Genomic DNA, 140,305 nt, shown 5'->3' on the forward strand with positions numbered 1-140,305 from the left:
ATAACATTACCATGAGAAAGCCAATCCCTCCTTGCAAAAGCTAAGAGCCGATGAACTCAGATACCCTCATCTCCCACAAATGAAGACTTGCATGAGCCACCGCTCTCAGCCCTTCTCTCACCCATCAATGTTTGCCCCCAACCTGTTTGGGGTCTAGGAACTAATATACTGTTGGACTGACTCCACATTATTAAAACTGTTTTTACTCAGATCTCATCTTCAGAGCAACAGAATGTTAGAGCCAGAAAGGACTATAGAAGTTATCAATTATCTTCAATAGATGAAGAAATTTGAGGCCCAAATAAATTAAATGACCTGTCCAAGGTTCAGGTCACAATAGTCAACCAGGTCATCCAAGGAGCCTATGGATGCTGCTCTGGATATTTTCAGCCCTGGTGTTCAGGGTCTTGGCAGTCTCTTCAGAGGGCCAGTTCTCCCCAGTCCATAGACTTAGTGGCACATTGATTCTGCTTGCATTCCTCCACCCACTTCAGGATTTGGATTAGTGTTTCATGTCCACTTTGGACATCCTGTTTATTCCGAGAAGAAATTCCCTGCCTGGTCAGAAGAGACCCCACCTGGAGAACCCCAGATTGATTCTAACCCAAACCCAAGGGTTTCAGTAGAACCAGCACATCCTAGGGAACACTGCTGAGTGGAGTGTCATTTTAGGAACTATTAAGCTGTCTTTCTTTTTGAATGTGCCCTGTCTGTGTATGTCATCCCTAGATACTTCTTAGGTGCTACCTTGTTCTCAGGCTCCCCTAGAGCATTCAAAGGCCCTAGAGAGATGGACCCTAGGAACTCAGGTGGGAAATATCCCTGAGGTCCCCCTTATGAGGCTGACGCAAAACCAAGTCCATTTGAGGAGTTTCTTTCCCCCTGGGAATCTCTTAAAAAGAGGCTGTTTCCTGTACAGACAATAGGAAAGGGTTAACTACTTCTCTTGGGTCCTGAGCCAAGTCTGTCCCCCACCAGTTCCCATAACCGGGTTTCCTGAAATGGAGCAGGTCCCAGGTGCCTCTCCACTAATCACATCCTTGGAAATGGGGCCAGGAAACTCAGATTAGCTCATGCCTTCACCTTCTTGAGGCCTTCTCCACCTGGAGCACAGAATCTGGGGCAGCTTCACTACTCACCTCCCTATGCCTTCCTATCAGAGGTCAGACAGGGATGTTCTTGCAGAGGAATGTCAGGTTGGAGGGGGCACTAAAGGCCATAGCAATGCTGACTTTTGTGCCACTTCTACGAGTACAGCATTTGTTCCTCCTCGTTCTAAGACTTATGGACAAAGGAAAGATTGTCCCCTCAAGACAATATCAACTTTTGTATAACTAGAGTATTTTCTTCTTCAACCCCATTTCCTATATTTTCTTCCTCTCCTTCTTAGAATGACTGACTATGATATTGGGTAGCTTCCTGTTTTTCCTGGCTGACAATCACCCTTTGCACAGTCTCTGATTTCTCATCTAACAGCAGGTTCTGGGGCCAGCACAGGAGGTTTCATTCCTTCTCTGTTGGTGTCCAATTTCTCATCTTCATAGATAACCAATAAAATCTATATCACAAAGTGGTTCTGCTCTCTGTAATTGGCTCTTTACCTCCTCTCTAGGCAGAGTTGCATTTGTCCTGCCAGCTGATGTCCACCAAAAGAGAAGTATTCTCTGTGGCATAGAAGCCTTGGGAATGGAAACAGCAGTGTAATCTGGTCACATATAGCCAAGTAAACCTATTGATCCAAAGGCCAGACGATCAACTCTATTTGAAAGACAAGTAGGCTGAGACAGAAATTCTTCTTCCAGGAAGCCCATTTACAAGGATGCTGGCTCCACGTGTTCAGTCTTGGTTCAGTCTTTGTATGATCACAGTACTCTGAAGTACTTTACCAGGAGTGCTGGTGTACAAAGTCTTTAAAACTAGTAATATGGAACCTTAGTTGAGCTGATTTTTCACTGATCTCTGAAGTTGACTTGATTTTCATCTGTTCTATCTTCTGTTTCCCCGACTTTCATTCTCACCAGTTGAAAAGAGGCTGTGGGATCAAAAGTCTAAAAAGGTCAGGATGTCTGAATTCTTTTCCCATTTTACCACTTACTTTAGGTGTTATGTTCTAGTTTTCCGCAACTAAAATAGGAAAATTCTCCCGGGAATATAGTTAAAATAACATCTGTGAAACAATTTGATAGTTTTATAGTCTCTAAGTTAGAAGAAATCTTTGAAGTCATTTAATCTAGTATTTCCCAATCAGAGAAGCAATATTTTTTCCAATTCATTTCCTTTCTCCCCACCCTCTCCTCCTGAATAGCCTCTCTCTACCTCCTTTCTCAGCCTGTTCCTGGTATACAAGATAGAGAACTGATCTAGTTTGCATAGTGTATTTCACATATTTAGGGTTGGGAAACACTGCCCTAATTTACCTCCCTGTTTCATGCAATAGTCGTTGTAACAGTCCTGACAAGTTGATATCTAGCTTTTACTTGAATATCTCATGTTAGGAAATTTGCCACCTCAGAGGCAACCCATTCCAGTTTTGGACAGCAGTGGTTTGGTGGTTTTTCATTATATTAAACTGAAATCTGCCCCACTGTATCTTCCACCCACTGGTTCCGGCTCTGCCCTTTGAAACCACACAGAATTCATCTAATCCCTTTGTAAAGGGGAGTGGGGAATACCCAGGATTGTTATTGTTCACTTGTCACAGTGGTTCAGACGTGGCCTGAATGACTGTATTACAGATATCTTGTGCTTTGTACACTAGCTATGTTCCTGAAAAATTGTATAAACCCAGTTTTATGTGAATCAAATCATTTTAGACATACTGGGAAGTTGTCTGTCTAAAAGAAATCCTGTTATCAGTTCTTTTATAAACTGAAGAATCCTTTTGTGATGCAAATAGCCTCACCCTCACCCAGTTAGCCTTTTATGCAAATCTAGATTTTCATACATTATATTTTACTTAAGGGAAGATTTGCCAGGGGCTGGCCCCATGGCGTAGTGGTTAGGTTTGGTGCACTCAGTTTCAGGGGCCTGGGTTCGTGGGTTCGGATCCCAGGAACGGACCTACACCACCCATCAGCCATGTTGTGGCAGCAACCCACATACAAAATAGAGGAAGACTGGCACAGATGTTAGCTCAAGGACAATCTTCCTCAAGCAGAAAAAGAGAAAGATTGGCAATAGTTGTTAGCTCAGGGCAAATCTTCCTCACCAAAAAAAAAAAAAAAGATTTGCCTATATACAAAACAAGTAAAATAATAATAATAGCAATACCTAACATTTATTCAGGTGTCATGCACCTGACATGCATTATTTAATTTCTCACCACAACTGCCCTTAAAATTATCCCCTCTTTACAGATGAGGAAACCGAGGCTAAGAGAAGTTAAATAACTTGTCCAAGTTCACACAATTAGAAAGTGTTGGACCAGAATTCCAACAAGGTCACAAGACTCCAGAATCTTGTGTCTTAACTAACAAGAAGCTTCAGATGCCAATAATAGTTGAAATGACTTGCTCCTAGCTGTGTGCCACAGCACAAGTAAATTAGGCTACGATATAGAAAACTGACCTAAGATTTCTACAGCTTCAAAGATGTACACAGAATCCAGTCTTTTTGGGTTCTGGCACTGTAATTGCCCAGCACAACTCACATTTCCCAGTGCAATTTGATCAAGGGACCCCAAAGACTTCCCTTCAGCTATTAGTATCGAGCAGATGCTGCCAAAATTTGTTTCAGGTATATGGGTATGATCAGTCACTTTTTTAAGGGGTCTGTGTGTTCCCCAGGGTTTGTGGCATAAGCTGCTTAGAAGAAAGAAGTAGTTCATTATTGACAGGTAAAATCAAAAGTATTGAGGATCATGATTGATCATAGCCTGCTCCTAGATGGGTTAGAATCATTCAAATGTGTTTTTAGGCCCAGTTTTTAATGATGTTTAAGTTTGCAAGTTAAAAATAGTTTCGGAGATATGGTCCATAAATAAGTGCTGTTTTGAATCCAAACTGGACAAAGATAAATGGATGTAATATTTCTATGTCCTCAAATCAGTTCCAGTTTCTCCAGTTTAGTCAACAACAGCACACACTCACAACATTGCTCAGCTCATCCCTCGAGGCTCCTAGAACTCTAGACTTTTCTACACTGTGTAAGGGAGCTCCAGGTAGGACCCTTCTGTTCTCCAGGCCCCTCCTCCATTCACCCCACCGTCAGAATGCCCCATTTAACTTGAGACTTGATCTTGGTTCATCTACAGACTTTTGCTTTCAAATACATTATCTTTCTTTGCAAATCATGTCCCAAGCTGGTGTGACACTGGCTTCCTGGTCCATACTAGTCTCAGGAAATCAGGTCAGTCCTTGTAAGGCACAGGAGTGCCCCTTGCAAGCCCACCTCTCTGACCTTTACTTGTACAGCAGGCTTGTTTACAATCTCAAGTCATAGACTCAGATGAGGAAATATGTAATTCTCTTTATTTCTCAATGTAGCTCTTCAGCCCGCATTTCTACTAATAGCTGAAAAATAATAAATCTCACCAACTCAAGACAACTCAGTCATTTCAAGTTTTAAACTCAGTCTTTTAGGATTCTCCTCCCAGTCCCCTTCTCCTCACAATGTTCTAGTGTGGGGTTTATGTATCATTCTGACATCAGGGAAGGGGCTTCAAGGCCAAGTGCCATCTTCTGTCTCTCTTGCCTAACTGATCAAGTGTAGCTTCCTTCACTTGGTCTTGGCCATTGGGCTCCACCATCACTGCATCTGCTGCAGCCAGGTTCCCTGGCGGTGGAACCTGTGGTCTTGATATAGACAAAGCCCAGTGATTGCTTCATGGGGAGCTCAGTGGCTCCCACCTCAGCTCTTCCTGGTACTACTATACCTCCTTCTGGTCCGTGGCATGGGTCATGCACCTCTCATCCTCTGCTATGGGGTTCTCGCTCCCCACTTCACAGCAATCCCCACTGGTACCCAGTTCTCAGCTCACCCTCACCCTCTTCTCAGGGGCTGGACACCAAGGAACTTTTCAGATTTCCTCCAAATGTAAAGGAGCCAGAGAGACTTGGGCTTAGGGAGTGAGAAGGCTGGGGGTGATGAGGAGCTGGAATTTATCTCAGACCTGCTTTGCCTACACAGGTGACAATGCCACTTCTGCTTTGTGCACAGGGTACTTTGAAAGGCTGTGTCTTCTCAGAGTTCCAGGAGTGAAACAAAGCATAAGCCCCTTCTGTCTACTATTGTTTGCTGGTGGGGACAGAAAACAGTTGCATCTAACCTCTCTTGTTCTCCTTTTCCAGTCCTTTTCAGTTCTGCTCCAAGCTCAAAAACTATTATATTTTCTGTGTGGAGGGGAAACTCACATGTTCTTCCCAATTCTACAGTTGATGGCATAAACTTTGAGCTTTACGTCTTTCAGGTTCTGTCTCTTGATATTTAAAGGGAAGCTTCTGAAGAAAAAAAATCCCTCTCAAGAACCTGGCTTTAACCATTTAAAAACTGGAACTTTCAAGAACATCTTCTGTGCAATCGATTTTAAAAGGTCTAGTTAAGAGTTCAAAAGCCAAGAATTTGACTGTGATTTTTCTGTATCATCCTTATGCAGAAGGCAGTGCATCTAGAAAGTGCTTGCTGCTGCTTAGTGATGGGGTGTAGATTAGGGGTAAAAGAAATGGAAAATGCAGTCTTTGATATAAAAACATCTAGTTTCATCTATTCACAACAAGGAATCAGCTTCTTCCCCAAGGTCTTTTCTGTCATTCATTAATTTATTGCACAGATATCTATGTGTCTGCTGTGCTGGGGATACAACTGTGAAATGGATGTATTCTCTTCCCTCACGAAGCTCACGCTGTAAGAGGGAACACAACCAATGGCCAGTGATGATCCGGTATGGAGTACGGCTGTCAGAAGGCCCCTGTCCCAGAGTTGGAGCCCAAGGAAGGCTTTCTGGAGGAAGTGACACCTCAATTGAGACCTAGGTGAATGGAAAAGGAAGAGTTTCCAGCCAGAGGGAAAAGCATGTTCAAAATCCCACAAACATTGGAAAAACTCCAACAGGTTCCTTATGTCTAGGACATAGAGTGTCAATGAGGAGTGGTGAGAAATGAGGCTGGTAAGGAGGTAAGCAGGGCGTATAAACTGTTAAGAACTTTGGACTTTATCCCAAAGGCACTGGGGAGCCACTGAAGGGTTTTCAGCAGAGGAGTGATCTGTCAGATTTTTGCATTAAAAAGGCTACTCTAGCTGCAGTGTGATAGATAAGACAGCCCAGGCAGAATGCATAGAATGAGAAAAGGGCCTAGAACAAAACACCACCAACAATAACAGCAACAAAATTAAGTGACAAGCAGAAAACCAACTGACAAAAGACACAAAGGAGGGACCACAAGCGTTGAAAACCAGGAGAGTGTGGCAACCCTAAACCAATGGAAGAAAATTTCAAGAAGATGGGCATAATTAGAGTCAATTGCTGCCAAGAGAAACAGGAAGATAGCAATTGGAAATTGACGCTGTATTTAGCAATAGGATTTTTGACGACCTTGCCGAAAGCTGCTTTAGAGGAGTAGAAGTTGTATTGGATTAAATCAATTGCATCAATGCTCATCTATCCCCTTCACTTACCATCTGTCTCTACACTTTTGTCTTCCAAATGTATATTTTAAGTCCAGACCTCCTCTTTGAGCTCCAAACCCAGACACAATTGACCACTCAATATCTCCACTTGATTGGTTCAAAGGTATCTCAAACCCAGCAGCTTCCAAGACCAACACTCTCCCCACCCAAACCTGGTCTTCCTCCAGTTTGCCTCATCTCAGCAAATGGTAACTCCATTCTTCTAGTTGCCCAGTCCATGACAAACCCTTTTTCCTCACCATCCCCTCTGTATCTAACCCATCACCATCACCACATCTTGTCAATTCTTTCTCCTATATGTTCCTCTGTCTCCACTGTCAACATCCAAGTTCAAGCTACCATCTCCTCTCTCACCTGAACCACAGTAGTAGCCTCTTAACTGGTTTGTTACATCAACTTGCACACTCCTCCAACTTATTCCCCGCACAGCAGCTGGAGTAATCTTTTTAAAAGACAAAGTTGATCACTTCACTTCCTTGCTTTAAATCCTTCAATAGCCTCCCAGGGCTCTAAGGATAAAAACCAAAAAATTTTAAATGACCTAGTAAGCCCTGCATGACCTAGCCCTTGCCTATCTTCCCAGCTAGAATTCACCATACATTCGCTCTTGCCTTCTGTTTTCTCTCCCACTGCCTTTCACCATGCATCCTACAGCATCAGGGCTGGTATCCACATGCTTTGTGTCTCTGTAGCTAAGAACATAGCTCAAATGTCCAACTGTCTTGGTTAAAATCCCAGCTCTACCCCTGCCTGGTTCAATGACCCTGGACAAGGCACTTAATCTCTCAAGGCCTCCATTTCCTCTTCTGTAAAATGGGGCTAATACTTACCTCTTAGAGCTGTTACAGGAATTAAATGAAACAATACGTGTAAAGTGCAAGAAATATAGTCCTCAATTAATGGTAGTAACTGCTGTTGTTATACCCCATTCTCTGCCTGGTTAATGCTTCTCATATCTCTGATCTCAACTCAAATTATCTGAGGGAGGTCTCCCTTGACCCCCCAACTCCCTAACCAGGTTATGACTCTGTTAAACTCTCACATAGTATCCTGAACTTTTCATTCCTTATACTTTCTGATTATCTATCTGAGGGGTTATTTTATTAATGTCTGTCAACCCCACCAGACTGTAAGCTCCAAAGGGATAGAGACAGTGTCCATTTTACTCATCATTAGATCCCCAGGTCCAGCGTGGTGCCTGACACATAAGCCGGATGGTTTTGAATGAATGTTTGATGAATGAGAGGTGAGGAAGTAGAGCCAATGATTTCAAGTGACTCAAGAAGATTGTGATCATAAAGATTATGAGCAAGACATGGAGGAGGATCAGGGTTTCTCACTTATTTTTTAAGCTAGCAGATACTTGAGCATGTTTAAATGCTGATGGGAAGGAGCCAGAAGAGAGGGAGCTCACCAGAAGGAGTGTGAGCCATGAGGCTGCGGGAGGAGATGGCACTTAGGGCAGGAGCCAGAAGAATCAGTCTCAGAAGGAGGGACAGCTCTTCCATGGTATAGGAATGAGAGCTGAGAATTCAGCTACATCTGTAGGTTTGGTGGCTGGAAGTCCTACAAAGACCTTTCTGTGAATCTTGGTAACGTAGGCAGCAAATCTGGATTCTCTGAGAAGCTCAGCATACTTGGGAACATCATTCCATTCACTTTTGTAACTTATGTAAAAAGGAAGCAGACGTTTTCTTCATCATCGACTGTACTGACGCACTACGGAGCAAAATAACAAGTTTCCAAAGCAACTCGGTAACAGAGCTGAGACAAGGGATCTCAGTGTTCTCTTTATTGAGCATGCTTCCTTCCCAAATTGGGAAACAGTACGGTAAAATGATAATATGGTAAAATAATAATGGCTGACACTGGTGGAGTGTTACTATGTGCCAGGCACTGTTCTAGTACTTCACCTGCAATAACTCATTCGGTCCCCACACATTATGATACATTTTAAGATGAGGAAACTGAATTCTTCAGAGGTGAAGGAACTTGCCCAAGGTCAACAGTTAGTAGGTGGCAAAACTAGGTTTTAAACCAAGGAGTCTGACTCCAAAACTGAAGCCTTTATCCACTGGGCTATATTCCCTCTCTAGCAGAGGGGAAAGAACATATTAGGAATCAGAAGTCCTGGTGTCTCTACTATGAACTAACTCTGTGAACTTGGGCATTCACTTAGGTGTCTGAACATCAGTTTGCTCATCGATAAAACGAGAATGATAATGTTTACCTTACGACGATTTTAAAAGGATTATGAAATGTTGAAATGGGAAATCACTATACAAAATATATTATTATTATGCTAATCATAGACTTAATATGCTTGTCTTCTAATTGGATCACAGTCCAATAGGCGGTTGTGGAGACCCTCGGTTCCCATAACCAGTACAGCAGCAGCTAGTTGGCTGTTTCTCATCCTATCAGCTTTAACATCCTTGACCAAGTCTCCTTGGTGTACATACCTTGGTGTCCCCTTTCCCCCTGAACACACTCACTACTACCGCTGGGAACAGTAACAGCTTATGCCCTCACTTTGATTCCGTTGCCTGAAGGAATGACTGTTAAAGAATAAGTAATAAATAGCCTGAATTACAGCTAATGGTGAAGTGTACCCTAGAAGGCCAAGTTCCAGTCTGGTGACAGAATCACTGTTCCAGTTTAGTGATGGAATCAGACTATCAGAGCTAGAAAAGAACTTCTAGGTCATCTTTTAGTGCAACTCCCCACCCCCTCTCCCAACCCATTTCATAGACTAGGAAAACTGAGGCCAGGAAAACTGAGATGACACAACGAGTTAGGAGTGGTAGCAGGACTTTTTTTTTTACCTTGAAAATGTTTTCAAATGGGTTTAACACAAGCGCTTTCACCTTGCCAAAATCATATCTGGAAAGTATTTTCAATTGCTTATATGTTAGTTTCAGTATGCATACCTTTTCAGAAAGGAGCAAAATCCTAAAATTTGATTACCTGTAAATACATAAAACTTTAAGCCCAATAATTCACACAAAGCCCATTCTTCACATTGCCCTTACTTGGCCATTTCAGGCATTTCTCAGGTAAAAAGAGGCCCACATCTTCAAGGGCAGAATAACCTAATGGTTAAATTCAGACTGCTCTGTACAAAGCCCACTCTATTATTACTAGTTCATTTCTGAGCTTAGTTTCCTAGTCTGGAAGAACAGTACCTACCTCTTAGAGCTGGAGTGAGGGGTGCGGGTCATAGGAGATCATGCACTTTTAGCACCCACCTGGCACTCTATAACTTTGTTATTATTTGGGCATAATTCTTTCCTCTCCTAAGCAGATAGCAGTTCACCGTGGTTAATGACCTTAGACCTTAGACCATTCAGACGCTACCAAACCAAGGAGAAACCCAGCTGTGCCAGGCCTAGAAATGTCCACCCCACCCCCACTCCCTCTTAAGGCAGTGAGTAGGCCGGAATTCTCCTGGTTGATAAATGAGAGGAGCTGAGAAGGAGCCGAGAGAGCTGCAGTGATGACTGTTCCGAGAATCTGATCTGCCAGAAGGCGAATCTCCACCACATGTACCATGGAGATGCTCCGGGAAAGAGAGCCGGCCTACCTGCTTGAGGGAGGACGCGAGAGAGAAGGGATGGATGAAAAAAATGATTAAAGGGAGATGGACTGGAGGTGTCCAAAGAGGAAAATTTGAAAAGGAAAACAGAGGCTGGATATTGGGAAACCTTCCGGGCGGTGAGTGCCATTCAAGGAAGGATTTCGCGTCCCGGGGATACAGATTTTGGAGCAAGAGCGGAGTAGGGACAAAGGTGGGGTACGCAAACTGAGAAGACCGAGCCCGGCAAGCTGTGGGGGGTACCCAGATGGCCCGGGGGTGACCCGGGGCCGGCGAGGACCGGAAGGCGGGGTTAGCGGGGGCACCCGCAGGGAAGGTGGGGGGCGGTCGGGAGCCGGTAACGGAGCCACCTCCGCGTTCGCCCCGGGGAAGGTCAGCGACCCCGGGCCGGGGGGCTGTTCGGAGAACCGAGAGGGGCCGCGGTTGCCATGGTGCCGGGCGGGGAGGGGGTGACTCGGGCCCCGCCCCGACCCCCGCGGGGCCGCGGGCTCCAGATGGTCCCGGACCTCCCGCGGGAGCCGGCGGCCTGCGGCAGGGGGAGGCTATTGTCCTCCTTCCGCGGCGCCGCAGTCCCGCCGCTCGCGCCCGCGCGCCGCCACGCGCCCCGCCGCCGCCGGTCCCGCGCGCCCCCCGCGCCGCTCGCGCCCCGTGACAGCGCCCGCCCGCCGCCTGCCGCCCGCCGTGCGCCCGGCCGCCTCCGGGCCACCTGCCGCCGCCCGCAACCGCCCCTCGCGGCGGGGCTGCGGGCGCGGCGACGACCGGTGCGCCCCCGCTCGCCGCGATCCCGCCTGCCGGGCCGGCGCTCCGCACCGAGGTAGGTGCCGGTGCCCGGGCCGCTTTGTCCGGGCCGGCGGGGCGGCGCGCTTTGTGCAGCCGCGTGCGGGCGGCTGGGTCGGGGTCAGGGTCGGGGCCGGGGCCGAGGCCGAACAGTGGAGCCGGGGAGGGAGGATGCGGCGCCTGGCCCTCGCTCCCGCCCGGTCCCGGGGACAGGATGGAGAGAGTCATGTGCCAGCCACCCAGGTACCGGCGTGCCGGCGGTGGGGGGTCGAGGCTTGGGAGACTTGGGCCTTTCCAGAGCTGAGAGAAGAGTCTGGAAGAGTTGGGGCTGACAAACGCGTTAAGGGATCGGGTCGGCTGGGCTCGGAGCGTGTCTGACAGCGCCGGCTGTTCGCGTAGCGGAGGCTCCTCGGCGGACCGACCGGCGCCGGTCCAGGTGCTGAGGACACGCTCGGCGGTCTCTGCCGGGGTCTGCGAGCGCCCGGCTTCCTCTTGGGAGCTTGCTAGGGCTCCCTCTGGAGCCGAGTGGGCTTCTTCTCGCTTCTTTGGTAGCTAGCTCTCCTTTATGCAAATTCACAGTGTGTGTGTGAGGGGCACACGGTTGGCGGTGATGACCAGAACACTGGCAGAGGGAGAACGAAGCCCTTTCGGGTGGTCAGGACCTGGCGGTGTAAGGTGTTTCTGTGGCTGGGATATCCAGAGGGCTTGGAGACCGCCCGGCGCAAGAACTGCCGGCAAGGCCTCCTCCTAGGTTATTCCAACTCCAGCACCTCAGTCGGCATTTACCATCCACTCTGGCTCCGAACGACTTTACTCCATTAGTCCCATGGCATTGCATGCTTGTATGAGATGCACGCTTGCCCCTTTCCTAACCTGCTACATGTTGTCTCCCGTGAGCTGTTTCTCAGCTGCCCTGCTCCCCTCCTGGAGCAGCCACGATTCCAGCGCTGGAAGCTGGTCGGTTCCTGCATGGGCAGGGTATCCACAAACCAGTTTTCCTTGAAGGTGAAGCGGGCAGAGTGAGTTCCAAATACGGGTCTTAGCTTGAGGTGTTGGGCAACCTCTTGACATATTCAGAAGAGCAAAGGATTAGGGAGGAAAAAGCTAATATAGATCTTAGGTTTGTCCCTTAGAGAAACTGATGTAACTCATCAGTTAAACACTTGGGGGAGGGGGTGAGGAAGGGGGTGAAAATTAGTCTGAATAATTCTGCCCTGAGTGGAGGATTCTAAAGGAGAAGATCAAACAAAAATTCAGTCCCACTCTTCAGCCCCGTCCCTAAATTTCTTGGAGGAGAGTTCCTGTGCTTTATCAGGGACACAGCCTTGAGGGAAACGGGTTGGGGTTTTGTTTCTCCTGTGGGTTCTCTGATTGCCCTGAGTGCATCTTTCTTTTTCCTTCCTGGGAGCCCTGAGTTTATTTGTGATTTCTTTTTCCTCTCTCTCTGCCAGTCCACTCATATTTTGAGTCAAATGAGATTTTTACTTTGGCAAAGTCCCCGCTTCTTCTAATCTATTATTCCGCCTGCTGTCATTTGTTCAACTCTGCCTCCCCATAGCGTCTCTAGCCATATCGTCCTCCTTCCACACATCTGTGACTCGCCTGTGCCCGGACATCAGCTCTGTTTATCTCATTAGATCTAGAGCCTGCTCCATCTTCAGTTTCCTCTCTCATCGCCTGAGGCTCTTTGTGGGTCTTGGGGTTTCCGAGGGGAAGTTATATTTGAGTTTAGCCTGGGTTAGAGTCTGAGCAGACCCAGCAGCTAACCTCAGGTCGCTCTCACCCCTGAAACTTTGTGTCTTAGTCCTCATAGCTCCTCTAGCTGATTCTAACTGCTCCTCATCTTTGTGCAATGGTGGCCCTCAAAGTGTGGTCCCCAGACCAGTAGCTTTAGTATCATCTGGGAACAGGTTAGAAATGCAAATTCCCTGGCCCCACCCCAGATCTACTGAATCAGAAACTCTGGGGAGCAGGGCCCAGTGATCTGTGTTTTAATAGCCCTCCAGGTAATTGTGATTCATGCAAATTTGAGAATCACTGATCTTGAACAACACAGCTCAACCCTGAGAGTACTCCAGCTGAGGAGCAGAGGGTCTTCTCTAATCCCATTTTCGTTCTTTCCTTGAGTTTTTCTCTAGCACTAAGAAAGATTAATTTGCTGGCCAAAAAATGAGTTATGGTCTATTTATTCAATATCTCTTTATTGAATACCTATTGTACTGGGCTTGAAAAACCCAAACGGGAGTAAGACACAGCCCTTGTCCTCAACGGGTTAAAAATGGAGCAGGCAGAGAGACACATAAACAACTAACTATAATACGATGTGATAAGTGCATTAATAGCTGCCTGCTGAAGTGCTCTGGGAGCACAGGGGAGGGGATGATCAACTCTCTCCGAGGGAGGTAAAGAATTAATCAGGAACAGGATGTGGCCAGAGGAGGAATTAGGGTACATGACAGGCTCTAGCCCGGGGGATAGTATTTCTAGCTTTACACGCCAGCTAAATCAGAGGAAAAGGGAAGGGGGGCAGACGCCCCTGAGGGTTGGCACGCGGCTGAGCAGAGTCTGCATCCCACAGCGCTTGGGCGTGAAATCTAGCAGGACCCCAAGCTTGCAGCTGGCGGGGGTTGGCCTTATTCTAGCAGGACCAATGTAAGCTCCTTGGGCTTGGCCCCGAGGTCAGTGGCTAAGAATAAGGTGCTGGTGAAACTGTAATCTGGATTAGCTGCTGGCCCGTCCTATTGCCAGAGTTCAGGAATCCACGGAGGAGAGTAAGGTTGATGATTCTCCAGCACAGAGAGAGACAGGGGGTCCTGGGGCTGGGGGGCAGGCTGACTAAGGAAATGTGAGCATGGAGACCCAGATCATAGTGAGGAATGATGTACTGAATGAGAAAAAACTAGAACAGATCTATGTAAAGAAACTCAAATGGGAAACTCCAGGAATCTGGAGATGGCAGCAGGGAACATGGAGAACACAGCATATTGTCCAGAAGGTCAGGAAGCTGCAGAGCCCAAACGCTTGAAAACCAAAACTCAGAGGCCCTGAGAACCACTGCGCTGAATAACACCAGACAGCACTGTTCATGTGCGAGTCTATGGGAATAAACTCCTTGGAGTCCCAACCTGGTGGCCCTGTGGGGCTCTGTGATCTCAAGACACCAGTGCCATTTTGGTTCCTTATCCATGTGATGGCAGGCATCTCTGGAAACTCAGGATGCAAAATATGTATGATTTGGTCAGAGGAGCATTTAAGTGGTTGAATTTTTATTTGGGAGAAGGGGAGGTTCCAGCTCCATACTTTTCTCCCCAAAATTATAGGATCCAAGGAGAGGCTTTAGCAGCCAGACCTCACTGGGATGTCTAGATCCCATGCCTGGGCCCCAGTAGGTCCCTTGGAAGGACCAAGTTTGATCACCAAAAAGAAGGCAAAACAGTACATGTTCAGGTTTTGTGCCGCTTACAGGGGCCCCAGGGACACACAGTAGTTTGGAGACAGGGTCAGACAATCTGTTTCTTTAAGTTTCTGCTCTTTGTGGAGTACAAAGTTAGAAAGCAGGGTTTGAAAACCTCAGAGGCCTTCAGGGGCCAGGCAGGTAACAGAAATATGTGATATGGCTGGGGAGGATACAAAAAGGAATGGTGGGGCTTGCAGAGAAATGGAAAGCATGGGCCCACCTAAGGGAATCCAGAACCAGTTATTTTTAAACAGCGTATCGGCCACACTCCTGGGGGCCAGGTTCAATAGGTTTGTGACTCCTGATAAAAGGAAAATGGTTGTGAAAGCAAAAGGTCAGGGGGCATTGTATCTAGGAGTTCTAGTGGGGAGGTCTATGCAGGGAGAGTATGACTCCATCCCACTGGAAGTGTCCATCCCAGAGCTCAGCGTGAGCATGGCTGCTGGTGAGGAAGCCCTAAGCTGAAGGGTGGAGAGAAAAGGAATTAGAGTTGGTCCTGGGGCTTGAGGTGCTTCCCTGTCCGGTGGCTGAGAGTATTAGGTGACACTAGTTCAGGTCACGCCTCGCCCACAGCGCTCTTTGCTCAGGGTGATTCAACTCTGCCCTAGAATTTATTTTTGTATAAATATTTACAGGGCAAATTCAAAGAATCTGTTGGGGATTAGGGGAAATGATGGATTTCAAATGAGAAAGGAGTCCTGGGCCTAGTGGAATTAAGCTCTCTTTCCTATTATAGGGAATGTAAAGCCCAAATCTGGGAACCTTACACCTTAGCTCCCTCGCATCTCATCAATGCAGAAGAATCCTTGTGCGTGTTTTCTCTCTGGGAGAAAGAGGAGGGGCAGGTGATCCTGACTGTCACAGGGGTCAAGTTCAGCTTCAGGGAACCAGTTAATGACAGAAGCCAAGTTCAGCCTTGGTGTGCCCTCCCTACCCACCCACATCTCACCACCTACCCCTTCTCCCTTCCTCAAAACCACACAGAAGGTTCTCCCTACCCCCTTTCCAGAGCCAGAAACTGCCAAGATCGTAGCACAACCGTAGAAGGTAGTGCTAAGGATTAAAATCTCTTTCATTTGAGGGGTACTAGGAAAATGAGAAATGCAGAATTTGGAGTTCCGATAAAGTTACAGACCCAGCCCCCTCCATTCTCTTGAATGGCTGCTGAATGCTGAATTACATGAGAACTTTGGACAGTAGAGGTGTTTTTTAAAATCCCTAGCAGCTAATCTGAAGCTCATTTGTTAGTTTTGAGAAGGACAGAGTTTGTTTGTGTAACTTAGAGTTGTAACTAGTGTTGGCGAGCCTGCATGGTCCTAACCCCCAGCCTGGGCCCTAGAAGGGGGCAGTGGGTGCTGATCTCTCCCAGGGAGTATGAAGAGCTCCAGGAAGTTTGAGGAACATATAAATGTTCTGGTTAAGAGCTTGTCCCCGAGAATCAGAAAGAACCTCGCTTCAACACCCAGCTTTGCTCCTTCCAGCTGTGTGACCTTGAATGGAGACTTAATTTTGCCAGTGCAGCTTCCTCATCTATGGAATGGGGATGATGATGGACCCTCGCCCCATAGGGGGTTGGGATGAGCTGATGCATGTAAATGGCGAGGACACGTAGCACAGCCGACATTTATCAAGCACCTATTAAGTATTCTCTGTAGCACGGAAAGGAAACCAAGGGGAGAGAACCGATCTGTGTCCTGCTTTGAACTCCAGGCACTTCCCCAACAGCGCATCACAGTCTTCCTGATGTATCGTAGATGCGTCTTTGCTCCAGAGCAGGATTTGAGTCTTTTCATCTCAGATGCCTACAGGGTAAGGGAAGCTGTCTGGTATGGAGGAAGGGCTCAGAACAGTTTGTGGAACCGGGGAATGAACGAACTCCAGTTTATACTCAGTATTGCCCAGGGGGTCCCTGCTTCCTGCACCACTCTGGTTTACCCACTGCTGTCCTGAACCATGCTGATGGCCGTCGCCACTTTCGGCCCCCTACTCTGCCCACTGTCCCTCTCTGGCCTGAGGCTCTGGAGCCCTTCCTGTCTGCTGCATCACTCTGAGACACTGCTGCCTTCCCGCCTCACTCTGTGTGCATCTGTTGTATTTCTGTCCCTCTGCTTCCCCACCATGGCTTTCCCTCTCCCACTAGGGGCTGATTTCCAATGACAAAAAAACCAACCATAACCTTTGGCCATCAGGAGAGCGGAGGAGATCTAGGCAGGAGGATAGAAGGACATGGTGAGTGGTGGGCTCAGTGGCCTTGAGATGCCCCTCACCAGCCACGTTCCCCCTTGCAGGAGCAGGAGGCTACCCACCACCATGAGCAGCACCCTGTCACCCACAGACTTCGACAGCTTGGAGATCCAGGGCCAGTACAGTGACATCAACAACCGCTGGGACCTGCCCGACTCGGACTGGGACAATGACAGCAGCTCGGCCCGCCTCTTCGAGAGGTCTCGCATTAAGGCCTTGGCAGGTGAACTCAGGGGAGGGCCGGGGGGATGCTGAGGAGGCTGGGGGGAGAAGCTTTTCATGAAGAGTCCTTTAACTTCATGGGAAGACTACGTTTCTTTCCAAGCTGCTGCGCTAGTGGGAAATCCAGATCACTCTATCAAGCCCCTGCTCCCCCAACTCCAGCCTCAAGAGCAAACTTTATGGGATCCAGGACATTCCCCAGCTTCCCTTCCCCCGAGCACAGAGAAGCCATGCTGACCCCGACTCAGCTGGCTTCCCTTCTGCACCCGCTGACTTCCAGACCTCTGTTCCTGAGTCACATTCTGTAATTCTTTGGCACTTCCTCTTGCTATTCTGTTTCCACCCACCTGTCCCTAACCTTTCATCCCCTTGCTGTGTCTTCCTTGATTCCCACTGTCATCTCTCACACCTGTTCTCCCTCCCAGGTCATTATCCGCTCCTCTCCCTCCCCACCTGTTCCTTCCACCTGCCGTCTGTTCCATCATTTCGTCTACCTGTTCCCTGAAGCAGGTTCCCTCTGCGTCCGCCCGTTCTCCCGGCTTTGCTCTCTGCTTCGCTCAGCCTCTGCCCTCCCCTACGGCCTGGGCTCTCCCCTTCTGCTCCTCTGAACACAAACAAACCCGTCCGACGGGCCTCCCTGCGTTCCGGGAGGAGTTGTCATGGCAACAAGAGTGCGGCTGCCACCTGACACCACCAGTGGCTGGCGTGGGGCTGAGTCACCCACACACCCCAAGGCCACCCACCCCATCTGGCTTCCTTCCTCCGTCCCACCCTCGTCTTTCTCACTGACCTGCTGGCCTCTCAGACCAGTGCAGTGGGAGAGGTTGCAACTACGTTCTCCCAGCGTGGGTGGGGTGGCCTCCTGGAAGAAGGGAGACACTCAGGAGGGTGGTTCCCCAACCTAGCCGCACGTTTTATAGGATCGCTCAGGGACGTTTTTACAGATACAGGTTCCCAGGCTCCTTCCTGGACACATTGAATTAGAATCTTTGGACATATGGTCCAGAAATCAGGATTTTTAAGCTCTCCAGGTAATTCTTTCCAGCCAGCCTAGCACCAGTCCAAGGAGCCCCCGCATGGCGGCCATAGCTCTGGGGGGTCCCTTATCATTTTCTCCTGGGCCTCTCTGTCCTTCTGGCTGGGTCTTCAGGCTGGCTTGTGAAATACTCATATCAGCGTTTCTATAGATGAGAGAAGAGAAAATGTGGGTTATGGAGAATGCCACCTCTTTGGGGGAAAGTTTCCCTGGTACTCTTGTTTTGGATGCGTGTAGCCTCTAGAACTGTCATGATGTCTGTGTGCACATGACACGTGATACCCAAGACCGTCGTGACGTCTGTGCACACACGACATGTGCCCCCCCCATGCTGCCATTAGGTGTTTATCTCCACCACTACACTGGGCTCTCCTGAAGAGGCATCTCTCTACGGGCTTTGCCTCGCACAGCGCCTCACGTCAGTCGGTGCCAAATAAATACTGAATGAATGAAGATGGGGGAGGGCAAGAGTAGGCTGTAAGTGACAAGAGCTGAAGCGCAGAGAGAGGTAGGAGGGAATCTGGTAGATGTGCCCAGCAGTGGGTGTACTGGGGGCCTGGGACCACCTGGCTGAGGAGGGCCTGGTGGGCCCAGTGGCAGGGAAGGGACGGGAACTGGAGGTGTTGATGAGAAGTGGGGAGGATGACATCTTTTTCACAGATGAGGGAATGTACACAAACATCTAGCATGGTGCCTGGCATGTACTGAGCTGGCTTTGCCTCTTCAAAGATTTCTCTTTCTCTGCTCTCTGAGCTGGAGGTCAAAGCCCATGTCCTGAAGGGAGACCTCCCAGAGTCACCCAGAGAGGGGCCATCCTTGTCACACCTGCAAACCTTCCGGAAGTGGGACTTGCTTTGGGGGCCCCTCTCTCTGGTCTTCTGAACTCTTAGGCAACTTGGGGCCTGATGGGCAGGCCTCTAAGGCGCTTGCAGTTCCCTCCTCCGCCCCGCATGGCCCTGCCCCAGCAGGCCGAGCTCCGCCTCCTACCCTTCCCCCGCCACTGTCCGACCTGTTTGTCTGGAGCTGCCTCTGTCTTCTCTCCCCACAGTCAGGTGTGCCCTGCTGACTTGTCCTGGAGCTCAGGAGCTCAGACATCCTGTAACTCCTTTCTCCCACTCCTCGCAACTTCCACCATCCCTGAACCATCCCCCGATCCGGGACCCCAGCCTCCTGGGATCCCAGGCTCCAGAGAGAGCAGAACCTTGCCGCCCTGCCCCGCGGCGGGCAGAGCATGGACTCTGGGCCCCGGGCCGTGTGAGAGGCAGCAGGCACCATGAATGTGAACGGAGTGAGCAGGGTGCACGGGCACAGCCTGAACGGGGCTGGTGAGTTTTACTATGAGGCTGTGGAAGGGTCTCAGAACCCCGGGGGCCTCCTGCTCTCACCAGCTGCCTTCATCGACCCCGCTCAGTACGCCAGCGTGCTGGAAGGACGCTTCAAACAGCTTCAAGGTGAGCTCGGCAGGCAGAGGGAAGCGCTGTGCCCAGAGAGGGGGGCCTCGGGGCGTGGGACAGGAGCCAGAGCAAAGGACACGGAGTGGAGCATTTTCTGTGACTCAGACGTTTGTGTTGGAAGACAATGTGCCGGGGGAATAATTACAAGGGGCCGGAAAATACATGGATGCTGACGGAATTGGGAAAGGCTTGGACCCAGTGGAAGGGACCGTGAGAGAGCGTGAGTGGGTGTGACCTCGAGGCCCCGCTGGGAGCGGCGGAGCGTGTGTTGCAGCGAAAGCAATGAGCATGGAGGCAGCGGGCGAGGCCGGGAAAAGCAGCGTCTGTGTCAGCAAGTGGGGAGGCCTTTTGCGCAGTCTCACTGAGGCAGTTTACTGTCGGTGGGTTCAGAGATGACGTGCCTGCTCGGATAGTTGGGGCAGGAGAGAGGAGAGCCAGGAGGCTGAGGCACCTAGGGCTTGTTTGTGTTGCCCTGGGTTTCTGAGTGGGTGTCTACCTGTGTATGAGGAGGCTGTGTGGAAACTGAGGAGTTGTCAAAGGGAGTTGGTGCAACAGGCTCGGGTCTATGTCTGAGCAGGCGTGTTCATCTCGGCACCAATATTGCAGTGTATTTCCGAGAGTCACTGTGTTTTGCGGGGTGGGTGTGTGTCTGTGGAGGTTGTGGACGCCGTGTGAAGCACACTGTCTCCGGTGCTTGGCTCTGTGCAATTCTCCCCTAGCTGTCACTATTTCCACCTCTTCGCCTTTTATTCTGCCTGTGTGCCAAAATGGCCTCACCCCAGTGTGCCTGGCATCGGGGCAGGCCCCATGGATCCAGTAATGGCAAGGATTCGGACAATCTCAGCTCGGCCTGTAGACCCTGAGGGGGGGCCCAAAGGCACCCTTGGTTCACAGATGCTACAGAGCATTGGACCATGCTCTGCAGTTGTTGACCCTGAGCTTGGCGCAGGTATAGGGGTTGGAGGTAAGAAAGACAGGAATAGACAGGGTGTGTCGCCATGTTTTATGGGTGAGGTGCGCAGGAATGTGAGATTAAGGGATGAGTCTTTTCGGTTTCTGAGATGCTGGTGCTGAGAAGGAAACAAAAGTGACTCTTCAGGCCCTGGCCACTTGGGTTGGGTCCTTGCACTGGGCTTCTCTCTGGGGAACTGGCAGAAATCCTAGTGACCTGAGCAGCTTCCGACGGCCTGACCTCTTCCCTCACTTTCTCATTTATAACATTTTAATTTTTTTGTGGAACCCAACAGCATCCCCTCAGCGGTAGCTCCCCCTGTGAACCAGGCAGCAGGGCATTTTCTCACTTTTTTTTGATTGGCGCCTAACTCTGCCTGGCCTCCGCCCACTCCCATATTTCTTGGGCTCACTGTTTCCCCTGTTGCCAACTTTCAAGGTCTTGTTTTTCTTCTTAGCATTGGAATGTTGGTGTCCTGGGACTGGATCCCCTTGCCGCCAATTGAGTGAACCCAGCCCACAAGTAGAGGAACCTGTGTTTTCTTTAAATTGCCCCAGCAGAGCAAGCTGACTGAGGAGGCCGGCAGCCTCTAGCACGTCATATCCTCCTAATGACCACGTAGAAGAGCTGCTGCTGTAATTTCCGTCCACACCCTCCCCTTTGTCCACGACCCGAAGAGAACAGCCGTCCCTCCTGCTGGACCTGAGTGCCTCTTGGTCTTTGCTTTGGGTTAGGTCACACCTAGACAGCAGTAACCCATCAAGGAGCCACTTCATGCCAGGCATCTTACACACATCGTCTCGTTTAATCAGCACAGTGACCCGTTGAAGTAGGAAGTAATATGCCCATTTTACAGATGAGGAAATTGAGGCTCTGACAGATGAAGTAACAGCATTTCACCACTGTTATATGACAGGGCCCTGATCCCAGATCCCAGATCCCAGATCCCAGCCCTTCCCTGCATGTCCCATGCTTCTAATTTCTTTCATCATTTCTTCTCAAAGCATATTTTCTGTCTCTCATTTTTGTTCTTTACCTTGCTTACAAGCTCATTCCAGTTTCTTTATTTCCCAGCTTTTTAAGTTATGGATTTTCCTCCCAGCCATCTTTCTTCCCCTCCTCTCCCCCAGACCTCACTTCTGGCCTCTCGGGCTTCCCCTCATTGCCCCAACCCCACCAACTGGTGTTTAGAAGCAGGTGCACTGTACATGAAGGACAGAAATGACCCCATGTTGCTGCCACAGATGAGCGAGAAGCCGTGCAGAAGAAGACTTTCACCAAGTGGGTGAACTCACACCTGGCCCGGGTGACATGCCGGGTGGGAGACCTGTACAGCGACCTCCGGGATGGACGGAACCTCCTGAGGCTCCTCGAGGTGCTCTCGGGAGAGATACTGGTGAGCTGTGGTCATGAGGGAGGAGGGAGCCTGAGAAACAGCGGTCAAAGGGAAAAGCCGTAGGAGTCGCCCTTAGAAAGAAGAGTGACACCACAGAGTGGAAAGCGGTGGCTGCCCTCTGCTCAGAGGATGGTTTCATTTTGAGGGGCTTTGCTGCGTGGATTAAACAGGAACATTGCTTCATGGAGACAGGAACAGTGGTCTCATTGAAAACGTTTCTTTTCCCACCCACTCTGGGTGCAATTAATTCCCTTGGGAATCTTAATCTGCCCCAAGCCTCATCTACAACCTCAGCTTTGGCTCCATGAACTCCAGCCCAGCTCTGGGGCTGTCCCTGTGTTCCTGAGGGAGGAAGGTGTGCGAAGCAAGGCCCCAGGAAGGCTAGGAGGGAAGCAGGAAGCCACGGTCCCATGCCTTTGTGTCCCCTGTCCCTCAACAGCCAAAGCCCACCAAAGGCCGCATGCGGATCCACTGCCTGGAGAATGTGGACAAGGCGCTGCAGTTCCTGAAGGAGCAGAAAGTGCACTTGGAAAACATGGGTTCCCATGACATCGTGGACGGAAACCACCGTCTGACCCTCGGGCTGGTCTGGACCATCATCCTTCGATTCCAGGTACCCCAGCACAGCATTACTCAGAGTGCTCTGCACACCGGTACCGCACCTCCAACAGCCACTGCCGGTCCCTGGCACAATCAGTACAAAAATGGGGACTCTGGGGGCCGGCCAGGTGGGTGGTGGTTAAGCACGCGCGCTCCGCTTCGGCAGCCCGGGGTTTGCAGGTTCGGATCCCGGGCACGCACCGAAGCACCGCTTGTCAAACCATGCTGTAGCAGGCATCCCACATATAAAGTAGAGGAAGATAGGGCCGCCCCAGTGGTGCAGCAGTTAAGCGCACGTGCTCTGCTTCGGCGGCCTGGGGTTTACAGGTTCAGACCCCGGACGCGCACCGACGCACTGCTTGTCAAGCCATGCTGTGGCGGCGTCCCATATAAAGTGGAGGAAGATGGGCACAGATGTTAGCCCAGGGCCAATCTTCCCCAGAAAAAAGAGGAGGATTGGCAAGAGATGTTAGCTCAGGGCTAATCTTCCTCACCAAAAAAAAAAAATGGAGAGTCTAGAACCTTGTCTAGCAATTTGTGGTTGCTGTGGACCAGGGGACTCTCCTCATTAAACAGGGTGGATACCAGTGTAGGTGTTGTCAAACTTCTGTAGCAAATTCCCTGTGACCTGGTCTGTGTACTAGTCATGTGCAGTAGGACCACGTGTTGGTCCACAGGGAATGGAAATTTTACCAACTGGTCCTTCACCGCTGAGAGTTTTAGAACTCCATTCGGGATCGGGTCACCGGCCCACTGCTCTACTTCAAACTCTCCTACCTCCCTCAAAAGAACAGCCACCCTACTTCTTACGCTCTGGCATAGCCAGTCCAGTGTCTTAAAGCCATTACAGCTCTCCTGACTGCCCCGCTTACTCCCCACGTGTAACCTCCTCTGCTCCTTCCAGCCCTGAGCAGAGCTCCATCAACTTCCCCTTTGAAACCTGGCTCTCAGCAAATGTTCACTCATCCACCTTCAGTTCCCCACCTGGAGAAATCAGCATCCTTTGCTTCAAGGCACTTCCACTTTCTGACTTCCTAGCCCATTTTCCTGCCTCAAATCCCTTTGACCTGATGTTTTGTGGTCACTAGCCCTGTAGGAAAGGTCCCCAGGCTCTGTCCCTGCTCCCCTATGACAGGAGTCTGACGAGCAGTTTCCTGCCGTGTATCTCTGATAACTGCAGGAGCCCCTGTTCAGGGAGTGAGGGCCTTCTTTCCTTCCTTCTTAGATCCAAGACATCAGTGTGGAAACTGAAGATAATAAGGAGAAGAAGTCAGCCAAGGATGCCCTGCTGCTGTGGTGCCAGATGAAGACCGCGGGGTGAGGCTGCCTGGGGAGCGTGGCCTTGGAGGGTGGATGTGCCGAGGTGGTGCAGTAAAGGAAGGATGGGCTCCAAGAAACACAAGCTGGGGATCCATCCTTGAGTCGCAGGCCAGGGCTTGGCCCTGCTCACTGTTTTTCCTGGTCCCTGTTTATAGGTATCCCAATGTCAATGTGCATAACTTCACCACCAGCTGGAGAGATGGGCTCGCCTTCAACGCCATTGTGCATAAACACCGGTGAGAAGACGAGAAGATGGGGTTCGCGAGCCTGGCGGAGCTGCTGGAGGGGTTAACAACCCAGGGGCACACACACATGTAGACGAAGCGATGAGATGAGCTACACAGCAGTTATGAGGGATGAATGTTCGGAAAAGAGCCAGGATGTGGGGGCACTGTGCTGCACAGAGGGCGTGCGATGGGAAGCGAGGGGATAGGAGCCGTGGGTGTGGGTTTGAGCAGCCTAGCTCTTGACAAAATGGAGTTGGTGACTTAGGGTGGCTTTACTTTTCTCTTTAGGATCTCACATGCTTTTGATACCTTTGTTTCCTCCGCACCCAGGCCAGACCTGCTGGATTTCGAGTCCCTGAGGAAGTGTAATGCTCACTACAATCTGCAGAACGCTTTCAATCTGGCTGAGAAGGAGCTGGGACTTACGAAGCTGCTGGATCCTGAAGGTGGGGCAGAGCTAAGTGAAAAAGAGGCTGTGGGATAGAGACAGAAGGTAGATGAGTGGATGCCGGGGGCTGAGGGCGGGGAGAACGGGGAGTAACTGCTAATGGCTACAGGTTTCATTTGGGGGTGATGAAAATGTTCTGGAATTAGATAGGAGTGATGGCTGCACAACCTCATGACTATACTAAAAACCACTGAATAGTATACTTCCAAAGGGTGAATTTTATGGTATGAAAATTATATCTCAATTAAATTTAAAAAAAAGCTGTAGGAAGGAAGGCAGCCCTGTGGCAGAAAGAGTCCCAGGATGTGGTTCTATCCCAGCCCCACCATGGAGTAGCTCTGTGACTTACAGCCAGTTGCTTGGCCTCTCTGTAGCTCAGTTTCCTCGTCTCAAAAATGAGAAGATAGGTCTATGTGGTCTCTAAGGGCCGTTCTGATTCTCAGATTCTAGCGTTCTAAATTAAACTTCATGACCTTGTGGTCTCACCAAGCACTGGCCTTGTGGTCAGCTGATCCTGCCCATTGGCTCCTGGGGTTCTGACCTTAATGCCAATGAGACCAGTAATGGCCACTGGGATCGTAATTTTGTACCTGGCACTGCACTTGGCATGCTTTAATTTCTTTAATCCTCACAACACCCCCTTTGCAATCAGTGCCATTATTATCCTCAGGTTGTGGAAGGGAAGACGGGGGGGGGGGGGGGGGTGGGCAATGGAGGAGGGCGGCCATAAAGGTTAAGTGACTTTCCCAAGGTCATACAGCTGATGGGGCTGAGATTCAAACTCAGGCAGCCTGGCTCCAGAGCCTGTTTCCTGAGCCACCTCCCTGGGAGAGCAGCCAGAAAAGGGGAGGAGAGAAGGGCCAAGTGACCTACCTCCTTGCTGGAAATGCTCCTTCCTAAGCTCACTGGGCAGATTTGTGTCTTGGTTATTTTCTCCCTGTTTTCAGTCCTGCCTGTAGCCCCATCTCCTGTGCCCTCTTAGTCCAGAATGACAAACAGCTAACTAGTGATGGAAGTAGGCCAGGTACCAGGTTCTTTGGAGAGCATTTGAGAAGCACAGCTATGATAAAGAACACTCAGGTACAGCTAAGTGTCCTGTAACTTTCTGAGATGATTTTAGTGGATCCTGGCTACCTGTGGGTTTTCAGAGGTCAAGAGGGCTTATAGTCCCACAGTCTTCTCTTTAGGTAGGATACAATTTGGCCTAATTAAGAGAACCTGGGGATTTCAGGTCATAGTCAGAGCCTTGGTCCTTGTGATGGAAGCTGGTTTGCTTGAAGGACGCTCACATCCTCGGGTCCATAGCTGAACTTTGGGACTGAGGTCAGAAATAGCTGTGACCGTGCCCCAAGATGGCCCTGAGAACTGACCTCTGTCCCCGCTGCCAGGGTTCACAGGGTCCCTCACTCTGAACATCCCAGGTTCAGGAAGCTTCATTTGTACCTTCTGTCTTGCTGCCCCTCAGTCGGCTGACTTCTTAGATGTATTTCCAGCCCATAAGTCCATGATCCTTCCCCAACTGGGAATGCAGTTTCTTTTCCTGCCTTTCTTCTCCCAAACAGCTAATTTTGGTCTCCAATGGGGACACTGGGTAAAGCCTCCTTGGGCTTCTGGATTTTGTACTCTGCTTATTTCTAGGAGTTAAAGACAAAAAGGTTAGCTTTCTCATGCCTTTTTAGTCCAAATGGTTTATTTGTCATTTTGCTCTGAAGGGAGCTGCAAAGATGTCAGCCTTGGGGGGCTGGGAGGGCCCTGGGATTGGGGTAAGTGATTCAAAGTGCGGGTACACTTCTGGGAGGCAGGTTTCCACTCTCTGCCTGACCTGAGTGGTCCTTCTTCTCAGATGTGAATGTGGACCAACCAGATGAGAAATCAATCATTACCTATGTGGCTACTTACTACCACTACTTCTCCAAGATGAAGGCCCTGGCCGTGGAAGGCAAAAGAATTGGCAAGGTACTTCCCGCCATGGGCCGGTAGGCGGAAAGGCCTGCGGACGGGTCTTTCTCCCCTAAAGCAGAGGCGGGGTGGAGCTGCCGGACTGCCAGGGACCCCGTGGCCAGGACCCCCGGCTCGCTGTCTGCAGGTGCTGGACCACGCCATGGAGGCAGAGCGCCTAGTGGAGAAATACGAGTCCCTGGCCTCAGAGCTGCTGCAGTGGATCGAGCAAACGATCGTGACCCTCAATGACCGGCAGCTGGCCAACTCCCTGAGCGGGGTCCAGAACCAGCTGCAGTCCTTCAACTCCTACCGCACCGTGGAGAAGCCGCCCAAGTAGGTGCCCCTGGACTAGCCCCTGCCGCAGCATGCATGCTCCGAGCTGTGCCCACACAAGAGGAAGCCTAAATTAGGGCGGACTTGCAGGAGGGAAATTTGGCAGCACGTAAATGCGGTGGAGGCTCATTTCCCCCAGCTCAAAGCGCCAGAAGCAGTTCCAAAATAAATTTTTAAAATGATTATTCATTTTAAAAAAATCATGCTGTGAGAATGATTGCTATGGTATGTGGAGCCAGTGCAGCCCACTCAGATGAGATTACTGGTCGGGGTGTCGCAGCAACCCCATCCCAGCTTAGGGACAGGAGGGATGGGCCTGACAGGCAGGTTGTAGCTGCCCATACAGGAGTGTGGCTGGTGACCTGCACGTTGCAAAGGTTCTTATTGTTTACATATTTCAGCAATTAACTGTTTTCAAGTGTGGAATTGCTGTTAGGCAATTCTATACAGTATAGGCTAAAAATTCTGTTTTTCCGTTATTGAGCTCTTTTGGAGTTAATATGTTTCAGCTCCAAAACTGATATTAATCCAGAAAACATCTGTTCCTATACATTCTAGGGAATCATTTGAGGTTGCCCTTTGACCTGGAAAGTCCTCTTCTGGGCATTGATCAGAGATGTAGCTTCAAAGATGTTCACAAGCATGACCTTTGCAAAAGAAAAATAAGTCATGGGACAGCCACTGAAAATAATGTTGAAGAAATGCGTTTATTGACCTGAAAAGATGTTCATGAAAAATAGGTGAAGAAGCAGTTTACGAAACAGTGATGTGTGGGCAGCAGAGAGCAAAGGGCTAAGCATCCAGGCTCAGAGTGCGAGTTCAAATCCTGGCTCTGCCACCTTGCAGCTGTGAGCCTTGAGCAACTTATTTGGCCTCTCTGTGCCTCAGTGTTCTCCTCTGAAAAATGAGGGTAATAAGAGACTGTAGGTAACAGGGAGAACTAAGCAAGGTAATGCTTGTAACGCCCTGAGGACAGGCCCAGCTCACAGTGAGTGAGTCCTCGACACGTTAGCTGTGGTTATGATGTGATCTCATCTGGGTAAAACGAAAATGAAGTGCGTGTGCACCTGTCAAGGGGTAACAGTGATCGTTTCTGTGTGGTTTTCAGTTGTTTTAAAATTATGTTCTTTTGGTTTGCCCATATTTTCTGGCTTTCACACAAAGAGCCTGTATTGCTTTTATGAGAAGGAAAGCAACACAGGACACTTCATTTTGAAACATAAAGAGTCCCTGCGCCCCTAGTGGCCTTTGACTCTGACCCTGACCTGCCCTCCTGCCTCAGGTTCACCGAGAAAGGGAACTTGGAAGTGCTGCTCTTCACCATCCAGAGCAAGCTGCGGGCCAACAACCAGAAGGTCTACACGCCCCGTGAGGGCCGGCTCATCTCTGACATCAACAAGGTCCATGGCCTCCCTTCCCATCCCACAGACGTTCCACCTTCAGCACCAGCCCCTACTGCCCCAACTTGCACACTCGTGTGGCTCCCTGAACCCCTCCCTGGTGCAGACGTGACTCACACGTCTTCTCGTGCGTCCTGCACATCCCCCTTCCTCCTCCATCTGTCTCTCCATGCGAGTCACATAATAAAATTGTACCCTAAGTCCCATATCTTGTTCACGTCCCCAACTCGCTCTCCCTACTTTTATTGTCTTCACAGACAACATTATAAGATTAACAAAAGTAATGGAGTTCACCCACAGTCCCGCCACCACAGACAAATCCAGTGGTTTCCATTGTTCCCTGTTCCCCTCGGTCCTTGTCCTTAGGCAGGTGTAGTGGTCACATGGCTCCAAAGCCCTCACACCTCCCGTTTCTCATACTTCCACGCAGAGGTGTCTAACTGACCGTGGTCCACAGACCCACTAGACTGAGCTTCCCTGGGACTCGCCATGTGCCCCCAACCCTGATGACCCCTGCTCACCCTCCCTTCCTGAGCCTTGGCCCTTTAGCACCAATTCTGTCCCCACCTCACAGGCCTGGGAGCGGCTTGAGAAGGCCGAGCATGAGCGTGAGCTGGCCCTGCGCACCGAGCTGATCCGCCAGGAGAAGCTGGAGCAGCTGGCCGCCCGCTTCGACCGCAAGGCCGCCATGCGGGAGACCTGGCTTAGCGAGAACCAGCGCCTCGTGTCCCAGGTAGGACATGGGGGGCTCTTGGCCTGTCTGGGCTGGTCGGGAGAAATGGGAGAGAGAGAGTGGTGGATAAGGAACCCTGCGATGTGGGAGCTAATGAAACAAGAAATCTATCACACAGATAGGAAGACCAAGAAACTCAGGAACGAGGGGCCGGAGGCTTGAACAGAAGAAAGGGTTAGTGAGACAGGATGAGATGGCGTAGAGAGGACACTTAGAGCCACCTCGTGGAGTTGGCCCCTTGCAACACAAGTGCCCTGGAGGGCAGAAAGGGCAAGCAGAGATGGTGTCCCTGAGCTCCCAAACCTCCCCTCCCTGCCCCCTGCCCCAGGACAACTTTGGGCTGGAGCTGGCTGCGGTGGAGGCCGCGGTGCGGAAGCACGAAGCCATCGAGACAGACATCGTGGCCTACAGTGGCCGGGTGCAGGCGGTGGACGCCGTGGCCGCGGAGCTGGCCGCCGAGCGCTACCACGACATCAAGCGCATCGCCGCACGGCAGCACAACGTGGCGCGGCTCTGGGACTTCCTGAGGCAGATGGTGGCTGCCCGGCGGGAGCGGCTCCTGCTCAACCTGGAGCTGCAGAAGGTGTTTCAGGACCTGCTCTACCTCATGGACTGGATGGAAGAGATGAAGGTACCAGTGGGACGCGTGTGGCGGGGTTAAGCTGATCAGGACTTGCGGGGGTTTGACGAGGGGTGCTGTCGCTCACTTGCTCAGCTGATCTTTGTGGAGTATGTACGGTGCAGAGCCCTGTCCTCAGATGAACAGAGCACACTGGTCCGTGTCCTCGGGGGGCTCGCATTCTAGCAGGAGGAGACTGATAATAAAACCCATGGACCGATCAATAAGCAAAATAGCAAGTGGGCGTAAAACCTAGGAGAAAGCTGGAGCAGAGCGTGTGATGGAGTGCTCTAGGAAGGCCTCTCTGAGAAGATGCCATTTAAGCTGAAAGCAGAATAACACGAGGAGCCGCCACAGGGAAATCTGAGGAGAGCCGGTTCCAGGCAGAGGGAAGAGCTAGGAAAAGGCCCCAGGCCTGCTGAAGTGTGGCATGTTCAGCACGAGAAGGAAGGCCAGGGGGGCTGTAAGAACAGGATGGGGGCAGTGGAATGAGATGAGGGAGGAGCGGCCAGCTCATGTGGGGCCTTACAGGCCTGGCCAAGGAGTCTGGATTTTATTCCAGGTAACAAAGAGCATTGAAAGTGATAGAAGGTTTTGAAAAGGGGAGAGACATGATTCTGCCTTATGTTTCTAGAAAGATCTCTTTGATACTGTGTGAGGAAGGGCTGTGGGCAGCCGGAGTGGGAGCCGAGAGACCAGCTGGAGGCTGTTGTGGTGATCTGGGCAAGAGGTGGGGATAAGGATAGGTCTGGAGATGCTGAAGATTGCTGGAGTGCTGGGAACCAAGCCATGACGATAGGAGGGTGGAGATAATTCTGGGGCTGAGAAATGAGTCAGAGCGGAGATTCCAGGAGCAAGATTTAGTAAGAAAGTCGTTCCACAGGAGGGGAGTTGAGTACTAAGAGGCCAGGGTGCCAGGACAGAACTGGGGGATCACTGTGTGTGTGAGTGAGGGCTGACAGACAGAAGCAGGTCAGCTCACCTGGGTGTGACACCTGGAGCCGCCCAGAGAGTTTGGGCGGCGCGGTCAATGCAGGAAAATGGAGCCAAGTTAGCACGTGTGTGTGGTGGGGCTGAAAGAGGCACGGCTGAGAGGGGACTGGTGGGTCTCCGATGGGTATCGGCATGCTGCCTGTGCCTGGCAGGGCCGGCTGCAGTCTCAGGACCTGGGCAAGCACCTGGCTGGAGTGGAGGACCTGCTGCAGCTGCACGAGCTGGTGGAAGCAGACATCGCTGTGCAGGCTGAGCGTGTGCGGGCTGTCAGTGCCTCCGCACTGCGCTTCTGCGACCCAGCAAAAGGTGAAAAGTGGGGAAAGGAACTGGAAAAGGAGGGGCTGGGAAGGAGAACGTTAAGAGCTGCAGCAGCAAGACTGGGGGAACCTGGGGACAGGAAGAATGGTGGGTGACAGAGCTAGGAGGGAGGCCTAAGAGAGCGGGTGGGGGGATTCGTGACCAGGAGTGCCTGGGACGCAGCAGGAGGGCTGAGGTAACAGCTCTCACTCTCTGGTGTGACTTTTCAGAGTACAAACCATGCGACCCCCAGCTGGTGTCGGAGCGGGTGGCTGCCCTGGAGCGGAGCTACGAGGCGCTGTGCAAGTTGGCGGCCGCGCGGCGGGCCCGTCTGGAGGAGTCCCGGCGCCTCTGGCGGTTCCTCTGGGAGGTGGGCGAGGCCGAGGCCTGGGTGCGGGAGCAGCAGCACCTGCTGGCCTCGGCCGAAACTGGCCGGGACCTGACAGGCGTCCTCCGCCTGCTCAACAAGCACACGGCCCTGCGAGGCGAGATGAGCGGCCGGCTGGGGCCCTTGAAGCTCACCCTGGAGCAGGGCCAGCAGTTGGTGGCCGAGGGCCACCCTGGGGCAGGCCAGGCCGCCGCCCGCGCAGCCGAGCTCCAAGCCCAGTGGGAGCGGCTGGAGGCCCTGGCGGAGGAGCGCGCCCAGCGGCTAGCCCAGGCCGCCAGCCTCTACCAGTTCCAGGCAGACGCAAACGACATGGAGGCCTGGCTGGTAGACGCGCTGCGCCTGGTGTCCAGCCCCGAGCTGGGGCACGATGAGTTCTCCACGCAGGCCCTGGCCCGGCAGCATCGGGCCCTGGAGGAGGAGATCCGAGGCCACCGGCCAACCCTGGACGCCCTGAGGGAACAGGCCGCGGCCCTGCCTTCCGCACTGAGCCGCACGCCCGAGGTGCAGGGCAGGGTGCCCACCCTGGAGCGGCACTACGAGGAGCTGCAGGCCCGGGCAGGCGAGCGGGCACGGGCCCTGGAGGCGGCCCTGGCGCTCTACACCATGCTCAGTGAGGCTGGGGCCTGCGGGCTGTGGGTGGAGGAGAAGGAGCAGTGGCTTAATGGGCTAGCCCTGCCTGAGCGCCTGGAGGACTTGGAGGTCGTGCAGCAAAGGTAGGCACCCTGCAGGCTCCCTCCTGAGGGGCCCTGTGAGTTGGCTCCAGTGTGTAGGGTGGGGTCCCGCCATAAACTGCCTACTCTTGCTACATCCCTTTGAGTCTTAATAGTTGTCTGTTTTTTGTTTTAATGAAAAATGTTAAACTCAGAAGTAGAAAACGTTATCCAACAAACTCCCATATACCCATCACCCGGATTCAATAATTGTCAAGACCTTGCTCTATTTGATTAATTTTCATTTTTAAAGGCAAATTCCCGGGTGGCACAAGCAGTTAAATGCGCGCGTTCCACTGCGGCGGCCCGGGGTTGGCCGGTTTGGATCCCGGGCGCGCACCGATGCACCACTTGGCAAGCCATGCTGTGGCAGCGTCCCATATAAAGTGGAGGAAGATGGGTAGGATGTTAGCCCAGGGCCAGTCTTCCTCAGCAAAAAGAGGAGGATTGGCATGGATGTTAGCTCAGGGCTGATCTTCCTCACAAAAAATAAATAAATGAATAAGAGCAAATCCCCAATATTATCATTTCACTTGTGCATTCTCCAGGATGCATCCTTTAAGCAATAAGAGGGGGGGCCGGCCAAGTGCCTCAGTGGTTAAGTGTATGCGCTTTGCTTTGGCGGCCCGGGGTTCACAGGTTCGGATCCCGGGCACGCACCGACGCACCGCTTGTCAAGCCATGCTGTGGTGGTGTCCCATATAAAGTAGAGGAAGATGGGTAGGATGTTAGCCCGGGGCCAGTCTTCCTTAGCAAAAAGAGGAGGATTGGCATGGATGTTAGCTCAGGGCTGATCTTCCTCACAAAAAAAAAGAAATATGAGGAAGTATTCTTACATATAGTAAATTATTTTTTAATTGTGTCTGCAGACTTAAAATAGTTAAGGCTTTGAAGTTGTAAACCTTTTAGTCAGAGACACTGATTAACCTCTCACAAAGTGGATTTATTTACAGAATAATAAATCTTAAAATCATTTAGAAAAGATATTTTTCTTATAGAACCACAATACCATTATCACACAAAACAAAATTAGCAATTCCTTGATATCATCTACTACTCACTCTATATTGAAATTTCCTGGTGGTTTTAAAAAATGTAATCAAAGATTTTTTTTAGTTTTCAAGACATCCCATGACAGGGGTCAGCAAACTACAACCTTGGGCCAAATCCAGCCTGTTGCCTGTTTTTGTAAATAAAGCTTGATTGGAACAGAGTCAACGCTTATTCGTTTCCACATTGTCCCCTGCTGCTTTTGTGCTGGGACAGCAGAGCTGAATACTTGAGACAGAGACCGTGTGGCCCACAAAGCCTAAAGTATTTACTAATGGCCCTTTGCAGAAAACATTTGCAGACTCTATGAGAATATAAGTGTCCCTGGGAGAAGTTATGCTTCTCTTCTTTATCACAAATATTTTAGGTTGTTCGTTGGTTTTTAACACGTATTGGTGGATGGGACCCAGGTAGGCGGCTGAGGGGTGAGTCCCAGGAGGCAGAGGGGAGGCTCTGATAAAGGCGGGCCTGCGCCAGGGATGAGTTTGACTTGTGCAGCTGTTCCCACCTTCAACTTCCACCGCCTTTTTGAGCAACTCCGGAGATACTAGTTTTTCTACTTGTTTTGGGGGAATTGGGTGCGCCCTGTGACCCACAGATGCTGTGAACCTTGTGGATGAGAGGTGCAGAGCCTCCTAAAAATAAGCCTCGTGTTGACGGAGAGGAGTTTTGTGGGCATCTAAGGGAGGTGGGCCGAGGCATCACTGCCTCTCGGTGTTCATGCCCAGCTCTTTGCCCCTTCAGGTTCGAGACCCTGGAGCCCGAAATGAACGCCCTTGCGGCGCGAATTACTGCGGTGAACGACATTGCAGAGCAGTTGCTGAAGGCCAACCCCCCGGGCAAGGGCAGCATTGTCAACACCCAGAAGCAGCTCAACCACAGGTGGGGTGGGGGAGGGCAGGACCAGGGACTGAGACAGTAGGCAGCAGGCGGGATGGCAACCGGAAGCGAGCTCTGTAGGGCATGGAATAGAGGCTACAAATGAGGAGGCAAAGCAGTCTGGAATATGTTGGTGGAGGGGATGATGAAAGAAATAGAAGCAGGGTAAAGGCAGTCTGAAGAGGCTGGTGCCTGGACAGGGAGCAATTAAGAAGGAGTCAAGGGAGGATGAGTGGGAGCAGCCTCTTTAAAACAGCAGAAGCAGGTGGGTAGAATATACCAAAGGAGAGAGAAGCAGGGAAGAAGCTTCCAGATACACCTGGACAGGGCGAGGAAGCTGAGCAACTCCGAACACCAGGCCCTCCCTCACTCTCAGGTGGCAGCAGTTTCGGTCTCTGGCAGATGGCAAGAAGGCAGCTCTGACGTCAGCCCTGAGCATCCAGAACTACCACTTGGAGTGCACGGAGACCCAGGCCTGGATGAGAGAAAAGACCAAGGTCATCGAGTCCACCCAAGGCCTGGGCAATGACCTGGCGGGCGTGCTGGCGCTGCAGCGGAAGTTGGCCGGCACCGAGCGGGATCTAGAGGCCATCGCCACCCGGGTGGGTGAACTGACTCGAGAGGCAAATGCCCTGGCTGCTGGCCACCCAGCCCAAGCCCCTGCCATCAATGCCCGGCTTGCAGAGGTGCAAGCTGGCTGGGAGGACCTCAGGGCCACCATGCGGCGTCGAGAGGAGTCGCTGGGTGAGGCGCGGCGGCTGCAGGACTTCCTGCGCAGCTTGGATGACTTCCAGGCTTGGCTAGGTCGCACGCAGACCGCTGTGGCCTCTGAAGAAGGGCCGGCCACCCTGCCTGAGGCAGAGGCCCTCCTGGCCCAACACGCAGCCCTGCGGGGAGAGGTGGAGCGAGCCCAGGGCGAGTACAGCCGGCTGCGGGCCTTGGGTGAGGAGGTGACCCGGGACCAGGCCGATCCCCAGTGCCTCTTCCTACGGCAGCGACTGGAAGCCCTGGGAACCGGCTGGGAGGAGCTGGGCCGCATGTGGGGGAGCCGGCAAGGCCGTCTGGCCCAGGCCCATGGTTTCCAGGGGTTCCTGCGCGATGCTCGCCAGGCCGAGGGCGTGCTCAGCAGCCAGGTGAGAGCCTGGGGTCAGGCCGAACCAGGAAGAGGCGGGAACTAGGGACCGTGAAGGAGAATGGTGGCTGGGTGGGGGGGGGAATGGCAGTGGGTAGACTAGTTGCGGAAACAGGATGGACAGGGAGAAAGTGTTAGAAAAATACGGGAGTGAAAAAAAAGATGTAAATATAACTTACCCAAACTGACTTAAGAAGAAATAGAAAACCTGGCTTGTCATGTAACTATTAAAAAAATCAAATCAGTAGCTAGAAATAAGATTGAACAGGATTTAGACTGTCAAAGGCCCTCCAGCCCAGCTTCCTTCTAGCTTTCTCCCACACTATCAGGCACCATCCCCCTCTGTCTTCAGAGCCACACGGTCTGCCCTACCCTAGCCCCTGCCCCTGTCTGGTTGGCCTCAGTGTCTCAGATGTGCCCTTTCAGTAGGTCCCTTCTGAGAGGTTGAGCAGTGCTTTGAGAAGTGAGCTCCATATCTCCCCTCCCACACAGGAATATGTTTTGTCTCACACGGAGATGCCGGGGACACTGCAGGCTGCTGATGCCGCCATTAAAAAACTGGAGGACTTCATAAGCACCATGGACGCCAACGGGGAACTGATCCGCGGGCTCCTGGAGGCCGGGCGCCAGCTGGTGTCTGAGGGCAACATCCATGCTGAGAAGATCCAAGAGAAGGCAGACTCCGTTGAGAGGAGGTATAATGAGGACAGTGGGCAAGTGAGGGGCCCGAGAGGGAAATAAGTGAACATAGGATGGCCTGTTTCACTGATGAAGAAGTTGGAGAACGTGGCACAGGCAGACTAACAGATGGGGGTGGGGAGCTGACAAACGTAAAGGAGGAAGAACCAAGTGATGGGAGAGGGACTAGGCCATGGGCTGAGAAGTTCTGTCTCCCCCACACTGGGGCGAAATGAAGTCTAGGAGAGCTGGACGCTGACATCAGGATTCCTGGGTTGTGTTGTAGTGCTCCCAGAAGGCACTGTCCCCATAGGAGGAGGACTGAAGTCTTCTAGGTTAGTTAGAGGGTTATAACCCTTTCACAACAAGTTCAAGGGCTTCACAAGGGGTTGTCTTACAGACACAGGAAGAATCAGGAAGCAGTGCAGCAGCTCCTGGGCCGTGTTCGGGACAACCGAGAGCAGCAGCATTTCTTACAAGACTGTCATGAGGTGGGGCTCTCAGTTCCCCTGTGTCACCTCTGACATTCCCTAGCCATCCCTTTCCCACAACGCCCTCGCTCTTTGAGCCTAGACTAAGTCCATTGCAGTGTCACGTGAGCATGTGGGCCCCTTCATGGCTTCTCCCCACATCCACCACTTCTGGCTCACCCTTGCCTCCTCTGTGCTTCACTCTTCCCTCCCTCTGAAATGTACTCTGCCCTCCTCCATCCCTGCTCTGTGCTTGGTCCAGCTGAAACTCTGGATTGACGAGAAGATGCTGACAGCCCAGGACGTGTCCTATGATGAGGCCCGCAACCTGCACACCAAATGGCAGAAGCACCAGGCGTTCATGGCTGAGCTGGCCGCCAACAAGGACTGGTTGGACAAGGTGGACAAGGTGAGTGGTGTGATGGGAGCACGAGAAGAGAGCCTCTGGGGCCTCCTCCAGGCAGGGTCCTGGCCACAGTGCAGGGGAGGGTCCCGGCTTCAGGATATGACTCTTTCAGAGTTAGAGATCAGGGGGCCTCTGGTGCCAAACCCCCAGGGTGGAAAGTTATGGTCTGGGAACAAACGTCTTAGGTCTACGGATGGTGACTCTAGAACTTTGAGAAAGTACAAATTAGTAGAGAACCAAACTGCAGCTTTGGGTCAAGACAATAACTATCCCTGGGTCCAGGGCTGGATGACACTCTTCAAGAGAGATCAGCAAACTTCTGTAAAGGGAGAGATGGTAAATATTTTAGGCTTTGTGGGCCATACAGTTTCTGCTGTGACTGCTCAACTCTGCCACTGTAGTGCAAAAGCAGCCATAGAGAATACATAAACAAATGAGTATAGCTGTGTTCCAATAAAACTTCATTTATAAAAACAGGCAGTGGGCCAGACTGGGCCTGCAGGCCACAGTTTGCCAACCCTTGCTTTTGAGTCTTGCTGTTCTTGGTACTTGGTCTCCCACCCAGTTCTTCCTCAAGAGCTGAGCACCAGTAAAACTTTATTTCAACTCAGCAAGTATTCCTGGACAACAGTGTGTGTGCTCAGCACTCTGCTAGGTGCCACAAGGTATATAAAAAGACACTTTCCTTCCCTCAAGGGCATGATGGTTGGGGAGAGGAGGAGACCAGTGTGTATTCAGTTTTTCCATTTGTTCAGCAAATACTTAGTTGGTGCTATTGTATGCAAAGCATTGTATTAGGCACTGAGCAGGGAATGAAGGTGATTCCATTGCAGGCTCCGCTCTCGAGGAATGACACTGTAGCCAGGGTGAGACATACACAAATAGCTAAATTAAATCCACAGCAGAATATAGCAAGTGCAATAAGAGAGAGCCCGATAAAGCCTGGGCGCTAAGGAGAGAGATGTGAGACTCCTAGAAGCAGGTGCCTCCAGGGCAGTCCACGAAGGACGAGGAGAATTTGGACAAGCAGAGATAATGGGGGAAGGATGTTTCTAGGTGGAGAAGAGAGTGTGAACAGGAAACCAGAGGTGTGGAAGTGGGGTGCCTGTATGGGAGCAAGGGGGTAAGTCAATCTGGGGGCCCCATGGAAGAAAAGATGGGAAGAGCCTGCAGGGCCAGGTCATGTAAGCCCTGATCACTGCATAAGGACTGTGTGTCGAAGTGTGGCTTGTGCTGAAGGTTTGTGCAGTTACCCAAGCAGTGCTAGACTCCGCCGCTCTTCATCTTGGCAGCTATGTATAAAATGGCCTGAAGGCGGTGTCTTGGTTTGTGTTCCCCTAGAAGCAGACCCTGAAACAAGGCTTCCAGTGCAGCCCACTTATATGGGAGGTGATTGCCAGAAACACCAGTAGGAGAGTGGGGAGATGAGACGGAGAAGGGAAGGTAGTCAATAAAGGGCCCATTGCCATGCTAGTCATCCCAGTGGGCAACTGACGCTCAGTCCTGGTGGGGCACCTGGGAGACGGTGTAAAACGTGCATCAGAGTTATCCCAACCAAAGCACAAGGACGCCGAGTGTTTGTCCACTGGCTCCCTGTCTGTTACTAGTTGAGGGCTGCTTCTGGGGGCAATAACTCTCTGGCACTTCCAGCCTGCCTTGCATGCAGGTCAAGAGGCCATGCTCCCCTCACATCCCTGGAAACAAAAGTTCTCAAGCAGAAAGGCTTGGAGTGGGGAGACCAGGTGGGACTCACTTGCGAGAGTTCAGGTGAGGGGTAATGAGCTGAGAAACACGAATGATAGCAAATAATACAAGACCACGTGCAGTATACCACCAGAAACCACAGCACTAGGGACTCAAAATGAGGAAAGAGCACAGTGGTTTCTTAGTTGAAAGGGGGTTGGAGCTGGACCTTGAAGGAGGAGTAGGGCTTAATCAGCAGTGAGGGTAGGGAAGTTTAGAGGGGTTTCAAACCTTTGAGAAGAGCATGGTAAGGAGCACACACAAGAACTTGGAATTATTGCCCACACTTCAGGTCTCCACTGCCCTTTAGGTGCCCGGTCTACTCTCAGCCTGTAGAGTTCAGTGCTGTCTAATTCTGACACTTACACCTTCTTCGCACCCAGGAGGGGCGGGAGCTGACCCTCGAGAAGCCGGAGCTGAAGGCCCTGGTCTCAGAGAAGCTGGAGGACCTGCACAAGCGCTGGGACGAGCTGGAGACCACCACCCAGGCCAAGGCCCGCAGCCTCTTTGATGCCAACCGAGCCGAGCTGTTCGCCCAAAGCTGCTCTGCCCTGGAGAGCTGGCTGGAGAGCCTGCAGGCCCAGCTGCACTCGGACGACTATGGCAAGGACCTCACCAGCGTCAACATTCTGCTCAAGAAGCAGCAGGTGTGTTGCGGGCGTTTGATGGAGCTGGTGAACAGCAGAAGAAAGGAAGAGGGAGTCTATAGCTTTTGGGAGGTCGTTCTCAGGCCTTGCAGACAACATCTTTACTGATATTTCTCCAAGTGATTTCCATGGGCCACCATATCAGAATCTCTAGGAGTGTGTATCGGTCATAGTAGTCAGGAGACAGAACCCACATTCTAACTTGAACAAGGAAACTTTAGTAAAAACAAGCATTAATTAGTAAAACGTAGTTAGCCACCAAAGGGGTAAAGAGAACTCCAAAGCAGGGATCAGAAAACACTTTTCTATAAAGGGCCAGGCAGTAAATATTTTGGGTTCTGTGTGTCATATGGCCTCTGTCACAACTATTCAACTCTGTCCTTGTAGGGTAAAAGCAGCCATAGACAAAACGTGAAAGAATGGGTGTGGCTGTGTGCCAATAAAACTTTATTTACAAAAACAGGCAGGGGCCTGGATTTGCTGATCCCTGCTCTAAAGAATCCAGGAATAGCAAATGCAAGGAGCAACTACTACCTCTAGGGCTGAGGAGGGGTACCCAAGGAAGGAACGAGATACCCTCGCCCAACCCCAAGGCTGGAGTTTCAGACCTCATTGGAAGGGGCAGAGGCCTGCTGGATGGCATAGAATTTTGCTAGGGTATCATGGCCCCAGCAGGTCTGAAGCTGGCAGGCCAAGGCTGGCCAGCAGGAAGTTGCCACTGGGATGCCAGTAAAACTTGCTGGAGGGTGAGAGCCAGGAAAGGCACTCTGGAACCATAAATAGAAGCCCCTTCCTCTCCTGTACGTTGTGGTGTCCCTCCAGCGCCCTCTACTGACAAGGCTTAGCATTGTACCAGCGGGCAAAGGAGAAATGTTACAGGGTCCAGTTTCACCAGCTCAAAACAGGGAAAGATGGATTTGGAACTGAGATGGATTTGGGACTGAGAGGCAATAAATTGATAACCGGCACAGTTAACATGCCCCCCTGGATTCTTATGTATATTAACGTTTGAGATCCACTGATCTAGGTCACGCGGGGATACTCTCCCTGGGGTGAGCCCCTGCGGATGAGAAATCGTGATTGGCTTAATATAGACCAGCGTCTCCTCTGAGTTGGAAAGCAGAAGGTGGCGATAACACCCGCTTCCTCTTCCGGGTTGGCAGATGCTGGAACGGGAGATGGCCGTGCGAGAGAAGGAGGTGGAGGCCATCCAGGCCCAGGCGAGGGCGCTGGCCCAGGAAGACCAGGGCGCGGGGGAGGTGGAGAGGACCTCCAGGGCTGTTGAGGAGAAGTTCAGGGCCCTGTGCCAGCCCATGAAGGAGCGCTGCCAGCGCCTGCAGGCCTCCCGTGAGCAGCACCAGTTCCACCGGGACGTGGAGGATGAGATCGTGAGTCACTAGGATCTGCGATGGGGTGGAGTCATCATCGTGGCAAGTTGTCCCCTGCCTTATGGCTTTCTAGTCTCCTTCCTGGATGCTGGGGAGATGCCAGAAGCGCCCTGTTTTCTCTTCCGTTTGGCATTGAAAATCAACCATCTAAGGACACTTGGGGATGTCCTCTAGGTCCCTTTATCCCAGAACCAGAGATGACCATTCCCAGCATGCACGTGCCAGAAGCCCTAGAAAACCCCTCCCCAGGTATCCTCACTGTCCACCCCCTATCATTCGCTTTGCCCTCTGGACCTCCACTGATCCCTCTTTCTCCTCCAGTTGTGGGTGACGGAGCGGCTACCCATGGCTAGTTCCATGGAACATGGCAAGGACCTGCCCAGTGTCCAGCTCCTCATGAAGAAGAACCAGGTGAGGCAGAGGCTAAAGGAAAGGTTCCAAGAGCCTCCCCATACTTGGAAGTTTGTTCCTTCTTAAGACCTGGGGTTTCTGTGGCTCCCCCTCAATGCTGTGTGTAATCCTAGACTTCAGTGTTTTGCCTTTCTTCACCGCGGAGGGTGGGTTCCCTCTGTAGGAGATCCTGTGTATTGAAGAGGCATCACCATCACATCCTTGGGCCAGAAAAGAGGGGACATAACGAGGACTCTGGAAGGAAGAGAAGCGAGAGCGTGGGGGGCTTGATGTTGAGTAGGTGTAAGGAGGGATGTGGGTGAGGGGTCCCTGAGCCAGCCTTTCAGTGTTTCCTCTTCTGTGCTGTGGACAGACCCTGCAGAAGGAGATCCAGGGCCACGAGCCGCGGATTGCGGACCTGAAGGAGCGGCAGCGTGCTCTGGGGGCAGCGGCGGCAGGCCCGGAGCTGGCCGAGCTACAGGAAATGTGGAAACGCCTGGGCCACGAGCTGGAGCTTCGAGGGAAGCGACTTGAGGAGGCCCTGCGGGCCCAGCAGTTCTACCGTGATGCCGCCGAGGCGGAGGCCTGGATGGGCGAGCAGGAGTTACACATGATGGGCCAGGAGAAAGCCAAGGTGACAGCCAGGGGGGGGGCTCAGGCTGCGTGGCTGCTTCTTTCCTCCCCCTGACCCCTGCTCCCTGATGCCCACTGTCCCTTCCCCCAGGACGAGCTGAGTGCCCAGGCAGAGGTGAAGAAGCATCAGGTATTGGAGCAAGCCCTGGCTGACTACGCCCAGACCATCCACCAGCTGGCAGCCAGCAGCCAGGACATGATTGACCATGACCACCCAGAGAGGTGAGCGCAGCGGGCAGCAAGGGCCCCAGCCCCTGGGGGAGAGCGGATCCTGTTCCAGGAAGGTGCAGGGATTGCAGAGTCTTCTGTAGTACATGTGTACAAAACCATCTAGAAAGCTGAGAAGCAGGGACTTGGCAAGTAGTTGGGGGGCTAAGAGGGACAGGACTCTATGGAATAGGCTAGGGATCAGAACAATGTGTCCTGAGTCCTGCGGTGCCTCCCCACCCCCATAGCACGCGGATATTGATCCGCCAAGCCCAGGTGGACAAGCTGTACGCCAGCCTGAAGGAGCTGGCCGGCGAGCGGAGGGAGCGCCTGCAGGAGCACTTACGGCTGTGCCAGCTCCGCCGCGAGCTGGATGACCTGGAGCAGTGGATCCAGGAGCGCGAGGTGGTGGCAGCCTCCCACGAGCTGGGCCAGGACTACGAGCATGTGACTGTGAGTGCGGGGAGGACACCGGCCTCAGACCAGCTCTGGGAAGAGTAGAGGACCCCTTGGGAGACTGGGGCCTCATCCAGGGCAGAGACAAGGTGGAGGGGGCACAAGATCAGGCTGAGCAGCGCTGTCCTCCGGGGTTTTGAGGTATTTAATTTGAAGACGTGTGCAGACAGGAGGACATGGGGCTGAGCGTAGATGTGGGCAAGAAGGAAATTACCGGTCGCTCTTTTCCAACAGAACTCAACAGTGAGGGGGGCCTTGAGATTCCTCTCCACAGTTTGGACCCACATTGGTGCAGAAATAATGGACCATAGTTAGGGGATCTTTGTGTGAAGGCTAAAGGTTCTGAGTATGCTCAACACCTTTGTTGGGGGCTGGGGGTGCCAGTCCATCAGGGTCAATAGGAAGCCATTCTGTCGGGTTGCTTCTGCTCGTTAACTCAGCCCTGCTGAAGAAGCCTATTTTCCCCAAGTGGCCCAGGGGACAGAAGCGGGTTCCCAGTTTGGGGTGAGAGGACTCGCTCCACCAGTGTCACAGCATTGTCCATGCAACTGCTTCTTCCCCCAGATGCTCCGGGACAAATTCCGAGAGTTCTCCCGGGACACGAGCACCATTGGGCAGGAGCGTGTGGATAGCGCCAACGCACTGGCCAACGGGCTCATCGCCGGGGGCCATGCTGCCCGGGCCACCGTGGCCGAGTGGAAGGACAGTCTCAACGAGGCCTGGGCTGACCTGCTGGAGCTGCTGGACACGCGCGGTCAGGTGCTGGCGGCCGCGCACGAGCTGCAGCGCTTCCTGCACGGGGCCCGCCAGGCCCTGGCGCGGGTGCAGCACAAGCAGCAGCAGCTTCCCGACGGCACCGGCCGGGACCTCAACGCCGCCGAGGCCCTGCAGCGCCGACACTGTGCTTTTGAGCACGACATCCAGGCCCTCAGCGCCCAGGTCTGACCCCAGCCTGAGGAGGTGGGGGGTGGTTTGGAGGATACTTTGTGGGAAACAGGGGAAGGGGTCCCTCAGAAGTGCTGGGTGGAGGGCATCCTCTGGAGGGCCACTTAGGGATGAGGTTAGAATGGTTCCAGGAAGACACCTCTGGCCAGGGGACATCTAGCTACCCCATTCACACCTTTAATGACAAGGCTCCTTTGAGGGCCCATGACATTTTCAGATGGTCCCAATAGCTAGAAGATTCTTCATGTTGTACTAAAATCTACCTGTTGATCCCACTCAGGCTCTAGACCCACACAAAATAAGCATAGATCCTTCCTCCAACAGTTTAAACCCAGTCGGCCCCCATCCAAGTCCCTTCTTCAGGCTGAAAATCTCCTTCTATCCATCTTTGAGGTCCCTCATGTCATGGACAGGCCTCTGAGAGCTCAACTGGCTAGTGGCCCTTTTAAAGGGTTGACCCCTTCCCAGGCTAAGCCTAGGCCCCCAGATGAGACCCAACAGGGCAGAGTGTGACAGGGCTTACTCTGGGCACCAGCCTTCTTCTTCCCCAGCCCCCCACCCTCTGCTTCTCTGGCTGGTAAAATGGGCAGGAGGTGGAGAACGGAGGCCAGGACCAAGGAAGACTGCAGCTCCCCAAGGTGTCTGAGCGCTTCCTGACTCTTAGCTGGGGCCATGCAGGTCCAACAAGTCCAGGACGATGGCCACCGGCTCCAGAAGGCTTACGCCGGAGACAAGGCCGAGGAGATCGGCCGCCACATGCAAGCTGTGGCTGAGGCCTGGGCCCAGCTTCAGGGAAGCTCTGCCGCCCGCCACCAGCTGCTCGTGGACACCACGGACAAGTTCCGCTTCTTCAAGGCTGTCCGCGAGCTGATGCTGTGGATGGACGGGGTTAACCTGCAGATGGATGCCCAGGAGCGGCCCCGGTGAGGCCCGGGGGCCTCCAAGGGTTTTGGGCTGGTGGCTGAGATAGGGTTGTGGGCAGCGGGTGATGTGGTCTCTGTACCCCCAGGGATGTGTCCTCTGCAGACCTGGTCATCAAGAACCACCAGGGCATCAAGGCAGAGATAGAGGCCAGGGCCGACCGCTTCTCCTCCTGCATCGACATGGGGCAGGGGCTGCTTGCCAGGAGCCACTACGCGGCTGAGGAGGTGGGTGAGGCCTGGGCGCAGCTGGGGTGTCGTCACTCGGGAGGCCTTAATGCTGATTTCTCCTCTTTCTGCTTCTTCTCATTCTTTCTTCGCAGAAACCTTTCACTGTCTCTCCCTTCAGCGCTGTTCAGGGATTTCCTACATTTCCTCTTTCCCCCAGAACCGTCTGCCTCTTGAAGTCAGAAGTCACTAGTTCCCCCATGTGTATCCCCCCAGGGACCCTGGAAAAGCCCCACTGGGTACTAACTCACATCTCTGTCCCCTAGATCTCAGAGAAGCTGTCTCAGCTGCAGGCACGGCGCCAGGAGACAGCAGACAAGTGGCAGGAGAAGATGGACTGGCTCCAGCTTGGTGAGCCACTGTGGGGGCCCAGAACCTGGCTGAGGGCACCAGGCCCTGGGAGGAGGGGCTGGGGTCTTATACCCTGTGGTTTCCAGAGTAGGTAAGACCAGGAATCCTGGGCATGGGATTCAAGGCACCCACCCTTGGCACTGCCTGGCTCTGCCCTGTGCTCCAGCTCTGGAGCAGCAGCTTTCTCTGTGTCCCTGTTCTTGAAGTGCCATGGCTACGGTGCCCTGCCAGTGCCCACTCTGACTTGCCATCTCCCTGTGACCCCCAATCCCTGCAGTTTTGGAGGTGCTCGTGTTTGGGAGAGACGCAGGTATGGCGGAGGCCTGGCTGTGCAGCCAGGAGCCGTTGGTGCGAAGTGCTGAGCTGGGTTGCACAGTTGATGAAGTTGAGACCCTCATCAAGCGGCACGAGGCCTTCCAGAAGTCAGCGGTGGCCTGGGAGGAGCGGTTCAGCGCGCTGGAGAAGCTCACTGCGGTGAGGGCTCCAGGACCCCCAGAACGCCCGCCCCATCCCACTGCCCCCAGCCTTGTGCTCTCTCCTGCTTGGAGAAGACATTTCTACTCTGCCCATTGCACCAGCATCTCCCAGGTGGGAGCTGAGAGTGCCATGCTGTCACCACAGCTTTAGGAGTCATCAGTTCCCTTGGGTGATGCTAAGAGACACCATCCTCCCCCGTTGCTTCTAATCCCCACCTTCTTTTGGAATTATATTCTCCATCCTTCCTGTCTCATCAGATTCAAGCTGAGCCATTTCAGCTTTTCCTAACACCCCTTAAATGAGAACTTCTATGCTCTGATCTTTGAATTTTTTGACAGCTGGAGGAGCAGGAGAAGGAACGGAAAAGAAAGAGAGAGGAGGAGGAACGGAGGAAACAGCCCCCCCCTCCAGAGCCCACAGCCAGTCTGCCTGAAGGGGCCCTGGTGGACAGCCAGACAGCTCCTGATGCTCCCTGGGACAGGTGAGAGCTGGGACACTGGGGGGAAGGGGATGACACTGAGCCTGAGCAACCCGAGGACTCACCATTCTGTGTCACCTGCTGCTGTTCCAGAACCCACCCCCGGCTACCAGCATCCACACAGCCAGCCAGCGTTAACGGCGTCTGCACAGATGCAGAGTCCCCACAGGTGACACCCCCGCCTCGTGCGCCCCCTTCAGAATCTTAGCCCCCCCTTGCACACCATCTTACAGCTTCTTGTCATTGTAGCCCCTGTTGGAACAACAAAGGCTTGAGCAGGGCAGCCTCCCAGAAAGGCCTGTGAGTTTCTCCTGGAGGTGTGGGTGTTGATAACTGGGAGATGAAGGGACAAAGAGGGGTGTGAGCTGGGTGGGGGGGATACTGGGGATGGGAGAGAGCAGAGGCTCAAAGGAAACTTGGGGGTGGGGAGACCAGCTCTTGGACTTCAAGCTTCAGGACACCATGTTAGGTATCGTCCATCTCATCCTTTGATACTGACGCTGTTTTCCCAACAGGGGTCTGGCGCAGGGGATGAGGCCAACGGGCCACGGGGAGAGAGGCAGACCCAGACTCGGGGCCCAGCCCCTCCTGTAATGCCCCAGAGCCGGTCATCTGAGTCAGCCCGGGTTGCCACCTTGCCCCCTCGAGGCCCGGAGCTCTCCGCCCAGGAGCAGATGGAGGGGATGCTGTGCCGAAAACACGAAATGGAGGCCTTTGGCAAGAAGGCTGCCAACAGGTGTGGGGTCTGGCCACGCAGCACTGTGGCCTCTTCAGTTCCTGCCTTCTTAAGAAGCTTCCCTGGAACCTCTTCCTAGATAGAGGGGAAGGGTTCCCTGTAGGAGGGGCCTCCTCTGGGAAAGGGGTGGGGCTCAGGGGCAGAGTGGGGCCTCAGTGGGGGCCAGGAGGGTGTAAAGACAATGGGCCTAATGACAGGAGTGGCACCAAAAGTCTTAGGACACCCAAGCTATTCCCAGGGTTACAGACCCCACAAAGGCCGGTCATTCACCCGCCTCGCTTCGTCACCTGCACCATGTCCCTCCCAGGTCATGGCAGAACGTGTACTGCGTCCTGCGGCGTGGGAGCCTCGGCTTTTATAAGGATGCGAAGGCAGCCAGCACGGGTGTGCCATATCATGGAGAAGTGCCTGTCAGCCTGGCCAGGGCCCAGGGCAGCGTCGCCTTTGATTATCGAAAACGCAAACATGTCTTCAAGCTGGGGTAGGAGGGGAACCGGACTCTCAGGATGGGAGGGGAAGTTGAAGTGGTTAAGGTGAAGGGGAGCCATGAGCTAGGTCCGGAGGGAATAGAGTTACAGAGCCAGGCCTCTGGGGACAGAGATGGAGATGAGGGAGAGGTGAGGGATTCTGGTTGCATTCCACACGAAGGGGAGCAGGAGCACGGAGACGCAGGCCTGATGGCTGATGATGTCACACTGAAAGCTTATCTTGGGTAGGAAATCTGAAGGCAGGGTGCTGGCGCTCCCCTGCTTCCAGGCGCCTCCAGGGGCCTGCCCCTGCGTGCCAGCAAGCAGCCAGAGCAGGAGGCACGGCCTGGGATGGAAATGAGCTCACCCTGGTCCTCGGCAGCCAGTCAGGAAGGATTTGCTTTTGCACAGTCCTGGGAATCTGAAGAATGTGCAGAACATGTCTGATCTGGCTCTGAGGGCTGCAGCCAGCACGTTCTCCAGCCTGGTCCCTGGGTGATTACTGAGCTCGCACCAGCACTGATCTGGCCAATCCAGATTCTCAGCTCTGCTCTGAGGTTTCTCTCTCTCTCAACAGCTTGCAGGATGGAAAAGAATACTTATTCCAGGCCAAGGATGAGGTGAGCTGTTCCCTTCTCCTCCCGTGTCCCTGTCTCTCTGTGCGACTCTTAGGACCCTCCGTTTGCAGATACCCCTTTCTTCTCTCTCCTCTCTCCTTTTCCTTGTCAAGTGTCTCATTCTTTGTAATCAGACAACCCACAATGTGCCTACTGGATGTTTGTGAAGGCCCCACAAAAACACGTTCCCTATCTTAAAGGGGTCTTTTTCTCCAGTGAGACGAAACAGTCCAATTGTTTCTCTGCCGCCTCCTCTTCAGCTTCCCTGCTGTCTACAGGCCGGCAGCCTCCTTGCAGCTGCCTTGAAGCTCACCGGTTGTCTCTCCATGCCCCCTGCAGGCAGAGATGAGCTCGTGGCTGCGGGTGGTGAATGCGGCCATTGCCACTGCGTCCTCTGCCTCTGGAGAGCCTGAAGAGCCAGCGGTGCCCAGCGCCACCCGGGGCATGACCCGGGCCATGACCATGCCCCCCGTATCACCAGTTGGGGCTGAGGGCCCTGTCGTCCTTCGCAGCAAGGATGGCAGGGAACGAGAGAGAGAAAAACGCTTCAGCTTCTTCAAGAAGAACAAGTAGCTGGGGGCCAGACTCCCAGGCCAGCTCCCTCCCTCTGTTCAGGAAACTGCCAGGGACTGTCGACAGGGACCACTCTCTTGTCAGGACAACTGCCTGCTGCTAGGGTCTGTTGCCAAGGTCAACCCATCACCAGGAACTGTCTCTGGGGACAAGTCAGTGTTCCCAAGGGCAACCCCTCTCTTCTGCTATTTAATTCCAGACTGGTGGTGGGACCCAGGCAAGGCCCGATTCCACTCCCCCAACTTCTCTTTTCCCCAGCCTTACGCCTCTGTCCCCCACCACAGTGCGGACAGCGCCGCACCCTCACCATAGGCCATGTGGGGAATGGCTGCCCCTGCCTCAGGGCCGTTCTCCACCACAGCTAGGGCACGCCATCCGGTTCCTTGCCCCTGGGGACCAGCCAGGAACCTCTGAGAGCTGAAGCAGGACCTGGGGGCAAGATGGCCAGATGACAGAGTCAGAGACACTGAAGCTCCCCCTTCCCGTCCCTCCTCATCCTCTGACTCGAGCAGCCACTCCTTCTCCAGCGACTCTCAATGGCTTCCAGGTGTGAGTTGTTTAGGGACAACCACAGCCTTGAGTCTGGCCAAGGAGGTGATTAAAGAGCTCAGCTTCTCTTACTGCCTCTGGGTGTCTTTGCTTTCCTGACCACAAGCTTCTCTGCCTATGCCAGGTTCTTCCCTTTGGCTCTGGTCTCCTGGGTGTCAGGTTTCCACTCCGCCCCCAGCCTCCAAGCCCTCAAAGAACCACATTATTTTGAGAGCCTCCCTACGTTGGTCTCATTTCCCCATGATAATGACTCCTGGTTGCTGGGTTGACCAATGTCAAGCCTCTTTTTAGACCAAAGAAGTTCACCATGGGTCAAGATGATGTTAACAAGCAGTATTAATGTTAAAAGGCAGTGAACGACTACTTCCCTGTGCACAACCTTCTTCACTCGTGATTCTCTCAACTGTTTTCAAAAATGAAAGACTGAAGAGCATTGACACAACCTAGTCTCAGCCACTGCTCAACCTGACAGTGGAGAGCGGAGCACATAGGGGGTGATTACTGACCCTTCTTTCTGTCCCTTCCCCAGTAGAGAGGATCAAGGGAGTTCAGACAGGGATCTGATAAGTGGCAGGTTCCCAATTCACTGACCAATAGAAGGACATCACCCTGGGAAGCCACAAGGTACATCCTAAGTCTGTAAATACACAAACACACACTGGAGAATGTATTCTAGATCTAGTGAAGTATGAAAAAGGGAGCAGGTGGCTTTCTCCCTTCTCTCTGACTTGGCAACTGGAGGTTTCAGGGCAATAGTATTTGCCTTGGTGGCCTCCTACAGGAAAAGCTTTGTCCTTTCATGGTTTCCCATACATACAGTAACAACCATTTCTTTTCGGGGCTCAGAGAAGATCTTTCTGGGAAAGCAGCCCCATCTTCAGTGTAATCAGCCGAGGTCCCTGGCTTAGCAGACCCCCGACTATCATCAGCCATGACAAAGAGAGGGTCAGGTGTGTGCAGGCCCAGGACTAGCACAACACAGCCCCAGAATGGCCTCCAAATGTGAGATCTGGTAGACCAGATAGCCCACAGGATAATTACCCTTTTCTCCTAACAAAAACAGATTCAGAAGTATTCCACTGTAAATATGTGGATAAATGTAACTGGAACAATCTGTCGGGGGACTAAAGGGAATAATAGCACTACAACCTTCACTTGTTCTTCAGGTACAACTGTAAAATCTCCACTGTATGAGGGAAGAGAAAGTCATACATTGTGGAGTGCTCAGGGAATCTGGGTATCTACCCTCCCAAGGTGGCAAGCCTGGTGGTTGAGGGGGAAAGCAATAATTGGAAATTTAGAAGGAAATGTATACGGGGGTGAGAAATTAATGGAGAAATTATGCTAACATGTAAAATGCAAGTGTATATAGGGCAGCCAGGTGAAGTGGTCCTGCGGAATGCAGTCAGTCACTGTGAATGGACAATTAATGAAGATATGGTTTGAGCATCATCTACATACACGTGGCAGGTGAAGCTACCTGAGTGCATGAATCCTTAAGGACAGGCCATAGAAGAGGATAAGCATAAGGTCAGGAAGTAAGTCTTGGGAGACAGCTTCAGATATGAGTGGAAGAAAAGAAATGTTCCAGGAAAGATGACAGAATGGAATGGGGTAGTGAGGGATATGAAACAGGTTAGAGCCCAAAAATGGAATAATGCAGGCACCACAAATCAGTGGGGAAATATGGACAGATAAAAATGCATTAATTATTTAGAGGAAAAATGTGTGTGCATTCTTACCTAACACCACCTCCAAGGGTGAAGTCTAGGTCTGTGCTGTCCAATACAGTAGCCATGAGCCACATGGGGCTACCGAGCCCTTGAAATGTGGCGAAGCCAACCTCAGATGTGCTGTGTCAAATGCTCGCCGGATTTCGAAGACTGAAGGGGGAAAAAAAGAATTTAAAATATCTCAATAATTTTTATATTGGTTGTATATTGAAATGATATTTTAGCTATATTGGGTGTCAAAAGAATTAAAGTTAATTTCAACTGTTTCATTTTACTTTTTAAATGTGTTTACTAGAAAATTTCAAATTACATATGTGGCTGACATTTATTTGTATTTGGGCAGCACTGCTCTAAAGGGACTGCAGACCTAAATGGGAAAGGTAAAATCATTAATATTAATAGAAGAAAATGTAGGAGAATATGTTTGTGACTCGGGGGGCAGAAAATGACATATAAAACTCAAAAGCACAAATTTTAAGATAAAGATTGATTGATTACATAAAAACTAAGGATTTCTGTTCAATCACGGACATCACGGACAAAGTTAATAATATGGTGAAATAAGATATTTGAAACCAATGAGAGATTAATATCTAGAATATACAAGAAAATCCTGCAAATCAACAAGGAGACTGCAACCTAATAAGAAAGATGGGCAAAAGATATGAATAGGAAATTTAAAGAAGAGTAAACCCAAAAAACTTAAGAACAAGAAGAGATACTTAAAATCATTAATAATCAGAGAAATGCAAATTAAAGCAACAGTGATATATCACTTTATACCTATTAGACTGGCAAAAATTACAAAGCTGGATAATGTCAAACACTGGCCGAGATGTTGAGACACAGGGCCCCTCACGTGCTGCAGGTGGTACCGTTTTGCCAAAGAACGAGCTGGCACTACTTAGACAAGTTAGTTCCATGTATACCCCAGGACCCAGCAACCCAGCAATTCTACCTCTGGGTTTATACCCCTCAAATTCTCACAGGGATCCATTAGGGCATACAACTAACATAAAGGTGTTAATTACAATTCTTTTTATAATGGCGGGGAGTTGGAGGCAACTTGAGTGTCCTACACTCAGAGATGGAAAGGAAATTGTAGTGGTTGCACACTATGGAATATTAGTGGTTAGCTATCACACAGCAACATAATGCTTACTGAAAAAAGTAAAACGATGAGCTATACAACACAATTTACATAAATTAATTTACCTAAATGAACAATAAGTGGACCTTGTTTAGATCCGTATTAGAAGAAACCAATTGTAAAAAGACATATTTGCAACAATCTAGGAGAAATGTTAACATAAATATTAGGTATTATTAGCATAGCATAGCGCTGAGGTTTTAATTAGAGGCAGATAGTGAAGTCCTCATGGGCAAAATGACATTACATCTGGGATGTGCTTTTAAAAACTCCAGCCAGGGGCCGGCCCGGTGGCACAAGCAGTTAAGTGTTTGTGCTCCGATGCGGCGGCCCCGGGTTCTCCGGTTTGGATCCCGGGTACGCACTGAGGCACCGCTTGGCAAGCCATGCTGTGGCGGGGTCCCACATAAAGTGGAGGAAGAGGGCCGGGCCGTGGCTTAGCGGTTAAGTGCGCGCACTCAGCTGCTGGCGGCCGGGGTTCGGATCCCGAGCGCACACCGACGCACCGCTTCTCCGGCCATGCTGAGGCCGCGTCCCACATACAGCAACTAGAAGGATGTGCAGCTATGACATACAACTATCTACTGGGGCTTTGGGGGAAAAAATAAATAAATAAAAATTATAAAAAAAATAAATAAATAAAGTGGAGGAAGGGGGCCGGCCGGTGGCACAAGCGGTTAAGTGCGCGCGCTCTGCTGCGGTGGCCCGGGGTTCGCAGGTTTGGATCCCGGGCACGCACCAGCGCACCGCTTGTTAAGTCATGCTATGGTGGCGTCCCATATAAAGTAGAGGAGGAGAGGCACGGATGTTAGCCCAGGGCCAGTCTTCCTCAGCAAAAAACAAGAGGAGGATTGGCAGATGTTAGCACAGGTCTGATCTTCCTCACAAAACAAAACAAAACCTCCACCCAAAAAAAAGAAAAGGAGAGGGCTTAGACGAAATAAGATCAGCAAAATGTTGATAACTGTCAAAGCTGGGTAAAATGTCCATGAGGAGTTCATCATAATATTCTCTGTGCCTTTTTGAAAATCTCCACAACAAAATATGTTTAAAGATGAAAAAAGCAAATGTGCACTAGAAAGACATGTCTTGCAAAAAGACAGACAAAATAATACACATTAAACTATTAGAATGGTTGTCTCTGAGGGAAGGGGAGGGGAGATAAAAGAGAATAAAACAGAGTAGGGAAATAGATGCGGAAGGAGATGGACTGGTGTAGTATCCAAACATGGGAGAAGGATAGTAAATGAAATGAAAATCTTAGAAGGGTGAAAGCTGTGAAAAGAACATTAGTTTTGGTGACCTCAGAAAATTTTGGGAATTGGAGAGGAGGACAGAACCCAAAACACAGGGTATGAAGGTGGGCAATAGCAGGTTCAGACTCTCCATTTGTGAAGTCTGTCCTGGAACACAGGGAAGAAACCCAAGTTAGAAAACAATAGTGAAGATGAGTGAAAGCTAGGTCAGAAATGGGTGAGGAGGTCCCCATACATGTTTTTAAAAGTCTGAGTGTAGAGAGAAACTGGAAATGCCCAAGAGGAGAAGGGAAGGGGAGAGGTAGATAGAACTAGGTGGGAGACAAGCATGAGTGTTATTAAAATTGGAAGGACAGTGCTTCTTCTGAAATGGCTGGGAAACAAAAAGAACTCAGCAAAAGAAACATGTCAAAGTGGCAGGGGAGGAAGAGGGCAGCCTGGAGAATTTGTGCCTGATGGTATCAGAGAAGCTCCTAAGGAACCACCACAATGAGGGATGGTTATTGACAGCCACCCTGGCATGCCTTACTCGGAGATAAACTCACTCCATCAATCTACATAAACGTCTATTCTTTGTTCAGGGGTGACAGTGAGTAAGCCACCTAATAGCTTCCCTTTTGCCACCAGGAGGTGCCCTTGGACCACAGCTGAATTTTGAATCCTAGAAAGTGCCCAGGGACTCACAGTCCTCCAGCAGCTTGGTGTGGACGTGGAGACTCTGTCCCACCCCTGAAATAAGGAACCTCTCTGGGCCTCTGCATCCAGTGTTCCTTTGGTGTGCTCACCGCGGAGCAGGAACTGTGAAGGACACCCAATGAGAGCGTTTACTCGAGCTAGGAGAGCAAACCAGCCCACGTATATACACGAGCAAACAAAACATGACTAAGTGTAGCCTGGATACAATGCCTCTGAGAGCTACTCCAGCTCTGCCATCTTTGGTTCTCAGTTTCCTCACCAGTGAATAACATGTTTGCAATGAAAAATTTTTAAATTATGTTTAAAGCTCTACAAAAAATAAAATGTGGCGCCTGTATTTCGAAAATGTTGTCCCAAGCTGCCACAGAGGCTGGCCAGCCCGCTAAGTTAGCCCCCTTTAAGGGGACCCGGTGAGATAACGCTTTGTCATCAGCTGCCGCCCCCCACCCCCCCACAAGCTCCAACCCCCCGCCCTCCAGCTGGCCCAATAGCACGACCCATTGTGATGTTAGGACTCCCCCAGCCTTCTGACTTCACCAAGGCAATGGTGGCGGCCAGAACCCTTCTGACGGGTGAGTGCCAACCCCCTCCCAAGGTGGTGATTGGCCAGCGGGGGCTGGGGGCGGGCTGACTCCGCTCCGCAGCGCCGTCACCAACTGGCCCCGCCCGCGGCACGGGGCGGCTGGGAGCCGAGCCTGGGGCAGCCATTTGTGTGCGGCCACGCGATTGGTCGCCCGGCTCCGAGGGGGAGGGGAGGGAGACAGCGCGCACCCGCGCGTGCGTGAGCTGGCGCGCGAGAAAGGGCCCGGTCGCGCCGAGGCTCGAGCGGCCGTCGCCATTTTGTAGGGTTCTGTCTGACGCGGGAGCCGCTGCCACCGCCGCCGCCACCCGGAGGTGCGAGGGGGTCTTGTGGGTGTGTGGGGAGCCCGAGGGCGGACGGGCCGGGCCGGGCCTCGGGCGGACGGGGATGGCCCGGGTTTGGGTTTCTCCTCTTGCTGCGAGCGGTCCGGGGGAGACAACGGGAGGAGGCGGGGCCGGGTCTCCGGAGGGGGCGGGGCAGGGGTCGGGTCGAGTCTTTGTTGGGGCGAAGGAGCTGGAGGTTGGGTCCCTGGGGGGGGGGGGGTCCCGGTTTGGGGCCAGAGGGGCCTTTTTGTTCCTAGAGTAAATTGAAAGGTGATACCGCGCGGAGGAGCGAGACACAGATTTCCCTCCAAAACCTTGTTAGCAGGCACACTCAGATACATGCCTCTTGCCCCTGCTTGGGTCCTTGTCTTTCCTGCCCCCCAAAAAGAGTATTTTAAGACATGAAACAGCTAACCTTGTTACTTAAATGCGCCTCATTTCACGGAGATGATGGACTATGCAGTGCATGCTGACCCCTAGCCTCCTGTTTGTGTGTCACATATAGCCCACACTACTCCTTAAGAACGAACCTTTCTTCCTTTATTGAGGAAAAATAATGAACGTCTGCGTGAAGGTCTTGAAAGTGCCAGCAGCTTCTCTGGGGGATTAAACATAACCGAAATGCAATGCACTGAAATTTCCCACTCCACCCCTAACTTTTGGAAGGAAATCTTGTTTTCTCTCCCAGGCTCTTGTAAGGATGGTGAAGCTGTTCATTGGAAACCTGCCCCGGGAGGCCACAGAGCAGGAGATCCGCTCACTCTTCGAGCAGTATGGGAAGGTGCTGGAATGTGACATCATTAAGAACTATGGCTTTGTGCACATAGAAGACAAGACGGCGGCTGAGGATGCCATACGCAACCTGCACCACTACAAGCTGCACGGGGTGAACATCAACGTAGAAGCCAGCAAGAATAAGAGCAAAGCTTCAACCAAGTTGCATGTGGGCAACATCAGTCCCACCTGTACCAACCAAGAGCTTCGGGCCAAGTTTGAGGAGTATGGTCCAGTCATCGAATGTGACATCGTGAAAGATTATGCCTTCGTACACATGGAGCGGGCAGAGGATGCAGTGGAGGCCATCAGGGGCCTTGACAACACAGAGTTTCAAGGTGAACTGCTCTGGGGTCTGGGTGGCAGAACTGAGGGGGGGTCTAGCTCAAGACAGAGGCAAAAACTCAGGACCATGGGACTGTCAGGGTGGTGTCGTCCATTGGATTTCAGTTAGAAATAACAGGAAGATTGTATGTTTACCACTCTTAAGCACAGTTTACTCTTGGAGAAGCAAACACTTCCCTTTTTCAGATCTGCCAAGATATTCCTCAACAACTGTGTAGCATCACAAACTGTAGGTTACTTTATCCTGCAGGCTTCATTCGTTTGAGTGCTGTTGGGAGTTTAATCCACCTGGGCAAATGAGTACCTCATAAGAGAAGGGAGGATAAAAGTCGGTGGCTGACCTTCTTTTGTAATGACCAGGAAGCTTTATATTTGAGAGTTTCAGTGTTTAGGGTTTATACTCTCTCCTGCCTTGGGTGATGGGTTGTGGGAAAGAGAAACATAAGACATCTAGAGGAATCCTTATATTATAAATCTGGGTGGTGAATCTGGATTTGGGGGAGTATCTTTTGAGTGCTCACATTTGTTCAGTCTGTGGCCTTCTGCTCCACTTATTATTTAACCCTAAGGGAAAAAAAGAAAATTTCTAAAAATATTAGGTTGAATGGGAATGATGGTCCCTCTTCTGAGGAGGTTCCAGTAAGGCTGTCATAGAGCATATCATATTATTTATACCAGTAAAGGTACATATGTTTTCATTAAAACTACAAGAGGTTGTGTGGAGACTCTAAAACTGTGCTAATATGGTAGCCACTAGCCACATGTGGTTATTACATTGAAATTAAATAAAATTTAAAATTCAGTTTCTCAGTTGTACTGCACACACTTCAAGCACTCAGAAGTCACATGATGCTAGAGGCTCCCTTATTAGTGCAGATATGAAACATTTCCATTATCATAGAAAGTTCTGTTGGACAGTACTGTTCTCCAGGTTTTTTTCTCAGGTATTGTCTTGGACCGCATGTTTACAGCAACTCTTCAGGTTCATAAATGAACATCATTTTTTCTCTGGGTGCCACTAATGGGGTTGTTAAGTACTTAAGTGTCCTCTGCTAAACCTAGAAAACAGAAAAGAAATGAGAGAAGAGGAAAGGTTGACCAGAAAAGGATAAGCAAGTTTGCAAGTAGTGAAGATTGCAAATAGCGCATCCAGTATCTCTGGCCTCAGCGCGTGGTGCTGTGGCCTTTTGCTACTCTAAAACGTAAGGCCAAAGTCATAGATACTTGCTACCCTTAACTAGCTGTATGACGTTGGACTAGTTTTTTAACCTCTTTATGCTTCATTTTCCCCACTTATAAAATAGAGTTAGTGATCCCTGTGGTACCTCCCTCACAGGATGGTAGTGAGGCTAGAGTGAGGTAATAGATGGGAAAGTGTTTTGACGGTAAAAGTACTATATGATGAAAGGTGAGTGTTGTTTGCAACGAGCGTGTTTCTGTTATGGTTAGAAACTTATTTAAAACGTGATAGTTAGCTTTCCTTATTTACTTTTCTTATTTATATTTGTTTCTCTTTTACTATTTTGGAAAGCTGTTGCACATGAGACAGCTTTACAAAGTATTCTTAAATATTTTCATTTGATGGAGGGCATCATGAGTGGACAGTGGGGAGGGGTCGTCTCTTGACAGGTGACAAGCAAAATGCAAAAGGAATGCAGTTAAAGTCAGGTACAAACTCTGCACACATGTTCTAGTAGTGTAACACTGCGTGTCCTTACATTTTAATATACAATTTAATATACAATATACAATTGAATAAAAGGATAGGGGCAAAAATATATATATGGAAGTCAGTTAAGTTAATTGGGGGGAGTTGGCTTGGGAGGAGTGTGTGTTTTAATAAAGCAGGTTTAATTACTTTAGGAAGTGCATTTCTGAGTGATGCAGTGATCCATGAAGAGTTTCTAAAATGTCATCACTGAAACAGAAAAATCCTTTATTTGGTTTTCATGTTCTTAGCCTGGCCCCTCTGGAGAAAGCACTCTGAGTTATACATATATTTTTATAACCAGCTGTTTTTTTCCAGATGACAAGAGATAGTTTAGCATTGGATAATAAGTTGCAGTTTTGCAGAAAATACAATCTAGATACCAATTTGTCATATTTTTCAATAAAGCCTTTTCAGTCATCTCCTAATGAAGGTGGCCTCTGAAGAGTGCCACTGTGAACATCTTTTGAATCCTCCTATGTTAATGGCTGCCATTTAGGGCTTCTGAATTCTTCCAAGTGCTTCCAAATGGAATGCTTCCAGAAGGAAGCAGCAGGATCTGAGTGTACCTGGGTCTTTCAAGATGTCTCCTCTCCACAAGCAGCAGTGAACTGATCCACTATTGCGTTAGCAAACCGTCTGCATTGGAAGACCCTAAAGACACTGTTCCCAAGGAACAATTCAGCAGCTGAATTGGGAATGATATGTAAGCGTTCAGGTGTCTCGTTTTTTCTCTCATATGTAAACAAGCATTAAATTGGAGTACTGTTGTGTATCAGCTACATCCCCAGCCTTCTCTGGATCCTGGCACGTGATAGGAATTCAGCAATTAGGACCCCACGTTGCCACCTTGCAGTATCTTAATACTTTTTTCTGTTCCAGCTTTTACTGGATTGGTTTTCTGGAAAATGTTGGCAGCACATTTCTGTAACTTTTGGAGGTCTCAGAAAATCTTTCAGCTTTTGGCCTTTCCCAAGTGTGGTATAGTGGTAGAATTTAATCTTTCAGGTTTCTTTGCCCTGGTTCCTTAAGGTTATAGAGAAGGACTGTGTTTTTCAATTTTTATAAGAACTTTAGGGGGTTTAAATTAAAAGCCTAGTTACAACCTTTGGAAAGATTGTGTGAAAAAAAAAACACTTCTGTTACAGATCTTTTAGTTCTGGGTAAAAAATGTTTTACCTGAGTCCTTTTCATAGTTACTACAGAGGTAGATTTTGCCACAGATGTTTATAAACTTATGAGTTCCACTCTCTAAGTAAAGCAGGGATGAAGATTTGATGTAGTGACAGAAACATCAAGGAAAAATCACTGGGTTTTGTTTCTCAAAAAAATGGACTCAGAATCTAGAAAAGAGCAAGTTAAATTGAAATTTTTTCCTTAAAAATGTACTTCTAGGTCTCTGGATTGGCTGCCTTTTAGATTGGCATGGTTACTCCGACTTCACAGTTGGAGCACAGTTTGTGTCTATCACGCAGATTAATGTCACCATGGATATTTGAAAGCCAAGTAACTTATAATCCTCCAGTCTAAATTATAGAGAACTCTACATTTGGGATATAAATTGGGGCAAAAATCTGTGTCTTTCTGTTCTAAGCATAGTTAGTATGTGGCCGTTAATAACTTTTTCTAAGAATTAGAATGGGAGTATTTAAATCTCTGAAAGCAATGGGATGGCTAAATGCTGCTTTCAGAGAATTATTGCCGTTTGGTATCTGTTGACTGTATCAGTGATGATGGTGGATGCTGCTTCTCTGTTAGCAGCTGAAAGTAAAAACCTGAGCACCTTTATTTCTGCTAAAGAAAGGGTTTTCAGTTGGAGGCAGCAACTACTAGAAACTGGGGTGGTAGGAATCTTAGACATTGGGCAGAACCGAGTTTGACTGAAGTGATATTACTGCACTAACCCGCTCCCCTCTCAGGGTCAGTGCATGGCGCTGTTCTGGCTGCCGTCCTGAATCGGGCTGTTTCCAACAGGCTGGTGGAGCACGAGGCCTCCTATCGCATAGCTGCATCCAGAACAAGGTCTGTTAAAGAGAGAGCAACTTGCTGATCGCGGAGGGGGGATTTGTTTCAAGCAGCCCTTAAGAGTAACATGAAGCCCCTGTTCTCTACTGTCTGTACTGGCTGCCTTTTGGCTACAATTTGAAAAGCATCGACTTGATCTCCAAAGTCTTATGCAGTTTGGAACTAAACACTGCCAAGAATACTCCTGTTCTCCAACTGCTTTTAAAGACCTTCGATGCTTTCATCAGTAAGGGTCCCTGGGCTTAGTGGTACACAAGCCCAGGGTGAAGATTGTTTCTTCTCTTAGCTGTTCATGGTGCTGGTCATTTCCTGGAAGTATGGATGTGGCTTGTTTGTATGGGTGCTCAGAGTCTTTAGGCAAATGCTGCATTTTTCTAGCAAATAGATAATCCCCTGTAAAGAATTATAAGCTACATGGCAGGATGAAATGTTGATCATTCCGCTACATGGGAACACGCTGTCCCTAAGAAACCAGTACTGCTTCAAGATCTTTCTAATTCTTGCTATTGAGAGACCTTGGTCAAGTAGTTTTCTTTGCCACAGTAGGCATAGGTTCACCCTTGCTGAAAAAAGTGGGGGCGGGGTTGAAACCTGGAGGGTCTTATAACTCCTAGAGGTACTGGCGAAGAAGCTGCTGGCAAGCCAGGTATGATTTGTGTGCCCAGCACAGCCTCTGGTGACACCTGCAGAAGTCGCTGGAGGAAACAAGATGGACAAAAGATTGCTGGGGTTTTTAAGCTACAGTAAGTGGTCAGGCCTTATGTGGCCCTGAGTAAATCAGTGAAAGGTTGGTAAGATGCTTTCCAAATTTGGCATAACTGAGGTTTTGTTGGGTATTTGATTTGGAAGAATTGGCAGGTTTTGAATCGTTACAGTTAATAACAGTCTAAATGGTGAAAAGTGTAAACTTTTTCAATTTCTGTGTTGGGGGGTGGGGGCAAAGGAAAGTTGTGGAGACAGAAGTAGAAAAGAATCTAGTCTACCTGGTGTAAGTAGAAAGTATTGACTGGTCTCTGAGAACTCCAATTTTCTCTAGCTCTCATCTGTATTAAAACTTCACTTCTTTTGGAGGGGATTGCTGAAACAGGGTCACAGGAGTGTGTGTATGTATGTATGTCTTACCAACTAGTTTACTTTCATTTGGGGGAGGATAGATTGTCAGTGAGTTATAATAAATCTTCTTACATCTATTTCCTCAAGGCAAAAGAATGCACGTGCAGTTGTCCACAAGCCGGCTTCGGACTGCCCCTGGGATGGGAGACCAGAGTGGCTGCTATCGGTGTGGGAAAGAGGGGCACTGGTCCAAAGAGTGCCCAGTAGATCGTACAGGTCGTGTGGCGGACTTTACCGAGCAGTATAACGAACAGTATGGAGCAGTGCGCACGCCTTACACCATGGGCTACGGGGAGTCCATGTATTACAACGATGCATATGGAGCGCTCGACTACTATAAGCGTTACCGGGTCCGGTCTTATGAGGCAGTGGCAGCAGCAGCAGCAGCTTCCGCGTACAACTACGCAGAGCAGACCATGTCCCATCTGCCTCAAGTCCAGAGCACAGCTGTGACCAATCACCTCAACTCCACTTCTGTTGATCCCTATGACAGACACCTGTTGCCGAACTCGGGTCCTGCTGCCACCTCAGCTGCTATGGCTGCTGCCGCTGCCACCACTTCCTCCTATTATGGAAGGGACAGGAGCCCCCTGCGTCGTGCTGCAGCTGTGCTCCCCACAGTTGGAGAGGGCTACGGTTATGGGCCAGAGAGTGAGCTGTCTCAGGCTTCAGCAGCTGCACGGAATTCTCTCTATGACATGGCCCGGTATGAGCGGGAGCAGTATGTGGACCGAGCACGGTACTCAGCCTTTTAAAAACTGGAGGTGAGAGTGGGGTGGGTGTGGTTAAGAGATTCCATTTAGTTCCCTTGAAAGAGACCCACGCTGCATAGAGGAGGCTAAAGCCACTTGTTTGCTGTCAGGACAGTATCCAAAAGGTATAAATTCCATGTTAGTCTTAAATTTATTTCTCTGGCTTAGGCCAGAGGTTCATTTGGCCTATTGAGGTTTTAGTGTGTGATTCCAACCTATTTGTTCCTTCTGAGAGAACAAGAAACTCAGTTTGTTAGTGAGAATATTGTTGTTTAATCAAGTATAAGCAGATCTGGATTATAGAAACATAGCTAAGAGAACTAACATTTGCTGAGTGCCTTCTGTGTATGTTATGTCATTTAATCTATAAAATAAGCTTTTAAGATATTTTCTCTTTTACAGAAAAGGGAACTAAGACTCAGAGAGGCTAAGTACTTTGTCTGAAGTCATCTGGTAATTGAGAAGTAGAGCCAGAATTCAGACTCAGGCCTGGCTGACTCCAAAACCCATTCTCTTTCCACTACAAAAGTCACTGTGGTGTAAGCTGAAGAGTACAGGTTCAGAAGTTAATGTATGTCACAGTGAGAATTTTAACTATAACTTTAGACTTCCAATTTGCTAATAAAACTACTTATGTCATTAGCGTTTATCAGGGGAAACTCTTCTAATGTATATCTATAAGCCAAATGCAGTCCTACAAATTTTAGGGGTTTAGTTCTGAGACAGTTGTTTAAAAGCAGAATGTTGGGCCCAGCCCGGTGGTGTAGTAGTTAAGTTTGTGCGCTCTGCTTTGGTGGACTGGGGTTTACAGGTTCGGATCCCAAGCATGGACCTACACACCGCTTATCAAGCCATGCTGTGACAGGCGTCCCACATATAAAGTAGAGGAAGATGGGCACAGATGTTAGCCCAGGGCCAGACTTCCTTGGCAAAAAGAGGAGGATTGGCAACAGATGTTAGCTCAGGGCTAATATTCCTCACAAAAATTTTAAAAATGTAAATAAATAAATAAAAGCAGAATGTTTTGATGCCACTGTCCCATGGAGTCCTCTCCTTATTAGTAACCCAGAGCATCTTGTTATACATGGGCACTTAGGCCATATTTCTACATAGCCTATGATGCTCTCGTTTAAAGCCAGACACTTCCCATTTCTTCCAGTGGTTTTTATTTTTTTTGAGAGGAACATTTAAGGAAGTAGATAAAACAGGTAATTTTCTGACATCTACAAAATTCCATTGATGGTGACCCTGTAAATTTACTTTTTCCTGCTTTTATACCAAAGATGTTGAAATGGCAAGAATAATTAGGACTAGGGGCTGGCCCCGTGGCCTAGTGGTTAAGTTCGGCATGCTCCGCTTCGGCAGCCCGAGTTCTGTTCTTGGATGCGGACCTACACCACTTGTCGGTGGCCATGCTGTGGCAGTGACCTACATACAAAATAGAGGAAGAGGGCCAGCCCCGCGGCTTAGCGGTTAAGTGCACGCGCTCCGCTACTGGCGGCCCGGGTTCAGATCCCGGGTGCGCACCAACGCACCGCTTCTCCGGCCGTGCTGAGGCCGCCTCCCACATACAGCAACTAGCAGGATGTGCAACTATGACATACAACTATCTACTGGGGCTTTGGTGGGAAAAAAAAAAGGAGGAGGATTGGCAAAAGATGTTAGCTCAGAGCCAGTCTTCCTCAGCAAAAAAAAAAAAAAAAAGGATTAGCATGGATGTCAGCTCAGCGCTGATCTTCCTCACAAAATAGAGGAAGATTGGCACAGATGTTAGCTCAGGGTGAATCTTCCTCAAGCAAAAAGAGGAAGATTGGCAATGGATGTTAGCCCAGGGTGAATCTTCCTCAGGAAAAAAAAAAAAAAGAATAATTAGGACTATCTAGAGATTGATAATCTCTTCATCTGAGTGGAAATGGCATCATGACATTCTATTCTCGTGCTTTTCTTGTACCTTGAAATTGAGCATCACTTGAAGTAGAGGCCTAGTAGCAAAATTAAACTGAGTTACCACTGAGTTTCCAGTGTTCCTAACTTATCCCTTTGGTAGTATCCATGTAGAAGAAAACAAAGCGATAGGAATTTGCCCTTTTGTGTAGTGAGAAGCAAATATGGCATTAACCTGTGATAAGTTATATCCTATATGACCATAATGAGACTTGGGATCTCCTAAGGCCACTGTGTAGCAGTGTGGGTTCATGTGCATGAAGTGGATAATCTTAAAATTTGTACAGTTTGCCATTAATTTTTACTTTTAATGCAGCTGGATCTGCCATGAAGTGGGATATGCCTCTACAGTAAGGTGGTATCATCTATCAGATAACTTCTGTTTCTCTTGAATTGTTGCAAAGTTAAGTATTAAATTAGTATATTGTGGTCTTTAAAGGGTATTGCTAAGGTATTTTAAAGTGAATTTTGACTGCAAGCAGTGGTTGTTAACTAACTCTTTTTAGTGATGACTTTTAAAGAAACTTACCTTCCAGGTGTGAACCTCAAATGGACTGAATAACCCTGAGTTGGTTGCAGTCCCAGGAGCCTGATGTTAATGAGGCTGCCAGGATGAAATACTCCAGAACTGTTGGGGATCCAAATTCGGGTCTCACCCTAGCAGAACTGATTCAAGAACATCACAACTTTTGAAGTCGATTGGCACAGATCAAGAACAAGATTTGGCCCTTTGTCTGTAATAAGTAGAGGAACTTGGTGTGAGTTAACTTTTTTTTTCCCCCAGCCATTGGTGTCTGGAGTTCCCATCATCAATGGAAGAATTAGAGAATTTTAGGATTTCTTCTTTTGATTTGGTAAGGGATATTTGGTCAATTAGGGGAACTACTGGAATTACGGCTCTAAATCTGTGACCATATGACATGTTGGTGTGTTGGAGGGTGAATGAACCACTCCTTGATACCCTTTATGATTGTCACTTCTGAAAACTTGTTGACTATGAAAGATTAAAATGAAACAAATTTAGAAGAGTGCAATTGACCATATTTGAGATCTTGGCATCTTTTGCTTTTCCTGGACCCAAAAATTAAATTATAATTCTTGATAATATCAGTATGCCCTTTGTTGCAGCGATAGTAGCCTTGTGTCACAGAGGTTGTCTTGCCTAAAAGATAGATAAGAAAAGTAGAAAGATGTATTTACCACCAACACGGCAGTCCTCCAGATAGATTGCTTCTTGTTCTATATATAGCTATAAGTAGATTCCTATATGTAGCCATAGTAGACTTCTAGGTAATTACATGGGAAATAAGTTTGATCCAGTCTGACTTGGTTTTGTTTTGTTCTTTGTTTTTTTTCCCCCTGGAATACAGGACGGGACCAGGGCCCTTGTACTCGGAGCCAAGCTGCTCTCCAGGCATTGTGTAAGCCTCTTGTGTTGTGCTCTCTTTCAGGTAGGATAATTGCGGACTGAACCCTCGGGCTGCGGTCATATATGAGAACTTGCTCCGCGCGGTCCCCTTTGCCGGGATGTTTCCATTGCTTCATGTTTCAGTAAACAAAGGAATTTGTGACCAACTATGTTTTCTTTCTTAATTTAATTCTTCTAAGTTGACTTTTCTTTCCTCCTGATACTAGTCTCTGTAGCCTTTCACTCTGTTCCTTATATTCTCAGCCTCTGAGCAGCCCTAGGTAAGGATTATGCTGGCATCCCCTTTTTCCTGTACAGTGGAACCCCTCTTATCTTGCTTTCCATAGGAGTTGAACCCTTCTCCCTGTCTTCAGCAACATCTCCTTTCCCTTTAAAATGACCATGTAGTGGCAAGCAACCTTTTACTCTTCTCTGTTAGCTCTGGACTCTTAACACTGAAGCTAATCTTCCGAAATTGCTAGGAGCATTGGGATTTTGGTGGGGGGTTTTTTTGTTGTTTGTTTGTTTGTTTGTTTTGTTTTTTTATGTCTGACCTGTGATCGTGGTACAGCAGTAGCTGAAATTTAGCCTTGTTTTACTCCACTCCTCCCACTTTTTTTTTTTTTAATATTTTGACAAATAAACGTTTCTAACACTTAAGTATCTTTTTGTATTTATGTGACTGTTATTTACCAGCAGTATTTTCTGGTTCTTTCTCAGTTGTGCTCAAGCTACAAAATTCAGGTGAATAGATGTATGAAATTTAGATGTAGAAGGAAGGATTTAGTGAGGTAAGTAATATGGCTTCAGCAATGGATGAAGAGAAGTTAGTCAGCATCTCAAGACATTGATAAATGTGCTACTGCCGGTGGTCAGCCTCATTTTTTCTAAATAACCAAAGATGCTCTTTCCAGCTTAAAGGCTAGCAAACCCAGGTTAGTAGTGATAGTAGTAGACCCCACAGAGAAACCCCTGCATCAGGAAAAGGTTGAGCAAGAATATCACCAAGGACTGGACTGGACTTCATAGTGTATGTTTGTTCAGAGTCGTGAACTATTTAAAGAGGACTCTCTTCTCATGATGTTAACATTCTGCCAGGATTAGGCTTTGGCTAAAATGAATAAGATAGTTATGATATATCAAAAGAGGGGAAACGGGGGCTGGGCCAGTGGTACAAGCAGTTAAGTGCGTGTGTTCCGTTGCAGCGGCCTGGGGTTCGCTGGTTCGGATCCCGGGCGCGCACCAACGCACTGCTTGCCAAGCCATGCTGTGGCAGCGTCCTGTATAAAGTGGAGGAAGATGGGCATGGCTGTTAGCCCAGGGCCAGTCTTCCTCAGCAAAAAAGAGGAGGATTGGCAGATGTTAGCTCAGGGCCGATCTTCCTCACAAAAAAATAAAAAGGGGGGAAACGTATGTCATAATATTTTGAGCAGAAAAGCCAATAGGGTATTAATAATTAGCAGTGACGACATTCTGCAGTAAAATGTGTCTGTCCTAGAATTTTTTAAAAAGATTTATGGACATTATATTTTATTATCATTGCTTAGAGCCTCACAAAACAAGTTTAATGGTGAACTCAACCTTACTTAAGCTTTATTGTATCCTATATGGAAATGTTGACATATAGATTCTGACTGTGTGAATTTTTATCTACAATTATATAGCATTTCCCCCACATATTTTATACTTAAAATAATCCTGACATAGGTGAAGCAAAATTTTTCCCTGATTTTTTGAGGCTAGGATACAACAATCTAGAGAGGTTAACCTGTCCGTGCACGCACTCCAACCAGCAAAGTTTCAACTAGTGAAGTTCACATGGCCCATGTTATCTTCAGCCTTCCCCAAGGAGACAGGACTCCCTGTTTTACAAAAAGGAAAATAAAGCAGAGATACTGGGATTTCCTTGTAATTAATCTGCAAGGCACCAGGCAGAACAAAGAAATAAATATGTAAAGGTTTCGCTGGTCTCACCAAAATTTCTGGTCCTCCTCTGTGCTAACTTAACGTAGAAGTTTAATATCTCGATTCCTATCTCACTGGGAGAACAAATAAGAAAAAACACTGGATTCTGCAAAACAGTTCTACATCAGCACTGTCCAATAAAACTTTTGGCTGTGTTGGAAATGTTCTATATTACTGTGCTGTCCAATTTGTAGCCACTAACTACATATGGCTATTAAATACTTGAAATGTGGCTACTGAAGCTGAGAAACTGAGTTTTTAATTTTAATTAGCCACATGTGGCTATTGAGGACTTGAAATGTGGCTAGTGAAGCTGAGAAACCGTTTTTTTTAGTATAATTTAATTAGCCACATGTGACTGGTGGCTAGTGTAGTGGACAGCACAATTTAAATGGTAAAATAAGTTTCTTATATGAGGAGGAAAAAAAGCCTTGCAGAATCATACAAAATATTTTTCCCCTAGGAAATCCATTCACTCCCCCGAAAATAAATAATACTATGAAAGGTGTTAGTTTTCAGCCAGTGTAAAAGGACTGTTGGGTAGGAACAAATGTGTTTCTTTCTAAACCTCAGTTCTTATGTGATAAATTACACATTGTGGGTACAAAATCCCTTTTATCACCAAATATCCGTGATAAGTACTACGGAGGGACAAGTACAGGGTGCTATGAAAACCTGTAATAGTGACTAACATGAGAGCGGGATGCTATTCCAAGTCGAGGAAGCAGCACATACGAAGGCCCCTGATCAGGAAGAGTGTGGTGCCTGTTAGAAACTAGAAAGGGAGCTCTATGGCAGGAGAAAATCTGTGCAGTAGAAATCTGCAGAGCTAAATTACAGGCACAGTTCATGAGAGGTGGTGTTAAAAAATGTATGTTTACCCTAAGACTAACTGGAAGCTATTAAAGGGTTTTAAGTTTGGGGGTAAAAGGATCAGATTGATTTTTCTTAAAAGATCACTGGAGAGGAACACAAGTGAATAGCATTATAAATGTGAGATTTTTCTGATATAAGAGAGGTCTCTCCCCTAATCATGAAGCCAGTAAAGCTGGTGTTTTGTTTTAAAGGGAGAAAAAATACCTCATAGACAGGAAAAGGACCATACATAAGGACATGTGATTGAAGGGGCAGTCAAGGGGGCAGGGTTTAAATCCCTGAGGTTGATGGAGCCATAAATAAGGGAATGAGCTGTGCCTTGTACCTGTCGTGGACCAGGCCATGCTAAGGGCTTTTGCGCAAGGCACCGCTGAGTGCTGTGGGGCAGGGGAGGTGAGATAAGGTCTCTCAGAGATTTAAGAGGCTATTGAGAGAGAGGATGGTATGATGAAAATGTTAATGGCTATGAGCAATGTAAAAGCATTGTGAGAGTTCAGAGAAGGGCAGTTATTTATGCAGTCCTACCAAAACTCTGTGGCTTATTCTTTGTGCCTTAAGATTAAAACTCGCAATATATCTCTCCTTTGAAAAAGAAATATACTTATCAGCAGTCCACAGAGACAATGAAATGTGAGGGATGATGAAGGCTGAGGGGAGACCCCTGGCCCAGTTTGGGGGGAAAAAGCAAATAATAATACCCCAGGCCTTCCATCTCCATGAACTTCTTCCTGAGCAGTAAGCTATTTGAGGTGGGGTTCTGGGCACCCCCTCAAACAAGGCCCAGTGACAGCAGCAGCACTCTTTGAGGCACGTCAAGTACAAGGCAAAGTAAACTGTAGCCTGATTTAAATATTGCTGCTTGGGAGAAAAGTATCCAGAGTCCCCTGTTTAAGAACTCCCTGGGTTCTACTGCAACACCCTCCCCTGGGTGGTGGGGGAGACACAAACCTACTGAGCCACAGCTCATACTTGGCAAAAGCTCCTACTTTATAGCCCAAGCTGTGCTCCACCTTTTAGGCCTGCAGCAGCCCCAGACCTACCCCTTCCTCTGATTTCCAGCCACACACTAGTTAGACGATGTGACACAGAAAGATAGTAGGCCCTCAAGGCACTCAATGCAGACACAGAGCTTGTCCGAAGGGTAGAAAACAGTTGGCTGGCTCCAGGGTAGGCCAGAAAGGGTAAACAACTTGCCCAAGATTTGTCTCATGGCTTGCCAGGATTTGGCTCACAAATCTGGTCCTCAGAGACAAAGTCTCCTGCCCTAGGAGATTTGGGAGGAGGAGGGGAGAAATAAAAATACATTCCTAGGAAGAGCTGTCAGCTTGTAAGAAGAATCCATTTCAGAGCTTTCTTAAGATGAGGGCTATGCTCCACTGCCAAGGAGAACTTAAGAGTAAGAACGATCGACAGATCAGCCCCAGGAACCTACAAAAGAAGAGGGAAAGGTCTAGTGAGACAATTGCAATCAGTAGTGCCTTAGGTTTGCAGGCCCTTTGAGGATCCAGGACAAATTCAAACCACACGGCCCTACAGATTTGATGACTCATCCATCATCTCTGCTAATCCACAAGAACTCAGTGAGGTAGCATCTCGGTCCAGCCCCCTGGCTTAGCAGTTAAGTGCTCCGCCACTGGCAGCCCGGGTTCGGATCCTGGGCGCGCACCGACGCACCGCTTCTCCAGCCATGCTGAGGCCGCGTCCCACATACAGCAACTAGAAGGATGTGCAACTATGACATACAACTATCTACTGGGGCTTTGGGGAAAAAAAAGGAGGAGGATTGGCAATAGATGTTAGCTCAGAGCCGGTCTTCCTCAGCAAAAAAGAGGAGGATTAGCCTGGATGTTAGCTCAGGGCTGATCTTCACAAAAAACAAAAATGAGGTAGCATCTTTGGTCCCTCGGTAATTAAAGCAACCGAGGTTTAGAAAGGTTAAATAATTTGGCCCGCAACCCCACACACACAGTGGTGAGGAAAAAAGACCCCCGATTCTTAGTGTGTGTTCTCCACAGCGAATGCCACAGTAAGAAGCTACTGAAATGGAGAGGAGCAGTTGGCAAAGGGACCCAGCAGTCCTAGGGAACTTCGATGTGGAAGGGAGTGGAGAGGGAGGTTTTTAAGCCTCTTTATTTGGTGAGGTGAACTAGACTGCCAGTGATGGTGGCCTTGGCCCGCCCTTGGCGCTGGTATCTCACAAGCAGGACACTGACTATGAAATTAGGAAAATGAGTGGTTAGGGAAAGGGCCCTTCCCGCCATAGGTACCATTATATTCCCTCCACGTTGGGGCGTGTACGTTGCCAGTACACTTCAGTGGCTGCATTTGTGAGTCGAACCTTGCCTTCCTGTATGGAAATGAGAAATTGTGGCCAAGATCATCTAAGCTAGGTGAACGGCCAACACTCCAGGAACCATGCTGCTGTCAGCACGCATCCCCACCTGGACCCACACTGCCCTGAGCAGGTCTGGGCAGGCCAGGCAGCGGAGTCACAGAACCCTGGGCATGGAGCTCCCACCTAGGGGTGGAGCTCGTGCTGCCACAGTATGCACACTCACTAGACTAATGGCTAAAATTCGAGCTCTGGAGCTGGGCTGCCAGAACTTAAATCCAAGCCCTTTCTGTGGCCTTGGGCATGTTACTTAATCTCTCTGAGCCGGTTCCCTCATTGTAAAATGGGAACAATTATAACTTTCCTCTTACAGTTGTTCAGGGTAAATGTAAAGCACTTGACTGGCTATTACTATCACAAACTGATGTGTGAGAACAAAAGAGAGGGTTCCACCCCTCCTGGAGCTCACCGACTAATGGAGGAGGTATCCTGCAAATACACAAATCTATCATGACAAACTATCAAGAGGACTATCTGTGTAGGGAGCTAGAACTGTCCTCTTCAGTCTTTTCAACGATTTCGGCTCCCCCTCCTTCCCTTTCTTGCCCAGATGTGAGACCTAGAGACAAACCTGCTCAAGCTCTGCCCTTAGGGATCACCAAATCTCAAAGCTAAAGAGCTCTCCTGGATTATCAAACAGTTCCCCCATCTGCTGAACTCTTATGGGATGGGGCACGAATCTAGCCCTAACAGTGGCCATCCACGAATCCTCTGGTCCTACCCCAGGGCCTGGTCCTGTCCTGGCACTGTTTCTTGAATGACTGGTGACTGCTAAGGCAATGAATGGATGGGGACAAGGGCAGAGGGCAGTACATTCCCAAGAGGAGCACATTATTCAAATGATAGCTTACATATATACATTTATTATTAGATGCCTGTTATGTGTCAGGCACCGTTGCCAGGCATTGGGGAAATTTCCTGTCCCCCAGCTTATGATTTTGTGAAGAAACTATTCAATAACTGAGTAAGCAAAGAAACTGGGATAAGTACCACAAAAGATAAACTGGGCACAATGGTAGGAAAGAACAGGAGGGGGCATCTACATAGTTAGAGGTTGTCAGGGAGGGCCTTCTGATGCTTGATCCTGAAGCTAAGACCTGAAGGATAAGAAATTAGCCCTAAAGTGGTCAAGGAGAAGGTCCTTTCAGGTAGAAAGAAGGCCCTGAGGCAGCAAAGTGCTTGGTGAACAAGGATCTGAAAGGAGGGCCAGTGTGGTTAGAAAAAGGTGGGTGAAGGGGAAAGGCCTGAGATGATGGAGTGTAGGGTAGAGTCCAGACATTTCAAGGCATTTTAGGCCAAGGAAGGGGATTGGCATTTTATTTTAAATGCAATGGGAAGTTGCTGAAAGCTTTTAAGTTATGGAGTGACAATCTGATTTATATTTAACACGATCATCCCAACTACTGAATGGAGATTAAATTGAAGAAAGACAAGAGAGGAAAAAAACAAAGGAAAAAACAGCCAGGGGAAGGCCACTGTAGTAGTCCTACAGTCCTAGTGGGAGATGACTGTATGGTCTTGACTATCACGTGGTAAAGACATGGACAGAAGTGGCAACATTTGATATAAAATGTGCTAAAGAACTGATGAAGGGGGACAAGAAATGAGGGAAGAATCAAAGATGACTACCAGGAATCTGGCTGGAGCAGCTTTGTGGATGGTAACACTATTTAAAGACATGGGGAAGATTGGAGGAGAAAACTATTTTGGAGTGAGGAGACTCAGGAGTTCTATTTCAGACATAGCAAGTTTGAGATGTGTTAAGATAACCAAGGAGCACTCTCAAGTAGGTCTTTGGATCCCTGAACTTTGAGCACAGAGAGGAGAGCTTTGGGACAAGAGATATTAATTTGAGTCTTCAGCATGTAGACCAGCATTATCCAACAGAAATATGTGAGTCACTAATGCAAACCACATATGTAGTTTGAAAACTAATAGACACATTTAGTAAAAAGAAACAGGTGAAATTAACTATTATTTTTAATAATGTATTTTAACCCAATATATCCAAAATATCATGTCAACATATAATAATCATTTAAAAATGAATATTTTACATTCTTTATACTAAACTTTTGAAACCCCAGGGGTATTCACAGCACCATATGTGGCTGTGGCTATCATACTGGACAGCACAACTTCAGATGATATACAAAGCCAAGGAAATTGATGAAATCACCTAGAATAGGGTTTCAACCTTGGCTCTATTGATATTTGGGGGCTAATTCTTTGTAAGGTGCGGGGAGGGGCAGGGGTTATCTTGTGCACTGTAGGATGTTTAGCAGCATCCTTGGCCAGTATCATCCCCCATTTTGACAATTAAAAACAACTTCAGGCAATACCAAATGTCCCGGCAGAGGGTGGGCAGTGGAGAGGGGCAATCACCAGTGGTTGAGAACCACTGAACTATAGAGAGAGTGTACAGGGAAGAGAGCCTAGGAGAACTCAGGAACTCCAGCCTTAGACTCTGCCTTATGTAGTGTGCATGGGTAATTAAAAGGAACAAATAAATTCTCTAGTTCAATTTTTCTAAGATTGGAGGTCCTAGGGAAATGAAAGGAAGAGGTGGGGTGAGTTCATGTGAAAACTGCAGAGGTCCAGTTTCTAGCACATGAAAAAAACCAGTGTCTATAACAGCAACATCAAGAGGTCTTCCCCCACTGTCACTTCTTACGTAATCAAGTTTTTCTCCTCTTCTGATCCCTTCCTCTTGACAACCAGTGGCATTTAATTTTGACCACTGTCCTCCAAGAGAAACTCCACATACCTGTTTGGAGAGATTGGGGGTTATCCAAATTAGAAGATACCACGGGTGCAGATTCAACTATCAAGCTTCCATGGCCTCTTGGCCAGACATACAGCTCTCTTGAGCACAGAGGAGAAAGTATGGGGCTGGAGATATACATCTAGAAGTCTTCAGAATCTAGATGGTCGGGAAAGCTAAGGGAATGGGTTGATACCACCTAAATGAAGAACATGGGAAAAACAGAGGGTAGAGCCCTAGCCTCATTTTTACTGCCTCAAAAACTTATCAGCTTCCTTTTCACCTTGAAAACCCAAATCTGCTTTTTTTTTTAATTTCAAAAAAAAACCCAAAACAAAACAAAACAGGCCTTTAAGGAATATCTAGAGGAATAGCTGGTACAAATCCTAAGGGAGAAGGGGCCTGTCATGTACTCAAAAGATCTGTAAAAATCTAGTGCACAGTGTGGCTGAAGCTGAGTAAGCAAAGAAGAGTAGGATAAAGTCAGAGAGCTAAGAGGAGGAGGGGGCAGATCATATAGGGCTTTATAGGCCTTTCCATGGACTCTTGACTTTTACTCTGAATGAAATGAAAAGCCCTTGGAGAGGGTGTGGGGGTGAGCTGAGTTGTGACAATATCTGATTTTGGTTTTACAAGGATCACTCTGGCTGCTATATTGTGAATAAATGGTAGACAATGTAGAAGCAGGGAGATCAATTAGGAAAGAACTATGGAAATCCAGGTGAGAGATGATGGTGGCTCTGACTAGGGTGCTAAGAGTCAGGGAGATTGTGAGAAGTAGAGCCAACGTTTCCTAACAGACTGAATGAGAATGCACCCCCAAGTTTTTGGCTGGAGTAACTGAAGGATGGAGTTCCATCAACTGAGATGGGGGAAGGGTACAAGGGGGAGGAGAACAGAAGTTCAGTTTTATACAAGTTGTGTTTGAAATATCAGACAGCCAAGCAAAAATGTCAAAAGGGTAGTAAGATACGAATCTGGACTTTGGGGAAAAGATCTGGACCAGAGATATAAATTGGGAATTTTCGTATATAGATGGCATTTGAATCCACAGGATCACCAAAGACCAAGATCTGAACTATGGAGCCTCCAACATCAAGAGGTCAGAAAGAGGAAGAGGAACCAGTAGAGGAAATTGAGAAGGTAGGAAACCCAAGAGTTGTGTCCTGGAAGTCAAGCGAATTAAGTGTTAAGGAACCAAGAGTAATCCACTATGTCAAAATACTAATACCAAAGATATAAATAGGTAGATAAGGACTAAGAATTGACCAGGGGCTGAGGGGATTAACTGCACAGCAGCACAAGGGCTTTTTGGGATTACAAAACTGTTCTGTATCTTGATTGTGGTAATCATTACACAATGGTATAATTTATCAAAATGTGTCATATTGTACTCTTAAAATTGGTGTATTTTATTGTATGAAAAGAATACCTCAAAGCTGTTTGATTATTTTTTTAAAGTGCATCACATCATGATACTCCTCGGTGCGCGCCCAAGATCCGAACCGGCGAACCCGGGCCACCGCAGTGGAGCTTGCGCACTTAACCGCTTGCACCACCGGGCTGGCCCCAACCTCATTGTTTATCTGACCTCCTCTCCTACTACTCTCCCTGTCACTCCACTCTTGCCTCCTTACTATTAGAAAAGGCCAGCTACAGTCCCACCTTGGGGCCCTTGCTCAAGCTGTTCTGTCTACTTGGAATACTGGAGGTCTGTTTGGCTCTCACCTCATTCAAGTCTACTCAAACCTCAATTTCTCAGTGAGGCCTGGCCACTCTATTTAGTACAGTAATCTGCACACTTAGATTGCCATAGCTCTCCCAATACTCCTTACTCACCTCTACCCTTTTTAATACAAACCTCTTATCTCCTAACATACAACTTACTTATTTACTATGTTTACTGTCTTGAGCTGGAATTTAAGTTTCAGATGGTGGAGCTTCCATTAGTCATGAGGATAACAAAGAGGAGAAACCACCACACAACTATAACGGACAAGCGGCATGAGCAAGAAATAAACCTTGATTTTTTTATTTATTTATTTTTTTTTGCTGAGGAAGATATGCCCTGAGCTAACATCTGTTGCCAATCTTCCTCTTTTTTTCCTTGAGGAAGATTAGCCCTGAGCTAACATCTGTGCCAATCTTCTTCTACTTTATATGTGGGACACCTCCACAGCATGGCTGGTGAGTGGAGTAGGTCCATGTCTGGGATCCGAACCCATGAACCCGGGCCGCCAAAGCGTAATGCGCGAACTTAACCACTCAGTCACAGGGCCAGGCCCCAAACCTAAGTTAAAAAACAAAAAAGCGACCACATGACTTAGCAACATGAAATCACTAACAACATTCCTATGTAACAGTAGGGGTAAAAGCCTGATTAAGGAAGTTTTAAGAGAGGGCCCGCCCCGTGGCTTAGTGGTTAAGTGCGCACACTCCACTGCTGGTGGCCAGGTTCGGATCCTGGGCGTGCACCAACGCACCGCTTCTCCAGCCATACTGAGGCCGCGTCCCATATACAGCAGCTAGAAGGATGTGCAGCTATGACATACAACTATCTACTGGGGCTTTGGGGGAAAAACAAATAAATAAAATTAAAAAAAAAAAGTTTTAAGAGAAAATGGAAGGTGATAATTTGAGACAGGAACAATAGAAAACGCTTTTGAGGAGTTTTGCTACAAAAAGGAGTGAAGAAATGAAGTGGCGGTGGGCGGGCCCCATGGCGTAGTGGTTAAGTGCATGCAGCTCTGCTGCTGGCGGCCGGGGTTTGAATCCCGGGCACGCACCAACACACCGCTTGTCAGGCCATGCTGTGGCGTCCCATATAAAGTGGAGGGAGATGGGCACGGATGTTAGCTCAGGGCCACTCTTCCCTCAGTAAAAAGAGGAGGATTGGCATGGACGTTAGCTCAGGGCGATCTTCCTCGTGCGCACACGCGCGCGCATGCACACACACACACGTGAAAGAAAGAGAGAAATAAATAAATAAATGAAGTGGTGGTAACTGGCAGGGGAAATAGTCAAGAATTTTTTTTTTAATGGGAATAACAGAATGTCTGTAATGCTGAGGAGGAAAAACCTAAGACGTGAGAGGGAAAGAACTGCAGGAACAAGGGGATGGGCCCTAATGCATAAGTAGAGCAAATGGCCTTAGATAAAAGCAGTTAAGAGGGAATGTGATGTGGGTGCAGATGCTGGAAGGTGAGTAGGTGTGATGAGAACGCTAAAATTCTCTTCTGATTGCTTCAGTTTTTTTCAGTTAAGTATGAAAAAGGTCATTAGCTGAGTAAGCATGAGGGGAGAGGAAGTGAATGGGAGAGCAAATGGACCAAGGACCTATTCTGACTGCTTGGCAGAATTACGGGTCTACACAAGATATAAAATTTGTGATCATTTATTTAAGTCACTGAGATTGTTTTTCTCCAGTTACCTTCTAGCCTTACCAGGCAGGAGAATGGATTGTGAATTGGATTTAATCTGTTTTGTGGTTATGCCAAGCATGAAGAAGCCAAGGGACTAGGTAGCCCCGGGACTTGCAAGAAAAACGACTTGACTTGTAGGCAAAGGAATGACAATGATTCGCTATGGATTTTAAGTTGGGTAAGTAAGTGAAAAGATTAAGAGGTTGAGGGACAATGAAAAATTGGATCAATGGATTGGAAGTTCCAGTGGTATTAGAATATTAAAGAAAGCAATCTGGAAAGACAGGAGATGACTGAAGTAAGGACAAGAAGTAAATTTACAGAAATTAAGAGGCTGGCATTTTGGAAGGACTGTCTCCAAACCAAAAAAACAAAACACCCTTCCATACCAATTGGTATTTAAGAATGGTGTACCAGGGCCGGCCCCGCAGCTTAGCGGTTAAGTGCGTGTGCTCCGCTATTGGCGGCCCGGGTTCGGACCCCAGGCGCGCACCGACGCACCGCTTCTCTGGCCATGCTGAGGCCACGTCCCACATACAGCAACTAGAAGGACGTGCAACTATGACATACAACTATCTACTGGGGCTTTAGGGGAAAAAAATAAAAAAGGAGAAGGATTGGCAATAGATGTTAGCTCAGAGCCAGTCTTCCTCAGCAAAAAGAGGAGGATTAGCAATGGATGTCAGCTCAGGGCTGATCTTCCTCTCACATACAAAAAAGTTAGGGAGTTAAAACTTCTGTGTCTGCCCACAAATTGGTCTGCATGCTGTCCACCAGATGGAAACAGTATCACATGACAGAGAAGGAATAGGTGAGAAGAGAAACGTCATTCTCATCCATCTTGACTAATAGAGGCCGGGTGGGTCCCTGTAGGTTCAATCCTGACAGAGAAGTCCTGGGCATTGTTGCAGTGGATTGGGGAGCAGCACTGGTTCTTCAGCAGGTTCTGTAGGTTGAATCCTATAGATTGAATCCCTAGAGGACAGGCATGCCAGACCACAACAAATCTGGTTAACACTCTATAAAGTAAAGCCTAAATACATTATTTAAAGCACTCTAGGCAGAGATTTACATCCAGGGTTCATTTTGCCCTCCCCCCCCAGGCCAACCCCTACAGACTGATTTAATTGGTCTAAGGCAGTGGTTCACCCTGGATAAGCAGGGTTTGTTAGAGTAGGTAAGAGGCATCTATGTCCTGCTCATTCCAGTCTTTCATCAAAAAGGGTGCTAAAATTTCTTGCTCCTTATACTTAGAAAAAGAGATGTGGGGGCCAGCCCGGTGGCGAAGCAGTTGGGTTCGCACGTTCCACTTCGGCGGCCCGGGATTCGCCGGTTTGGATCCTGGGCACAGACCTACTCACTGCTCATCGAGCCATGCTAAGGTGGTGTCCCATACAGAAGAGCTACCACTCTACAACAACACTAGCAACTCTTATCACACAACTATGTACTAGGGCTTTGGGGAGAAAAAAGAAAAAAAGAGGAAGATCGGCAACAGATGTTAGCGCAGGGCCAATCTTCCTCAAAGAAACAAACAAAAAAACAGAAAGAGATATGATGTTCTAATAACATTATTTTCATCCCTTTGGTTCCACTGCAATTAAATTAAAACTTGTTTCCATTTGGTCCCCGAGTGGCCATCCAGAAAACTAAGATATCTACCTCACACTTTATATCAAATAAATTCCAAATAGATTAAAATTTTAAACTTAAAAAATGAAACCATAAAAGTACTAGAAAAAAAGGATTTTCATCTGTTCAAGTGCAGAAATCTCAAGTATGCAAAATCCTGAAGCCCTAATAAGACAAGGCTGCAAGTTCAACTACTGTACATTTAATTCTCCCGCATGGCAAAAACATCATGAAATAAAATGACAATGGAAAAAACACTAGCAACTCTTATCACAAAGCTAATTTCCTTAATATATACATTGCTTCCACAAATTAATAAGACTACCACCCAATTTAAAAAAAGGTAAGGACTAAGGATATGGAAAAACAAAAAGGAAACACAAATGGCTCTTAGAAATGTGTAGGTCCCTGCCCTGGAACGGAACCTGGGCCACCGAAGCAGAGCACACCAAACTTAACCACTAGGCGACCGGGGCTGGCCCTATATCTTTTTTTTAATTGAGGTATATATTCAACATCTGGTTCCCTATCTTTGCTGGGCCTTCTACATTTTATAGATGTGCCATGCTGAAATTCTACAGGAAATTTTTTTTGACATCTTAGCTCCCAGGCTGCTTCCCTGGCTTTCCAGGAAAAACTTGCATTGTTCACTACTAAAATCTGTTCTTCAAACCATTTTGAGTGTATAAATAAATAAGAACATCCTAGTCCAGCTCAAGCTAGTAGAAAGTATTTTCCTTCCCCTTCCAAAGGCCTGGATGAAATAGATCAGACTAGAAATTCTATACTAAGGGAGCTCCAAAGTCTCAAATCTGGTTTAATATTCCTTCTACAGTGAAACTGAGAGAGGTCCCATCTTCTTGGATAACTGAGTACAAACAATTCAGCATGTTGGATAGAGGTACTGAAGGAGATCAGCAGGCTGAGCCCTTAAAGGAGAACCAGCCCTGGTGGACCAAGAGCAGAGCACTCAGTTTGCCTCTGCTGGCTTTGACAAGTTAGACAAAACAAGAGCAGTAATAAAATACTCAATTCAGCTTCTAAGGTTTGCTGATCACTAGGCTAAGCACTTCCTCCTTTGGTGTCTTATCTCCTTGACAAGACTGCTAGCACCCTCAGGGATGCTACTGACCTGCCAATAAAGTAATACAGGTCCCTACTCCTGACAGATTTGCATTTGGTGAGAAGGTGGAAGGTTCACTGAGTGTTAAGCCACCATCTCAGGCTTAAGACAGAAAAGAGAGCTGTTAGCATGACAAAATTTTTTATTCTCGTCAAAATAATCCATGAACATGGTTTAACAAAGCAAATAGTACAAGGCTTTCACAAGTCTCTTGCCCCACCCTCCCCAGAAGCAACGGCTTTTAGCTTTTTTAGGTGTTCACTACCTTTATGTATCAGAATAAAATGCTCATTATTCTTCATTACCACTTTTTAAAATTATCTATTGATTTCTATCATGAACTTGAGTTTTGCTCTTACACACCTCATTGTCACTCATCCACACTTCCCTATTCTCTCAATTTAGTTAGATGACATTTTATTAAATACTCAGTGCTGCCATGATTATGACTAGGTTGAGCCCCATAATTACATTTTACAAGTTTTTGTTTACTCTGGAGTTAACATTCACCTTTTTTCATTTATTTTCTATGTACTTATCAGTAATTCAGCTCTGAACTCTTCAAATGAACCAAACACTTCCTCAAAATATTCAAATACAGGAAGTTTTTAATTGTTTTGGAGATATCCCCTTCTAAAACTCTACTTTCTCCTGCTTCACCCTAGACTACTGTTCCAAGCCGACAGCAGAAAAATAGTCCTGCGACTTCCCATTGCCATCATTCTGGTCATTCCTTTTACCTCAGCATGAGACCATGATGGAGAACTCCAGTACTGAGCAAATCTTACTCCAGTAGTTTGCTACAGCACCTAATATCACAATGAAGTGGTCTACCTCTCACTACTCCATGCCCCTCGAGTCTAGTTTAGTGCTGATATAGCTTTGGGGTAAGGAGCCCAATTTAATTTAGCATTCACCTAAGTCAACCCCAATTTTGAGGATGCCTGAAAGACTTTTAGTCAAAGTTAAGAGGTCTAACACCAAATTAAACCCCAAAATCACCCTGAAAACTGTTCTCCTAAGTCCTTTGACCCATCCAGAAGCATTAGGCTGGGCCAGATGCCATCACTACAGAAATGTGACCATTCCCATCCCCATGTGACTTCCAGTGATAAAGCAATAATTCGCACACTCAAGGCCTAGATAAAGCTGTTTGTGGAGGCAAGGTAAGAGTAGGCACCATGCCCTATTCATCTTTGTATTCTCCACATGGTACTTACACATAGTGGGCAACCAGTGAGTACTTCATGAAGCACAAAGCCAGCTCTCAGGTGGATACTAACCACACTTGCACCCAACAGCATGAATGGTGGAAGGCTAGAGAAAATCAGTGTAGTAAAGCATTACTCTTGAAAAACTACTGTGTAACTCCTGAGCTAAGTGATGGCAGTATAACTTTGTCAATTACACAGAGCAGACTATGTGGCTTCAACTCAGAGACAGACTTGACTGGAAGCTTAAACAAAAATAATTTCAAAAAACTTCTTTACTGTTGAAATATTAGCAAGTTAAATTCAATCCTTTCAAATCACCTTTTAAAGTTTTAAAATTCACTATTTTTCCATTGTTCTTAACATTGTTCTTCCTTTCAACAAGTAAATAGTTAAATAAAAAAGGCAGCTGCCGTAGCATAGCATTAAACCAGCCCTGATTCTGGCAGTGAGGAAAAAATGCTTAGTTTGTCTGTTACAGGGAGACCATGCTCTCAAAGCAGAAAGGAGGACTCCCTTTAAAATTTTAACCAGACATCATGATTTATAATGCAAAATACATTACTCCCATATTCAATCTATAACATCACCACCTTAGAAAAGCCTTCACTGACCATGCCCATCTAAATAAAATTCTCTGATTACTATGTATTTTGTACTCCCCCCTGACAATATAAGCTCCAGAACTATATGTATCCCCAGAACCTAAAACAATACCTTGCAGAGTATCACTCAAAATATTTGTTGGATCAATGAATACTGTTAGTCTCCATCTTTCGAAACTTGCCAACCCCACCCATCAAACCAAGGGATATAGAAGTGTGGATCAGTGATGGGTCCATCTTTGAAGAGAAAAAAGGACCAAAGCAGGGACAACCCTCCAAATGGCCGTGACATAAAAACCAACCCAGCTAGGGAAGATAAAAAAAAAAATAGATGCTAGGAAATTACCTAGCCTAGATATTAGTTATAATCTTCGTTACTAACTCTTATCTTTGTCGGAGCTAATAACTCTTCCCACCCCTAATCCCCTTAACTCAAGTTTTCCTGGAATTGTTGTCTTCATCACTTGATCTCTCACCAAAGACAGCTTCTGTGTACAGCAATTATTTGTCTTTTGAGGGTAAAAGGAATAACCAGAAATGGTTGCTGGAAGGATTACATGAGATAGCACATAAAACACCTATCACAGGGTTTCACCTAGAGCAAATATTCAATAAATTACAAGTTGTACTGATAGTTATTCCCACCTCAGCCACCAAAGAATCAGAAATGTATCAGTCAGGTAGAAGCATTAAATAAAAAAATCTGCGACATCACCCAACTAAAGACCAGCTCCTTTATCTCCCATCACCACAATCTACCTTTTCTAAAAGCATAATGCCTGGCATACAGCAGGTGCCCAGTGTTGAATAAACGATTCTGGGAAATGCTCTAACTAGACATAGCCCTACTAGTCATGCATTGCTTAACCATGGGGATACATTCTGAGATATGTGTCCTTAGGCTATTTCATATGTGAACGTCATAGAGTGTACTTACACAAGCCTAGATGGTATAGCCTACTACACAACTAGGCTATATGGTAGTAATCTTATGAGATCACCACTGTACAAGCAGTCCCTCATTGACTAAAATGTCGTTATGTGGTGCATGACTGTACGTACGTATTAAAACTGGAGCGAGAAGGTAGAGACCAAAAAAATCTGGAAGATAGTCTGTTTTGATAGAAGCATGGAACTGAGACAGTGGCTCTTCCTTGCACTCACCCCACAACCTGTTAAAAATTCTAAAGCTCCCTTTCCTATGCCTATCATCCTAAAGGCTGAAAGTACAAGTAATGAGGCGCTAGTGGGACCATTCAGGTATTCTTTCGATTTTGGCAGAGCTATACAAATAGATGGTAAAAGGCATCAGAAAGTGTTACTTACTGGCCTGAAGAAGTAGCAGAATGCTGTTGGAGCCTCAACTTTATTTTTCCCTATGACATGAGAAGTGAAAGCTGACCTCCTGTTCCCTCAAACCCTTCCTCTTCCTAGACCTCTTCCTTGGAAATAAGTCAAGCTAGATGTATTGATGGACTGGGTGGTTGGAATGTTAGTACTAAGGAGTGGGTGATAATTATTCCTCAAGCAGGGAACAGACCTACATCTCAAAACTACTAGTAAGTAGTTGGTTTTATAACAAAGGTGGACCAGTGGAAAGAAGTCTTTACTGGAATAAAGCTGCCTGCCTGGGTTCTTCTGTATAACTCTTCTTTTTCTTTGGCACCTGTGAGTCCTATCTGCAATAAAGAAAGTAACTGCAGTCATGTTCACCCAGAGCTGAAGGTCGAACTGTACACCCTCCCCTTCTCTTCCAGGGACAAATAAAGAACCCAGACACAAGCCCAAGCAAGAACTCTCTCAAAGCACACATACCCTAAGTTGAAAAACCATTTATTTCACCGGAAAGAAAAAAGTGATCCAACTCTATGTGTCTACCCGCCACAAGCCTGTGACACTCTCAACAAGGTCATTCCCAAATCCAATACCCACCGGAAGCAGGAGGCGGGGAGAGAGCATGACCCCCACCATAGTTTCTGCACACAATGAGGCCTGCTGGGAGAACATAACATGAATGGGAAGCTACAAAAGTATTGAAGGACAGGAAGAACAGGAAAATGGGCAGGAGAGAGGAAAGGAAGAGGTGGTCTGAACTTAGCAACGTAAATTAAGGTCCACGGTTCCTGAGGGACTGAACGCACAGAGCTGAGAACGTCCCGGAGACAGGGTACCACGAAGGGTGTATTCTCATGCACAACCGCAGCTCGGAATTTCAGCCCACACACATCCCACCTGAAAGAGAGCACAATACAGGGGCTTTACAGCAAAACTCAAAAGGGCTTTCCCACTTAAAACTTCAAAGAACATCTTTACAAAGTCTGGTAACTTGACACTCCTTTTTAAAGTTTACTTGTACCCATCCCCAGTATCACAGTAATCTCTAAACATGAAAACAGCTTGAAGGCCAGAGAGTAACTAGTAAGGTCAAGCAATTCCAACCGGGGCCTTTCTCTACATTAAATAGCAAATTTTCTTTCATGAGAGTAGGCAAAGACATTGCTTCTCCTGATGTTAACATTAGCATTCCTCAGAAAAGGTAATTCCACATCACAAACTATCATTGCAGGGCAGGAAAAAAGGCAAGGTTCCAATTAGTCTCTGGGGTAAAAAGTCAAAAGTATGTTTAAATCTGGGAGTTACTACCAAGGTCCAAGTTAAAAACCATTCAAGGTCCAGGCAAAAGCAGCATCAATTGAACAAGGTGTAAGACCTGAGGGCATGCAACTCTGCCTAGGGAAGAAACTAAAAGAATGTACTGGAGGGCATGTGTAAGCTACACATCAAGTCACTTGAGTTTCTTTTCCAGCCCTATCAGTGACTGCCTATCCAACAAACCTGGGCAAGTCACATACCTTCTGCCCTAACTGAAAAGATGACAGCATATCATTTACCCTGTAACTACAGGATTACAGATCAATGGTAATGTTTGGGACACACTGGGGGCTACTCAAAACAAAGGGCATTGGGACTCACCCTTTAATACAATAGCAATCTCAAACACCTAGAGCCCAAAGCTGGCAAGCATCAGAAGAGAATATATTCAAGTAGAGCCAAATGGATCATGAGGCTCAAAATGTATAGTAGAGGAAAAAGCCAGAGGACTCAAGGTAGAGCTGGTGGTTCAAGAGTATTAAGTGCTCATAACTAGTGGGAAGATGAAGGGAACGATCTGCTTAAGGCAAAGCTCCCAACTCTAGATTTCAACATTACCAAAGACAGTAAAATTAACAGGTGTGCATGCAAATTTATATTACCATATACCTTGAAGAAGTGGAGAGGATGTCAAATCTAACACTGTGGCAACAGTTTAAAAAAAAAAAAACTGAACAAAGTAAACAGGCTCTTACAGGACAGATTCGAAGATAAAGCCCTGGAGTGGGCACTGTACTCAGGGAATGAATCTGAACTGAGCAGAAAAGTTGGATTTGAGTCTGCCCGAGACTCCTTGTTGAACTCAATTTTATAAATTAAGATACCTTCTTTTTATACTCCTCTCTGCCCCAACTTACCATCCAATAAGTTTTTTCTATAAAGCTCATGGGGGGTGAACTGTTCAGGGATGTCAGAAAAATGCTGCTTCAAGATTAAGATGATGCCACTTGGGGAGTCTTCATAGTAACTGGAACCTGAGCAGTGATGACCAGTTAACTATAGTTATGGATTTTATCATTACAGGTCATATCAGACTTTTCACATAGCACGAAGCAGAACAGGAAACTTGCAGACCTTAGTGATGTTGCACACCTAGAAACTGTAACAAAGGCTCTGAGAAACACCACACCTGAGTCTGACTGTCTGGTCCCAGGTTCAGTTCAATTACAGCACATAGGTGTGACCCAAGATTCATCACACCATTCTTTGTTTTTCCAGGCACAAATAGAATCAGATTGACTCCCACTACTAGGATCCCTGGAAAACTAGCCATGAGGGCCAAGCATGTTTATATATTTCAAAAAGTAGTTACAACTTCTCCCTAGCCTCTGAACCATACCAGTAACCTTACCATAACCCTGCAAAAGCAAGCAAGCAGGGCAGCCTAACTGGAGCCTTTAGGCTGCAGGAGAGATGGCAAAACCAGAACAGGGGACACCCCACCGCTCTCACCTCAAGCTTTAAAAGGCTGAATACCGCGCCCGATCCGCATACTGCTCCCGCTCATACCGGGCCATGTCGTACAGGGAATTCCGCGCGGCCGCCGAAGCTTGGGACAACTCACTCTCATGCCCGTAACCGTAGCCCTCTCCAACAGTGGGGACTGGGGCTGTAGCGCGACGCAGGGGGCTCCGATCCCGCCCGTAATATGAGGTGGAAGCTGCAGTAACAGCAGCAGCGGCTGCTGCAGCAGCAGCAGCTGTAGCAGCAGCAGCTCCTGAGGTCGGCAACAGGTGTCTATCGTAGGGATCGAGAGAGGTGGAGGTGAGGTGACTGGCCATGGCTGTGTTCTGGACTTGTGGCAGCTGGGACAGGGTCTGCTCTGCGTAATTATACGCAGAGGCAGCTGCAGCCGCCACTGCCTCATAGGACCGGGCAGCACGGCAGCGCTTGTAGTAGGCATCGAGCGCTCCGTACGCGTTGTTGTAATACAATGAATCCCCATAGCTCATGGTGTAAGGTGTACGCACTGCTCCATATTGCTCATTATATTGCTCGGTAAAGTCTGCCACTCGGCCCGAACGATCTATCGGACACTCTTTGGACCAGTGCCCCTCTTTCCCGCACCGATAGCAGCCGCTCTGGTCTCCCATCCCGGGCGCAGTCCTAAGCCGGCTGGTGGACAACTGCACGTGCATTCGTTTGCCTTGAAGAAACAGACGCAAGAAGGGTTGCTATCACTCTTAGTCATAGCCCCAGCCCCTACCCCAGACACTGGTCATAGCAATGGCTTTACCTAGACAACCCTAACGCAGGACTCACTGCCAAAAAGATTAAAAAAAAAAAAAAAAGTCCAATATATAAACTCAGTATAATGACCTGATTTCAGGAAAAGATCAATTAGATGAAGAAATGTTTCAGTTCTAATGGTAGTTTAATACTTAAGAAAGAAACTGCTTTTGCTGGAAAACAAGCATCTCATCCTTTGCCAAGTAACTGTGGACAAAAACTACTGTGAACAATGGCTCAATGTCAAAAGAAACCACATTAAGTGTGTTCCACAAGATTCTGACACCTCCAACCTTCACTATCAAGACTGATTTCATTAAGCAGCAGAATGCAAAGGCCAGTCCCCCAGCGCCCCCACCTTACCCCAAACTCAAAGAGAACAGAATAAGACTCTAAAGTTACCACCGATAGAGAGTAATCCAGACTCGATCCATGGCTGAGTGTGGTAGGCATGTTTCAAGATTTTTGGAAAAAACATTCATGAATGGGGGGAGGAGGGGCAAAATTTGAGTTGAAGGACTGCCTTTCCCCTTAACTGAGTCCTTTAAATTGCTGGTTCTGATACTCATTCTAACAAGGATTCTTTACAATCTGACAGCTAACTTCAGTAAGCCCTAGAGCAGGGTCAAACAAAATAGGGCAGGCAATTCACAAAACGCCTGCATTTTTAGAAAGATTATGGAAAACATGGAAGAAAATGGGGTTTGAAAAAAGTGGAAAATAACCAGTAATATTAGTCAGTGGATTAAACTTTATTTTAGCAAGATTCAAGTACTTCTTCTCCTTAAACTAGAGATGTGAGATCTTAAAAACAAGCACTTAATACCATTTTTTGCTGAAAATTACAATTTGTATTCTGGAAATGAAAAATATTATTTCTGAACACCTAACAAAAAAAAGAAACTTTTCTGAAAAAGTTTAAAGTTTAACTTTTTCACAGAAGCAGTTTCCACCTAACACGATCTACCAATTTAATGGTGAGCAAAATTCCAGCAAAAACTTTTCAGTGCAGTTGGATGCACCAAAACATGCAGATGTTGAAGAACTGAATGGTTAGCACCAGGGGAAGAGTCAACAGATAGGCTATCTACTCATTTAACATTACAGGAAGTGGTAAATACAATTTCACCTGCAAAATTAAATTTAGGTTCTGGGAGGCTAGAAAGGAGAAAAAGGGGTGGAAGGACCAAAATATTTAACAAGTCCTGGTTTAAACATTACATCTGTTAAGGGTAGGTTGCAGGTTAAGAGCTAAAATATGCAATTAAGTACTCAAGTGCCTTAAAGTGCTAACCTGTGTCTCTCTGGCATTTGCCCCTGGGGCCACTTTGGCACCTAACAAAACCAGAGAAGACAAGCGCAACCAAGGAAACAACCATGCACATTCAAGACATAAAAGTCATTAATAAATGCCCTGAGCTAAGGATTTTGCAGATTCCAAAGCCAGAAAAAGAAGCTAAGTCCTTTAAAATACCTAAAAGATGTTCTTTAACTGGGCAAACAATAAATAAAATACCTGTAATCAATACTGCTATTCTACATGCGCATAAAACTCTACTAGACAATATTAATGAGAATGGCTCATAATAAGGAAAAAAGGGCAAAAATAACAAAGTATAGGTAGGATCCGAGAGCTCGGAGTTCAGATGCCAACAGTTATGCTATAAGGATAATTTGTCCTGAATCAGTCCACCACTGTCCTGCCCTTACACATGTAACTGCTGCAAGCAGACACCACCACCTCTTCTATGACTGGGTTCAAGTATAGAGGAGTGCCCCAAAACTAGGCATCATACCACAAACAGCAGCAGCCCTTGCTCCCAATTAAGTTATTGACATAAAATAATTCTCAACTTACCAATTAAAAAAGGAAAACAAACTACACCTCAGAGACCTGTGACACTTTTCTTTAATAATGCACAGCAATACCCATGACACAGGGTACCCGTTACTTGGGAGATGATGAGACCTCCAGCTCTACGAAAGGTGCAACTTAAGGAAAATAAACACCAAAGATAACAGCAATGACTCAACAAGAGAAGGGCTCAGGAAAAGCAGCAGCCACTACCTTGTTTAGGCTAAAAAAGTTGGAATATAGGTTAAAAATGTAGCAAGGAGCTGTGGGAATACCCCATGATTTGGAAGTAGTTAAAACCAAAGTGAAAAGGCTCTTTTTTGACACTGGGAACCCAAAAGGGCTGGGAGAAGAGTTGGCAACTCACCGTGGTTACCACCCCCTTCATGACTGCCAGTCTTGCCAGAGGAGCTCAGATCTTAAACCAAGAAAAGATTATGCCTTCCAAAGTGACAATCCACAGCATCACTCATGCTGCCCCCTCCCCGGGCACACCAACAGTTCACCTAGTCAAGGCTCCAAGTTAACACCCATCTAGGTGCTCTATTTACCAAGGTTGTTAGAGTCTACTCCCCAAACCAGTGAAAAGACACTGTCATCATTGCCCCCCAAATCCCAATACCTCCTCCTCGGAAATTCGCCTTTTAATTCTAGATTCGACTCATCCTCAAAACAGAACCTCTTGGTACAAGCACAATGGAAAAACAACAAGAGCTGTAGCCTTTTAGAAATGCTAGTCATTTAATGACTGTTTACTGAGGTGTGAATTGGGATGAAGTGGGAGAGCTTAACAGGGATTCTGCTCCTAAATGTGTTGCTTAATCCACTTTTGCCATGTTCTTTATATGTAAAATAACGCATAATGCTGATACATGCTAAGGCAATAAACTCAGTGAAACACTGCCATATGCTCTACATTGCAAGAAAGGGAAAAAAAAAAAAAAAGATAATGGGAAATCTTCAGAGGAAATGATTTCTGCACTAATAGGCATAAATAAAAGCCTTAGGGACTCCAAACTAACGCCAAGTGGTTTTTCTCCCAGAGACTTGATTTGCCTAAGGTAAAGCCTCTAAATCCCATGCATTCTCCATTTTAAGTCCATCGCCCCACTTAATCCTTCACCATCAGCCAGCCAACAGCTATAGCTCTACCCCAAACCCCTCTTTACTTATCCAACCTATTTTCTACATATAACCTTGTGTTCAGCCCTCTTCCTGAAGAGGGTGGTTCACCTTGAAACTCTGTGTTGTCAAGGCCCCTGATGGCCTCCACTGCATCCTCTGCCCGCTCCATGTGTACGAAGGCATAATCTTTCACGATGTCACATTCGATGACTGGACCATACTCCTCAAACTTGGCCCGAAGCTCTTTGTTGGTACAGGTGGGACTGATGTTGCCCACATGCAATTTTGTGGAGGTTTTGCTCTTATTCTTGCTGGCTTCTACGTTGATGTTCACCCCGTGCAGCTTGTAGTGGTGCAGGTTGCGTATGGCATCCTCAGCCGCCGTCTTGTCTTCTATGTGCACAAAGCCATAGTTCTTAATGATGTCACATTCCAGCACCTTCCCATACTGCTCGAAGAGTGAGCGGATCTCCTGCTCTGTGGCCTCCCGGGGCAGGTTTCCAATGAACAGCTTCACCATCTCGACACAGCCTGGGTGAGAAGAAACAAAATTTCTAACACAAGACCTTAGACCCACATCAGTTAAAAAAAAAAAAAATCGATACTGCCATCTCCTTTCATTCTAGCAAATATTTCCAGTTTCCCCCTATCTCACACGCCCCCCACACACACCTCCACACAATAATCAAGGGGACATGAAAATACGGAGGCCTGCCACAGAACCGGCTACGGAAACTATAAGAATGAGAACACGTTTGTAACAGAAAGGTCTTTAACAGACAAAGGGTTTGGTAAGAGTGTGACAGCTTCAAACGGGAATGGAAATGAATTGAAAGCATAAACGTAGCGCTGGGGACCTCAGCTTTTCTATCCACTATGAGGACAGAAAGAAACAACGGTCTCACTACTGGCCAGCTGGATTAACTGCCTGAAATTATGAATTGGCTCTTCCTCCCGTAAACGAAGTAGCCACCATTTCCGGAAAAGTGGGCCTTATAATAATAGCTACATTTTAGAGCTTCCTTTGGAAGCAGTGAACGGGCGACTTGGGCCCGACAGCGAGGCGTGAGGAGGGTACAGGAAGGGGAGTGTGGACCGTCTCTCTCGGGGTGCCGTCCTACGAGTTCCTGCAGAATGCAGAAAAGCGTGGCCAGAGAGGGGGCTTCGGACTCATCAGCCGGACAACAATGTCTCAGGGCCTGAGAAACTCTCGAGACGGGGTTTTAATTTCTAAGTGTGAGGGAAGCGCGGTTACCTCGGTGGAAAGCTCGAGGCAGGAAACCGAGCCAAGTCAGGTAGAGGGCAGGGTGGGGAAAAAGCAAAGTATTCTCGGGGGAGGTCGTGGGGGAAGGGCTGCTTCAGGCTTACCGCGAAATGCTGAACACCGAGGTCAGCTCTCGGGCACGCGCGCAGAGGCCGCGACCCCACTAGGATACCCCCGAAGCCCGAGGGAGTGAGATAAGATTTAAGAAGGCAAAAAAATGACAGTGGAAGGGTTCGGAGTCTCTCACCCGCACGGAAATCAGCAGGGCCTCTTCCTCGCGGCACGGACGCTTCTGACAAAATGCTAAAATGGCGGCGGCCGCTGCAGTGACTCTGGGTAGAAGGGGGAGGTGAACCTACCACCGGATTGGCCGCTCAATAAAGAAAAGGCAGGCGTTCCCGCAGATCCTCTTCCTGATTGGTTACCACGAACGCCAATTACCTGAGAGGCCGGGAAGAGGTGGAAACGTCAGTAACCCCGGAGCTTTTATGCGAATGCCAATGAGCAGCAATCTCGCGAAGCCGAAGTCACCAATTGGGTAAGAGGTTGGCGTGAGGGAGGAACTACAAACGTGGGCTTCGCGGGCGGGGTTCCGCCCGCCATTAGGCGGAGCGAGCTTGGGGCCCTGTGTGGCGGTCTTTCGCTGCGTGGCGCCAAGTTTGTTAAGCTTCCACATTTCGCCACTTCCACGTGCACATTCCGACAGCATTCCGCGCTCCGTTTTGCCTTCTACTCCACATTTCTCCCTCTGAACTCCCAGACACCAGTCCCTCGCAGCCAGGATTCTGCGGCCGACCGCTTACGCAGACCCAAACGGCAGGTAAGAAAAATTGCGAAGCGTCGCACCTGAAAACCCCAACCTCCTCCTTTGGCCAAGAATCCACACGGTAGCCCTGTGAGTCCCTGAGCTCCCCTCAAACTAAAACTACTTTCATAGGTGGTGAAAGGAACTCTGAAAACGGCTAATGGACGCAGCTTCAATTAGGGTACACTGGCCCCGAAGTCGGCCCGGTTGAGGGCTGCCTTACTCAGGAGGCGCTGAAGAGGCAAGTTCCCTCGAGGAACCAACCTCCCGGGGTCCAAGATGAAGAAACGGCTTCTCTGTGACTGGAGATTGAGAAAACACCCCCACCCCGCCCTGAGAAAAAACTGGAGCAGCAAAGTTTTTTTGTTTTATTTTATTGGGCGCCATCAGCCAGAGCTGTAGAGGTTTAAACTCCTAGAACCGACCTTAGAGGGAAGAGCCTAATCACAACCAGCTAAAAACATACAATCAAAACGGCATTCTCCAGAGGGTCCGGCTGCCTCATTACAGTCTTTCTCATCCTTGGGCTTCTTCACATAATCCCATACTCACTGAGCAAGCAATGACCTTTTGCAAGGCAGCTTTTGAAGAGGGAGTTAAAAGGGGGACAAAACGGGGAGGGAGAGCGGTGCTGGATGGAAGAACTTAAAACACAGAAGCAGTGAATTGTTTATGAGGAAGGAAAGGGATCCTCAGCAGTGATGACACAAGTAGAACATACTACCGTCCAAAGCAGCCAAAAAAAAGGGGGAGGCGGGGGTCATAAAGAGAAAGGTGAAGTCCAAGTTATGGAAATGGGTTTTAAAACCTGACATGACTCAGAAATCAAATGGTGGAAAACTGGTCAAGAACCTATTCTAGGGTAGGAAAAGGTAGGGACCTAAAAACATTTACAGATGTGGTCACTAATCTTGGTCCATTTTCACTGTAGATTCTAATGCTGATACTCTTGAGACTGAGTAAAGGCCACAGGATCAGGGATGAAAACCAATTCCATGTTAGTCAGCTGCATGTGTGCCATTTGAAGGGGCCAGCATCAGGAGGTGGTCACAACTCAGTCTGCACAGGGAAATGCATCTGGTATAGAAATCCTCTTAGCTGCTTTCAGTTTGATCTTCCAAAATTTGTGTGTCGCAACAGCCCTGGAGATAAACTTTCTTCCAAAATACCAAAGTATGTGAGATCAACTAATTCTGTGAAACTAGGAAATCTCTCCAAGTCCGAAGGGAAGAGAACGGGAAAATAAATCTTCTCAGGATCACAATTCAAGCCCGTTGGCAGACCACCTCCCCCACCCCCTTATCTAATTATTTGATTTACCTTCTGAAAGCCCTCTAGGTGGAGTTATATTTGTTTCATTTTGCAAACTCATCCAACTGAGTAAACCACATTAAATCATCCCCCTGCTTTTTAAAACCCATTGCAATTGGAAATTTTCAAACTCACCCTACCCAATCTGATTCTTGCCAGAATCTCCCAATCTCTTTACACGGCCCCCCCCCACCCAGGGCACAACTATGCTCCACCCTGCCACCCCAACTATGCTCCAGCACACTGGCCTTTTTTCCCCAAGCTCATTCAGACTAGAGTGTTCTTTGTCCAGGTCCTTCACTGGCCACCCCATCCTAAGACACCCCACCACTCCAACCCTACCTTGGAACTCTATCCCATGACTCCATGTTATTTTTCCGAATACTTACCACTACTTGAAATCCTATTTGTTCATTCATTTTTCTGCCTTCTTCCCACCCTCTGCCCCTAGCAAATACTTGTTCTACAAGGGCAGGGCCCTTTTCTTGTTCGATACTATATCCTCAGTGTTAGAACTGCACTTGGCACATGATAGGCACTCAAATATTTGTTGACTAAGTCAACAAATGGATAAATGAATGCACGAGTTAACTTCTTGATAACAAAAAGGAGAGAAATGACTTTGGATTTTCAGTCAATATCAGTTTAAGAACATGGACACTTAGTACTAAAAACAAGCACGTTCATACTCTTATCACCTAGTACACTTTCCAGTCTCCCTCAAACAGAAAAAGCAGGTGCCCAAAAGTCGAGGGTAATCTGTGCTACAGCTTTTGATTGCTAGGATTACCAGCTTGACAAATGCTGCAAAATGAAGCCTTAGGTAGGAAGATTTGTAGTTCGACTGTCTCCACACGTTCATCTACCCAACTGTGTTTTACCAAGTACTAAAGGAGCTTAATGTAAACATTAAGCTTTTACCATTAAAAACTATTAAAAGTTTTAAATTAAAGACATCTGGTCCAAATCCTCTACCACCCCAACTACAGAGAATGGGATTGAATGGAATGTTTTAAAAGCACCTTGCCTGCAACACTGTAGATGCCATTTTGGTGATTCTTAATTTGCTGATCAGGTTACCAAGCACCTAAAAGTAAAGTGACTTGTCCAGAGTCATCTAGAAAGCTGACAATCTGTCAAGAGCCAAACATAAATATTTATTCTGGCTGCAAATCTTGAAGAGATGAAAGACCCTGAACTCTTGAAAGAGAAACAAGGAACAAATCCAAATTTCCGGGGAAAACACCAGTGTCAGTGAAAAGCACTCACATGGGAATAAGCAATCTGTATTAGTTTCACACCCTTAGGGGTGAATATATATAATTTATACACCTAATAACTCTGGCTCCTGGTCCACAAATGAGCTCTTGGTATAATAAGGGCTCAAATTAAAAACCAGTGTTCTCCAGGGATGTTCAGAGGGAGCCACCAGGCCAGTCAAGCAAACTTCCATCCTGCTGCCAGTTACATCTTCTAGCCTCCCCTTAATGTCTTTGCAGGTCCCCTACCCCATACCTTTCTCTATACCCAGGAGCATCTGATCCCAGGACACTGAACGGTGTTGGCTGAGACTGGAGGCAGCCAAAACTGGTGTGGTCCAGTGGCCTACGTCACTCCTAGGTGTCACTCATTACAAAAATCCACTGCCTTCACTGTTACTCATGTGCTGCACTCACACCTACATCCAAAGTCTTGCTCAGCTATGTGCTCCACTAGGCCATCCTAATCTCCCCAGAATGTTCTAACTCCTCATTTCTATAAGTTGGCTAGCATTTAATGAGCAGTGACTATATATGAGGCCCTACACTTGTCAAATGTTCTCATTTTATCCTTCCAATGGTAGTTTTATCATGATTACAAGCAAAGTCCTGGATGGTTCAAAAGGGCTGGTTCAATTCCTTGATCCACTACTTTTTAGCCATATGATCTTAAGTTACTTAACCTATAGCCTCAACTTCCCCATTTATAAAATAGGTTTAGAAATACCTAATGCATTTGGATTGCAATGAAGATTAAATGAAATTAATATATGAAAAGCAGTTTTAATAGTGCTTAGCATGTGTTCAATAAATGTTAGCTATTATCCCCCTTTTACAGAAGAAAATACCAAGGCAGAGTTCCTGACATGTCCATGATCACACAGCTAAGTGGAAGAACCAGGATTCAAACTCAGGTTGCTTTTAGAGCCAACACCCTTAGTCATTCTCTCTGTGCCAAGTCAGTTTTCAAATCAAATCTCATCCAGAAAGTTTTCTCTAACTACTGGGACTGCCCCATCCTCCTTCCTTACCTACCACTTCCCTAGCATTGCTTATTAACTGTAACTCATTGAGTAGGTCCTGCCTCCCCAAACTGTAAATTTCTCAAGGTCAGCCCAAGGGCTCAGCTACCTGAACACTATATTTCCAGCACTACCAGACATGTGATATTTCAAATGATTTATTAGAGCTAGACTTGAAATCATTTTAAGAACTTTTTTTTTTCTGAAAAACTCTAGATTCTACCCTTTAGGACCTTTTTAAAGGTACCTATAGAATTTAGGTGAATATAAATTTTCCACCTGCTATCCACCTTACCTTCTCTATTACCCAAACTCCTATTACATAGCATACTAGTCCATAAATCTAGGAAATTTATTTTCATTATGCCCTCAGCCATTCCATGTTATAATAGTCAGCTTACTTGGCGTGACAGGACAAAATGGCTAGAGAACCAACAGTCTGTGCTCAGACTTTGGCAGAGCTTAACTGATGGACATGACTAGAAAGGCAGCCTACCCATAGACACTGACCAGTGATATTCCCATTACCTCCAGTACAAAGGACGGGGCTCCAGGCCTGCCCCAGACAGAACCTGAAACACTCTCCAAACCTCAGAAGAGAGCAGGCTGATGAGGCTAGAAGCCTCTACGTAGTCTTGTTCCAGGAATAAACCGTCTAAAACTTCTCCAATGAAGGCCAAGTTGTAGAGGTGATAGATGGCAGCGGTGCAAAAATCTGAAGGACACTGGAAGCCCATATTCCCACCACCTTTTCCCAAAACACACATTAAACACCTGTCCTCCCATTCACTCAACCCAACCATCTTCAAGTTATAGGAGCCTGGAAATCAGAAATCCACAAAAAGCAAAGTGTGAGGAGTAGGCTTAGGATTAACACAGGTGGTATACTTTAAACAAAATAGAGGGGAGGGAATTTTAAAACAATCTGCAAGGAAGAAATGACAAATGATTTAGCTTTGTAGCTCCTTCTGGCTTAAACAATGAGAAGCCTGAGGGCTGAGGCAGCAAGGGCATCAGGACCTAAAGATGACAGGCAGTTAGAGTGATCCTCTAGGCCAGGTCACTCTGAAGAACTTGGTCTGCAATGAAGAACATCAACACTGGCCCAGAGAGCACATTAAGCTGTTTTTCACAGGAACCATGGGATTGGGACAGTGGCAGAACCCTCACTGGAGAGAAAAGACGACAGCCACATTGACAAAGAAAGAAATACTACAAATACACAGGCCACAATCACAGCCCTAGAATCAACCAACCCTCCATTTTCCAGGATAATAACCAGAGCTAAGCTTGTTAGCTTGGCCCTCAGATCACCCCACCCTCACTGCAGAAAAGGGACAAGAAACCTATCAACTCCCCCTCCCAGACCTGCAAAGAAATGAAAGGAGCGGCAAAGCAGTGAACAGAAAGAGAAGCGAGGAAAACAGCTATGGCCCCAGTACCCCTGAGATCACCCCAGTTAGCATCCGTAAGAGCTCATGGTTGCAAAGACCATATGCTTTTGCCTGCTGGGCAGAGGGAAGAGAATATCTGGGGCAAACTACTCTGTCACAGGCAAGTTCATAAGAAGCCAGTGAAGGAGGCAGAAGAGAACCCACCTGAACTCCACTTGATTGACACACATACCTCTGCAAAATCGCGTTGCCCCAGCAGGCTCCCAAATCAAATCTCTAATAAAGCCCCCTTTCCCAAAGGAACATCAGTAGGTTTTCCTGTTATTACCCCACCCAACCAGTCTTCTAACAGTCACCCATCATTAAGCCCAAGCCTCAGTCTTGTCCCCGGCTGGAATTGCCATGTTTTGCCCAAGTCCTCTCAACCCTCAGTCTCGGAATAAAAGTATAGAAGGAATCTTCAATTCCTCACCCTACCCCAGCATCCTTACTTGGTGATGCTTGTACTTCACCCCCTTCCCAGAGTGTATCATGCCACCTTCAAATATAAACCCAGCAAGAAAACATCTGGAAACCTTAACAAATGGAGACAGGGAGAGTGAGAGTCTCAGGTGACTATGATAACAGGGGTTGGCAGGACGCAGGAAGGACGCTCCGTGATGTTCAACAGGCAAAATACCAGGTCTATGGCCAGAATTCCCCAGACCTGCTTCAGACTGTCCCTGCCCCTCCTTTCTCCAACCACAGGGCAGTACCAGACATTGACATCACCCCAGCCCCACTACTGGCTCCTTTCCGGGTCCCAGCCCCAGCACTCACTCGAGCCCACTGCCTGAAGGATCCAGTAGCCTCGTAAGCACCAATGCAGCCCACTCCCCACTTCTCACTTGAGAAGCCAAACCCCAGAACCACCCTGCTGGAGCACAGGTTGTTTCTGAACTGTAAACAAGTGAGGGAAAATAGTCAAGCAAAGGCAGAGGAAAATGGGCAATAAACAAACTGCATTTTGGTGTGATTCATTCAAGTTGAGGGCTGAAGAAGCCCAAACAACTTGGTCTGGACTCTCCAGTCCTAAAGATGGCAGACTAGCAGGACGACGATGAGCTAACTCCCTCTGGGCAGCAGGGAAATCATTCTTATTCCCCCATTCAAACCCCCTTCCTCACCTGCCCTGAACTCTCTGGCTGCCTTCCCTTTAGCTGTCATGTCTTCCTGGATGTCAAACTAGCTCCTCTCAAACTGAGTGCAATCAAGACAATGACAACCAGGTTTCCAAACTGCAAATTGCCCCAAGTTTTATTTGTAGTCCATACAAAAGGGAAAAAAAATTAAGGTTTTCTAACACCACCTACTTGGGGAGATGGGGAAGTGGGACTGTGCCGCTCAGCATCAGCTAGAACATCAGGGGTCAGTAGGGATTTGGACATACACCAACTGACTGTCCCAACAGGAACTCAGTCTCAATACAGTCTGTAGAGGGACAAAGTCAGGGCCCCCTGGACTGCTGGCACAGCTTGGCGCATAGGAAATGGTTAAGCTAAAACCCTTTCCTGGCCTCCCTCACATCTAAAAAGAAAAAGGCGCCGCCGACCTCAGCTGCAGGTTGCTTCCCCATCCAGACGACCTTAAATATCGCGCACAAAAATAAAAGGGAGCCAGGAAAAAATAAAAACATAAAAGAAATTCCCATCCCGGGGAGATGGGAGGCAGGGGAGAGGGGAAACCGCAGATCTAGAGCCAGTAGCAAGATATGCTGCTGAGGCGAAGGAACAAAGTAGATTACTGCCGAACACTCAAAAGGATCGACTCCTGGGAAAGGCCCACATGGTAGGGGGGATGAAAAACCGCAAATGGGAGAGGTATGGGCCAGTGGTTATAACCTGGGTCTGCACCCTACTCCACCTCTCCTCTCCTTCCCTCCCTGTGGTGCCCCATCCCAGGATGGCCCTACATGCGGCGCTGGTAGCCAGAGTGCATCTGAGCTGCCCGCAGGTAATCATTATAGGAGCCCGAATAGCGTGCGTAATCGGAATGGGCATCGGGCAGGCGACGGTAATCCAGCGAGGACTTTGTCGGCGAGCGGCGGAACGAAAGCTGCGACTCTGATAAACGGCGGTAATCAGAGAGCTCGGCTAAACGCCGGTCGGAACCATACCTAGTCGAGAGAAGAAGACAGTTGGTGAATGAGACAATTGAGGGGAGGGCTCCAGGTGGGCATGGGGGAGATGCCAAGGGGGATAGGGAGGGTGTGATCAGATTGGTCTCCAACAAACAAGATTTTGTCAGAAGGCTCATCACCCTATCCAGGGCAAGAAATCAAGCCTAGTTCAACTCAGTGGGAAACCAAGCCCACCACTGCAGCCCTCCCTTCTGAACTGGCCAAGGTGGGTTTTGGTGTACATTCCCAAACCACGAACAAAACTATCCCCTCCGGGCCCCGCACAGAAAGACCTTGATTGTTTATCAACAGAACGGCGGACGAAAGCAAGGTCCCCAACTTCCCACAGAGTGGACGCACCTCATACTCCTTGCCTTCAGCCAGGGAGTGCCAAAGGGACTACTCTTTCAAATCCACCCCCACCAAAGCCAGGACAACCATGTAACAGGCTTAAGGATCCTTGAGACGGTGGGAAAGGCCAGGGGCCACGATCTTGCAGGCAGTAGCTCCAATGGCATTTGGGCTAGCCTAGACAGGTGACACTTTTCCCAGCCTGACTAGCTGATACCACCCCAGGCTGAGCATTATGCTCCACCTGAATCCTGGTGACCAGGAAAGTTCACAGACATCACCCCCCTCAGCCTCTGGACATCCCACGGGGGTAGAGGAGAGAAGACCAAGGGAGGGGCCAATGGCTCCAGTTTCCCTCCCATGCCAACCTCAGCCCCTTGCCCTAAGCCCCAGCTGGGGGCAGAGGCGGGGGGGCATACAGTACCTTTTCGACATGGCGACAGCCTTTTTGTAGGGATCGTCGTAGCTGGCCCGGGGTGGGGAGAGGCGGGTACGCTCATAGGGCGGCGGGGTGCTGTTGGCGTTGGCAACGGCCCCCTGGGACATGGACAGGTAGGCTGCAGACGGCTGACCTGCCCCATCGTAGGCATTGCCCGGCTGGCCGCGGTAGGAGGCAGCAGCCTGGGGATGCTGCTGGGCAGCATAGGATGCAGCCAATGAGGCTGACGACTGAGTGCGGTAAGGAGCTGCCAGGGTGGCAGAAGGCTGGGCCCCATAGGCAGCTGCTGCACCATAGGAGCCAGTGGCCGCAGCAGCTGACTGAGCCCCATAGGAGCCTGACAGGCCCATTGATGCTTGAGCCCCATAACTATTCAGTTGGGTCTGAACGACTGGCTGGGCCCCATAGGAGCCAGCCATTGGCGTAGTAGCTTGTGCAGCATAGGCGGCTGGCTGGCTGGCATAGGCAGCAGCTGTAGCTGGCTGTGCCACATAGGCAGCAGGCTGGGAAGAGTAGGAAGCAGCCTGTTGTGCAGCATATGGGGCAGACTGGGCATTGTAAGAGGCCGAGGGTTGGGCATTGTAAGAAGCTGCCTGGGCCCCATAAGCTAGTGAGGAGGCTGCAGATTGGGCCCCATAGGAGGCTGCCTGGGCCCCATAGGAGCCTAGGGAGGAAGCTGCTCCCTGGGTGTTGTAGGAGGAGGCAGCTGCACGAACCCCATAGGAAGAGGCAGCCTGTGCGCCATAAGAGGATGGCTGGTTACCATAGGAGGCAAGGGAGGAGCCTTGAGCCCCATAGGAATTGAGCGAAGAAGCCGCAGCTGGCTGACCCCCATAGGAGGAGAGGGCCGAGGCTGAGGGCTGGGCTCCACCATATGGGCCAAGCGAGGAAGCTGCAGCAGACTGGGAGCTAGGGCTAGCCAGCTGGCCCCTGTATGGGGCCCCAAGGGAGACAGAGGGCTGAGCGCGGTAAGAGGCTGCCTGGGCTGTCATGGGCTGAGTCCGATAGCCGACACCCAAAGAGGCAGAAGGCTGGGCCCTGTAGGCAGCTCCCAGTGACACTGAGGGCTGGGCCCGGTAGGTGGCTGGCTGGGCCGTCAGAGGAGCCACGTAAGAGGCTCGGGGAGGTGAACGGCGCAGGGGGCTGCGGTCGCGACCAAAGAAGGGTGGTGTGGGCTGACGGGCTTGCCCATCAAAGCCACCAGTGCTGTTGCCAAAAGCCTGCTGGTAGTCGAAGGTGGCAGAGAAGCCACCAGTTCCAGGGAATGCCGTATCCCCAGCCCCTGGTTTCTTGGTCTTGTCCCCAGACTGGATAGCCAGGCCAGGCCCCTTCTTCTGACCCTTGGTTGAGAGTTCCACGTTGATGCGCTTGCCCTTCACTTCTTTGCCGTTGAGCTGCGCGATGGCGGCTTTGGCATCTGCTTCCTTCTCCATGTGAACAAACGCGTAGTCTGATAAAGCAGCAGACAGAGGGTTAGCAATTAGGGGGGCAGGGCATGCTACCCAGTGGGTCCCAAACTGGACACACCAACAGCACCCAGCTGTTGCCAACTACCTCCAGGTCTCCAAACCCTCCTATCCAGGAGTATGTCATAAAATGTGGCTCCCATATAACAAAGCTCCTGACTGTCCCAAGCAGACACCTTTGCCTATGGCCGTCTCCCCATTCTCCCCTTGCCCCCTGCTACCTCACCCAACTTCCTGGTGAGAGAAGAAAAGAGCAAAGATGAACTGCAACACGGCATAAAAATCTTCATGGTTCCTGTAAGTATAAGCCAGCAGACAAAACACAGAAAAGCTTCCTGGATCACTCAATTATTCAGTATTCTCTAACCCAAGGTCACCAAACACTACTGCTCACTTTTGAGGCTTAACTCGCAAACACTAGAAATGACCACTTATGTTTTCATAAGACCAATGTCTCACCCCATGGTCCAATGAAGGCAAGACAGCTAGACTACAATGCACAGTTTACGAAATCCCTCCACTATGATCTCTCCTTTTCCTACAAAACTTCCCAGTTTTCAAAGCACTTCCGTACACAGGACCTCATTTAGGCCTCACAACAATCCTGTGAGGTAGGCAGAACAAAGGATCACTATCCCCATTTTACAGATGGGCAGACACACTCAGACAACTCGCTTGCCCCAAATCAAAATGTGTTAGAGCCAGGAAGAGAATCCCATCTCTCCATGCCCCTACATTATCGAGTCTATCCCTGAGAAGTCAATGTATAAGACAGGACTGTGTAATATGGCTAGAAATTTAAGCTTAGAAGGGGAGAAGTTGGACCCCATGCAAGCCAATGAGGTGTGGGGATGGAAACTAAGCCTTCTGGCTGAGCTCAGGCCCAAGCCCCCTCCTCCAGCCTACATTACATCCTCCACTGGCTCCTCTTCAAGGGACAGAGGTATACCTTACCCCTTGGGCTCCTGTTCACAGAGCAGACTATCTACAGGAAAGGTTTGGTTTCTCAGCTCCAAGACAAGAAGCTGCAATTACTGCAGCTAGCAGGCTCTGTGAAGCAGATTACCCCTGGGGTTCTCATTCAGAATCTGAATGAGTTGTGGTGGGACAAGATCGAAGACAGAATGTTGATCTCAAAGTCCTACTCATCTACCACACAGAACAAGAACATTGCAGGAGGGGGAAGAGTGGGAAGAAATTCTTGTTCACATCCAAACTCACAAACCACAATGGTGCAAGCAGGATCTGAGGAACAAGGATAAGACCACGCTCATGGGAAATAAGGCCATACACTTAACCCCATCTGGACCTGTGTCTACTTTAAGATACAAGTCCAAGTACCAGGACCTCATCTCTCTCCCATCAGTTCAGGAAATGAAGAACTACCTGGATGAGATTACTAAGGTTCCATTCTTGTAGATAAGAAATCCTTGTAAATGGTCTCTAAACAAGTGTCCAAATTTCTAGCAACTTTCATACTAGGATACCCTCTCTAGCTGCTCCCACAGAACAAATCATTTTCCTGGATGTAAGGCAATACCACCAAGCCAACTCTTACATAAATGAGAATAAAAATATAATCAACAGGTAGAAGTCAGAAGTGTGATATAGCACAAGGAATCCTGGGCTAGGAGCTAAAAGGCCTCAGTTGTAGATCCAGTTATCACTGACTTGCTATAAGCTCTTAAGGAACCTACAGTCTATTTCTCCATCTGACAAATCTGTCCTACCTACCTCAGAGTTAGGAGATTCAAATGAAGAGATAACAGTGCCTTGTAAAGTATAAACAATAAAAACTTATGATGATTATAACTACAGGCTTATTTCCCCACAGAATATTATCTATAATAAAACACAAGAGATACAATGCCATCTATACATGCAAACTTGGAACCTGCTAGAGATGACAGAACAAAATGAACTATAACAACTCTCAGTCCTCACACCCTCATGACCAGAACGTGATTCCTATCTACCAAATGAGAAAAGCCAAAGTGTTTCTTTTGGCCTAGCCACAGGGCACTAGAACCGTCCTCTCATCTCTCACCTCCACTTTGGGTAGAGTGAGCTAAAAATAGATGCTGGTGGTCAGAGATCTCTCTAAAAGCAGAGGCTGAGCTGACCCTCTGGGGAACAGCAAAACCATCCCGACAATGCAATGGCAAGCAGAAAGTAGGAGCTTGTAGGCAGATTAAGGGAAATGGAAAAAAAAAAAAAAACCCTCCAGGCACTGTGAGGGAATATTAAGGAACCATACTATGTTCCTGGCTAATCTATCCACAAATCCCTGGGACTAGAATAAGCTAGGAAAAAAAACCCAACAAAAAAAATTTTCAATGAGTTTACAAGAGCAATAGGACATCCCCACTGTCTATTCCCTACTTAGCTGCGTTTCATTAAGAGACCAAGTTTGTGAAATTTGAAAATTGAAATTTCACATGTACAATTCAATTGACCGCCCAGACTAGCAATACAACTGATAAAAAAAATAAAAAGCCACTGCATACAATTATAACGAATTTATATCAGCAAGTTCCTAAGCCTGATATTGGAGGAAAGTCTGAACAGGTTGTCCAGCTGACTCAATCACATCAGGGCTAACTAATCCTTTGTGAGCAGCTAAACCCAGCTCCAGCCCCGTCAAAGATGCCCAGGAACCCAACTACTCCTAGAACAATTAAGAACAAGCAGAGATCTAGAGAACTCCAGGGGCCCACCTGCCTGGAGAGCTAGTTCAAGGAACAGTGACTTCTGAAGGAAATTCACTGCACTTAAAGGGACTAGCAAACAATGTTTTATAGAGAGCTCCTAATGGTCTGGTGGCATCACAATTCCTCCAGTACCAAAGTTAAGAGAATCCAGAAAAATAAGTTTTCCTATTCTGAGCAGACTTGAAACTACAAAGCTGTGTATAACAGGAAAGAATGGCCACCCACAAAAAAGAAAAAACAGTTTCCATTTCTGCCTGTCAGACCTCCCCTGAAGTCTAAATGGTTCCTAAAGCTGTCAGCCACTCTCAGTTTTCATCTTTGAACACCCGGTCGAATGCAGCTGTAGAGAGTGGTTACAATCCACTGTTGCTATGGAGACTTTTACTCTACAAATCAAATCATCTAAGCTCCTGGGGTAACCAAGCAACTATGTTTTTTCCCCTGTGAAATAAAACAACTGGTTGTCCTGTGCAATGCCAAGCTTCTGTGCTTTTCCAAGACCTGACAGCCAACACAAGAAGACTCAATCGAAAGCCCACTCCCAGCCCAAGACATGAGTAAGCCATTTATAGAGCCAGAGCCAGTCTCTTCTACTACATTCGCAACTTAAATACCTCAGTTTCCTTCACCCCAAAGAGACAGAAAGGCATCAGTGGAGGATATAATGCTCAAATCTTTCCCACAGTTCCTGACATCAAGGTATATCACAAGCTCTGTTACATATTAGCGTGACTACAAATAACAGCTGACTACCACATCCTGAGGAAGTCAATGCATTTCTGCTAATCACAAGGGACAAAACGCACAAAACTTTCGCTCTAACTCTCACAAGGAGTCAGCCAGGAGTTCTAAAAACCACACGCAGTTATGTATTACCCTGCCCCCCCCCAGTGTCACCTGGTGTCGGTCCTGAGCAAATTCAAATTTTTGGCTTTCTCTACCACCTGAGAGCAAAATTCTTGACCAATGAGTTCCATGGAGACTGTCCCCTCAGATGCTAGTTTCTAGACTCCCAATCTAGTAGCCACCGTACCTAAGAACCACAAAAGCATCGTGGTAGGTCAACTAAACACAGAACTCTCATAATGAGTCATATACCCCCATCCATTTCCTGGCCAGGTGCCCAACTGAGGCCATTCTCACTCTTTTCCTCCAAACAAAAGCAAAAATCCATGCACCATACAGCCTGCCTCAGAGCACCCAGCAGGGAAAGCCTGATTCTGGGTAGTCATGCACTTGCATAACCTGAGTTGAGGAAAATAGAATGCAGTATTAATGCAGAACAAGGGACGGCTCCTAGCAGCAGAGACTAGCACCCTTTACACTTCCCTCAGTTACGGAAAGGACAAGGCCCAAAAGATGTGCCCTTCCAGGACAACAAATGAAGTATCTTGGTGGAAATGAATAAGCAACTGCACCCACATTTATTTACTATCCTCAAAACTTCTCACATAGGGTAGGTATGAATCCAACACCAACAGTAGGGCAGCAGACACTCCCAGGCTGCACCCTTGAAGACAGCAGGGCAAAGAACTGATCTGTTCCCGAGTGGAACAGAGACTGGCCATATACACAAGGGCTGTCCCACCAAATCTTGCCAACATAAAAGGAAAAGAGCCTGGGGATAAGAACCCAGACTATGAAAAAAGTCAACTGGGTCCCAAAAAGAAAATCGGGCCTAAATTATGGTTACACATTTTCTCGAAGGCAAACTAGGGATCTGCCCTGAGGATTAGACTACTCAAGCAAAGACGACCAGGAAGTAAATATGTTTAACCAAAGTTTAACGAAGCCCTCTCACACGCCCCTATCCATGTCCCCTTCACCACCGAGTTAGTCCCCTTGCAAAACCACCAAGCTATAAAAGAATGATACTGCCCTGGGGCCAGGCTTGGTAAGTAAAGGCTACGGAGAAGGGGCCTTCATAAAACAAGCCTCCTTCCACACGCGAAAGGTCGGGGGTTTCCAGTTTTTATATGTAAAATCGAGCCCAAAGAAAAACACCCAAGTTTGAGGGAGTTAGAAAGCGCAGAGTTGCCACGCCTAATCCACCTAACAATATTGAAAGGCCAAAGTGGTTCGGAAGGGGCCCTCCTGTACCCACGAGGAGACCCACGCCACACAATACTAAAAGATCCCAGCCCGAAAAACGTCCAAGGGCCCCGTTACCTTCCGCTCGGGAGCATTCACCGGGAGGGAACACGAGGGTGGCCTTGGGGCATCAGCCCCCACCTTTTCCCTCTTCCCTTGCTCTGACCGACGTCTGGAGAGGAAGTGGGGAAGTGGCGAAATCTTCCCCGCTCCACGATCCGGCTTGTGCCCGTCACTTCCCAATTTCCGCTCGGTGCCAGGCCCAGGAGACCAGTGGAAGACGCGCCCCCGGTACACTCGCAACTCTCAGGCGCGTCCCCGGCCCCGTAGCTCGGCTCCCAGCGGCCGCCGCACCCACCCAGAGCCGCTTGCTCCCATTTGGTGAATGGTGCCTGGACCGCAGGGGAGGAAGAGTGGCTCTACCCAACGCGCCCCCAACACCTCCGACCTCGCTCCCGCGGACTCCCCCAGTCCCCCGCCCCAACCGCGCAGTGACCGACCCCCGGGAAAGGGGCGTGGCTAACAAGCAGAGTGCCCCGAGCGCGCCCGCGCCCCCGCCCCCGCGTTACCTTTCACCACGTCACACTCGATGACGCGTCCGCGGCGCTCGAAGAGGCTGCGCAATTCCTGGCTCGTGCACGCAGCCGACACATTGCCCACGAAAATCTTCCATGTGTTAAGAGGCCGTGGGCGCGACATCTCCACCACGAGCGCGCGCCCCGGCCGCAGCTCGTGGCCGTGCAGGGCCTCAATGGCGCGCAGCGCGCCCGCGTTCTCGCGCATGTGCACGAAGGCGAACTGTTTCATGACGGCGCAGCTCATGACCGTGCCGTAAGGCGCGAAGAGAGCTGCCAGCTCCTCTGGCGTCGTATCCGCCCCATCGACGTTTCCCACGAATATCTTCATTTTGCCGCCGCAGCCGCCTTCCCGGAGAGCCGGGACCGCTCCTCCAGCTACAGGCGAGACGTCCGACCGACCGGCAGTCCTCCCCAGGAATGGCTGGCGACCGAGAACCCCGCCGCGCAGGCGCTCTGACCTAGCCAATCGGGGCCCACATCCCGCGCGTCCTGCAGCCAATCAGAGAAGCTGAGAGAAGATGCACTCGGCCGCAGCCAATCACAGAGGGCATGGAGCCCGCTCGTTAGCGAAGGGGGTGGGAGAGGGACGACGGCGCGCGACCAACCGCCACTGCCGAGGGGTGGGGGAGAAGGGTTAGAGAAGGGGGTACGCGCGCGGGGAGCGCCGGCGGCCGAGAGGCCTAGTCGGTGAGGCGGCCTCTGGCCTGGGTGGGGCCGGGATCGGCGGGCTCCAAGGAAAAACTTTGTTGAGTCGGAAGTCAGAGCTCCTCCCGTTCTGGCAGCCTAGGCCAAACCCCTGCCTGGAGGTGGCAGCGAGAGTGTCCACGGGAAGGCCGGGCCTGGCGGGAGAAATCAGGACAAACGCCTTCAGTCAGCAAAGGACCCGGGACTGTCGCCTCCGGGACTGTGCTGGGCTATCTAAAGGCACCTGAGAGGCATCTGCCCCAGGGAAACTCTCGTGCCACTAATTCGTTCTTTGGAAACGTTCCCTGAGGTTGCAGGTCCTGGCAGACGCTGGAGACAGTGAAAAATGAGACCCCGTCTCTGCCCTTATGGAATTTCCAAACGAGGAATAATGAGATGTATCTCTCTTGTGTGTGCTTGAAATCTTCCACAGTAAAAAGTTGAATGAAACAGAAAATTAGGTCAAAAGAACGGTCGTAGAAGGGGCAAAAGTTGAGCCTTTAAAAAGACATAAAAGAGGAAAAATTTGTAAATAAGATTTTGCATGGCAGAAGACATCAAAAACATAAATACAGGTGACAAACTCGGAAACATTTGTCTACATGTTCATTCTACAAATTTTATTGAGCACCTACCATGTGGGCAGCGCCAAGGACATAGCGGTCAACGGAAAGTGAGGAAAATCCCGACCCTCTTGGAGCTTATATTGTGGTGGGGAGACACAGAGAATAAAGAACTAAGTAAAACATATAGCCTGTTAGAGGATGATAAACGCTTGAAGTAACTGAGGGAGCAAGCAAGCCATCCTGTAGGGAAATCATTACAGCTAGAATGTATGAGTCAAAAAGTCCTGGGGCAGGAGCATGTCTGCCTATTGAGGGAATAGCAAAGAGCCAGTGTGTCTGGAGGCAGAAACAGAGTGAACAACAGAGAGGGCATAAGGGTGGGGGCAGGGCGGAGGGAGTGTAGCATCTCGTGGGCCATTGAAATGACTTTGGCTTTAGTGAGGCTGGAAGTCTATGGAGAGCATAGGGCAGAGGGGTTCATCTGATATAATTTATTTTTCACAGTTTTATAAGTATCTTTCTGGCTACTATTGAAACAGGCAATAACAAACGGAAAACAATTGTTTGCTCAGAACAATTACCAGTACTGCAAAAATCCAGGAGAGAGATGATGGTGACATGGATCAAGATGGCTGCAGTAGAATTTGGGAGAAGTGTTCAGATGTGGGTGTAGTCTGACAGTAGCGCTAACACAATATGCAATTGGATGTGAGTTGTGAGAGAAAGGGAGTCAAATATGACACCCAGCAGCTGGAAGCACTGAGTTGCCATTTGCTGAGATGGAGAACATTACAGGAAAAACAGATTTTCAGTGGAAGACCAGAAATTCAGTTTTGGACGTAAGTTTAAGATGCCTCTAAGTCATCCAAGTGGACACACCAGTGGGCAATTAGATATGTGTCTGGAGTTCAGGGCAGAGGTCTGGGCTAAAGATGTAAATGCAGGAGCCTAAAGAGTTAATATCTGTACTGTACAAAGAACTCCTACAAACTGATACAAAAAAAAGATGAGATAAATTGGCCAAGAATGCGAACTGGCAATTTTATAGGAAAAGAAGTGCAAATGGCCAATAAACAAGAAACTTCATTGGTAGTCAGAAATACAATTTCCTGAGAAAATGAGAACACTTTTCGTCCCTCAGATTTGCAAAAATATTAAAAGATTTTCTCTGTTGCTGGTAAGGGTGTGAGGAAAGTACACACATATTGCTGATCATGGTGTGAACTCTACAACCTTCTTGAGAAGTATTCTGGCAATATTGAAACTTTAAAAGTGGTGAGCCTTGAACATAGTAATCCAACTTTGGAAATCTAGCCTACAGAAAACTCATCAATAAAGATATTGGTATAAATTTATTTATTGTAGCATTGAGTAGCAAGTAATGGAAGCATCCTGAGTGTTTATAAATAAGGGAATTAGGTATTGCCTTGTGATGGAATATTATGTTGCTATTAAAAATAGTTCAGAATTTATTGATATGGAAGGATGACCATAATTTAAAAGGGAAAAAATACAATGTAATTGCACAATGTTACATGTTTGTAAGCTATAGGGGGAAAAACCCTCTATATATGTGCATTTGTTTTTTCAGCATAGAGAAATAACATCACTTACCTCAAGGGGATGAAATGGGGGTTAATTTTTTTATACTTTGCTATATCATTAGACTTTTAACAACGAGCATCTAATTATTTTATAATTTTTTGTGTGTGTGTGTGAGGAAGACAAGCCCTGAGCTACCATCTGTGCCCATCTTCCTCTACTCTATATGGGATGCCGCCACAGCATGGCTTGACAAGTGGTGCGTTGGTTGGTGCCCGGGATCCAAACCCGCGAACCCCAGGCCGCTGAAGTGGAGCATGTGAACTTAACCACTACGCCACCGGGCAAGCCCCTATAATTTCTTTTAAAGTACATTTTAAGGAGGAAAAGAGGGGCACCACTTTGATACCGCTCTGATATCTTCGCAAATCCAAGCTGCTGGCAGTACTCCCAGAGCGGGTGTCAGCAGGCTCCTAGCCACCTGGTAAGCATAGCCATTTTAAAGGTATCATGGGGGCAGTTCCTTGTTTATTCCACTAATGCTGGCAGGGTTTAGGATCAAAACACTGTGCAAGAAAAATATAATGTGAAACTCATATGTGCCTTTATTTTTTTTTTTTTTGAGGAAGATTGGCCCTGAGCTAATATCTGTTGCCAATCTTCCTCTTTTTTTTCCTTTTTTCTCCCCAAGGCTCCAGTACATAGTTGCAGGTCCTTCTAGTTCTTCTATGTAGGAGGCTGCCTCAGGGGGCTTGATGAGCAGTGAGGAGGTCTGTGCCCCGGATCTGAACTGGTGAACCCCGGGCTGCCAAAGCAGAAGGCGCAAACTTAACCACTATGCCACAAGGCCAGCCCCTCGTATGTGCTTTTAATTTTTCTGATATCCACTTTAAAAAATAAAAAGAGACAAGTAAAATAATCCTAACAGCATATTTTATTTAACCCAATATATCTGAAACACTATCATTTCATCATGTAATCAAACTGCTCAATATAAAAAGCTATTTTGCATTCTTTTCCTCGTACTAAGTCTTTGAAATTCATTGTGTATTGTACACTTATAGCACATCTCAATTTGGACTGGCCACATTTCAAGTGTTCAGTAGCCACATGTGGCCAGTAGCTACCATATTGGCTAATGCAGGTTTAATCTTCCTCTCAAAATGGCCTTTAGATCCTGAAGAGACATCCTTTGGGAAAGCAGAACTTCAACGTTGGGGATGCATCTGATTTTTAAAAATAGCCCTTGTTCTTCGGAGCCAAGTGTGGGGAATGAGAATGAGCAGGAAGATCAAGCTCAGAAATACCATCAACAAATGACGTCAGAGCTGCAAAGGATGCTGCAAAATGGCCAAGCCAGGCCAGGCCGGCCAATCACTTTACACATGAGAGACCCACTCAGAGCTGGAGAAGGGAAAGGAGTTGCCCTGGTGGTAGAACTGGGGTTATTTCGCTGCTCTCTCCATTAGCCCAGGTCAAGGAGTTAGATCCATGTTCAAATCATGATTTGTCAGCTGTGTGAACTTGAGCGAGATTCTTCACATCTATGAGCATCACCTCCTTCGCTTATAAAATAACTGGCCTTCCTACAAGAATGTTTGTTTTTTGTTTTCTTTTTAAATACGATTTGTTTGTATTGTTGTAAAATATGCATAGCATAAAATTTACCATTTTAAGCATTTTTAAGGGTAGAGTTCTGTGGCATTAAATGCATTCACATTGTTGTGCAACCACCAGCACATTCCATCTCCAGAACTTTTTCATCTTCCCCAACTGAAAATCTGAACCCATTAAACGTTAATTCCCCATTCCCTCCTCCTCTCAGCTCCTAACACCCACCATTCTTCTGTCTGTAGGAATTTGACTACTCTAGGTTCCTCTTCTCATATAAATAGAATCACACACATTTGTCCTTTTGTGACTAGCTTATTTCACTCAGCATAATGTCTTCAAGGTTCATTCGTGCTGTCACACGTGTCAGAATTTCCTTCCTTCTTAAGGCTGAATAATATTCCACTGTATGTATATACCATATTTTGTTTATCCATTCATCTGACAATGGACATTTGGGTTGCTTACACCTTTTGGCTATTGGGAATAATGCGGCTATGAACATGGGTGTACAAGTATCTATCTGAGTCCCTGCTTTCACTCCTTTGGGTATATAGTCAGAAGTAAAATTGCTGGATTTTGTTTTTAATTTAAGTATATTTTACATACGACAATCACTCTTTTTTTGTGTACAGTTCTTTGAATTTTGACAAACGTGTATAGTCACATAACTACCACCACAATCGAGATATAGACAGTTCCATCACGCTGAAAAGTTTTCTTATGCTATTCTTTTGCAGTCATCTTCCCCCCACCCCCCAGTCCCTGGTAAACACTGATCTGTTTTCTTTCACTATAGTTTTGTCTTTTCCAAAATGTCATATAAATGGAGTCATACAGTATGCAGCTTTATGAGTCTAGCTTCTTTCACTTAGCATAATGCACCTGATATTCATCAATGGCCTTGCCTGTATCAGTAGCTAGTTCCCTTACATCAATGATTTACATGGTATGGATGTACCACAGTTTATTTTTCCATTCCCCAGTTGAAGGACATCTGGATTCTTTCCAATTTTTAGCAATCATGACTAAAGCTTGCATATTTGTGCAAACAAAAGTTTTAATTTCTCTTGGTAAATATCTATGAAGCACAAGGTCGTTTTGAGCATTAAAGTATGATAAAGTGTTCAGTACCCTGTAAGATGCACAGTAAGAAGCTCAGTAAACGGAGCCCTGTGGCGTAGCAGTTAAGTGCGCGTGCTCCACTGCTGGCGGCCGGGGTTCAGATCCCGGGGTTGCACACCGTCGCACCGCTTGTCAGGCCACGCTGTGGCGGCGTCCCATATAAAGTCTTCCTCAGCAGAAAGAGGAGGATTGGCATGGATGTTAGCTCAGGGCTGATCTTCCTCACCAAAAAAAAAAAAAAAAAAAGTTTGCTACAGACTTCTATTATAAGTCAAATAAAAAGAACCTGTAGTATCCCAACTAGAATTTTATTAGCACCTACTATCTGCCAGGCATTCTTCTAGTTTCTGGAACAACATTCAATTAGAATTACAATGTCCTGTGTGTGCTTACAGACAAAAATAAAAATCTTCTCTCTCTGTTTTCGCCATTCCTCATATCCACAATTAGATCTCTCTCTCTGGTAACCATCCTAGACTTCCCCTGGTGCTTCACCTCTCCCCTTATTGTAGCCCAGTGACATACCCAACCCATTATGGCTGCTCCAAATGGCCTGTAATAAAAAGGAGAACTGAAAGGAAAGACATCTCTAATAAAATAATATATATCATACGAAATATTTATAATAAAATATGTCTTCTGGTCAGCTACAAATGCAGACTGATACAGGGCACTGCATTGGCAACTCGAATAGTACCATTGCCATTACCACCAGCAACATCGTTCTCCAAAATAGTGAAGAACTCTCAGTGATATTCCAAACCAAAGAACAGGAAAATTCAGTGTATATTAAAACCGCACCAAAAATATTTTGTTGTTTGTAAATAAATTAATAAATAAAATACATTAGGTTCTAGTTATAAACATTATTCACCTACAAGGATATCTGGTGGGACATTTGAAAGTTGTGCAGGATATGGGACAGTTCTTCATTGTGCCAGACTGTCCTGCACATTGCAGGTTGGCAAGGGTCCCTAGCCTTCCCCCAGTAATGCCAAGAGTAACCCCACCTAGCATTGTCACAGCCAGAAAAATCTCCCTCACAAAATCCCAAAAGTCCCCTAAGGGGCAGGAGCACCCCCATTGAGAACGACTGATCTAAACCAAATTTTGTTTTTTGTTTTTGTGAGGAAGACCAGCCCTGAGCTAACATCTGCCAATCCTCCTCTTTTTGCTGAGGAAGACTGGCTCTGGGCTAACATCATGCCCATCTTCCTCCACTTTATATGGGACGCCGCCACAGCATGGCTTGCCAAGCGGTGTGTCAGTGCGCGCCCAGGATCCGAACCTGCGAACCCTGGGCCACTGCAGTGGAGCGCGCACACTTAACCACTTGCGCCACCGGGCCGGCCCCTAAACCAAATTTTGTAAACTTGAAGTAAACTTTACTTTGGGTAACTCTGAGTTAACTTCGGGTAAAAACCTATTTCTGTAATAAAGCATTCTGATAGGAAAAGTCCTTATCTCTTTACAATGAATGGAAGAGGAACATTAGAAATTCTGTCCTGTAAACTAGAGAACAGAGTTCAGTCAAATTTACTTATAAGGCCTTTGCCTCAATTATATTAACAAACCGAAAGTTCTTTGGTTTAATAGGTCACTGTAGGGGCCAGCCCCATGGTGTAGCGGTTAAGAGCTAGCACTCTGCTGCTGGTGGCCCGGGTTCGGATCCCGGGCAGGCACCGACACACCACTTGTCAGGCTATGCTGTGGTGGCGTCCCATATAACATGGAGGAAGATGGGCACAGATGTTAGCCCAGGTCCAGTCTTCCTCAGCACAAAAAGAGGAGGGTTGGCATTGGATGTTAGCCCAGGGCTGATCTTCCTCACAAAAAGAAAAAAAAAGTTTAAAAAGAAAAAATAATAGGTCACTGTAATAAGCCAAAAATTCAGGTCATAATCCCTGGAACGTGGAAATGTTACTTTATTTGGAAAAAGCGTCTTTGCAGATGTGATTAAGTTAAGGATCTTGAGATGGGGAGATTATCCTGAATTATTCCAGTAGGTCCTAAATGCAAGCACATGTATCCTTATAAGAGGGAGGCAGAGGGAGATTTGGCACAGATAAACAGAACAGAAGGTGATGGGACAATAGAGCAGAGAGAGATTTGAAGATGTTGGCCTCAAAGACTGGAGTGACGTGGCCACAAGCCAAGGAATGTGAGCAGTCACCAGAAGCTGGAAGAGGCAAGGAAAGGACTTTTTTTCTAGAGCCTCTGGAGAGAGCGTGGCCCTGCTGACACCTGGGTTTCAGCTCAGTGATACTAATTTTGGACTTCTGGCCTCCAGAACTGTGAGAGAATAAAGTTCTGTTATTTTAAGCCACCCAGTTTGTGGCAATTTGTTACAGCAGCCACAGGAAACTAATACAGTCGTAAATTATGTTTCCTTAAAACACAGATGAAGACATTTTCACAGCATGGACTTATATGATTTTGTTCCATGGACGGTCCTCCCTGATGAAGGGCAAGAGCTTTTCCCTTTTCAACTCTCTTCCTTCCTGCTCTCCACCCTATTGTGTGTGAGCGTGTGAGGAGGGGAGGCTTGTGGCAGCCACCCTGCAACCAAAAGAGAGGGTGCTAAGGGAAACACACAGTTCAGGGTGACACAGTGTCCTGACACCATCGAGCCTCTGGACACACTCTGAATCCTCAAACCTCTAGACTGCTGATCTTATGAGATAATTAAATGTCTTAATTGCTTTGGCCACTATTAGTCAAGACTCTTGTTACTTGCAGCAGAATTCACCCTAATATAAAAATCAACAGACAACATCAAGACTGCAAATAAGAAATAGCAATACAGTCATGTTGTCTAAAAATATGGAGGTAATTCCCAGAAGAAATGGCTAAAGGAGTGGAAAGCTGTTGCCTCCAGGAAGTGGATTTCAGAAGAGATGGGACAGAGATTGCTGTTTTTCATTATAAGCCTAATAGTCCTATTTGACTGTTTAAGTTGTTACATACATTACTTAGATAAAAATAAAATTTAGGGGCCGGCCTGGTGGCATAGCAGTTAAGTTCCTGGGCTCTGCTTCAGCAGCCCAGGGGTCACAAGTTCAGATCCCAGGAGCAGACCTGCGCACCGCTCATTAAGCCGTGCTGTGACAGGCATCCCACATAAAATAGAGGAAGATGGGCACAGATGTTAGCTCAGGGCCAATGTTCCTCAGCAAAAAGATGATTGGTCTTCCTCGCTAAAAAAAAAAAAAAAATTTAAACTGCTTTGAACGGTCTTAGTGAAAATGAAAGAAAATCTATAGAATACAATGGGTATTTGAAAACCTTTGAATTTAATTTTTAAAGTACTCTACTAAGCTCATTATCAAAGGAGACAAGACTAGAGAACACTTCCATTCTGGTGACCTTAGAATCCCCCCAAGAACAAAGTGATCAGAAAGATGGGGGAAAGTTCTTATTTAACATTATGTTTATAGAGATTCCATCTCCTCATGACGGCTCGGAAGCAGCAGAAAGCTTCCTGAGATGGTTGCAGGTTCTCCCTTAACACTGAGTGAATGAATGATAAAATGGTAATAGTTAACACTGAACAGTTACTAAATGTGCCAGGTGCTGCTCTTTGCCTGGGCAAATTTACTTGATTATCACAATAGGCCTGTGAGACTGGCCTATAGTAATCCCCATTTCACAGAGGAGACTGAGAGGCGTTGCCCAAGGTCGCACAGCAAGAAGGTAGCAGACCTGGAATCTGGACCCAGAGCCCGGCTCATTGCTGCTAAGTCTCCCGCATAAACGCATGAGTAAGAACGATTATCAAACACGCCCAGACATAGACCATAACTGCTGCACTGATGACAGTAACAAGGAGTTCATTCCTTATGTAAAGATGTTCTTTTGTGGCAAAAACATTTTCAGAGCCAGAAAAAGATTTGTTGTTAGCATGTCTTTAGGACTATGGCCAAAAAAAGAAAAAAGGAAGAAAAATAAAAGCTAATTTCTAAGAGACTTTACAGGCTTAATTTGAATTTAGGGATCACATTTGTAAAGCCAATGTCATCTGTAGGGTTTGGCCTTGGAGTTCCCTGTTATCCCAGCAACGATTTGAAAAAGACCCATCAGGGGCCGGCCTGGTAGTGTAGCCATTAAGTTCGCACATTCCGCTTTGGTGGCCCTGGGTCAGTTGATTCAGATCATGGGTATGGACCTACTCACCACTTATCAAGCCATGCTGAGGTGGCATCCCATATAGAAGGCAGCATCCCATATCTACAACTATGATACACAACTATGTACTGGAGATTTGGGGAGAAAAAAGGAAAAAGAGGAAGATTGACAACAGTTGTTAGCACCGGGCCAATCTTCCTCAAAAAAAAAAAAGAAAAGAAAAACGACCCAGCAGGTACACTTATTGCATAAAAAGAATCACCCTTGACACACACAGCCCCAGAGATAAGCTGCTCCAGCCCTGGGGACTATAACGCCAACTCCTTTTCAGCTGAAAAAAAAAAAAAACCCAGCTTAACATGGGTTTAGAATTAAAAATAAACATGATGAAGTAAATGAAAATCACAGTAACAATACTTTTGTTTTAAGTAGATTTTTGTCATATTTGGGGAAATCTGAATATATTTGGTATTTAAAATATGTATAATGTTAAAGAAATATTGACATATTAGAGAATCTGACAGATCAGTCTTGGTTTTCTAATTTAAGAAGTGTAATTAAGAAATTGATTTTAGGGGCTGGCCCAGTGGCTTAGCGGTTAAGTGCGCGCGCTCCGCTGCTGGCAGCCTGGGTTTGGATCCCGGGCGCGCACCGACGCACCACTACTCCAGCCATGCTGAGGCCATGTCCCACATACAGCAACTAGAAGGCTGTGCAACTATGACATACAACTATCTACTGGGGCTTTGAGGGAAAATAAATTAAAAAAAAAAAAAGAAATTGATTTTATAAGCCATTCACAGAAGCACAGATATTGTATAATTCTACTTGTATAAGGTACCTAGAGCAGTCAAATTCATAGAGACAGACAGTAGAATGGTGGTTGCCAGGGGCTGGGGATAGGGGAAAATGGGGAGTTAGTGTTTAATGGGGACAGAGTTTCAGTTGGGGAAGATGAAAAGGTCTGGAGATGGATCGTGGTGTTGGTTGCACAACACTGTGAATGTACTTAATGCCACAGAAATGTACACTTAAAAATGGTTAAAATAGGGGCCAGCCCAGAGGCCTAATGGTTAGGTTTGCACACTCGGCTTTGGCGGCCTGGGGTTCGCAGGTTTGGATCCCAGGTGTGGACCTACACACCACTCATCAAGCCATGCTGTGGCAGTGTCCCACATACAAAATATAGGAAGACTGGCACAGATGTTAGCTCAGAGACAATCTTCCTCAAGCAAAAAAAGGAAGACTGGCAACAGATGTTAGCTCAGGGCCAATCTTCCCCAGCACAAAAAAGGTTAAAATAGTAAATTTTATGTTATGCATATTTTGCCACAATGGAAAAAAATTGATTTTAGATGCTAAAATCAGTGGGCAAAAGTTTGATGAGAAACAGAATATTTACATAGTCTCCAAGCAACTCCCCACAAGATATTTACTAATTGCAAAGGGAAAGATCCTAAGGTTACAAAGGAGAAACTCAGAGGACCCTACCTTAACCACGTGATCCCAGTAAATGACACCAGTAATAAGATATGTCAACACGATGTACTGTGGAAGGCAAAACTTCACTTCCATGGTATTCAAGCCAAAAATACATAACCTCAAACTAATCACAAGAAAACGCAGACAAATCCAATTGGAAAACATTATACAAACTACTTGACCAGTACTCATGGGAGTGTCACGACAAGAGAGGGAAGACAAGGGAAGTCTGAGGAACGGTCACAGATTGGAGGAGACCAGGGAGACACGACAGCTAAAAGCAATGTGCCGTCCAGGATTGGATCTAGAAACAGAAAGTGATCATTAGTGGAAAAGCTGGCAAAATTTGAATAAGGTCTGCAGTTCAGTTACTTGTATTGTCTCAATGTTAATTAACTGGTTTTGATAACTGCACTACACTTATATAAATTAACATTAGGGGGAGTTGGTGAAGAGCACAGTGAACTCTACTGTTATTTCCTACATAAATGATCTTTTTAATATTGAGATACAATTCATTCACCATAAAATTCACCCTTTTAGTGTACAATTCAGTGGTTTTTAGTATATTTGCAGGGTTGTGCAATCATTACCACTCTCTAATTCCAGAACATTTTAATCACGCCCCAAAAGAAACCCTGTCACTCCCCATTCCCTCCTTCCCCCGACCCTGGTGATCACTAATCTTTCTGACTCTGGGTTTGCCTATTCAAGACATTTCACATAAATGGAATCATACAAATATATGACTCTAGTGTCTGGCTTCTTTCACTTAGTATAATGTTTTCAAGATTCATCCACGTTGCAACATTTTGTTAATCTAAAATAATTTCAAAACAAAATGTCTTTAAAAATTGATTTTAGGGTTATGATTTTTAGCTAAAATGTATAATTTTTTTTAAAGACACATCTTTCTTTTTATTTATTTACTCATTTTTTTTGCTTGAGGAAGATTCACCCTGAGCTAACATCTGTGCTAGTCTTCCTCTATTTTGTACGTGGGTTGCCGCCACAGCATGGCCGCCAATAAGTGGTATAAGTCAGTGCCTGGGAACCGAACTTGGGCTGCTGAAGTGGAGCATGCTGAACTTAACCACTAGGCCATGGGGCCAGCCCCAATATAATTTTTTTCTTTAAGTTTGGTAAATGGTAGTTGAACAGTTTCATTGTATTTATAAGTTTAAGATTTACCAGGAAGTTTGTTGAGAAGTTTACATTTAGGCCAGGCATCTGTGGTATTTAAGAAAATTAAATATAGGGCCGGCCCCGTGGCTTAGCGGTTAAGTGCATGTGCTCCACTACCGGCGGCCCAGGTTTGGATCCCGGGCGCACACCGACGCACTGCTTGTCCAGCCATGCTGAGGCCGCGTCCCACATACAACTAGAAGGATGTGCAGCTATGACATACAACTATCTACTGGGGCTGTGGGGGAAAAATAAATAAATAAAATTATTAAAAAAAAAATTAAATATAGTAAATATGCAAATGCAATTTTAAAAGTTTGAGGGAACTTAAGTTACAAATGGGTATGATTATTTCAGGGAGTCTAGTGTATCCAATCTGAGTTTTATTAAAGAAAAGGTAAAGATAATAGCTCTTATTTTACTAGATTTATAAATAGAACAATAAATTTTGTAATTTGAACTTATAGGCTTAAGGAAAACTAGGTTTTAAATGTATTATTTTAATAAAATTGAATTGTAATTGTATTAGTTTTTTCCGGCTGCTGTAACAAATTACCACAAACTGGGTGGCTTAAAACAACAGAACTTTATTCTCGCACAGTTCTGGAGGCCAGAAGTCCAAAATTAGTAGCACTGGGCTGAAATCAAAGTGTCAGCAGGGCTTAGCTCCCTCCAGAGACTCTAAGGGAGAATCCATTCCTTGCCTCTTTCAGCTAGCTTCTGGTGGCTGCTGGCATTCCTAGGCTTGTGGCTGCGTCGCTCCAGTCCTCAAGCTCAGCATCATCAGCTCTCTCTCTGCTGTCTTCCCATTGCTTTCTCTGTGTATCTGTGTCGAAACTGCCTCTGCCTCCTTCTTATAAAGATACATGTTCTGGCCTTTAGGGCCCATCCAGGTGACCCAGGATAATCTCCTCATCCGAAAATCTTTAATGTAATCACATCTGCAAAGATCCTTCTTCCAAATAAGGTAACATTTATAGCTTCCAGGGATTAGGATCTGGTTACTTTGGGGGCCATTTTCAGCCTGTCACAGCAATTAAAAAAAAAAAGTAGTCGCTAATCGTCTTTTCAGTACACCAACACCACTAATTTGTGTCATAAACACATGACAGCAGGATTCTTTCCTGCTGAAATTGTTAGCGGTATTATTAGGCAATGAGACCAAGGGAACCCAGAGCACTTTCCTCCTTGCCTTACAGCCAAGCTCTCTCTCAGTTATGGTGCTTCCCTCACCCAGGTTTTAAGGTGTAATCTCCTCTCTATCTCTGGCTAAGATACAGCAAGTCGTTTTTGGAAGTAGGTGACACATATGTATTTAAGTCACAGGGGAAGTTTCAGGAAGGAAGGTCCTGAGCTCTCCTCCTACACCAGGATAGGGAGCAGCAGGCAGACACACTGCTCTGAGAGGATGGCAGACCCTGAACCAACCATTTTTTACAAGTTGAGACTAACAGTGCTCAAACTTTACTGTGCTTCAAAATCACCTAGGTGGCTTTTGACACAGACCGCCAGGCTTCACCCCGTTTCTGATTCAGCAAGTCTGGGGTGAAGCCCCAGAAGGTGCATTTCAAACGTCTCCAGGTGATGCTCATGCTGCTGGTCCAGGGGCCACAAGGGCCCCCATTTGAGAGCCGCTGGCGGTGGAAAAATTAGAGGAGACAGGGAGGAGGAACGGGAAGGAGGGTTTTCAGAAGCCAGAGTTGCACTCGCCTTCACACCTGGGGCCCTTCTGAAACAGCCCCAGCTCTTCCAAGGACCCCCACCTGCCGCCAGGAATCCTTGAGAAGAGGCTCCGCCACTGCTCCGAAGAGGGACTCCAGCTGGGCCCCTCCACCAGGATTCAGCTGGGGAGAAGGTCTCCTACTTGGGAAAACAGGAGGGTCTTTCACTGTTCGCAGCACTACAAACTCACAACGTGGAATCCCAGGCAGAACTGAGAATGGAGCCAGGGAGGAGAGGGCAAAGATAACAAACGGCGGCTGAGAGAACAGGGGGCAAAAGAAAGTGTCTGGGTTCCCTGAAATGCAGCTCAAAAACCACTACAGTTACACACAATTTGGGGCGGTTGATGGATGAACAATTTTTATTTTAATAGCCATGAATGTGCTTTTTCTAGCAAACTTCTATTTATGACAAAGAATCTTGCTTTCAATACTTTATAATGAGAACCAATATAGTGGTGAAAAGCATAGACTTGGAGACCACCCGGGTCTGTAGCTTGCCTTGGCCACATTATTAGCTGTGTGACCTTGGGCAAGTTACATAACCACTTTGTGCTTCAGTTTCCTCACCTGTAACACAGAATAATAATAGAACCTACTTATAGTATTGTCATGAGGATTAAATGAATTATTGCGAGTAAAGTGTTTAGAACAGAGCCTGGCACTAATAATCCCTATATCGGTATTAGCTAATATGATTAAAATTTCCTTTTTAAGTTTCAAAGTGAATCAATTTAAAGAAAAGTATTTGGTAAATGATAGTGCAGAGAGTTTGTGGACATGGCTGAAGCTGAGAGGTAACACAAAAATGCCTGAATTTGGCAAAGATTTTCAAACTGTGCTCCCTGGAGTCACAGAACTTTCGGGAAGCCCTTAGTCAGGACTAAGCGTCTTTGGCTGCAGTTCCACTTCTGCTTTACAGATGGGGCTTCAAGACGTTTGAACAGTGTTCTGTGATTTAAAACCAAAGTTTGAAAACCACACGGCTAAGAGTAGAAGAGAGAAAAGCTAAAGTGGATGTCTTTTAAGAGTGGTAGGGGATGGTAAGCAGCTTAGCCATAAAAGGGTTAAATCCAGCTATAATCCCAGAATGAAGGTGCGAGGAGGTCAGGGGTTGGCTGTGGGCAGAGTCCAAGGGAAGTTCCTGCAACGATCTCCAGGTGGAGAAAGACAGCCTGAGCTCCAGGCTTAAGAGGATTTGGTTCCCCAGGAACCAAGGGGAGCTGGAAAGCAACCAGAGTAGGTTTGGCTGAGCATAGGAAGAGCAGGGTCCAAGGGCCGGGCTAGAGGCAGAGCCAGCAGCCTCAAGGGAAAACAGGCAGGGCCTGGGCAGTGGGAGCAGAGCCAGGTGCATCTCAGCCAAGACCAACTCACTGTCAAACCACGGGCCTGGTTCCAAGCAGGCAGAGTAAGGGGCAAAGTCTGCACTCTGACAGGCCACCGTGTCATAACAGCAGCTTGATCATGGATGAGCAAGCCTGACACAGTCCAGTGGGGGAAGGGTGGGGGGCAAAACAGATGAGTGGGGAGGCCCAGAACCCCCCGACCCACACTAGTCCTTGGATACCGGCCACCCTCATGAGAGGGGAGCTTGGCTGTGGCTGCCTCCAGGCGCCCCGTTTGGCCTCAGAATTACAGCCACAGCTCCCTTAACTTACCACGTGCCAGGCCCCGTGCCAAACACTTCACTTATTAGAGTAATTAAGAGGCTTTTACGTATGAGTAAAGAAATCAACTCAAGCCAGATTAATTTTTAAAAAGGTGGGGGATGCATTGAGAGGATACAAGAATGTCTCTTGACCCCCAGGTCAGGAGGTAGCTGGCCTCAGGAAAGGCCTGGTGCGGGGGACTCTGGAGCTTCTGGCATTCTCCAGCAACTTCTAGGTTCTCTCTGTGCATCTGCCTCACTCCTCCTCCTCAGCAGACCGGCTTTTTCTGACATTCAGTGGATAACGCAGGGAGAAAAGGGCCGCCCACAGTCCCCATATTCCCATGCTACAGATCCAACCCAGGGAGAAACTAAGCCTGAATGTGCTCTGATTTCTCGGGGAAAGCAAGGCCTTGCCTGAGTCAGGTGTCCATTTTGGTTACAATCGGTCACAGTGAGAGGAGGGGGACAGGCCGCGAACAGAAATATGACTGCTGTGGCCCTTCACTGTGACCCTGAGGAGGAGGATGTGGCCCTCATATGTGTGTGGATTTGAATCCAGTTTTGTTTGGTTCCAAAGCCAAGAAGTGGCCCTTGACAGGGAGGACAGCAGAAGGACTGTGCTCACCAAGCCCATTAAGGCATATGGGACATGGACAGAACACCGACTTCCATAGGAAAATAAAACTTTAATTTGCCAAGGGAACATCACAGCAGCCCGTATACACCTGGTACCCTAGTTCTCCTAGGACTGGGCAAGCAGGGCCCCCCTCTGCTCCCTCTGCAAGTGGACGGAGCTCAGCTGGGAGGACAGAAACAGACTCAAGGCTGAGGCTGTGCTCAGAGGTGGGCAGGCGGCTGGGCAGGCTCCCTTCGTCCCTTGCCAGCAATGGGCCGGCCTCGCTCCTCCCAGATGGTGAGGCCGTCGCAGGTGCAGAGCTGCTTGGGGTTCTGGAAAAGGCCAGCGGAGCGTGCGATGATGCCACAGGCCAACCTGTGGAAGCAAGTGTGGTCACAGTGGGCACATGTCTGGGCCCCTTGAGGGTTCCACATGCACTGCTGGCCGAGCACAGCCTCTTGCCGGGGCGGCATTCCTCACCTCTCTCCTGAGTTCCCCGTGATTTTGGATAGCGGATGGCCGCCCCGGCCCAGGTCGTCTTCTCCCTCGTCGATGACCAGGCTTCGGCCAATCACATCCCATACCTTTAGGGGGAGACAACGGCCTCAGACAGTGGACCTGTTAGGAAAGGTGCCCGCCTTCTTCTCCATCTTACCTTCAGCTGCTCATCCTCTAGCCTGAAGACGGCTCGGCCGTCAGCATCAGCGTGGACATTCCCCAGGTCTCCGCGGTGCTGCAATGAGACCCGGGGGGAAGGGAGCACATGGGGCACAGCTGCTAGCTTCTGGCTTCCCAGTATCTGATTCCCCAAAAGTACCAGTGTCATCCTGTGGGTACAGCCTGGTAGGATGAAGGGACAGCCCAGGACACAAGAAAGACAACTGGATGATCCCTCCCTGGAACTGAAATCCTGGGCAGAATGACAGTGCTCTGAAAATAGCCAGTGACCCCCTTCCTAGAAAGTCATGCCCACTGGACCAGACTGTTTTTCTTACGAGGCCATTGCCCAGCCCTGCATTCCAGCCTCAGAAGCTAGCCCGGTTCCTGCTTCTTTCCGAGGCCGGTTCTCCAGCCTCCTGATGACTCTATGAGCCCCTGGCCCTCTGCAGTTCCCCGGGCCTTAAGTTGGCCAAGCTTGGCTTTTTTTTTTTTTTTGTGAGGAAGATCAGCCCTGAGCTAACATCCAATGCCAATCCTCCTCTTTTTTTGCTGAGGAAGATTGGCCCTGGGCTAACACCTGTGCCTACCTTCCTCTACTTTATATGGGACACCGCCACAGCATGGCTTGACAAGCAGTGCGTTGGTGTGCGCCCAGGATCCAAACCTGCGAACCCCGGGCTGCCGAAGCAGAGCGTGTGGACTTAACTGCTGCGCCACCAGGCTGACCCTGAGCTTGGCTTTTTGACCCTCAGACGCAGCCAGCATCCCTTCCCTGATGTCCAGCCTCCAAGAGCAGAGAGAAGAAACACAAGGGGCAAAGGGCCTGTGCTGCCCCCCAGAAGCTGTCTCTGCCCACCTTCTCCCTTGGAGATAATGAAAATGTCATAACACATCTACTGAGCACCTCCTACATCAGACACCCTCTGCCAGGCATGGGTGGGGTGCACATGTGGTCACCACCCTCAAGAGGTTCGCAGCACGGCGGGGAGCCAGAGGTGGAACAGACTAGTGATTACAAAACACAGGGTCAGTACAACAGGGAGTGTGTTTTCTGGTGACAAGACCTTACTGGTGAGTCAGAGACCCATGTCTGTGCAAATAAATTGACCCCAACCTGACACTTTGGGCAAAATCCAGTGGCTGTGCCAGTGTGGGCTGGTACACATGGCCTCGCTGCAAAGCACAGTCACAAAGCATGTCTCTGTGTGATGAAGCTGATAAGCGGCAAGAAGAGCCACTTCTGCTTTATCTTGTTTTCCAGAGACACATCTGCTGCTTATACCTGGCACTTTTTGTTACGCCCTGTGTTGGGGGCTTTTATGGTAGAAAGTTCAAGAAGGGGGCGCCATGATACACAGCCTTGAGGAGCGTTTTCAGGACTAGGCTGAGGGAGCAAGCAGCCTGGCAGTGTGGCTCTGAGGCATGACCCAGCAGCAGGGGCTCGGGAGAGGCAGCGTTTCCAGTCCCTCCCCTGCACACGGTGAGTGGAACTGGGCTGGGTGGCCTTGAATGTCACACCAAGCAGCCGGACAGGCCCTGTACCCTCGGGCACTGGGGAGCCAAGAAGGGTTTCAGGCAGGGGCATGACATGGTTACTCCTTGCTTTGCAGCAATCCCTCTAGTACAGCATGTGAAAAGAAAGAATTGGAGGGGGATGGGAAGGGAAGGAAGCTAAGAGACCAGTTAGGAGACAGGCAGAGGGACAACCAGGCTTGGATATAAATTCCCACACTGAATTCATTTCCCATCTGGGCAAAACCAGAGCTGAAATCCAAAAGAAACTTGCTGGTCACCATGGTGGCCTTGGCCACACAGCTTTTGCTCAAGTCTTCCTCTGTCTATATCAAGGGCTTGGGTACAAGAGAGCAGCTGGCTCCAGCCCCTTCTGATTCCCTGCCTGAGAGGGGCCTGGTCCAAGGCACAGGTCGAGAGGCTGTCTCTTGCCCTTCAGAAACCTCTACTTCATAAGAGACACAGGGCTGCCAGTTTCCAGATACTCTTTGCTGGTTCATGCCTTGAGGGCTTTGCCTATGGAGCTTCCTCTGCTGAGCCTGACATTCCCGCTCTCCGGTTCTTCACCTGCCTAATTCCTGCTTAGCGTCTTTCAAGGCTCAAGAAGACAGACTCTAAGACGCACCGCCCCGTATTCACACCCTTGTGTGCTCCCCCACTGAGTGTGGGCTGGACCTAGTGTCATTTCCATGATTAGGTTACAAAAGAGTGTAGCTTCAGTCTTGGATGCCCTCTCTCCCTCTCTCAGTGACTCGCTCTCAGGGAAGCCAGCTGCTGTGTTGTGAGCTGCCCAAGGGAGAGGCCCACGTGACAAAGGACTGATGTCTCTGGCCAACAGCCAGGGAGGCCCTGAGGCCTGCCAACAGCAACAAGAGTGAGCAGATCCTCCCCACGTTGAGCCCTGAGATGGCTGCAGGCCCAGCCAACACCTTGACTGCAGCCTGTGAGAGACCCTAAGCCAGAGGCCGGCAGCTAAGCTGTGCCCAGACTCCTGCCCCAGAGAAAGTGTGAGATGATATATGCTTGTTGTTCTAAACCTCTAAGTTTGGAGTAATCTGATTCACAGCAATAGATAACTGATACCCTGAACACAAGTGTGGCACTGTGCAAATATGCCATGACAGAAAGGCCACTCTAACTTCTCAGGGGCAGGAGGCGGGGGGTAGTAAAAACTTCTGACCATTAGAAATGTGACAGAGTTGTCAAAAGTCCAAAAAATCAGTTACAGGAATTAAGAAACACATACCACGTTTTCATTGGTTTTGTGGCGGAAAGTTGCAAACTTTCATCAAGATAGAAAATAAAAACCAAGGAAGCCTGAGAGTCCTGGGAGGGCGTAAAGAGAAGTCGCCAGTTCCCAGGACCAGGAACCCCAGGGCCTGCCCTCATACTGAATCTCCAAGTAGGAGGAACACATACCACCAAAGTGGGGGAGATGGTATTAGGTGTGTGTCGACAGTGCATTAGGAAACATTAAATCACCGAGAGAGAAGGCAATCTTCCTGGGATGACGAAGTTTCAGTTTGGTGTTAACAGTTCTCTAACACCTCTAACACTGGCTAATCACTTTAACAAAGATACAGCGGGCCTCAGGCTCCAGCGGGACTCTAACAACCCTTTTTACGCCTGCATTGATTTATTTTTACAATGATCCTCCTCTTATGGCTGGAAGTACTGGTTTTCCATTCTCTGTGGCAATATCAAGTTTCTTTTTTTGTGAGGAAGATCAGCCCTGAGCTAACATCCATGCCAATCCTCCTCTTTTTGCTGAGGCAGACTGGCCCTGGGCTAACATCTGTGCCCATCTTCTTCCACTTTATATGGGACGCCGCCACAGCATGGCCTGACAAGCGGTGTGTCGGTGCGCACCCAGGATCCGAACCCGGGCCACCAGCAGCGGAGCGTGCACACTTAACCACTACACCATGGGGCCGGCCCCTCAAGTTTCTTGTCAGAAATAAATCTACCTTAATCACATGAAATGGTGTCTTAATTTGCTTTAAAATAATGGTGAAGAAGGGCAGGGAGTACAGATGAAACGGGACTGGCCATGAGGTGGTAACTGTTAAAGCTGGGTGAAATGGGGGCTGGCCCAGTGGTGTAGTGGTTAAGTTCACGTGCTCCACTTTGGCAGCCCCAGGTTCGCGGGTTCAGATCCCAGGCACGGACCTAAGTATCACTTAGCAAGCCACGCTGTGGCAGGCGTCCCACATATAAAGTAGAGGAAGATGGGCACGGATGTTAGCTCAGAGCTAATCTTCTTCACCAAAAAAAAAAAAAAAAAGCTGGGCGAAATGGACATGGGGGTTCAGGACACTAGTTTCTTGACTTTAGAATAAGTTTGAAACCTTCTGTGATCGATTAAAATGTCAAAAATAACTAAATTTGCCTAAGGAAAAAAATGAGTCAATTTAGATCAAAATATCGAGTAACTAACAGAACAAGTAGTACTCAGATAAGGCAAAAATCAATAAGGCAGGATGTGACTCACTGCCATTAGGGAAACAATTCTCTGGTGAAAAACGAAACTCCAGGACCAGGAATGGCCTTTTCAGTTTAGGGAAAACCTCCAGGAAGCTTTCTCCCACTGCCCATGCTCCTCAGGCTGGATCCGGTGCCTGCTCTGGGCTCCCAGGCCTCCTACAGGCTCCTGAAAGGATTACTTCACTGCCCTGCAACCACGGAGTCCTCAGTGGCCTCTCTCACGGGACTGTGGGCTCCCAAAGGGCAGGCCTTGGTCACAGAAAGTGTCAATAAATGTTCTAAACTGAACCAGATAAAGTGAGGAGAAGAGACTCCACCAGAAAGGAATCCCAGGGCCGGCCCCATGGCTTAGCGGTTAAGTGCGCGCGCTCCGCTGCTGGTGGCCCGGGTTTGGATCCCAGGTGCGCACCGACGCACCGCTTCTCCGGCCACGCTGAGGCCGTGTCCCACATACAGCAACTAGAAGGATGTGCAACTATGACGTACAACTATCTACTGGGCCTTTGGGGGACAAAAAAAAAGGAGAAGGATTGGCAATGGATGTTAGCTCAGAGCCGGTCTTCCTCAGCAAAAAGAGGAAGATTAGCATGGACGTTAGCTCAGGGCTGATCTTCCTCACCCACAAAAAAAATAAATAAATAGATACAAAAGAAAGGAATCCCACTCTAAGGCCCCAAGAGCTGCCTGCCCTATCTCTGAGACCCTGGGTTCTCTCTCAGCCCAGACCTCACTCAGACGGACACTTACCCGGTCAGAGTCCTGGGGGCCCCCATGAGACATTCCATCAGGGTTAAAGTGGTCCCCACAGCTAAGAAGAAAAGGTAGCCAGTGGTCAGCGAAACAGCAGCTTACAGGTCAGGTGATCCATCCTCTTACTTAAAGTACACTTGTTTCACTCATTCAGTCATTTATTCATTCATTCAACAAACAGGCCCACTCTGTGCCAGGCTTTGGATTGAGGGCACTAAGAAGAATTGGACATGGGTCCAGCCCTCAATAAGCTTCCAGGGGAGACAGAGATGAGTAAACAACTAATTGCATCACAGTGTGACAAACAGCATGACACGGGGACCTGCTCTTCCCGTGTCCAGCAGTCACCTTCCATCTCAGAGGCAGTAAGGCGGCTACGAGCAGGAGCATCAAGGTCAGATTTTGGTTCAAATTTCCACTCTACCATTTACATGCTCTGGGGCCTTTAACAAGTCATTAACCTCTTTGAGCCTCAGTTTCCTCATCTGCAGACTGGGCCTGTGTCTATGTGCCTCACAGGGTACTTGTGAGAACCAAGTGTGAGTGTGTATGTAAAGAGCTGAATAGAGGCCCCTGCACATAGTGGGGACACAACTGGAGGGATAAGAATGCTACAAGGGAAGTCAGAGGCGATTTACCTGTTGCAGTTCCTTGTGAGGTCCCCAAACTGATGGACGTGGAGCCCATGCGGCCCAGGTTCCAGGCCATCAATGGTCCCCTCGATGAGGCAGCACTCTGGGGTCAGCTGTAGGAAGCGCACCACCCCCTGCACGGGGCCAGGCCCCCCCAGAATGGCCACTGCTGCCCCCAGATTCTCTGCAAGGTATCAGACACCCAGGCTGGCTCGCTACCTCACCCAGCCTCACTCCCTTCATCAGCTCAGGAGGGGCGTGGAGAGCCCCACATAACTTCCACGCCTTCCCCAAAGCCACTCCAACCCAAAGCTCCAAAATCCTATGGTTAGATTTGTAGCAGCCTCAGCCCACCTCCCTCCCAGAGAGGCCAAGGCCGTAGTGGTTACTCACGCAACAGGCCACTGCCCATGCCCTTGAGTACTGCCTGCCGCCCCGTGCCTTCAAGGAGGGCCTGCACCTTCTGGCTGGGCAGGGTGGTCTGCACCACGACCATCTGGTTCTCCAGCTGCACCTCCACACTCTGGACACCTAGGAGGAGGGAGGGGACAGAGGGCAGCAGAGGGCTGGCACCCCTGTGCTGGGAGCAGAGAAGAGAGAAACAGACAGCAATTCCCCATCCCTATCTTTACCAACCTTCCCACAGCCAGAGGCAAGCTCGGAAGCTGCCTTCTAGCTGTGAGGTTCTTAATTTCCCTGGGTCTGTTTCTTTACAGATAAAGTAGGGATAATGCCACCTCACCCCTAGGATTGCTGTGAGTTCTTATTACGTGCCACGCGTTATTTATAACTTTTGAAACAGATAATTCTTTAAAAATGTTTTTATGGGGCTGGTCCCGTGGCGTAGTGGTTAAGTTGGCGTGCTCCGCTTCAGTGGCCCGGGGTATGCAGGTTTGGATCCTGGGCGTGGACGTATACCACTTGTCAGCCAAGCTGTGGCGGCAACTGACATATAAAGTGGAGGAAGACTGGCACCGATGTTAGCACAAGGCTAACCTTCCTCAGCAAAAAAAAAAAAAGTTTTTATAAAAATGGGCTATCAATAGCCACATTATTCAGGACAGCCAAAACGTGATGCCCATCAACTGATGAATGGAAAAACAAAATGTGTATCTGTACAACGGAATACTACTCAGCCATAAAAAGGCATGAAGCACTGACACATGCCACAACATGGATGAACCTGGAAAGCACTATGTTAAGTGAAAGCCAGTCACAAAAGACCACATAATAGATGATGCCACTCTGGATGAAATGTCCAGAATAGGTAAATCTAGAGACAGAAAGCAAATGAAGAAGTGGGACAATAGGACGGTGATAGCTAAAGCATATAATTTCTCCATGGGGTGACAAGATGTAAAATTGATAGCGATGATAGCAGCACAACTCTATGAATATACTAAAAACCACTGAATTCTATACTTTAACTGGGTGAATTTTATGATATATGAATTATGTCTCAGTAAAGCTGGTACATACATAAAAAAAGGGGGGCCTATCCCCATCATCATGAGAGCTGACATGTACTCACACTATGGGCTTTTTTGTGCTTACCTTGTATTAACTCATTAGATACTCAAGTAACTCTGTGAGTTGGGTACTATTATCCCTACATCACAGATGAGAAAACTGAGGCACAGAGAGATTAAGGAACTTGCTTAAAGTCACACTGTAGTGAATTGTGGAACAAATTCATCCCAGGCAGCCTAGCTCTGAGCCAGAGCACTTCACCTGGACACTGCTCACCCTGAGAAGCAGCCCCCTAGCCTCCAGGCTGGGTGGGGACCCCCAATTCTGTCCTCTTGTAAGGCTCCCACTTCCCCTGAGTAACTCATGCTACAGTGATTATAACCCTCTGTGAAGGCAGGAGCTCTGTGTGGTCCACAAGGGTCAAGTTCAAAAGTCAGTGTGTCTCAATTGCCTTCCAAATTCCTGAGGTCACCCCTGTGTGTACACAGCCTGTGGGATGATTCTGACACATGTTCAGCTTTGAGGGCCATCGAACCAACTCAGAGAAGGAAGAGAAGGGGCTTCTCTTTCATTCAGATGTTCGGGGCTCCCAAGCCTTTTAAGAGAATTTTTGAATCCTTAGCCAGTGCACAGGGGATGGGTTGGGACCTATAACGCTGCTCTCATCTGCAGGGCTTATATCACTCTGCTTTGATCTTAGTGTGTTCATTGCTCTGTGGGTAAACCTGGGGAGCCGTGGGCAGCCCAGAAGGCACAGGTTACACGAGGCATTTCACGCTCCCTTGAGCTAGCGCTCCATGAACCGAAGGCTACGCTGACTGTTGGCGTGTCCTTCATCCTTGGTTTCCCTCCTCTGTATTCTTGTAACAAATGTGCGCTGGGCATGGAGGAGGCCAGAGTCAGGAAAAGCACCCACCCTCGTCCTCAGGGAGCCCACAGGCTGCGGGAAAACCCAGACTACGCCTGGATCAACCATCAGGCAGAGACAGGAATAACAACCCCCGGGTATAGACAAGGCGCCTCAGCTGTTCAGAGTCCTTCCAGCTCAAAGGAGGCAAAACTGGGACCTGCTACTGGGAGGAGGTAGCACTGAGAGACAGGAATGTTTAGTCTGTGGTTATAAAAGGTCTCATCGGCTTGCTTCTTCAGATCCCCTGCGGCATTGGTGACACTGTTGGGGGAGGGGCACCATTTGTAAGAGATGAGATAGACATACCCATTTCTTCCCCTGCGAGCACAGGGCGATTCTGTGAGAAGAAAACCCTCCAAACAACCAAACTGCCCCTCACTTCACACAACATCTCATCCTGGGCCACCTGGCCACCTGTGAAGCCTTGGAGCTCTGGGTCCACCCAGAGGTGCCAATGGCTGCAAAGGGAACATAGTGAGGATGGCAGAGAACTCTTGAGGCCTGAGCCTCCATGGTATGCCAAGAACTGTGCGCTCAGCTTTGCACACATCAGGATGGTGATACTGTCCTCATCTGGCAGGTGAGGAAACGAGGCTAGAGGGTTACACAACTGGCTCGAGGTCACAAAGCTCAGAAGGCAGCCTGTCCAACCCCAGAACTGATGCTTGGTCCCCTCACCCCACAGGAAGTAGGGTTGGGCCCTAAAGGATTGATTGTCTGTGGTTCCCAGGGCTCAGATAAGCATGCAGTGCAAGAGGTTTTGGTTATGAACTTGCCTATCCTTTCATTTAACAAATATACACGAAGCACCTATCATGTGCCACGTTCCAGGCAGTGCGGATATAGCAAGCAACAAGTCAGCAACATCTCTGGCCCACGAAGAGCACGCGTTCCAGTGCGGGGATATGGATATCAAAAAAACACACAAGAGAGATTCAGATAGTGAAAAGTGTGATCAATGAAACAGGTGTTGGGAACAACTCGGGGAGCGAGCCTCTTAGACAGGCTGGTCAAGGAAGTCTCTCTGAGCCTTTAAGCAAAGGCCTAAATGTAGTCAGGGAAGGGCATTCCAGCAGAAGGAACAGCATGGGCAAAGATCTTGAGGCAGAAACGACATTGACGTGTTCTAAGAAGAGAAAAGAAGGCCAGCCTGGCTGGAGCTGAGAGTCAAGAGAATAGTAAGATACGAACCTATAGGTGGAGACCAATCAAGCAAAGTCCTGTAGGCAACAGCGAAGAATTTGGGTTTTAACTTTAATGCAATGGGAGGCCATTGGGAGAGGCCATGGAATGTAGTGGTTGAGCGCATGGACTCTGTCCTGAGTCTGCCACATACTAGCTGTGTGGTCCTTAGACAAGTTACTCAACTTTTCTGTTGAGTTTTCTATTCAGTTTCTTCACCTGCAAATGGAGATAATAATACTACCTACTTCAGAGGGTTACTGAAAGCTTAAACGGGTTATCTCATATATAGCACAGAACTTGGCCCATGAGGAGCTCTCAACATTATTACTACTAGAGGATTTCAAGCAGTGGAGTGACATCTGATATATGATTTTAAAATTACTCCAGCCTTTATATGGAAAAGCTATTGGAGGGGGCAACAGAGGCAATAGGGAGCCCAATGGTGAGGTCCCTGGGTGGGTCGGGGAGAGGTGAGGTGGCTTGAATTGGTGTGAGGGCTGAAGTATGGAAAAAGAGAGGCTGGATTCTGAGTATGTTTTAGACAGACAGCAGATAAGACTTTCTGATGTACTGGCTTTGGCACAGGTGGGTTCCTGCTCTGGGGTCTCCTAAGAAGATTTGATTCTCTGCTCCTGAAGTGGGAGGGCCCCAAGCGGGAAGCTCCTTGTAACTATGCACTTCCTCAACTCTTGAGCTGAGTCTGAACCAAGAAGGCTGGCTCCCCAGCTGAACAGCAGTTCGGTTTGGCTAGTGCTGTGGACCATGGCCAGGCCAGCCTTTGTTTAGCTCAGAGCCCAGGGAGGGAGAAAAGATAAGGCCACAGGGAACTCTAGGTTGTGTGACAAGGGTTCAAGAAAGTGAGCTTTGGGCTGGGAGCTCCTCCCACTTACTCCCAAGAGGAAAGCAGAGCCCTCTTCCCCAGAGGCCCAGGCCTCTAGGAGAGGGCAAATCAATCAATCGATCAATCTGTCTCTCTTTCTCTCTCTCTCTCCCTGCAACTTCCCTCACAGCCCCAGAGAAAGCCAAGCTGGTTCCAATGACCCAGACCAGAAAACCTAGAGTCACCAGAAGTCTTTAACTGTGCCTAAGAAACCTGCTGAGGGCAAAAACTGCCCTGGGTCTGACAGGAAGTCCAGCTGTTTGCTCTCCCAACAAGAATGTTTTACAGGAAGTGGAGAGCCCAACATCCTGGAAGGCTTTGGTCAGAACACTCCACTCTCAGAGGAATGGCTCAATCTCCTCAGACCTCACCCACCATCCCAAACAAACCCAGCTTCAAGATCTGTCCCCCTCATGCCTCCGCCCAACCACATTACCACCTGTAAACCTTCCTCTCATAATTCTTGAGATTTAGTGGGCTCTCACCATTCCCTAGAGACCTTCCCTCCCCTCCTTCCTCTCCTCTGCCCTCCTTCCTCTCCCCTTCTCTCCCCTCTGGAAGCCCTTCCTCTCATAATTTCTAAGATTTAGCGGGCTCTCGCTGCATGCTAAAGACCTCCCCTCCCCTCCCCTCCTCATCTCTTTCTTTCTTTTGAATATTTTAAGCGCTGAAGGGGCGCTCCGGCCAGCTGTTCCCCTCCCACTGGCGGTTGCACAGCAGCATTCCGTCCTGGACTCTGCGCGCCCACGCTCCTAGCACCTGCAACCTGCAGGACAGCTCGCACAAGACTTTTCTAAAGTGCTTTACATGTATTAACTAATTTACTCTTCACGACTATCCTCCAGAGTAGCTTCCATTATCATATCCACTTAAATGCTGAAAAAATGGAGACACCAAATGCAACATGCATGACATTTTGGTGCCATAAAGTGGCAAAGAGGGGATCTGAACCCTAACAGTCTGACTCTAGAGCACATACCCCTAACCACTATGACACACTGCTCCCCTATACAGAGCCAAGTGTCACCACTGTCCCAGCCTCAGAACCCATCTCATCTCATCTTCTCCCAGAACTGCTCTTCCAAGAGCAATGCTTGCATGCTCGTCTTTACCTGAGGACAGAGTCTGTGCCTGAAACACTTGTGAACGCCTCTCCCTAAAAAGCCCCCAGCGTCTGGTCCACACCTGCTGAATGACTGGAGGAACATTTAACAGAATCAAAGGAAGGCAGCTCCCAGTGCCATGCTTGTGGCTCTGCCTTCTCAGATCTTTCCAACTGTGCCGGGTCACCTCCAGACCAGCCAGCTGGATAAGAATCAGGAGCCGCTTAGCATGGAACTCGGCCAGGGCTGCCGTTTGCTTTGTCAAGACTAAGCTGTTTCCCAAGCAAGGGAAACTGCCTGTTTTCCAGGGTCTCCCTCTGTAGGTGGGGCCATACTCGGCTTGCTCCTCACTCTCCAGGCCCCTGAAGTTTAAGACACCAGGACAGGCAGTTAGAGCCAGTAGAGAGCTCTGGCAGGGCAGGCTGAGACCAGTACTCTAGGCTCTGCCTCTGGGTCTCTGTGTGACTCTGAGAACATTCCTTCCTCTCTCTGAGTCTCAATTTCTGCATCTGTAAAATAGGAGTAGGGTTGGTCTAAAAGATTTGCCTGCCCCTCCCCGAGGCCTTCGGACTATCCGCAGAAAAGTTTATCTGGCTCTTACCTGCCACCCCTTGCAGGGACATGCGCACCGCGTCCACGCAGCTCTGGCAGGTCATCTGCACCGCGAACTCCAGCTGCAAGGGCGGCAGGGGCAGGCCAATGAAAGCTGGGGACCCCTCTTGCGTGACCCTATTGCACCATCTCCCCTATGACCACCCCAAAGACCTGGGGAAACACCTCACGTGACCCCTCCTCAAGCGCCTTCTTCATTATCACTCACGATCATTCCAGACGCCTCAACATTAACGCCAGGGGCCCTGCTACTCTCGCACCCCACTTGCACGCCCCGGCCCCAGGCCCCGCCCTGGGTGCCCACTTCTTCCCGGCTTCCCAAGTTGACGAGCACCCCAGCGGCTGGGGCTCTCCGCCCGGCGAGGCTCCCACACGAGGCCTCGACCCTCACCGTGCAGGCGGTCCCGCTGTCCCCCGAGTCCGACGCCATCCTGGACCCAGTCACCGGCCGGAAGACCCGAACTCCTCGGGCCGCGAAGCGCAAGGCCGGAGGAGCGCCGCAAGAAACCAGACCCTCAGAAGCCACACTTTGCCCCGCCTCCTGGTGCGCGCGCACGCAAGGCCCCGCCCCCAACGGACGCGGGGTTGGGAGCACGGGACGCGCAGGCGCACTCGGGCCGTCGACCCCTGGTTGCCTTAGTAACCGCTTGAGCGCCTCTGCTGGGACCGCCGGCGCCACCAGCGCTGAGATGGAGCCGTATAAACCGGAGCCAGAGCTCCAGCGGTTTTACCACCGGTTGCTGCGTCCGCTATCGCTCTTCCCCCGCAGGGCGACGCGCCCAGAGTCTCAGAAGCCCCTCCCGCAGGAGGTCCCGTTGCTGCTGCCCCTGCCGGTCTCGCGGCTGACGGCGGCGTCGCTGTGCCGCCAGGTGGCCGAACGGCTGGCCAGCAGCGGGCTGGCGGCGCGGCTGCCTCCCGAGGGCCGACTCCGTTTCACCGAGGTCATCCTGGACGAGCTAAAGTGCAGCTGGCGGGAGCCTCCCCCCGAACCTAGTCTGAGCCACTTGAACAACCAGAGGCTGCGGAAGCGGCTCCAGGTCTACGTGCTGCTCAGCAGCGAGCAGCTCTTCTTACGCTACCTGCACCTGCTGAAGACCATGTCGACCCCCGCAGCTGTCTTCACGGAATCCGCCACGCTCACCCGGTTGGCCGCCAGCCTCGCCAGGGACTGCACGGTCTTCCTCACCAGCCCCGAGGTCTACCGTGGCCTGCTCGCCGACTTCCGCGCGCTGCTGAAGGCGGAGCAGGCCCAGGGCGGCGTGCACAGACTGCGTCCCCACCACCCGACCGTGGCTTTCAAGCTCTCCCCAACCTTATGGCATCACAGCACCGGCTTCACCCAAGTGCCGTGCTCCGGCCTCAACCTGAACTATCTCATCCAACTCAGCCGCCCGCCGGAGTTTCTCAGTGAGCCTGGATCGGATCCAGTGAAGGAATTGAAGTCTATACCCCAGCTGAAGACGACAAAGCCTGTCCGCTGGCTGACCTCCATGCAAAAGAGGAGAGAAAGCGACTTCAGTTCCCCACAGTTTGTGAGGTACTCTCAGGCTCCCTCCAGCGAGGCTCCCCCCACCTCCCACTTGCCCTTCTACTCCCAGCCCCGGAGGGGCCAGTCCTTGCCCTCTTTGCGTGAGGGGTGGAAGCTAGCAGATGAGTTGGGTCTTCCTCTGCTCCCCCCTCGCCCCTTAACCCCGTTGGTCCTGGTTGCAGAGAGCAAACCAGAGCTGGCAGGGGACACGGTGGCTGAGGACCTGAAGCAGATGACGAAGAACTTGAAATTGGAGCGGACTCGCTGCTCACCGCTGGACTCAGGCCTGCCCCCACTCCTGGGGGCCCTGACTCGCCGTCCAGCTGCAGCACATCGCGTGGAAGAGCTGCAGAAAATGTTGAAGGGCCTCGAGGAGGAAGAAGCCTCTGGGCAGTCGGGCCCCCAGTCCCCTAACTCCCCTCCACTTCACCCACAGCCAGCGACTGTTACTCTGAAGCTAAGAAATCAGGTCGTGGTCCAGGCAGCTGCTGTCCGGGTCTCTGAGAGAAACTTTTTGGACTCCTTCCACGTTGAGGGGGCAGGAGTCCTATACAACCACCTGGTTGGTGAACTGGAACCCAAACTTATCGAGGAAATGGATATTGATCGCTTCGTTGGCAGTAGCATCAGGGAAGTCTACAAGGAGTTGATGAGCCGTGTCTCTACTGACCACTTGTCTTTTAACCGGGGACCGCTGGTTGAGCCTGCAGCCGATAAAGACTGGTCAACCTTCCTGACCTCAGCCTTTCTACGTCAAGAAAAACAATATCGCATCGTCAACCCGAACCTGGCTGGACTTTATTCCCAGAGAGCAAACACTTTACAGTCCAACCCTGATAGGATGGTCTCGCTCACATCACTCCAAGCAAGCAAAAGCTTGGAGAGGCAGTCAAACAGGGCCTCGTGGATGAACTGGTGGAAAACCACCGTGTCTGTGGACGACTACTTCAGGTACCTCGCCAACCAGGAGACAGATTTCCTCCACGTCATCTTCCAAATGTATGAAGAGGAGGTGCCTGTGGAGATTGTAGCCCCTGTCAGAGAGTCCCTAAAGATTCCGCACCCACCTGCCTTGCTAGAAGATGAAGAGCCAGACTTTGTGCCAGGAGAGTGGGATTGGGACACGGTGCTGGGGCACAGGCTAGGAACTAAGAGGACCAGCCTCCTGGAAGAACCCCACAAAATCCTGAGCCTGCAGAAGCGTCTGGAGCGGCTGTGGTCCATGCTTGAGGTCCCCGACAAGGACCGGCTGGACATGGCCATCAAGTACAGCTCCAACGCCCGTCTGAGGCAGCTGCCTTCTTTGGTGAGTGCCTGGGAGCGGGCCCTGCGGCCCATTCAGTTGCGGGAGGTGTTGCTGGGGAGACTGGAGTGGTTTGAGCGACAAGCCTCTGACCCCAACCGCTTCTTCCAAAAGACTCACCTGGGTCTGAGTAGCTTCCTGGAGGAGAATCAGGTCCGCAGCTGTCTACACAGGAAGCTCCATCTAGTGGAGGCTCCTTTGGCTTCCCTCCTGAAGGAGATTGAGTTAATCTTCGGCGAGCCAGTGACCTTCAAGGGGCGGCACTACTTGGACAAGATGAAGCGCGACAAAGTGGAGATGCTCTACTGGCTGCAGCAGCGACGACGGGTCCGCCACCTGGTCCAGGCCCAGAAGGCCTCCCACCAGTCGGCCGTATTCAGGAGGTTCAGCGGCCAGCCTTTAATAGCTCCTGAGAATACTCCCAATACGCTTTGATCAGGCCAAGTGCCCTCAGATCCCCCCTCACCCCCAAACACCCAGCAGCTCATCCAGACCTCTTGACTGCTTTGGAAGAAGAAATATCTAGGCCTGCACGGTTCAGGAACATTGTGTTTCTGACTACCGAGGGACTGAGATGAACACTTTATTTTGACCATGAAGCTCTCGTAAAAGAATCCCCAAGCCCAGTGTTCCCATTTGTGTCAAGCCATGCGCAATACAGCCAAAGTCTCATATATCAAAAGAACTGAGATCGTCCCTTGGAGTTCATTGTAACAGGAAATGTCAGACAGAAGCAAACCATCACCTTGGGAACACCTCAGCGTTTCTGTCATGCTACATTAAATTGGCTGATTAGAGCCCCAAATCAAGAGGCTCTATGGCATAATGATTAAGAGCTAGGGCTGTGGGGCCCAGCCCCATGGCCTAGTGGTTAAGTTCAGTGCTTTCCACTTTGGGAGCCCGGGTTCAGTTCCCAGGCACGGACCTAAACACAGATGTTAGCTCAGGGCAAATCTTCCTCAAGCCAAGAAGAAAAAAAAAAAAAAAAAAGCACTGTGGAGTTAGTAGATGTGGCTTCAGATCCTGGCTGTGTAACCTTGGGCAAATTACCTAAACACTCTGCACCTGGACCACTGAAGGTCAGATGCAGGGCTTGGGTCCAGGTTGTAGCTCCTTCCAGTTCCAGCGTATTGTTGGTAGAACTGAAAATATTTATTAAATTTTCACCAGTTTCTGTAAGCACAGAATGATACAGAATACACAAGGGTATGCACTGGATAATAAGTCTCCTCCTCATCCCTACCTCCAAGACCTCAGTTCCCCACCCTGGAGGGCACAACTATTACCAGTTTCTTTCCATTTTCTCTTTCAGCAGATATCTATTGAGCACCTCCCAGGTGTTCCACGCTTGGTCTATAGCTCTGAACAAAATGAAGACTCCTACCCTTTGCAGAGTTTACATTCTACTGGTGGGGGCAGACCATAAATCATAATTATAGTACCTAAGCACATTGAATAGTAGAATGTTGGAGGGTGATATGTACTGTGGAAAAAAGAAAGAATACGGTAAGAGGTAATGAGAGGTGAGGGATGCTGTCTTAATTAGGGGAGTCAGTGTAGGCCTCACTAGGAAGGTAAGATTTGAGCACAGTCTTGAAGAAGGGGAAGAAGTGAGCCCTGCGGACATCTGACAGCTATTGCAAAGCCCCAAGGCAGGCAGGTGCCTGGAGTGTTCCAGAAAGCCAGTGTGAGTGGAGCAGAGTGAGGGGGAGAGATGAGTCAGAGGGGTCAAGACAAGGTGCCAGGGGCAGGTTAGATTATGTAAGGCCTTGTAGGCCATTGCGTGAACTAGTTCCAAGATAGCCTGTGCTTATGTGAGTACGTGTATATATTATCTATGCATAAGTTTATAACTACACCAGTGGTTGCACACTGTACCCATTTTGTCCTTTTCTTTTTTCATCTAACGTTCCTCAAGCTCATTCCATATCAGTACACATAGCACTGCCTTATTCTTTTTGCTAGCTATATAGTATTCCACTATGTGTATTTTTATTTTACTTAGCTAGTCCCTTATTTTTTATTTTTTTGTGAGGAAGATTAGCCCTTAGCTAACATCTGTACCCATCTTTCTCTACTTTATATGTGGGAGGCCTGCCACAGCATGTCTTGATAAGCAGTGCATAAGTCCGTGCACGGGATCCGAACCTGGGAGCCCCGGGCTGCCGAAGCAGAGCATGCAAACTTAACCACTATGCCACCGGGCCAGCCCCTAACTAGTCCCTTATTATTGGACATTTACAAACAAAAACAATGCTCTAGAAAACATCCTTGTTCATCTATTTAGGACATGCAACTATTTCTATAGTTTAAATTCCCAGAAGTGGAATTATGTCTAAGTGTGAGCACTTGTAGTGTTGATAGATATTATTGATTACCTTCCACAAAAGTTATAACAATTGGCATTATCATCCACATTGCGTGAGTATACTTCTTTCCCCACTCTCACCAATAGAGTGTTGTCAAATTTTTTGATCCTTACGATCTAGTAGTGAAAAATAGTATCTCCTTTGGGTTGTGTTCTTATTTCTCTTATGAGTGAAGTTGCATCTTTCATATGTTTAAAAGCTATTTGTATTTCCTTTTCTGTAAAATGCCCATGCTCTTTGCCCACTCTTCAATTGGTTTTGACTATTTTGTTGATTTTTCGGAGCTCTTTATATATTCAGGAAATTTAGCTAACATGTTAGTAGTTAACACTTATTAAGTTCTTACTTTCTGCAGAACACTTTCCCTGCGTGACTTCTTGACTCCTCACAACCACCTTATGAAGTACGTATTTTAGTCGCTGTTTTACAGATGAGGAAATGAAGGTTCAGCTAGGTAAAGGAACTTACCCAGGGTCATAAAGGTAGTAAGTGGGAGATCCAGGACCCGAGCCCAGGTCAGTCTGACCCGGAAGCCTACGTGTGTCTTCTTGGTGTACTGATTCTGTGTGATATGGTAGGGGAGCTCTTAGACACAGCCTGCCTCACCTGCCGGCGTGAGTAATATGAAAGCCTCAGATCTCCTCCACTCACCATTTGCTGACACGTAAACTTCCACTTTGTTTTGTTTTCCCAATAAAACAGCATTTCTCAAACTTTCCCACCCACGTACCCCTCAGAATGGAGGAACATAAATAAGCATCTTGGTCAGGTATGAGGGATTAGGGCCAGTAGGGGCAGAGTGGGGGGTGGAGGGAAGCAGTGCTAGCCTGAAGGACCTGAGAAATTTCGTTGAAGTCTTTTATTTTTGAAATTTATGCAAAATTTGCATTCTACTCCATAATATGTCCATATTTGTTTTATTTTTTGGTGAGGAATTTTGGCCCTGAGCTAACATCTGTGCCCATCTTCCTCTATGTTGTATGTGGGATGCCGCCACAGCATGGCCTGATGAGCAGTGTGTATGTGCGCACCCAGGATCCGAACCTGCGAACCCCGGGCCACCAAAGCAGAGTGTGCTCACAACCACTACGCTGTCAGGCTGGCCCCTCATGTTTGTTTTAATATAAAAGTGATACTTGAAATTGCTTATCTTTGAATTAAACTGGCTCTATAGGCAGATATGCCATACTTAGCATTTATAGTGTGGCTTCACATCTCCTGGCATACTACTGCATTCTCCAGAAGTTACACGGAACCTAAGTGAGAAACGTTACAGCAGGGGTTGGCAAACTTTTTCTGTAAAGGGCCGCAGATAGTAAATATTTTAGGGTTTGTGAGCAATAGGGTCTCTGTCACAAGGCTCTACTTTGCCTTTGTTGTGTGAAAGCCATTATAGGCGATAAATGGGCAGGGCTGTGTTCCAATAAAACTTTGTTTACCAGAACAGGAAGCTGGCCAGATTTGGCCCTCAGGCTGTAGTTTGCTAACCCAAGTGCTACAGCATCAGCCCCTTTAAAAAGCAAACACATTCAAGATGAGCACGACAGGAAGCCTAGTGCAGCATTTCTCAAAGTATGTCACATGGTAAACTAATTCTGGGTGATAGTCCTGGACAAAGGGTTCCATGGACAAATAACTTTGGGGAACATTGCATACTGCATTCCTGCATTCCCTCAGAGGTTCACAGTACATATTAACATATAGAAAGCTCTGAAAAACACACCTGTTTAACTTTGACCAAAGAACCCTTTTGTTCCTTCTTAGCCATTATGGTTACTGGGAAATGCACTTGGGGGAAGAGTATCTCACTGTGAATTAGTCCATTGGAATCTCCGTTGACAGTTCTGGATGGGGTTAGTGCACAGAGATAGGGAGGACAGGGAGGGTACGTTCCTAGATACACAGG

At 48.4% G+C, this 140,305-nt stretch overlaps 6 protein-coding genes across 17 annotated transcripts; 3 read left to right on the forward strand and 3 right to left on the reverse strand.

The window, feature by feature from the left end:
* The first annotated feature begins 10,149 nt into the window (after positions 1 to 10,149).
* Positions 10,150 to 47,968, forward strand: SPTBN2 (spectrin beta, non-erythrocytic 2). Of its 4 annotated transcripts, none has more exons than XM_058526302.1 (37): positions 10,150 to 10,338; positions 16,742 to 16,920; positions 21,606 to 21,757; positions 22,197 to 22,370; positions 23,583 to 23,674; positions 23,833 to 23,913; positions 24,235 to 24,350; positions 26,196 to 26,308; positions 26,439 to 26,626; positions 27,909 to 28,026; positions 28,601 to 28,759; positions 29,088 to 29,390; positions 30,524 to 30,677; positions 30,899 to 31,769; positions 33,561 to 33,698; positions 34,072 to 34,828; positions 35,320 to 35,522; positions 35,906 to 35,996; positions 36,238 to 36,384; positions 38,508 to 38,771; positions 39,935 to 40,159; positions 40,481 to 40,570; positions 40,923 to 41,183; positions 41,274 to 41,404; positions 41,638 to 41,842; positions 42,410 to 42,784; positions 43,469 to 43,713; positions 43,800 to 43,938; positions 44,205 to 44,289; positions 44,567 to 44,763; positions 45,105 to 45,247; positions 45,338 to 45,413; positions 45,494 to 45,544; positions 45,760 to 45,980; positions 46,288 to 46,461; positions 47,025 to 47,067; positions 47,404 to 47,968. In XM_058526302.1, the coding sequence occupies exons 2-37, from the start codon at positions 16,764 to 16,766 to the stop codon at positions 47,635 to 47,637; spliced, it is 7,173 nt and encodes a 2,390-aa protein (XP_058382285.1). In that variant the 5' UTR covers positions 10,150 to 10,338; positions 16,742 to 16,763; the 3' UTR covers positions 47,638 to 47,968. The 4 variants fall into 4 exon arrangements, with proteins under 4 accessions (XP_058382285.1, XP_058382286.1, XP_058382283.1 ...); XM_058526303.1 differs by lacking the exon at positions 10,150 to 10,338 and adding an exon at positions 10,989 to 11,033; XM_058526300.1 differs by lacking the exon at positions 10,150 to 10,338 and adding an exon at positions 11,219 to 11,239.
* A 5,841-nt stretch (positions 47,969 to 53,809) lies between these two features.
* LOC131394779 (RNA-binding protein 4B) lies at positions 53,810 to 64,663 on the forward strand. 6 transcript variants are annotated; one of them, XM_058526311.1, is made up of 4 exons: positions 53,810 to 53,915; positions 54,613 to 55,036; positions 59,977 to 60,653; positions 64,037 to 64,663. In XM_058526311.1, the coding sequence occupies exons 2-3, from the start codon at positions 54,625 to 54,627 to the stop codon at positions 60,642 to 60,644; spliced, it is 1,080 nt and encodes a 359-aa protein (XP_058382294.1). In that variant the 5' UTR covers positions 53,810 to 53,915; positions 54,613 to 54,624; the 3' UTR covers positions 60,645 to 60,653; positions 64,037 to 64,663. The 6 variants fall into 6 exon arrangements, with proteins under 6 accessions (XP_058382294.1, XP_058382295.1, XP_058382296.1 ...); XM_058526312.1 differs by lacking the exon at positions 64,037 to 64,663 and adding an exon at positions 62,902 to 63,505; XM_058526313.1 differs by lacking the exon at positions 64,037 to 64,663 and adding an exon at positions 63,122 to 63,505.
* A 17,136-nt stretch (positions 64,664 to 81,799) lies between these two features.
* Positions 81,800 to 89,428, reverse strand: LOC131394778 (RNA-binding protein 4). 3 transcript variants are annotated; one of them, XM_058526308.1, is made up of 5 exons: positions 89,356 to 89,428; positions 87,953 to 88,375; positions 87,087 to 87,137; positions 83,493 to 83,609; positions 81,800 to 82,215 (listed from the first exon to the last, which is right to left on the reverse strand). In XM_058526308.1, the coding sequence occupies exons 2-5, from the start codon at positions 88,362 to 88,364 to the stop codon at positions 82,196 to 82,198; spliced, it is 600 nt and encodes a 199-aa protein (XP_058382291.1). In that variant the 5' UTR covers positions 88,365 to 88,375; positions 89,356 to 89,428; the 3' UTR covers positions 81,800 to 82,195. The 3 variants fall into 3 exon arrangements, with proteins under 3 accessions (XP_058382291.1, XP_058382290.1, XP_058382292.1); XM_058526307.1 differs by lacking the exons at positions 83,493 to 83,609; positions 87,087 to 87,137 and adding an exon at positions 84,088 to 84,781; XM_058526309.1 differs by lacking the exons at positions 83,493 to 83,609; positions 87,087 to 87,137.
* A 31-nt stretch (positions 89,429 to 89,459) lies between these two features.
* On the reverse strand, positions 89,460 to 105,117 carry RBM14 (RNA binding motif protein 14). Of its 2 annotated transcripts, XM_058526304.1 has the most exons (3): positions 104,685 to 105,116; positions 97,833 to 99,297; positions 96,169 to 97,054 (listed from the first exon to the last, which is right to left on the reverse strand). In XM_058526304.1, exons 1-3 carry the CDS (start codon positions 105,019 to 105,021, stop codon positions 96,847 to 96,849), a joined length of 2,010 nt encoding a protein of 669 aa, XP_058382287.1. In that variant the 5' UTR covers positions 105,022 to 105,116; the 3' UTR covers positions 96,169 to 96,846. The 2 variants fall into 2 exon arrangements, with proteins under 2 accessions (XP_058382288.1, XP_058382287.1); XM_058526305.1 differs by lacking the exons at positions 96,169 to 97,054; positions 97,833 to 99,297 and adding an exon at positions 89,460 to 89,549 and having other exon boundaries at positions 104,685 to 105,117.
* Positions 105,118 to 121,051: 15,934 nt separating this feature from the next.
* On the reverse strand, positions 121,052 to 133,740 carry CCS (copper chaperone for superoxide dismutase). The gene is made up of 8 exons (XM_058526316.1): positions 133,591 to 133,740; positions 133,189 to 133,261; positions 127,433 to 127,570; positions 127,046 to 127,223; positions 126,405 to 126,465; positions 121,657 to 121,734; positions 121,482 to 121,585; positions 121,052 to 121,376 (listed from the first exon to the last, which is right to left on the reverse strand). Exons 1-8 carry the CDS (start codon positions 133,627 to 133,629, stop codon positions 121,223 to 121,225), a joined length of 825 nt encoding a protein of 274 aa, XP_058382299.1. The 5' UTR covers positions 133,630 to 133,740; the 3' UTR covers positions 121,052 to 121,222.
* Positions 133,741 to 133,839: 99 nt separating this feature from the next.
* CCDC87 (coiled-coil domain containing 87) lies at positions 133,840 to 136,989 on the forward strand. The gene has a single exon (XM_058527361.1). It carries the CDS (start codon positions 133,889 to 133,891, stop codon positions 136,463 to 136,465), a length of 2,577 nt encoding a protein of 858 aa, XP_058383344.1. The 5' UTR covers positions 133,840 to 133,888; the 3' UTR covers positions 136,466 to 136,989.
* The last annotated feature ends 3,316 nt before the right edge of the window (positions 136,990 to 140,305 follow it).

Source organism: Diceros bicornis, chromosome 31 (assembly GCF_020826845.1).
Source record: "Diceros bicornis minor isolate mBicDic1 chromosome 31, mDicBic1.mat.cur, whole genome shotgun sequence".
NCBI classification, from domain to species: Eukaryota; Metazoa; Chordata; class Mammalia; order Perissodactyla; family Rhinocerotidae; genus Diceros; species Diceros bicornis.

Bases quoted from the DNA above. Each gene is read 5' to 3' on its own strand.
- CCDC87 (XM_058527361.1), top strand. From the start codon at position 133,889: ATGGAGCCGTATAAACCGGAGCCAGAGCTCCAGCGGTTTTACCACCGG.
- LOC131394778 (XM_058526307.1), bottom strand. From the start codon at position 88,364: ATGGTGAAGCTGTTCATTGGAAACCTGCCCCGGGAGGCCACAGAGCAG. The intron at 84,782-87,952 runs GTGAACCACCCT...TGTTTCTTCAAG, and splicing joins TGACAACACAGAGTTTCAAG to GCAAACGAATGCACGTGCAG.
- CCS (XM_058526316.1), bottom strand. From the start codon at position 133,629: ATGGCGTCGGACTCGGGGGACAGCGGGACCGCCTGCACG. The intron at 121,735-126,404 runs GTAAGTGTCCGT...GTCTCATTGCAG, and splicing joins GCCCCCAGGACTCTGACCGG to CACCGCGGAGACCTGGGGAA. The intron at 121,586-121,656 runs GTAAGATGGAGA...CTCCCCCTAAAG, and splicing joins TAGAGGATGAGCAGCTGAAG to GTATGGGATGTGATTGGCCG.
- LOC131394779 (XM_058526311.1), top strand. From the start codon at position 54,625: ATGGTGAAGCTGTTCATTGGAAACCTGCCCCGGGAGGCCACAGAGCAG. The intron at 55,037-59,976 runs GTGAACTGCTCT...TATTTCCTCAAG, and splicing joins TGACAACACAGAGTTTCAAG to GCAAAAGAATGCACGTGCAG.
- RBM14 (XM_058526304.1), bottom strand. From the start codon at position 105,021: ATGAAGATATTCGTGGGAAACGTCGATGGGGCGGATACGACGCCAGAG. The intron at 99,298-104,684 runs GTAACGCGGGGG...CTGCTTTATCAG, and splicing joins CGAGTGTGACGTGGTGAAAG to ACTACGCGTTTGTTCACATG. The intron at 97,055-97,832 runs GTACTGTATGCC...TCTCTCGACTAG, and splicing joins GCTGTCGCCATGTCGAAAAG to GTATGGTTCCGACCGGCGTT.
- SPTBN2 (XM_058526300.1), top strand. The intron at 26,309-26,438 runs GTACTTCCCGCC...CGCTGTCTGCAG, and splicing joins AAGGCAAAAGAATTGGCAAG to GTGCTGGACCACGCCATGGA. The intron at 28,760-29,087 runs GTAGGACATGGG...CCCCTGCCCCAG, and splicing joins ACCAGCGCCTCGTGTCCCAG to GACAACTTTGGGCTGGAGCT.